The sequence below is a fragment of the Salarias fasciatus genome, chromosome 4 (genome assembly GCF_902148845.1).
Source record: "Salarias fasciatus chromosome 4, fSalaFa1.1, whole genome shotgun sequence".
Taxonomy (NCBI): Eukaryota; Metazoa; Chordata; class Actinopteri; order Blenniiformes; family Blenniidae; genus Salarias; species Salarias fasciatus.
Genome location: NC_043748.1, coordinates 24,777,297 through 24,920,120, shown reverse-complemented (window position 1 = coordinate 24,920,120; position 142,824 = coordinate 24,777,297). Strand labels below are relative to the sequence as shown.

Here is a 142,824-nt window from a genome sequence, read left to right as displayed (position 1 = left end):
AGGTGTGTTTTTGGGGAGAAGTGGAAGGAGCTGGACAAAACACATTCAGGAGTGTATCTGGGGCTCCTCATCCTGGCCGGGGTCTACAGGTCGAAGGACGAATCGACAGCCGGTCTGTGGGATGCAGAGACAGGCAGGGCCAGGTTTTGAGCCACAACGTCTCTGGAGACTTTTCACATTTTCTCCAGAGTAATCCGATTTAATAATCCAAAGACAAGGGCTGGTAGACAGGAGAGACAACTCTATAACCCAGACCCTCATGTCACAGCGGAGGAAAGGCTGGAGGCATTCAGAGGTCACTGCCCATTTAGGCAATACATGTCTTCCAAAACAGCTAAATATGGGATAAAAAAAACTGGGCAGCATGTGATGCAAACGCCACTGAACATGCAGGTTTACACTGGAAATCCAGCTGAAGGAGCCCCGGAGAAGAATCAGGGAAAAATTCAAATGTTATGTTTCAATGTCATCTAAAATTATTGCTTTATTTGTTGGTCTTTGGAAAGCAGTGAAGTGGTGAAACAAAAACATGTTTGAATATGTATTTTTTCAGAAAAAAAAAATGAGTGAATTATCCTAACTGAACCACTACCTGTGAGAGGCAAAGAACACCATTGCACTAAATATTGATAGAATAGCTCGTAACTGAGTTAATAATGACAGGCTAACAATGATTTTTAGGATTTCTTTGGTTTTGGACATCTTTTGGACAGATAAACATGCACCTGGGTCAAACTGACCCAGGAACATCATTGCTGTTCCTAAAAAATGAGCATAATAGGAGGGTTGAAGTCATTCATTTTTTCGTAATTTTACACTTTTCTGTTTTCTCTTTATGAAGATAATTTTCTCCTTTTTGAAGCTTCATTCAACACTTTAACTCCTCTCATCGTTAAAATCTCAGTCATTTCTTTCATTTCTTCGTCTTAAAGTTTGCTCACTTCTTATGTTTTGATGAACACTTGAACTGCTTTCAATACTAATTATACGTATATATTATACATTTATTTTAATTATATAAGTTTTACTTCAAATTGATAAGGACAATATTAGAGATAAGAAAGACAAAATGAACTGGTCTTCACAAAACAGCGAATGTATAAATGGGAAAAAAATAAAATATATTTTTACAGTGTGTAATTATTCAGACCACATCAGACAGGTTTGGAATTTAAGCATGGTTTAATTTTTGATTTTCAATTTAAATCAGTACATTTTATCTGGTTGATGAAATGTCATTTTCTCTCATAGAAGATGAAAAATTATTTAGAAATGTGTGAAAAAAAATGACTAAGATGCAACAAGAAAATCCAGTCAGTTGGAGTAACTTCAATAAGAATTGTGGGAATAAAGTCAGAATTCTGAGAGGTGTTCATGGAGCCCGTTCAGGTTTAAAAGGTAATACTTGGGCATTTGTAGGCTTCTTTTCTTGAACTCTAAAATGTTAATGTTTTCTATTTATTTGTATCATATGATTACTGTCCAGTTTTTATGATACAAGAATGATTAATGATACAATATATTGAATTTTTTTAAGCTTCTTTCATCGCTCAGACTTTTACTTTCAATTTGTAACCATTTTCTTCTTAATTAGAACAAATGAATCCTCTTTATTCGTCCTCTTCATGTAACAATAATACAGAAACACTCGTTTCAGACTGATTTTCTACTCACCGCTTGTTGTGTTTTTCAGCTCCATTCACACTTTAACCATTTAAATTGCTGTTAACTTCCTATGACAATAACCCAGACTCTTTCTTTCTCCCTTTACCGCCCAGACCGGTCAATACTTGAGCTCCTTTTATTTCTTTATAGTTGTGTTGAAACTCAAACACCTTCTTCTCTTCTTCAGGTGAACTGATTTCTGTTCCTGCTGCTTTCTGACGTTGTTTCTCCGTGTTTCATTGAATGTCTGCTCATCCTGGACTTCATGTGTCTGTGACACAGACAGAGAGCGGCCGATATCTCAGGTTTGTCCTTCAGTCCTTTCGCCGGGAGGCAGCAGTGAACCTGGATGTGTGTGTATAAAGCAACAACAACCACGACACGCCGCTGTGTTCAGGGGTTGTAGTTCCCACCTGTGCGCAGGTGGAGGAAGGCGGAGAGAACAAAAAGCCAACCCACATGCAGATCAGCGTTTACAGCCCGGCTTTGTGTCTCATCTCCCGTCCGGCCCGAGCAGCAGCGTGCCAAAGTTCAGGGCTCACAGCTCGGGACAACAGGAGGAAGAAGACACTGAACTAGATGCTGTGGAGCCGCTTCAGCCTCGGCTCACACGGCGACTGTCACACCGAGACGAGAGGAGGCCAAATCTGAGCTCCGCTGGAAGGCGCAGCACAGCAGGAGGTGAACGCCACACAGATTTATCCATCATTATTAGAAACGCTCCTGCAATGGTTCACCGCCAGGTTAACTTTCAACTTTGTCAAGAGTCGCTTTGTCCTGTCGGGATGTGGACGCCGTGACGGCTCTGTGCAATACTGAATCCACTAATTCTGTATTTTCATACAAATTAATTCAACTCTTCATATTTCCAGAAGATCTGAAGGTAGTCCTAGTTTCAAGGTGAGCTGCAGTCAGTATACACTTTGTTCTTCCTTGATTTTGCAATTTTGACACAATAACACACAACATAACAGTAATAAAGACTACTGTGTGATAAAAGGGAAATCAGATTATCAGTGGAAAATTCAACTCTCAGGGTTGGAGGACGTCTTTTCCTGTCAGAACTTCTTGTTATTTAATTACTGATTAATGATCAGGATCAAAAAAAGATCATTTTGTTAAAAAACACATTTTAGAACAGAATTCCCTGTGAGTGCTAGTGGAAACAAATCAAATGGAGAAAATACTGCTTCAGTGTTATAATAAACACTAATATTAAAGTATCTGAAAACCACTGATGATTATCTGGCACGAGACAGAGCAGGTGTGGAGTTGGTCAAGCTGTTTGAGGGTGGAGGAACCTCCTCCCGAAGACCCTCGATTAGATCGTCTCTGCTACACCCAGCTCATGAGATCAGTGTAAAAGACGGAAACACTGTCCAAATGGTGACCTTCACATTTACATGAATGCATTTTATAGAAACAATATTTCTTTGTAGCTTTGTAACTGAGACGTGCCTTTCATATTAAATTCAACAGCTTGGTGAGGAATTCTAAACCTATTCCTGTTCAGATTTTAAGCTTGTGTGCATCATTCAAACGAAGGTCCAACGCTCCTCCTCCTCTTCTTGCTCCGTCAGCTCGTCTGTGGCTGAAGCCGAAGCCAAACCTCCGTTCATTCATCTTCCTCTGACTGGGAGCAGCATGGCAGGCAGGAAGTCGGCGGTCCTGAGGAGGATCGTCAACAAGGACGGCCACAACAACGTGCGCATCGACAACGTGGAGGGCATGGTGAAGCTGTACCTGCACGACATCTGGACCACGGCGGTGGACATGAAGTGGCGCTACAAGCTCACCCTGTTCGCCTCCACCTTCATCATGACCTGGTTCATCTTCGGGGTCATCTTCTACTTCATCGGCATGGGGAACGGCGACTTCGAGCCGGGCCTGAGCTCCAACCACACGCCCTGCGTTCTGAACGTGGAGACGCTGACGGGGGCCTTCCTCTTCTCGCTGGAGTCTCAGACTGCCATCGGCTACGGTTTCCACTGCATCTCCGAGGAGTGCCCGCTGGCCGTCTTCACCCCGGTGGCCCAGCTCGTCATCACCGGCCTGGCCGAGATCTTCGTCACCGGCGCCTTCCTGGCCAGGCTGGCGCGGCCCAAGAAGCGGGCGGAGGCCATCAAGTTCAGCCAGTCGGCGGTGGTGTGCCGGCGCCGGGGCCAGCTGTGCCTGATGCTGAGGGTGGCCAACATGAGTTAGAGCCTGCTCATCCAGTGCCAGCTGACGGGGAAGCTGTTCCAGTCCAACGTGACGGAGGAGGAGAGCTCGGTGGACTTCCACATGGACTCCAGCGGCGAGAGCCCGTTCCTCATCCTGCCCCTCACCTTCTACCACGTCCTGGACGAGCGCAGACCCCTGTCCGGCCTGACGGCGGAGAACCTGCTCACCCGCGACTTCGAGCTGCTCGTCACCCTCAACGCCACCATGGAGTCCACGGCGGCCACGTGTCAGAGCTGCACCTCCTACGTCCCGCAGGAGATCCTGTGAGGCTACGAGTTCAAGCCGGTGCTGTTCAGCACGCCCAGCGGCCGCTACGTGGCCGACTTCAAGTTCTTCGACAAAGTGCAGGCGAGCAACGACCCGGCGATCGTCAGCAACAACACGGAGAAGCTGAAACTGGAGGACTACAAGAAGGAGTAAACTGTTTATCAGGAAGGCAATGAAATGTTTTTTTAGGTAGCAAAGAGACTGAATAGAAAACGTAAAATACAGGAGAAATTCGTAGCAGCTTGACCAGTGAAATGTGATTTGTAGTTGAAAGGGATATATAAGATAAAGTGATCTAAAACTACAAAACAGCGTCAGTGGAGTTCACAGAATAGCATCCCGTTGGACGTTTCTCTGCAGAAGAAGACATAGATGTGAAAGGGAATGTATTTAATGTGTTCAGCAACTTTAATCATTGCAAAAACCACAAAAATGTACACACCTTTACCACAAAATGTCACGCCCTGTGCCCCTGCACCCATGTGGGGGCGCTCGGGTCCTGTTTTGTGTTGGTCTGCCCTCATGTTCTCCTGCCTGGTCACCTGCCTGCTCCTGTCTGGTCTGTCTCGTTATCTCCCTAATGTGCTCCACCTGTCCTGCCCCCCTATTTAAGTCCTGCTCTCCTGGTGCGTCTTGTCGGCTCCTTGTGCGTCTGTCTTCCTGCGTCCGTGTCCCTGCCTGCACCTCAGCTCTGTTAGCCTTTTCCTGAGTTCCTGACCTCCTGAGTTTTCGGAATAAAAGACCCTTTCCAACCGTGCCTGCTGCCTGCGCCTGGGTCCTTCCACCCTGCACCCATGACACAAAAATGTGTGAGATTTAGAAAAGTTTAAGCTAATCCACCAGAGTTCACATCTTCAATTTAAATCTCTGCATTTGTGTTTTTTTCTACCTTGAAATAAAAACCCAGTTACAGTCTGATCCAGTCATTTCAGTTGATACCTGTTTCAGAATGTTGATCATCCTATCATTAAACGTGAAATCAATAATTCATGCGTATCTGTGAATTGGCTTGTGGACTCTTGAAAAAATACACGAACGAAAAGTTAACTGAATTTGCCAAATGTCACAATACAGATTGTGCTTCTTGCCTTTCAATAAACTGAAGTGATTTAAGCTCCTTGATCACGCAGGAGGTTCTGAATGAATGGGTTTGCTCTGTGCTCGCACAGATTAAAAGCAGAAGCCTCTTCAAGGACAAAACTCGTTCCTCCAGCAGCTCGGCTGTTCAGGCTTTCAGGGTTTGTTATGGAAACATGGTGGAGCGACCAGCAAACTGGAGACGAGTGTTTCTGATCCAAACAACATCTCATCTTTTTCTGTCAGAGACAATAAACTACATTTAGCAATAATTTTGTTGTTATTTTTGATGTGGAACAACTTTTCTTTGTTGCTTGTCTATCAGCAGCTAGACATCCGATATTTGCTCTGATGGACTGGAGCGACACACACATTCTCACTGTAATTAACGAACGGGTGCAGGAAGCTTTTGGTTTTGTCTGTCAGACTGTACAACTCTACTGTATACGTAGAATATGAGCAACAACCCTGGACAAAATATCCTGCAGTCTTGGTCAATTTATAATGTTCTTTTTTTTATTCTTTTTTCTCAATGCACACATACACGCAGACACACACACACACACATTGTGACATAAACTCCATTCTTCTTCTTTTCCAGCGTCGCTGTTCCTTAATAAAAGACACTTTTTTTTAACCTATTTGTGCCTTTTTTTCTTCTAATTTTTTGGGGGGGTTAATTGAATTGTGCCTAGAAATTGTCTCTTTTTTTTGGTTTGGTTTAACCTAAATATGCCTGGAATGTAGCCCTCTTTTTTTTCTTTTCTATCCTAAATTTGTTCTGAATTTCTTCTTCTTTCCCTCTGTCTTCGTTTTCTCCGTCCCCACTTTCCTTTCCATTGTTTTCATGTCCAAATTTCTGTCCAGCTGAGCGAAGTGGATAGAAATCACTTCTTCCAGCTCTTCCAGCTCTTCCCGCTGCAACAGCTGAACAGTTTCCTCCACCAGGTCCACCGGCTCGACTTTTTAACCGACTCCACAGTCTCTACTGTCTCTACCGGCTGAACCGGCTTTTCAGTCTCTACCGGCTCTTCTGTCTCTACCGGCTTTTCTGTCTCCACCGGCTCTTCTGTCTCTACCGGCTCTTCTGTCTCTACCGGCTTTTCTGTCTCCACCGGCTCTTCTGTCTCTACCGGCTTTTCTGTCTCCACCGGCTCTTCTATCTCCACCGGCTTTTCTGTCTCCACCGGCTCTTCTGTCTCTACCGGCTCTTCTGTCTCCACCGGCTCTTCTGTCTCCACCGGCTCTTCTGTCTCCACCGGCTCTTCTGTCTCTACCGGCTTTTCTGTCTCCACCGGCTCTTCTATCTCCACCGGCTTTTCTGTCTCCACCGGCTCTTCTGTCTCCACCGGCTCTTCTGTCTCTACCGGCTCTTCTGTCTCTACCGGCTCTTCTGTCTCCACCGGCTCTTCTATCTCCACCGGCTTTTCTGTCTCCACCGGCTCTTCTGTCTCTACCGGCTCTTCTGTCTCCACCGGCTCTTCTGTCTCTACCGGCTCTTCTGTCTCCACCGGCTCTTCTATCTCCACCGGCTTTTCTGTCTCTACCGGCTCTTCTGTCTCTACCGGCTTTTCTGTCTCTACCGGCTCTACTGTCTCCACCGGCTCTTCTGTCTCCACCGGCTGAACCGGCTCTACTGTCTCCACCGGCTCTACCGGTTCCAGTGGCACCATTGCTTCTGCAGGCTCCACCTGTGGTGGTGTTACCAATGGCTGTACTGGTTCCACTGGTTTGACAGGCTCCACCAGTTCCACAAGCTCCACCGGCTGAACCACTTTCCCTGTCAACAGAAAATGTAGAGTAACAGTACTGAGTTTGAGGGTTTTTACACAGTGCTTTAAATAACAATCAGCAAGTCAAGCTGCTCTGATGTGCTCTGATTCTGAGGAAACAATCAAACTGAAACGTGTGTTTGCGTCACGCAGGTTTGGTATCGAACACCGTCAGCTCACCTGGCTCCACCCTGTGTTGCTCCATTGCTGCTTTCGCGCTGGCCTCTTTTCCTCTCTGCACGTTTTCTGCTTCAACAAAATAATGAAATCAAGGAAGAAATACGTTTTACATACAATTTGAGAGAAAAAAAAAAGGTTTTCTTCCATGATGAGTTTCCTTAGCTCAGGAGGAGACCTTACCAGAGTCGCCAGCGAGAGACCACCCACGACATCCCTGAGCCCATAACCCCAGACCTTGTGGGCGCAGGTGGATGGTTTCATCCACGGGGTCGGGTTTGGGGACGGCGGCCTGGGAGACTCTTGATTCTGCAAGAGATCAATCAAAGAAAAGCCTCATTATCACCATTCAGATGCAGCAGCACATCTCAAAAAAAGACAGAGTCTAATTAATTTCAATTAATGCGACGAAAACTGACAGCCAGTATTCAACCATGTGTTCTGATTCAACAAAAGAGAGAAATCGATTAGGAGACTTTACCAGAGTCGCCAGCCAAAGTCGGTTCGACGGACTCCGCCGGTTCAACGGCCTCGACCAGCTCCAGAGGCACCACTGGTCCTGCAGGCTCCTCTGGCTCCTCTGGCTCCACCAGCTGAGCCACTTTCCCTGTCAACAGAAAATGTAGAGTCACAGTCGTGAGTTTGAGGGGTTTTTATACACTGTTTAAAATAACAATCAGCAAATCAAGCTGCTCTGATGTGCTCTGATTCTGAGGAAACAATCAAATTGAAACGTGTGTTTGCGTCATGCAGGTTTGGTAGGAACACCGTCAGCTCACCTGGCTCCACCCTGTGTCGCTCCGTCGCTGATGTCGCTCTGGTCTCCCTGCGTCTCTGCACGTGTTCTGATTCAACAAAAGAGAGAAATCAAGGACGAAATACATTTTACATACAATTTGAGAGAAAAAAAAAAGGTTTTCTTCCATGATGAGTTTCCTTAGCTCAGGAGGAGACCTTACCAGAGTCGCCAGCGAGAGACCACCCACGACATCCCTGAGCCCAGAGCGCCAGACCTTGTGGGCGCAGGTGGATGGTTTCATCCACGGGGTCGGGTTTGGGGACGGCGGCCTGGGAGACTCTTGATTCTGCAAGAGATCAATCAAAGAAAAGCCTCATTATCACCATTCAGATGCAGCAGCACATCACAAAAAAAGACAGAGTCTAATTAATTTCAATTAATGCGACGAAAACTGACAGCCAGTATTCAACCATGTGTTCTGATTCAACAAAAGAGAGAAATCGATTAGGAGACTTTACCAGAGTCGCCAGCTAGAGTCAGTTCGACGGACTCCGCCGGTTCAACCTGCTCGACCAGCTCCAGAGGCACCACTGGTCCTGCAGGCTCCTCTGGCTCCTCTGGCTCCACCAGCTGAGCCACTTTCCCTGTCAACAGAAAATGTAGAGTCACAGTCGTGAGTTTGAGGGGTTTTTATACACTGTTTAAAATAACAATCAGCAAATCAAGCTGCTCTGATGTGCTCGGATTCTGAGGAAACAATCAATTTAAAACGTGTGTTTGCGTCATGCAGGTTTGGTAGGAACACCGTCAGCTCACCTGGCTCCACCCTGTGTCGCTCCGTCGCTGATGTCGCTCTGGTCTCTCGCCGTCTCTGCACGTGTTCTGATTCAACAAAAGAGAGAAATCAAGGATGAAATACATTTTACATACAATTTGAGAGAAAAAAAAAGGTTTTCTTCCATGATGAGTTTCCTTAGCTCAGGAGGAGACCTTACCAGAGTCGCCAGCGAGAGACCACCCACGACATCCCTGAGCCCAGAGCGCCAGACCTTGTGGGCGCAGGTGGATGGTTTCATCCACGGGGTCGGGTTTGGGGACGGCGGCCTGGGAGACTCTTGATTCTGCAAGAGATCAATCAAAGAAAAGCCTCATTATCACCATTCAGATACAGCAGCACATCTCAAAAAAAGACAGAGTCTAATTAATTTCAATTCATGCGACAAAAACTGACAGCCGAGGGCTGGACAAATTTTCCATTGCAAAATATACCGCGGTATATTTTTATTCAATAACGGTGATATGACATTTAAACACATTTCCGATATTTCAATATAGTGCAGTCCAGTATGCGTTTCACAATCATTAATTGCTATTCAAGCCGAACAGAAAGCGCCACAAGAGAGTGATCACGCGCTCAGCATTCACACCACAGCTGGCCGTCCTCAGCTTATCTACAAGCTAAGCTCCACCGCGGTAAGTTTGAGCTCCAAAATGAGAACTCGTGATGTAAACGCGACTGAAAAAGCTTCCACAAGCTAGTTTGTGGCCACGAAATAATAAATCGTGGCCACGAATTAGGTCATTCACTGAACAGTCCAGTAAAGTTGCCACAATATTGACAGATACAGACTTTCAGTCTCAATAACTCTTCAACAAAACGTCAGTAACATACAAAGGGCGCCTCCTTCCCACCGTTGTCAGGTGAACTACATGCTACAAGCTTATTTTTATTAAAAGTATCTGTCTTTCAAGCATTGATTTCTATGAGCAGGCGGTAGTGCTGCTGGATTAAGGGACTGTCTCCAATTTACAAGACGCTGTAACAGTGAAGACAAATTCCACAAAAAAAAAAGAAAAAAAACAGTAGAGGGATTCACTGCAGTGTCACCATAATCACTACAACCTTAAATAATTCTGTACTTCTGAGCACTTTTATTTTTCTTCCTGGTTGAAGCACCTTTGTTTGAATCTATGACAATAACATAACTGTATTTAAGTGTAAAGTTAAAACTATTTATATTGAAAAAGGTTAACCTTACGTTTATTTGACAGTGATTTCATATTTCTGAAATAAAAGGTAAACATTTAATTTACTGTCATTTTTTTAAAAATTTTATACTGGAGGAGCTGCCTGGATAAATAATTTCTAGTTTTACAGGTCGTACATTATGTGCATGATTCTTAACAGTTTTTCTGAGACTTTTGTATTATTTATATCGATATCGGAATTATATCGTATCGACCGAAATTAAGACCTACATCATGATAAAATTTTTGGCTATATCGTCCAGCCCTATGACAGCCCTAATTAAAGAATGTGTTGTGATTCAACAAAAGAGAGAAATCGATTAGGAGACTTTACCAGAGTCGCCAGCCAGAGTCGGTTCCACGGACTCCGCCGGTTCAACCTGCTCGACCAGCTCCAGAGGCACCACTGGTCCTGCAGGCTCCTCTGGCTCCTCTGGCTCCACCAGCTGAGCCACTTTCCCTGTCAACAGAAAATGTAGAGTCACAGTCGTGAGTTTGAGGGGTTTTATACACTGTTTAAAATAACAATCAGCAAGTCAAGCTGCTCTGATGTGCTCTGATTCTGAGGAAACAATCAAATTGAAACGTGTGTTTGCGTCATGCAGGTTTGGTAGGAACACCGTCAGCTCACCTGGCTCCACCCTGTTATGCTCCATCACTGATGTCGCTCTGGCCTCTCGACGTCTCTGCACGTGTTCTGATTCAACAAAAGAGAGAAATCAAGGAAGAAATACATTTTACATACAATTTGAGAGAAAAAAAAAAGGTTTTCTTCCATGATGAGTTTCCTTAGCTCAGGAGGAGACCTTACCAGAGTCGCCAGCGAGAGACCACCCACGACATCCCTGAGCCCATAACCCCAGACCTTGTGGGCGCAAGTGGATGGTTTCATCCACGGGGTCGGGTTTGGGGACAGCGGCCTGGGAGACTCTTGATTCTGCAAGAGATCAATCAAAGAAAAGCCTCATTATCACCATTCAGATGCAGCAGCACATCTCACAAAAGACAGAAACTAATTAATTTCAATTAATGCGATTGAAACTGACAGCCCAAATTAAAGCATGTGTTCTATTCACTTATGTATTTATTTATTTGACAAGGACATTACACAATAAATGTATTGCACAGACCAGATATAGCTAGAAGCTAATTTTCATCTTCTGATTCAATAAAAGTGAGAAATCAAGAAGAAAATGGTGGCAACTCGCTGGAAATCTCCCCATGACCTCTCTATCCGCAACTGGACTCTTTCCTTTCTGGACGTCGTATACATGGCACTCTCTACAACTCGTATTAATGGAGCCTCAAAGAGGAAAACTTTGGACTCTTGTCTCGGGACCGCTGAATTCTTGAAACGAATATTTCTTTTGCTCTAAGTCTCCTCTACCCTGACTCAAAGATGTTCTTCATCATTCATACCTGTACCTCACCGGATGTGTCAACGAGTTGTCTGTCCTTGTGTTTGTTTGTCCTCTGTGTTTTATGTCTACGCCCTCCCTATATCCTGTATCCATGTTCGTTTAGCTTTTTTTCCCTTCTCACTCGTTGTTTGTTCATATTTGTGCTCTGTTCATTGGCGTGTTCTGTGCCTTGGGCATTTTGTGACCATGTAATTATACGTATGCAGTTTTTTCTAATAAAATAAAATATTTGATCACAAAAAAAAAGAGAGACATCGAGGAGAGCTTACCAGAGATGCCAGCTGGAGTCCATCCACGGCATCCCTGTGCCCATGATCCCAGTCGCTGAGGTCGAAGTTGAATATCCTCATCCAAACTTTTCTGCAGAGGGAAAACAGAGAGATAAATATGCATTCTGTAGTCTGGAAGAAATGTGACACTCAGAAAAAGAGTGCCGGTCTAGTTTCTTCACAGACTCGATAAAGCTGTTTTAAGTTGTGTTTGTAAGAACTGAATGCTCTTGTCTTACCCGTGGCCTGTAGGCCTGGTCAGCCTGGGTGGAATTCAGGTTCTGGAGAAATGATTTCTCCATAATTGCTGGAGGAAAGTCTTGAAAAGACATGGAAAATCACCAGAACTACGCTGCTCGACTCGCTCGATCGCTAGACGGACAGAATGAACCCTTCGATCAGAGGACCTCAGGAAGCTCTCATCTTCTGATGATGTCAACAGTCTCCTGGTTGTCATGGAGACACCCAGCTGTTCTGCGCATGCTCAGTGCTGGGTAGCACGTGCATAGATTTATACCAATTGTAAAAGTTCTTATATGCGGTCTATTAGTGTGTGCGTGTGTGTGCACGCGCATATCTAAATATGCTTTCACTCACCAAAGCTGCGGACTCACTTTAAAGAAAGGCGCACGGCGGTTCTTTTTTTAAATAACGACCTTCATCCATTTTGACTTCCGATTGTTAGCCTTAGCTTTAGCGTCTCCCTCTATCTGCCAATCACTAATCAGGACTGTATTACTGGCTGAGATCAGGACCCGCCTACATCGGCAGCAGCCAATCAGCTCTCAGTTTGGAAATGACGCTGCAGTCTGAGCCCCACTTGTCAACAATGACAAAAAAAAAAAAAAAAAGAATAAAAATTGCTGTTTGTTGTTGTGGAATTTTTGGTGGAAAGAACCAAAGATGACAAGTCCAGGTGTTGACGGTCCGTGTACCTTACGGCCATTCGTTTTCCGGAGAAAAACGGAAAACCATTCGATTTCCGATTTCCGTTTGGATTAAGGTAAACAAAAAACAGAAAACGAGCCGTCTCCCGTTTTTCGTTTGGAAATCGAAAATCAAAAAACGGAAAACGAGCATTTATCTGATTGCTTATTATGTGTTTATCAAACGAAAGTCGGGAAATAAAATACGGCCGTTTTTTAATTCAACCATTTCTCAAGTTTGCGCCGCTGGAAAACCGGAAGTCGAGCTTTCTCTTCTTCTTCTTCTTCTTCTGCTGCTGCTGCTGCTGCTGCATCCTCTTTGCTTTTGGTCCTCCACTCTCGACACCGAACTATTAAAAAAACGCGCATTTTCTTTGGAAATGTCTACGATTATACCCACTTAATAGTGGACATGAATGTCAGCGGCATGACTGCAGGTGAAATCTCTGCACACCTGTGCAGTCAGTTTGGCCCGATCCGGGGGTTTTCAGACAGAAATGTCCGAAGATGGACCTCCGAGTGCGGCTTCTCCCACTTTTGTGTCGGATGACCAACTCCAGGCCGAAGTCACCTCAGCGTCTGCCGAGGTAAGTAGCGACAAACCTCGTTAATTTATATGTATGATTAAAATCGCTGCTTTTCAGTGATTTTACTGCAGTTTTACAGCGACACCTACTGGCAGCAGCAGCACACTGCAGATTCTGCTGACTCAGATCTCATTCATCACGTTGAAAGAAACAATTTCAGGAGAGAAAAATACACATCAAAACAAAAATAATAATCTCAAATGTGAGACTGCAAATGCTCTCAGTATCAGTAGGGTTGTTTGCAGTTACACTTTGGTATTTACACTTTCTAATTAACTAAATATACCATTTTGTATATTGGTTACTGGTTCATAATACAATCCAAAAATGTATTATTGTCGTTCTTAACAACCTGATGTTTTTCTATTTTCTGTTGTGTGTCATTTTCATCAACTTACTGAATTGTGTGTTTATGGAATTGATAGGTTGGGCCAACATACGGGAGGAAATTCCTGTCTTCTAAAGGCAGACCTGCCAGTGAGAGGACAGTGGAGCAGCTGTAGGAGCGGTTCATCATTGGCACCACCAGGCTCACCAACATGTAAGCCGACTTTACAGAGAATCACAATTGAACAGTAGTTTATTCCGTCAGATTTGCTTCTTTTTTGTTCCCACATATAAGTCGAAGGGCTCCAGACGGCCATCTGTGGAATGTCATCGAAAAAAATGCTGCTGAGAATCTCCATGGCATCTCAGATAACATCAGTCAGCTATCTGAGATGGCCATGAAGAAAATTCGGGACGCTGATGTCCAGCCAGCAGTGGCAGCTTTCACCTGCTTGGTTTGTAAAGGTATGTAGAAGATAAGTAACACAGGGACTTGTGAAGTGCAAGATACAACCTTCAGCTAATGTACACTTTGTATAATTTTCAATGAACTGTTTGAATGTGATATTTCTGTATTAGAATTGTTTGTTTGTATTTAGAGCTGTCATGGATGAGCCCATGTTTTAGACCTGCTGGTGCTCACTGGTGGGGTGTGGAGCCTGTGTGAAGCAGTGAAGCAGATCAGTTAATTATTGTTTTCTCCTTTCTCATGCACTTTCATGTTTTTGCAGTTCTCATTTTTTTAATGTACATAGTTTATCTTGCTGTTGCAGTCAATTTTTGAATGTTTGTAATGTCATTGTCTGAAATATTAAAGAATAAATATATTGATATTTCATATCCTGGGTTTTGTTTAAATGTGTGGTTCTTGATTCCTTTCTCAATTCATGAACAAACCTTGTCTTAATCTTGTGCTGCAAAAAGGAAAAAATAGCCATCCAAACTCTTTTTCAAGGAATTTTAATGGCAGAACAAACTTCTACACTGTTTTTCTGTCCTCTGATATCTTCATTCACTGCTGACACGGATGAGGTGCTGCAGAGCATCCAGAAAGGCCGTTGGGTTGTCATTGGTGATGCCATCGAACAGGGGAGAGATGTCGCCTGTTCCAGCCTGTCGTCTCGCCTCTTCTGTTGTGAAAGGGTCGACTCCAAAACCTGAGACCCTGGTCAGGGAAGAGCCTCTCTCTGCATCGTACCAGTCTGCTGCAAGAGGCACAAGGCAGCAGGTTCTCAGGAAGCTGGACTGGACAGCCACCTGAGGCCAGAACATTGGGGATCCCTCCTCCTGCACTGGGTTACAAAAAGGACTCAAGGGACAAGAGCCACACATGAGCAACTGAAACAGCCTCAAGATCTGCAGTGACTGGTCACTATTTTTCCTCAAACTGTCATGAATATAGACAAACTAAAACAAGGGGCATGAAAATGAAAGTACCAGAACTCTGTGAGCATTCCAGGACTCCACAAACCGGCTGATGCCAACACTGGTGACCTGGCATGATAGAGCTGAGACGCAGAATCTGACAACCCCATCCTGCATATCCAGGACCTCCTGGTCACAGATGTGTCAGGCAGGCCTTGATTTTGTAGTTGACCCTGTTATTTACCTACAAAGCCGCACTCGGAGGTCCATCTTCGGACATTTCTGTCTGAAAACCCCCGGATCGGGCCAAACTGACTGCACAGGTGTGCAGAGATTTCACCTGCAGTCATGCCGCTGACATTCATGTCCACTATTAAGTGGGTATAATCGTAGACATTTCCAAAGAAAATGCGCGTTTGTTTAATAGTTCGGTGTCGAGAGTGGAGGACCAAAAGCAAAGAGGATGCAGCAGCAGCAGCAGCAGCAGCAGAAGAAGAAGAGAAAGCTCGACTTCCGGTTTTCCAGCAGCGCAAACTTGAGAAATGGTTGAATTAAAAAACGGCCGTATTTTATTTCCCGACTTTCGTTTGATAAACACATAATAAGCAATCAGATAAATGCTCGTTTTCCGTTTTTTGATTTTCGATTTCCAAACGAAAAACGGGAGACGGCTCGTTTTCCGTTTTTTGTTTACCTTAATCCAAACGGAAATCGGAAATCGAATGGTTTTCCGTTTTTCGTTTACCCATATCAATCCGGAAAACGAATGGCCTTAAGGTACACGGACCGTTGACGCTGCTCAAGGAGGATTTATTCAGGGTTGTAGAGGAAGCACACACAAACCAGCTGATGAGGAGGAACCACTGAAAGAGCTGTTTTTGTTTTTTTATTTTTCAGTTTACTTTGGAGGGTTTAAAATAAGCTGAAAATTCCTGAACTCTTTCATGTCATTTTAAAACAGATACCATGCAGGTTAACATTTTTTTTTAAAAAATAGATTGCCTTGCAAATACAGGTTGTCTGATTTCTTTAACCCTGAATAATCATCCTCAGGGTTTTGCTCAAACCTGTCAATGGCTCCAGCAGTGACCTCTGACCCTGCACGCAGCTGGCAGTCTTGGGGAAATCAGTTTTCTCACACAGGCCTGAATCACATGCATTGCAGCATTATCCAGGAAACGGTTGACAGGTGGATCTTCTGGCCACTGCTCAACGACTGAAGACAGGAAAATAGAAATTTATTTTGACAAACTTCCAGAGGTGGAAAGAGTTCTGAAAATTTAGTAGTGAAGTACAAATACTGCTACACTGATTAACGTTTCTAGATAAACTGCTCAGAGTATTATTTCTTTAAACCAATGGACGCTTTGCTGTGTTGTCAGTAGCAGCCATCTTATTTGATTCGTCTGATACAATGCTCCGTTGAAAGCCTTTTCTCAGATGAACAATGGGAAAACTCTGCCAAGACAGTTTGTCTTGTGACCAAATGTTAATATAATCAGGAATTTATTTTTACTAAATGAATTCCCCCTTTTAAAAACATTCACTGTTTTGCTTTAGTTTGGTTTTAATTCTTTAAATCAATATAATTTCTAGATTATTTGAAGTTTTTGATTGCAGAGTGAAGCCCTCCCAGGGAATCAGTCACATCAAAACCCCTTCTCCTTGGTTAAAAACCTGCTGATTTTTCCTGAACTCCCTGATCTTCCTCCATATGAACAAACTCTTCTCTCGCTGTGCATGCTGGGAGTGATTGGTAGACAGTGATGGAGGACACTCATAGTGATTTTAATAATGAGGCTGAGTGGAGGAGGGAGTGGAATTTACTTCATGCCAATAAAACTCTTCTCATCAGGCCAGTTCGTGTCCACCGCTGCTCAAACATTCCACTGCTGTTCCAGCTAAACGCATTTCAGATGGACAGAAGGAGTCTGAAACACTCGGCTTGTATTTGGTTTTATTGGCACCTCCAAAATCTGCAACAAAAGCTGAACCATTTATTTATTCAGAATACAGAAATACACATCTCAGTGACTCCAAATCGTAATAAAAAGTTAACCATGAATTCTAACCATAAAAAGGCACAGAAAACAGTCACTTGGTAGTCATAAAAATGATCAACTACTTTATCAAAAATCATCCAGAGAGTAATACAGGTGACGACCGTAACATTACATTCCAAATGTGAGAACACAAAACACATCATATCATTTAGCCTTTGGCAATAAATATGCAAATATTTGTTTATACCTACATATATATCCTTAAAAATGAAAACTGTGCCATTGTAAACGTAGTGTAAACAAATCAAACTCACTTTTCTCCCATAATTTCAGGACTCCATGCCAGCTGGCCTGCCTTCTTAAAGGTCGTTGCATGGGTTCTCCCGGGGTTCTGGAGGACCAGGCGGTTTGCAGCATCATGTACAGTCCACTGAAAAGACACGGCGAGGGGGGGAGGTGGCCAAACACACCCAGACGGTTTACACACACACACACACACACACACACACACACACACACACACACACACACACACACACACACACACACACACACACTAATACAACTTTTATGAGTTATTTACAGTCCTGACAGGAGGCTGGAGCAGCAGTCAGACATTTGCCGCTGTGTTAAGAACAGCTTTACTTTGAGAGCGGCGTAAGCCCCGCCCACCTGTCAAACGGGAAATGAGTGGAAAATCCATTTTGTCAGTCAGGACGGGAGAACGAGTTGAATTTGGCCCATTTATTGGAATGTGATCATGTCAATTTAACAGAAAATCAAACTGACAAAAGGTACCTCGTCCCTTCAGGATGGTGACATTGTTTTCTCCACCAGCACACCTCACAGAGCAGTGTTCTATGCGGCTATTATTATACAATACAGCCATTGTAATGAGAAGCTTGGACGCTGTTGTATGTATTGCATGATATTTTATTCCAACAGTGGTAAGAGAAATAATTAAAGAAATCACATTTATTACAGCCCCGGAGGGAGGAAGTGAATAAAACCTGTTGAAAGAGCGTCCGCCCTTATGCGACGCTCCTCAGAAACAGCGAACGCACCCGTATACAAACAGGGATCATCTGATTGGTCAGAGCGAGCCGGCTTTCTATTGGCTGACAGCGTTGATACACGAAAAATCCGAGAGCAGAGCAGAGATCCGTGAGCACAAGTTCCGTGAGAGCAAGAGGAGGAGTTTGAGTGTGAGCGCAGAAAATCTGCGCGAGCAGCGTCGTAACCGAGCGCGAGGACACAGTTTGAGCGCGCGCAGAGCAAATTTGAGCGCGAGAGCAGAGCTCTGAGAGACAATATCATGAAATCCGAGAATGAAATCAATAAATGCTGCTCTCAAATCAATTTAAAATGCTCTTGAATTTTGATAGGGATTTCATTCCATACGAAACAGTGGGAGAATGGGTCGGGGAGGGTGGTGCACTCTGAGGAGCTGTCTCAACTGCAGGTGCTGAAGTGCCAGTCCCCGTCCGCTTTGGCACATATGGGGGGGAAGGTGGGTGAAAAGGCAAAGCCCCTGAAAGAGCAGTAATGGGAGGGACTGCTGAAGGGGTATTGTCCAGTCCAGGTGAAAATGTCTCCATTGGAATATTTTCCAAGTTACCTTTGAAGGATTTGAGTCTGTTGTGGTGCACAACCCATGTTCGTGAAGGTGATTTTCTCGGATCTGTAATCATATAGGTAACACCAGGATGTCCATCTTTTGACATGCACTTCACAATGACAAAAGGCCCTTTCCATCTAGGAGCAAGTTTGTTCATCTTCTGAGCCGGATCATCCAGGAGGACAAGGTCTCCTGGTTTGTGTGGATGAAAAATGACCTTTTTGTCGTATTGTGCTTTCTGATGCATCTAAGTCAGTGCTGAATTTTTGGCTGCATCAGCAAATGCATGTGACAGACGTGACATCAGGAAAGTCACATAAGCTGCTGGTGTACCTGGAGTGGGTGAGGTTACAGACGGGCTGCAGTTGAGAATAACATCCACTGGCAAGTTAGGTTCCCTGTCATGCACCAAGAAAAATGGGGAAAATCCTGTACTGGAATGCACACTGGAATTATAAGCAAGTTCCACTTGGGGAAGAAACTGATCCCATTCACCACCAGTTTGTGTAATGTATTTTCCCAGTTGGTCCTTCAGGGTCCTGTTCAATCTCTCCACCATGCCATCTGACTGTGCATGGTAGGGCGTGGTGCGTGTTTTTGTTATCCCCAGCAACTGACACAAATGCTTGACAAGATCAGATTCAAACTGTCTCCCCTGGTCTGTGTGAATAGATTCTGGCACACCATGCTGTTTGACATAATCTTCAAAAATGATCTTTGCTACAGTGATGGCACGTTGGTCTTTCATTGGAAACACATTAGCATAACGTATGAAATAATCTGAAATGACCAGAGCATACCTATTGCCCTGGGATGTAACAGGCAACTCAGTGATATCAGCAGCAATCTTTTGAAATGGTCTGTCTGCTTGAATAGGCTGAAGTGGAGCACGTTCATGGGGCACAGGAGAACCACGTTTTTGACAAGGGAGGCACTCAGTACAAAAAGTGTGCACATCCCGAGTGATGTAAGGCCAATAACAAATACCTCTGGCTCTCTGAAGTGTGCGCTCCACATTTAAATGTCCACTTAACTTATTCCCATGCAGTTCAGCTCAAGCTGTGGGGATGAGTACTTTTGGTAGAACAACCTGGAAGTTCACAGGTGAATGGGGACTGCGTTTAGTTTTTCTGCAAAGAATTCCATGCTGAATGGTAAGGTTGGAATATTCGTGCCACAATTTTCTCAGCGAAGGGGAGGACTCCCTCAGTTTACCAATAGGGGGCCTACTTGCACTGTCTTTCACCCATGAAATGACTGTACTGAGGCATTCATCATCCTGTTGCTGTTGCTTTAAAACTTCAGAGTCAATGGACAGTGTGTTTTCAACATCCTGAGTGAGACTGTCGTTTGTGGCCGTGTCTGCAGTAGGTTGTGTGTCAGTGACAGCTACAGTAACACACTGCTCGGGTCTGTCAATGTTGTCTGTGCTGGGGCGCCTGGACAAGGCATCAGCGTTGGCGTGCTGTTTACCTTCCCAATGTGTGATTCTGTAGTCATAGACATCCAGTTCAAGAACCCATCTACTGCGTCTGCCTGTGGGGTCGTTGTCCACCGGGGTTTTCTTCAGGCTGAGTAGGGGCTTATGATCTGTGATCACAATGAAGGAACTTCCTGAAAGAAATTGCTTAAAATGTCTCACAGACCAAACAACTGCAAACAGTTCACGATCAAAAGTTGACCATTTCCTTTCTGAGGGACTTAGGGTGTGGCTCGCATAGGCAATAACATGTTCCTTATTGTCCTGTTTCTGTGCTAACACTGACCCAATGCCCTCAAGTGACGCATCCGTGTACAGTAAGAAAGGTTGTGAAAAAATGGGATGTGCCACAACTGGTGGGTGGGTGAGAGCATGTTTTAGTGACTGAAAAGCATCCTCACACTCTACTGTCCATCTGAAAGTAGCACCTTTGTGAGTCAGTGAGTGGAGTGGAGCAGCAATGACAGAAAAGTTCGTAACAAATCTGCGATAGTAGGAGCACAGTCCAACAAATGCTCTCACTTCTGTGACAGTCCTGGGAGTAGGCCACTTCTGTACCTTTTCCAAGTTCATTGCATCTGGCTGGAGGCCATGTTTGGAGACAACATGTCTGAGAAAAGTCACTTCAGTTTGGGCCAGGTGACATTTTGTGGCTTTAAGTTTCAGACGAGCAGCCCTGAACCGGTCAAAAACGTCACCTCGGGTCTTGAGGTGGTCACTGAATGTTCGGCTGAAGACGAGCACATCATCTAAATAGATTAAACAGTCTTTCCAGTGCAAGCCATGAAGAACCAATTCCATTAGTCTCTGGAAGGTCGGAGGAGCATTTGTCAATCCCATGGGCATAACTTTGAATTGATAAGGACCGCTTCCACTGTTGAATGCTGTCTTCTCTCTGTCCTGTGGTTCGAGCTCAACCTGCCAATATCCACTGGACAAGTCCATGGTGCTGAACCAACAGGAACCTGACAGGCTGTCAAGTGCGTCTGCTGGACGTGGTAGGGGGTATGAGTCTTTGATAGTGGCTGCATTCAACTTTCTGTAGTCAATGCAAAATTGGTACGTGCAGTCTTTCTCACGTACCAGAACAACCGGGGAGGACCATGGGCTGTAGCTCTCTTCGATGATGTCCTGGTCCAGGAGTTGTTGAACTTGCCTGTCGATTTCAGCCCGGATGTTTGGGGACGCCCGGTATGCTCTTTGCTTGATTGGAGGAGCATCACCCGTCCGGATGCTGTGCTTAACCAGGTCTGTTCGTCCAAAGTCATGGTCATGTGCACTAAACACGTCACAGTGGGATGAAAGTAAAGCCTGAAGCTTCTGTCTCTGATCAGCTGTTAAAGCAGAGTCATTGAGATGAACGTCTGGCAACACCTGTTGAGTAGACTCAGTGTGGGTAGTAACTGCATCAACGGTAGGCTCAACTGTGCAGTATTCATCATCACCATCCTGTCCTAGGGGATAAAAATCACCTAGTTTAGTGTCACCGGGTATGTGTAAGTCAGAGGTCGTTGGGTTCATCACTCTAACATACGTAAAACCCGCCTGAACGTTAGCAACAGTCCGTGCGGCCAGTAAGCCATGGGGACTGGGTGGTCCTGGTTCAACAATACCAGTGTAGTCAATGTTGAAGTCAGGTACACCAATGGTGGGTTGTACTTGAGCGAGAACAGTCATTTGTGACATAGCAGGCACCAACAGTGGGGTCACAGTAATGGCACTGCAACTTAAAGGGGCTGTCTGTGTAGCACACAGCAGTGGAACTTTGGCTCGGTTACCCATCTTAAGGACACCTTCTTTCAGATCCAAAACGGCAAAATGTGCAAGTAAGAAGTCCCAGCCTAATATGACAGGCTGTGTAACATTCCTGACTACTTGGACTGTGTGTGTAAACATCTCACTACCTAGTGTCACATTCACAGAGAGAGTGCCTAGGTTGTCTAAGTAGTCACCAGTCACTGCTCTCGGGACAACTTGAGGTCGCTGTAGTGGTTTTGTTCTCAAAGAGGGGATGGACAATCTAAAGGCTTCGCTTATTAGTGAAATGTCTGAGCCAGAATCAATGTACACTTTTGTAGCAACATTTTCAATAATGGCTAATACATTCCGTGTGAATGCTCTACCTTTGGATTGCTGCACTGATGTGGTCGGGGCCTCTTCCCTAGAAGCAAACACTTGGTCCTCAGCGTCTGCTACTGTTAGAGCTATTTATTAGTCTTTAAGTATTTTCTGAATATTTTCTTAATTATGTTTTGTTTGTGTTATTCCATATAGTGTTTATTTTGTTTAGATTTATTATTTGTTTATTTTGCATGTTTGGTTTGGGTAATTGGCACATTATTTTCTGTTGGGATTGCTTTTGTAGAGTTAATTGGTATCACCTGCATATGGAGGTTATTTAAGGAGGTTGCAGGCAGAGGATCAGGGTGCACCTGGGTGGGGCTATGGTTTTTTACCAGCGTGAGAGAAGCAGCAGGAAGTGATCGCTCCAATTGTTTGCTTGCTTTGGAGAATAAACCATGACAAACCTCACTGGAATTTTGTTGGATTATGATTTCTTTTGCCTGCGTAAACCACGACCCGGTGCACCAGTGGCAGTTTGAAGTTTGAGTTTTGATTTTTGATTTTTGTTGCATTTTAGACAAATAGCCACTACATAACGTAAAAAACCCGCCCTTGGATCTAAAGGACATTACCCCTCTTCAATGAACTTGTTTGGATTTTGGATGAAGATTCCCGGATCATCTGGTTTCTCGCTTTTGGAATTTGCTTCTTCAACAAGACGGCATTTGGATCAGCGCAGCGGCTCACCGATCGTCCTCATCAGAAGCTGGTATGTTGCTGCAAAGCTGTAATGGAAAACAGCCAGAGCGATTGGAGTTCTGCAAGTCTGAAAGTGTGATGATTCGGAGTGAAGCAGCCTGCCTTGCTACTTTGCGCATTTAATGCGGAATGACCGGACTTTGATTGTGGAGCTGCAGCAGTTCAGGAGATCAGAATGTCTGATGCTGCGCCGTTGAAGAGTGACGCCGAAGGGTCGTCAGCCAGGAGAAGCATTAAAACGACTCCTAAAGGCTTGGAATTTTACATCAAAGTGTGTCAAGAAAAGAGAAGTTCCAAATGTAGACAAGCCAAAAGGTACATGGAAAAAATCCGCAAATTAATGGAATCAAACGAAAACATCCGGTTGGTGAACTCTGAACTTTACAAGTTTATTTCCTGTTATCAAGACGCAACTGAAACGCATGAAAGCTTCATAAGCCTACCGTTGCCAGACGATGAAGTTGCAAAGCAGAAGGATTATTTCCAATCAAAAATGACTGTTTTTTTGTGATTTCACCAGTGAAGTAAAAGCCTGGTTAACTGAAAAAGGACATCCGTTTGTGCGGCTGGATAAAGAAACTCCTGATGCGCAAAGTGTAGCAGATTGTGAGGAAATAAATCCTGAAGACAGTGTTTCCAATATATCGCGTGGAAAATCACAAATTTCAAAGTTGCAATCGCGGGTCTCACGGACTTCCTCCACATCATCTGCACGCATCAAAGCTGAAGCTGAGAAAGCAGCGCTGACGGAGCGCGTCGCTGCGCTCAAGAAGAAACATCAGCTCGAAGCTCAGGAGGAGCAGCTGAAGAGACAAAAGGAGCAACTGGAGCTTGAAACGGAGCTGGCAGTAACAAACGCAAAGCTTCATGTCCTCGAAACCAACGCATCTCAGTGTGGCTCACACAGATCAGATGGCATGAACTCTTATTTTGAAAGAAACTGTCAAAACACGGAAAAGCTGAATCCTGATGCAGACACATTCGTTCCAACTAAAGATGAAAATCGCGTTGTGTCCGTTCCTGATTCTGTACCTCAAATAAAGACTGGCGGGTCTCAACAAAGGGCAGACACCCAAATGAACGAAGAGACAACTAATGTTGAGGTCCCAGCTCCATCGGTACGAACAAGGGATGAAAATGAAACAACGCATCACGTTCAAGCTGAAAATCATCCAGACGACGTTGTCACCATAATGCAAAGGCAAAACGAGATCACTGCTTTGTTGGTGCAGTAAAATCAATCCTCTACTCTTCCATCTAGAAACATTCCAGTGTTTGATGGAGACCCGTTTCAATACAGGTCCTTTATTAGAGCATTTGAGAATGGAGTGGAGGAGAAAACAACTAATTGGAATGACTGTTTGCACTTCCTCGAACAGTACACCAGGGGGCAGCCGAGAGACCTGGTGCAAAGTTGTCAGCATTTACCTGCAGAACAGGGATATTGTAGAGCCAAAGATCTTCTTGCAGAACACTTTGGGAATGAGTACAGAGTTGCTTCTGCTTATATGGAGAAGATTCTTAACTGGACACCTATTAAAAGTGAAGATGTTGAAGCACTACAGTCATTTTCCCTGTTTCTGAGAGGATGCTCAAACTTAACAGAGCAAATGATGCACATGAAAGAGCTCGATTTACCATCTAATATGAGAAGCATCATTTTTAAACTTCCTTACAAATTAAGGGAAAAATGGAGAAGTGTTGCTTGTGATTTGCATGAGCGACGTGGTCAGAGAGCAGTTTTCACTGATCTTGCTACTTTCATTGAGAAGCAAGTTAAAATAGCCTCTGATCCACTTTTTGGTAACATCCAGGACTCACAATCCATCAACCCCAAAGCTTCCAATGCTAGTTCCATCAGGCAAAGAAAGAAGGGAAGTTTTGCTACCAGTGTCGCTGAAGTGCAAGATGCAGTTGTGTCTCAGCAGACAGGACATAAACCCAAATCACCCTCTGTTCAGAATTGTCTGTTCTGCTCACAAAAGAGTCATTCGTTGGATAAATGCTCACAGTTTAAAGTGAAAGCTCACCGGGATAAGATTAATTTCATAAAAGAAAAAGGAATTTGTTTTGGTTGCTTGAAAGTAGGCCACACGAGCAAAGACTGCAGGAGTCGTTTGGATTGCAGTGTGTGTCACCAGAAGCACCCGGGAGTCCTTCACATAGAGCGACAGGATAAAGGTACATCCTCGGCGCATAGTCAAAGTTCTGCGAGCTCTCCAAGTGTTTCCACTACTATGACTCAGACCTGTGGCCATATTGGGGCCGGTTGTGAAGATAATTCTATCTTTTCTATTGTGGCAGTTAAAGTCAAGAGCCAAAAGAGTAATAAAACGGTGCAAACATACGCTTTTCTGGATCCAGGAAGCTCAGGCACGTTTTGTACAGAAACGCTGGCAAAAAGGTTGAACTTGAAGGGTAAAAGCACGAGTATTCTGCTGAGAACAATGGGCCAGAAGAAGGTTGTTGATACTCGGGTGTTGTCAGGACTCGAAGTGTCTGGTCTGGATGTGAATGATTTCATTGAGCTCCCAGATGTGTTAACGCAGAGGACCATGCCTGTTTCTGTGTTAAATGTCCCACGTCAAGAGGATGTAGACCGGTGGTCTTATCTAATGAATGTTAAGCTTCATGATATTGATGCAAACATCGACTTGCTTATTGGCACAGAGGTGATGGAACCTTGGGAGGTGATAAATAGCCAGGGCGAGGGTCCCTATGCTGTCAGGACCAGGATTGGTTGGGTCATTAACGGACCGCTGCGTGGCAGAGCTGACAGTAAGAGCAAGAGTGGCTGCCTTACTGTAACAACCAACCGGATCTCTGTTGAACATCTGCAAGAAATGCTGGTTAAACAGTTCAACCATGACTTTAATGAGAGATCATCAGAGGAGAAGCTTGAAATGTCCAGAGAAGACATAAAGTTCATGGACATTATGAACAGTACAGCAGCATTAGTCAAAGATCATTATTGCGTTGACTTACCTTTCAGAGAAGAAAACCCTGTTTTCCCAAATAATCTGTGTTGCAGAGCAGCGCCTGCAGTGCTTGAAAAGAAAGTTTGACAAAACTGAGCATTTCAAAATGGAGTATGTCACATTTCTTCATGATATGATTCAAGGATGTGCAGAAAAGATGCCTGCTGACCAAATGATAAAGGACTTGACTGCACTTTGTGTCAAAGGAGGATTCAAGCTTTTAAAGTGGATCAGCAACAGCCGCAGAGTGCTGGCGTCAGTTCCAGAGGACAGCAGAGCAAAGGAAGTTATGGAGCTGGACTTGGATAAAGATCAACTTCCAGTGGAGAGAGCCTTGGGACTACAGTGGTGTGTGGAAACTGACAAGTTCAAGTTCAAGATCTCCGCCTCACAACAGCCTCAGACGAGAAGAGGCATTCTGTCAGTGGTCAGCTCACTGTCTGATCCATTGGGATTTCTGGCTCCGTTCATCATGCCGGCCAAGCTGCTCCTGCAGGAGCTCTGTCGAAGAAACCAGGGCTGGGATGAAGCTATAACTGAGTCGTTTGGGAAAACGTGGGCAGACTGGCTTAAGGACCTCCACAGGGTGGCGGAGTTTGAAGTTAATCGCTGCTTTAAACCCAGAGACTTTGGCAACCGCGTTGTTGCACAGCTGCACCACTTTTCTGATGCAAGTGAAGTTGGATATGGAACAGCTTCCTACTTGAGACTGGAAAGTGATGGTGAAGTTCATGTTTCATTTCTCTTGGGAAAGGGCAGAGTTGCTCCACTCAAGCAGACAACAATTCCTCGCTTGGAGCTCACCGCTGCAGTTCTTGCTGTCAGAGTTGCAAAGATGCTGCAAAAGGAGCTGCAACTTCCGCTGAAGGAATCCGTTTTTTGGACCGACAGCACAACTGTCCTGAAATACATCTTCAACGAAACCAAGCGATTTCACACCTTCGTGGCAAACAGAACTGCTTACATCAGAGAAGCCACATCTGTTGATCAGTGGAGATACGTGAGCTCAAAGGAGAATCCAGCAGATGAAGCATCCAGAGGAGTGCGAGCTGAGGAGTTGCTGAAAACCCAGAGATGGATGAATGGACCCGAGTTTCTCTGGAGGCTACAGGAGGAGTGGCCTAAGCTGGATGAAAATCTTCACACGATCCCTGCAGATGATCCAGAGGTAAAAAGGGATCTGAAAGTCAATGTGATGGTCAAGGGCATGGAAAATGCTACCAGCAGCTTAATCCATTACTTCTTGGACTGGATGAAGCTAAAAACCTCTGCGGCTTGGTTTCTGAGGATCAAGAAAATTCTAATGTTGTTGAGCAAGAAGAGGAAGGAGTTTTCTGCTGCTGCTGGCCTTCAGAGAGATGTTTCTGATGCTCAAAGGCATGAGGTGGATCAAAGAATGCAGACCTTCAAGACTACACTTAAAGGACAGAGTTTGACACCTGAAGATTATGTCACAGCAGAGGAGGCAATTGTGCAATATGAACAAGGACGGCGATTCAAAGCTGAAATTGCTTCCCTGAAGGCTGGACTTAAAACTGTTCCTAAAGGAAGTCCACTGTACAAACTGGACCCAATAATGGACAGAGGAATGCTCAGAGTGGGAGGTCGGCTGAATAAAGCAGCATTGCCAGCAGAGACCAGACATCCACTCATATTATCCAAAGACCTGCATGTATCCACTCTGATTCTCCGCCATATCCACCATCAGCTGGGACATGCTGGAAGAAATCACATGCTGTCCAGATTGAGACAGAAATTTTGGATAATCAGTGCAAACTCTGCTGCCAGAAAGACCATATCCAACTGTGCTGTGTGTAAACGCCATAGAGGAAAACTTCTTGACCAGAAGATGGCAGACTTGCCTGAGGAAAGATTGTTGCCTGATAGAGCTCCTTTCACAGATGTTGGTGTCGACTACTTTGGCCCAATCGAAGTCAAGAGGGGCAGAAGCCTTTTGAAAAGATATGGAGTGCTTTTCACCTGCTTGACCAGCCGTGCTGTGCATTTGGAAGTGGCATATTCATTGGATACTGATTCTTGTATCAATGCAGTTCGCAGGTTCATTTGCAGAAGAGGCCCTGTCTTGACTCTGAGGTCTGACAATGGCACAAATTTCGTTGGCGCCAACCGGTAGCTGAAGGAAAGTCTGGCTGCATTGAATCATGCCAAATTTCAGAAGGTTTTGGCTCAGGATGGCATCAAATGGAGCTTTAATACACCGTCAGGTTCTCATCAAGGGGGTGTTTGGGAGCGCTTGATCCGTTCAACTAAAAGTGTTCTCACCTCAGTACTTCAACAGCAAGTTCTGGATGATGAAGGACTCCAAACCATTTTCTGTGAAGTCGAGGCAATATTAAATGACAGACCCATCACCAAGGTTTCAGATGATCCAGATGACCTTGAAGCCCTCAGTCCAAATCACATCCTGCTGTTGAAAGGCAAACCCACCATGCCACCAGGTCTGTTTGACTCAGGTGATCTGTATGTCAGAAGAAGATGGAAACAAGTGCAGTACCTGGCTGAACTCTTCTGGAAAAGATGGATTTCTGAATACCTGCCGCTAATGCAGGAGAGACAGAAGTGGGCTAGGCCAAGGAGAAATCTCACTCCTGGAGATGTAGTTCTTGTGGCAGATGCTACGGCTCCAAGAGGATCGTGGATGATGGGGAGAGTTTTGGAAGTGAAAACAGATGCCCAGGGCCTGGTTCGGTCAGTGCGCCTTCAAACAAAGACCAGCATCTTGGAGAGGCCTGCCACAAAGCTCTGTCTGCTGCTGGAGGCAGCAGCTTAGCATCATTGACCAACTCTCTCTCTCTCTCTCTCTCTCTCACTCTTTCTCTTTTCTTCTTCTCTTTCTCGCTCTCTCTTTTTTGTTTTTTCCAACAGACGTCCAGGAGAAATCACTTACAGAATAGCTATGCTAATAGTTTAGTTGGGGTAATAGCTCATTTTGAGAAGTAATGGTAATTGTGGGTTGTACACAATTAGGGGCCGGAGTGTTAGAGCTATTTATTAGTCTTTAAGTATTTTCTGAATATTTTCTTAATTATGTTTTGTTTGTGTTATTTCATATAGTGTTTATTTTGTTTAGATTTATTATTTGTTTATTTTGCATGTTTGGTTTGGGTAATTGGCACATTATTTTCTGTTAGGCTTGCTTTTGTAGAGTTAATTGGTATCACCTGCATTTGGAGGTTATTTAAGGAGGTTGCAGGCAGAGGATCAGGGTGCACCTGGGTGGGGCTATGGTTTTTTACCAGCGCGAGAGAAGCAGCAGGAAGTGATCGCTCCAATTGTTTGCTTGCTTTGGAGAATAAACCATGACAAACCTCACTGGAATTTTGTTGGATTATGATTTCTTTTGCCTGCGTAAACCACGACCCGGTGCACCAGTGGCAGTCTGAAGTTTGAGTTTTGATTTTTGTTGCATTTTAGACAAATAGCCACTACAGCTACCATCCGTTTCCCTGTTTGTCGTAGCTGTCGCTAAAGGTCACACGTTGATCCCTGTCGAACTGTCGTTCTCTTTCCCTGCCTGAACGCGCAGAGGGGGACCTGTGCCTACCTGAGTCGTGAGTAGAGTCATGGTCGTAGTCACGGTATGGTGAGGACCTGTCATCTCGACGTGGACGGTGCCATCTCTCTGGGCTGCGGGGACGGGAGCACCTCTCATAGCTGTAGAGATGGTCCTGGCGGTGAGGCGATGATGCTGGCCCACGAGGACGTCGGCTGTAGGAGGGGTCCGGTGAATGTCTGGAAAAGCTGTAGTCACTGTGCGACCTGCTGGATCGGTGGTCGGTTGGTGTGGAGGAGCGGGCATGTCGAACAGGAGACACCGATGGACTGCGTCGATCCCTCTCTCTGCCGCGATCATCTCTGGAGTAGTTGTCGTGTCTGGAGTGGCTCACATGATGTCCTTGTGACGCAACATGCAGCTTCAGAGCCTGAACATCTTTGGAAAGCTTTGTTATTGCATCAAAAAGTTCATCAGAGCGGTCTGCTCGGCTCTTTTCATCTTTAGTGGACACCATTAGAGGTCGACCGATTTATCGGCCGGCCGATATACTAGGCCGATATTTGGACATTTTTTATCCATCGGCCATCAGCCGTATTTTCTTTTAAAAAGTCGATTTTTGATCCGTTGTATAAAATGACGCAATTTTTGATCAGGCACATGTGCGGGCAGCTAAAGCTGCCGCTCAAGAAAGGACCCCTGTGGCACGCTGCTGCATTCAGTTACGTCAGAGCGGAGCGTGCCCGGTGGAATCCAAGCTGTGGGAAAAACCTGCATCTGTTGCATCTGCAATGGAGAATGGATTAGTTGAACATTTCAACGTTTTTGTGGCTCTGTGGCTCCAGTCTGCAGCTTATCAGTGTTTACTGCAGAAAAAAAAGTTTGGCCGGGGAGCGCGTCGTGCCGCGGTACTAACACTGCTAACTGCCGTGTTCGACCGTCGGAGAGTTATTTTATTCTTCTTTTTCTCCGTTGTCCGGTCGCTGCACAATTTAGCGTGGGCAGGGCGCCCGGACTGAAAAGGTCTGGCAGAAACCCTGCATATTGTTAACTTCAAATGCTACTTTGTGATAAGTGTTAGCAGTAAGAGATTAGCTGGTCTGAGCTGACTTTACTTGTGCGTGTTCAACCCTGTTGGTGAAAACACACCACTACTGTACTTAACAACAGGACAAAGTAAATAGGAGGAAATGGCGAGAGTAAATAATCAATCATGGGGCTTTTTCTAAAGTATGTATTAGCCACCCGCAAATTCCTCCACATAATGCATGACCGGAGTTATGTTTTTATTTGTATGTATGGCTTTTTTACAGCCTTGTTTCTGACTGCTTTTGTTCAAATTACATTAAAGTTTAAATTTCTTTTTTGACACTTTAAGAAGAGTGTGAATTTTTACTACTGCTTGTTACATTGTGTGTTTACTCAGACAACATATTTCATTGTTTTGAAAGCTGAATAAATGTTCAGAGGACTGGACACGACTTGTTGTTATAGATTTCTTTTAGTTGCCCAGAAATTGCTGCATTTCACAAAAATGTGATAAATATATATATTTTTATTAAAAAATCAGCCTAAATATCAAATTGGAAAAATCGGCTATGCATATCGGCATCGGCTGCCCAAATTTGGAAAACATCGGCATCAGCATCGGCCCCCAAAAAACCTATATCGGTCGACCTCTAGACACCATAGCAGACAGCGGCTCTTCTCTGGGCACAGGAGGTGTAGCATATGGTGTGGTACTCACTGTGGATGGAGGCGGAAGGAATCTTAAAGCCTCATGAGCACGTTCACATTTGCATGCCACTGCCAAAGCCTCTTCGAGTGTAGCTGCACCATGTTCATGACATTTGGATTGCAGCACAGGGTCAAGTCCCGCAACAAATCTTCTGAAGCGGTCCATGGCAATGGCTGCCTCTCCATAGTTGGGAAATGCTTCCAGTACCAGTCTTGTCACTTCTGCAGCGAAAACTTCCAATGGTTCTTTGGGCAGTCGCTGTCTTGCATTCACAAAAGTTTGAAAATGAAGCAAAAACTCCTTTCTGCCAAAAACATCATTGAGTTTTGCCACGCACTGATCATAGTCCTGTTGTGTTCTTGGTGACAGTGAAAGCCAGTATGCTAAAGCATCTCCACTAAGGCGAGTGGGAAGTATTGTAGCAATATCTAGCTGCTGTCCATCTGCACATGCTTTAAAGCTAGGGTTGGCGATTTGAATGAGATACATTTTTTAAATACTGGTTAAAATGATCTTTATGACCCGATGGGAAACAATTCATGGCGTGTTCTTAAAGTAGTTTGGAAAATATCCGCTATCGACAGCAGGAGTAAAACGGGAAAAACAGCAACCAATCGTCTTGACGGGACACCTTTTTTTAAACCAATCAAATCCCTCCGCCGTTCGACCTGCCCCCTGCGCGTACATGTCAATGGCGTGCACTGGCCCTGGTTCAGTGCGCGCGTAGAAGAACGGAGCGTCGTTGCAGAATGACGGAGACGAATGTTTGGGGCTTTACTTACCGGTGAGTGCGCCATAACTTGGCGTAGTGCAAATAAAGAAAAACGAAGAAACAAAGCGCTGAGGACAGGTTACGCCAGGGACGCACTGGACGCGGAAGCGCTGCGCGCGCGGAACGTCTCCGCGTCTCCGCTCCCAACGGAGCAGAACACGTCTGGAGGAGAGGTTGACACAGCAGGCCATAGCAACAGAAGCATAAAGCATAAGTGTGACTCCTTATAAAACTCTCGGACGTCTCTGTGGCGCATGCTTCAGGTGGTCAGCGATGGTTTGCTTGATGAGGTCTTCTGTTGCCGCCTTATCAAACCTCATAACTCCTTCTGCAAGAGTAGAAAAGACAAGTGATATTAAAGCTCGTGTCCGGAGTTTTGGAAGAGAGAGGTTTTTTTAATCCAACGTCTCGAGGTTCCGCCCTCCCTCTGCTTTCATGAGCGACCAAGCCACGCCCCTTTAATTGTGCACGCGAATTATCCGTCGGGTGAAAAAGAGAGCCTCCGAGTCCTACAGCATCCGACACATTTAGCTGTCTACAGCGGATGTTCAGCAGACAGTGGATATACCCGAGGTGAGCGCGGCGGCTGCTGCGTAGCTAACTCTCCTCTGCTGGGTGAGTGCGCGTGCTCTCTGGCTGCGTGCACATGTTGATTGACAGCATGACAAGGTGGAAGCTCGAAATCTATTGGCTGACGCTGACCAGTGCATTTTTGGATGACATGGGGGTCTATGAGACGAAGGCGGGGCTCATAAATAAATTTTTATATTGCTTTATGCCAAAATTATAGTTAAGTATCGAACCAGACTGACACATTTAAGCTCTGTTGAAAAATGATACATACATTGGAAATGAATGGAAAATCCGGACACAAGCTTTAAGAAATCTGTCATCCCCTATGCCCATGCATCCAATACTGGATCAATAAGCATCAGCAAATATTAAAACAGTACAACTAGTCTGTCTGACAGATGTAACGTGAAAGACAAGTACATTTCCAATTTGAAAGCAGCCAAAGTTCATTCTACAATATTACTACTGCAGAGCCTGTGCCCGTATTGTGTTTTCTGTCAGCTGGAAGATGAAGAAAATGTTTTGAATTATATGACAACAGCAGACACGTGCGCACATGAGACATTGTCTTTAGTGCAAATGAAAATAAGAGAAGTGTTAGGCCTATGTATAGGCCTACACCAAAGCTGTCCTACTACTAAAACATCACTGACCCAAATATGTTCATCAAGTTGGGTATGGAGCAGTAGCGGCCCGTAGCGTGGGGCGCAGGTGGTGAGAGAGCTTGTTTTGTCCACCCACATTGCCAGCCGCGGGCGGTGCGGTGTTAATTCACTTCTGCATTGACGGGAGTGCTCGTTTCGCATTCAAGGCGCATTCCAAACAACACAACAGGTAGGCAACGATGATTTTTACTAAACTGGTTTCCTCAACACTGCCAGCCTGGAATGCGCGGGTATGGAAACAAGCGCTCCCGCCACCTCCACCGGCCGCTACTGGTATGGAGCTGCAGTCCCTGTTCCTGTCAGTCATGAGGGAAAGTCATGTTTGCAAATGGATTTCACCTAGAACAATTGTCACTTGTCAGAGGAAAGTATGAGGAAAACAAAGCTAAGGAGAAACTTGTAGCTGTTGTTGAACTTCCTATTGGAGACTGTAACGACTGAATTGCAAGCGAAATGAGGACGATAGAAATAAATTCAATGGCTACTGTCAAAAACTACAGGAAGAAGTAAATACCCCAGTGACCCATCGTTTTCCCACATTCTACTTTCGCAAGGGGGAGGGATTGTATGCAAAATGGGTATATTGCGATTTATATTGGATTTGTCTAATATCTTTGGTGCTGTATGTCGTAACAGCTTGAAACTGCACTGCAACCCGCAATACTACAGGGAATGCACCCTCCAAATTGTAGATCATTCAGTGGAGATAGGTGTAAGACACTAAAGACAGAGATTTGCTGCATTATTAGGTAGATATGGACTTACCTTGTATTGCCTTAAAGATTCTTGTGCCCCTTAAAGCTCTTTTGTCCTTGTGGCCCTTGCCCATCATATTAAATTGCGCCATTAGGGTGTTCGAGAACAGCCTTTACAAAAAAAAAAAAAAAAAAATTAGGAACACAACTTATAATACTTTTTGGCTGACAGACTTTGAGGGCATTACAAGCATGTTAGAAATTTACAGTCACTTAAAATATTTTGAACATGCAAATTAACAATCTGCAGATCTGCTCCCTAGCCATGACACTACAGCTACCAGCTACTTAAATATTACCAATTACATACTTCAAGTTCCTTCTAGCATAGTTGACTACTAATAATAACTTGAAATACATAGCTGGCAATACTGCTGTGTAGCTGGCAGTTGTAGCCCAATGGTTAGGAAGCAGGTATATAGATCAGTTCAGTGTGCGAAATGTTTACCAGCCGTCAGCATAAACACACCTGTCAAGGACTTTTCGGACGCACTCTTTTGGGTCCCTTCCTCCTACTCTAGCCAGACGCTGCACCTGTTGGAATATGCATCCTAAGTGCTCGGCAATATGTCTTCACTTCAACGCTATTGACTAGACATTTTCAGATTTGTAAAAACCCACCATGTGTTCAAAGTTACTCTCGTCAGTGAGATGCTCCTCCTCCTCGTCAAACTGCTCCATGGTCTCCATCCTGACGATGTTCCTGACGCGTGCCGACGTGTGCTGGGAATCCTTATCCCGAAGCTGAGAATCCTTATCCCGAAGCTCAAGAAGCAATGTTAAAACCTTTTTCTGAAACACTGAAACAATCCCAAGATTATTGCGATTAGAATATGACTCCAACGACAAAGACATCTGGACAGTAGACAGACATACAGACGCTGCGCACTGAGTCCTGTTAAAAAAACGTTGATATAGTCAAATCACTGTCAAAGTCCTGGAAAAAAACATTGTTCATAGTCAACATCACGTCCTGTATGCACAGTGCATATAATATGCACTGGGGTTTGTCTGAAGTTTTAAATTTGCGGTTGATGTGAGCACCATCTCCAGTTTGATCATCGACTGTCTGTCAATCAGAGTCATCGGGCAAAGTTTAGACAATAAGAACATGTCGCATCTCAGTGGACATGGAAAGCTTTCTTCTATCACCAGGAGTCAACATCCAATTCACCGTCCCAGAATCAACCAAGTTTATAAAAATAAACTAAAATAAAAATCCCACAGATTTCCGTGTTATCTTGAGCGTGAGCATGGGAAACCTCAGATGTACATCAGTAATTGTGCATGAAATACAATTAATCAATGTGTTGTTTTTTTGTATTCTTTTCAAGCTCTGCTACTCTATCCTGACCCTGTGCAAGCTGTGTGTCAGTGCAAAGCGCTTCTTCATTGCGGTTAGCGGGTTGTGTGTTATTTTGCGTACGTCACCCATGCCATCAGTGCGTGGTGATTTCATCTTCTCAGTCAGAATTTCCTCCGTCAGTTGGATAAGAATTCAACGTGACCCGGTGTCCCCCCTTCTTGTGCTCCTCTGCCTGGTTCTCCACACCATCGTCCATGTCCACAGTTCTTATGTGGGCAGTCATGGACCCAGTGTCCAGTCTGTCCACCAGCCTCACCCTGGCGTCCTCCGTCCCCCTCAGGGTGGTGCTTGTAGCTTGAGCCCTGAGGAGAGTTGCTTCGGAAGAACCATGAATGATGTTGTGCTGTTGGCTCGGTTTTTACTTCCATCGTTCATCCAGGAGGTGGTGCTTTCCAGCGCCGATGTGTTGGGAGTGTCTGACAGACCAGACCACTCCTTCAGCAGGAAGCCGATGCAGAGGTGGAGTTCGACACGTCAGAGAGGGTGGGAGTAGAGTAGAGCAGAGGCCATGGTGGTTGGATGGATCTTTGAAGGGGAGGAGTCCAGTCACTTTCCTCACACATCCGATGTCCAGTACGAATCAACCTCGAAAGAGAGCAGATGGCACGGAGACACCTGTATCTGTAGTAAAACCCTTTCATGTCCCTCATGATGTTTTCTCTCCCTGTTCTCTCCCTAAGCGGATGTCCCTCTGCTTTCTACCTCTGCTTCCAGCTTCACTCATCAAAAGTGACTTCTCAATCTTCTTTTTATCCCTGGTTTTCCTGTTTCCCGGTAAACATTTTAGCAGAACCAGTCACTGTCTCATGCTCAAACTTCCCCCCTTTGGGGAACCCAAACCATTCACTCAATTCTCTCACACGTCCCACACACTCGGGCCCATACTTTCCTGACATGTCATTACATATTGGGGTGTCTGGAGGACTCTTCTCTTTAACAGATCTGTTACCCATTTTCAATTGGACGTCTCCAACGGCCTTTTCGCCTCTACGGTCCCAGCCCAGACCCGAGGGTGCAAAAGTGCTAAAAAACCCTCTCCAATCTCTCTCCCACTCCAAACACTAAACACTCTGGGAGGATTGAAGTTTTATGCTGTGTATTATAGTGACCGGCACTACATCAGTCACTCGCCCTCCAACCAGTCCAATATGGAAAGAACTCACCGGGTGCTTGTAGGAGTTTCCCCGAAAAGGAGGGAAACCAGTTCGTGGATCCTAGCGGTGGTCCGGACGGTAGGCTCAGACCCGGTCCCCATAGAGTCCGTCAATGGCGGCGGGGCTGCAGCAATTTGTCCGCAGGATGGCCAATCACCAGGTCTCTGTCCTCCGCCGGATTCCACTCGTAGGATCCTGTTCGTGACGCCAACTGTTATGGCAATTTGATTTAATAAAGGGCTTCCGCCGGTGAGTTCGTTTTGGTATCTTTTATTATGCTGTACAGCAGGAGAAGTCACGCAGTCAACAGAGTAACAGAGTGAGTTCTGCCCTCGCAGGGGCGTGCAAGCCTCTAATAACTATCTGCTACGTTCACTCCCAGGGGCCTTGACTGCACCCAGCCGTAGGCTGGACACAGGAAGACTCCCACGAGTGCCGCAGCTGCTACGCTAAGATTATCAGGAAAAGTAAATTCTAGACAAAGCATTCATGGTTCCCCACACATCTGAGTGTGTGAGCTACGGTTGTTTACAAAAATACCTCTGCGAGCACTACAAGTGAGAAAAAGCATGCATACATGAGAAATTTCCATTACAGTTGACTACTAATAATAACTTGAAATACATAGCTGGCAATACTGCTGTGTAGCTGGCAGTTGTAGCCCAATGGTTAGGAAGCAGGTATATAGATCAGTTCAGTGTGCGAAATGTTTACCAGCCGTCAGCATAAACACACCTGTCAAGGACTTTTCGGACGCACTCTTTTGGGTCCCTTCCTCCTACTCTAGCCAGACGCTGCACCTGTTGGAATATGCATCCTAAGTGCTCGGCAATATGTCTTCACTTCAACGCTATTGACTAGACATTTTCAGATTTGTAAAAACCCACCATGTGTTCAAAGTTACTCTCGTCAGTGAGATGCTCCTCCTCCTCGTCAAACTGCTCCATGGTCTCCATCCTGACGATGTTCCTGACGCGTGCCGACGTGTGCTGGGAATCCTTATCCCGAAGCTGAGAATCCTTATCCCGAAGCTCAAGAAGCAATGTTAAAACCTTTTTCTGAAACACTGAAACAATCCCAAGATTATTGCGATTAGAATATGACTCCAAAAGGACAGATAATTAAGTGTTAAAAAACACGTCGTTTCTGTAGGGAGAGATAGATCAATGTCCAGGGAGGTTATTTCATACTTTTAATCCAAAACTCATTTTTGCAGTCACATCTGCATGATTAACATTTGATACAATCAATAATACTAGACTTAACCTCCTGAGGCAATGGGAACGTCCAGGTTCTGACATCTGAAAATGCAGAAATGTTGAGTTAGAAATTGATCATGGACAAACTGAACAGACTTGGGCTACAAAAGAGTACTATTCAGCAATCAGGCGTGCATTAGTACAAAATACTTGATTGCACAGTGCTTTCATTAAATTGAATTTAAACTCACCATATCTGGCATAGCGAGACGTGGACGGGCGTCTGTGTAAAGGAGACTTGGATCAGCGCCTGGGGGAGTGAGACCTGGACGAGCGCCTGGTGGAGGGAGACCTGGACGGGGGCCTGGTGGAGGGAGATCTGGACGGGCGCCTGGTGGAGGGAGACCTGGACGGGGGCCTGGTGGAGGGAGATCTGGACGGGCGCCTGGTGGAGGGAGACCTGGACGAGCGCCTGGTGGAGGGAGACCTGGACGGGGGCCTGGTGGAGGGAGACCTGGACGAGCGCCTGGTGGAGGGAGACCTGGACGGGCGCCTGGTGGAGGGAGACCTGGACGGGGGCCTGGTGGAGGGAGACCTGGACGGGCGCCTGGTGGAGGGAGACCTGGACGGGGGCCTGGTGGAGTGAGACCTGGACGGGCGCCTGGTGGAGTGAGACCTGGACGGGCGCCTGGTGGAGGGAGACCTGGACGGGGGCCTGGTGGAGTGAGACCTGGACGGGCGCCTGGTGGAGTGAGACCTGGACGGGGGCCTGGTGGAGGGAGACCTGGACGGGGGCCTGGTGGAGGGAGACCTGGACGGGGGCCTGGTGGAGGGAGACCTGGACGGGGGCCTGGTGGAGTGAGACCTGGACGGGCGCCTGGTGGAGGGAGACCTGGACGGGGGCCTGGTGGAGTGAGACCTGGACGGGGGCCTGGTGGAGGGAGACCTGGACGGGCATCTGGCAGAGTAAGCAACTTACAAGCCACTTTGACCCATTAGTGAGTGTGTGTTTGGCTAGTAAGATTAACATCTACTAGCCATTTTGGCTGGTGATAAAAAAACGTTAATTTAGAGCTCTGATTGCATTGTATTCGGCACAGAATACACAAAAATACAGAAAAAAGGCACAAAAATGTCAACAAGCATACCTGGAAGCACACCTTTCTGCTTCGGGATGTTCACTCTTGTCTGCATTAAGAAGGGGAGGCAGCTTGGCTGGAGGCTTAGGGAAGCTTGACATGGTTACACCTATTAGAAACACAAGTATCAATAACAAATTACTTATTGTAGTTATTTACAAATACCCATGCAAAACAGAAACATCATAAAAATGTATCTGCTTCATTCCAGAACCATTTTAGAAAATCATTATAGACTGAAGATAATACCTCTGTTGTTTTCCTGATCAGATTCCGAATTATCTGTAAATATGAAAAATGTTAATTGTATAAAATTTGATGCCCATTGTCAGATTACACAATCATCTATGTTATATGAATGCCTGCCTTCCATGCATTGTACGAATGTCAAGAATAAAATGCTATACCATTTTCTAGGAAGTCCTCCGGAATGGTTTTCCTCTTCCGCTGCCTCTTTTTTGCAATTACCTCATCGTCCTCGTCATCCTCGGCCTGGCTCGTCATGTTATAAAGAGCACATTCTCTGCGCTTTGCTATGATTCAATAACAAAACAATCATTAAAATCTTTGAAAACTAATTCATCTCGGTCATAATTATTCAAACAGATTAGCTACACACAAGCTCAAAGGAGAACTTCTGCCAATTTCAATATGCTATTTGCTAGTCGTCTGCTGATGTTGCATAACCTTTTGAATGTTATTGGGAATAAATTAAGACGTTTCTTGGAATGTAAACATACTCTGCCCCCATTACAATGACCAGGCTCTTGGAAACGGCTGAAAAGAAAGAAAGAAAAAATTCTCTGGTGCTGACAAGTCCAGGGTAGTCCAAGCATTACAACTGCATGTCAAAATTTGCAGAAGTTATCCTTTGTCTCCTTGGATGAATCAACTTTAACACAAGCAGCCACAACCACACTTGCCTGAGGTCATCTTTATTTTCACTAAAGGGAAGACGAGCCAGTCCTCCTCTGGTTCCACCCGTTCCCTTATAGCCTTCTCTGTTTTTGTTGCATTGTAGCTGCAAGGCCACCGAACAATTCTTTTTTCAATATCTATCCAGTTCTCTGGGACCACGCCTTCCTCCTCCCGGTCTCCCTCTTTCCACACAGCCCTCGCATACATGACTGGAAAGGGCAGAACACATTTGCAGTGACATTATCATCTACGTTTACACGAATAAAGTAGTACATGAACAGTGGTTCTCAAAATTATTTGAATTAAAAATCCAAACAAAGAATCCAAAGGGGCCCTTAGACACATTGAAAGTCACTGCAGGTCAAAACAAAAAACAATAATTGTAATGTTACATGTTTGTTAGAATGTTAGATGTTACAATGTTAGACTCAGAACTTACAAAGAATCTAATGAGGAGTAACAAAACCACAAATGACTACATTAGAGGGTTAGATGACAAGACAATAGAGTTGGCAGATGTGCAGAATACGGATGAGGGTTACTGCGGGTGAAGCCTGTTATGGAAAGAGGTGAGGAACGAACAGTGATTTATGGTTAGGGTGAAATGAAGGAAATGCAGGTAGCCGTCACTGAGAAAGGAAAAAAAAAAAACGGAAAAGGTGATCAACAGTGATCTCTGGTGGGTTCTAGATAACATAAATAAAAAATTAACCTTCAATTTCAGTGCTCCAGGGAGTGACGAAGGGGCATGAGGACAAACCCACCAGCTTCTTGAGGTAGGCAGGCCACCTTCCGAAACAGGTCCCGCTCAAGCAACTGTGCATTTGTCATCCTGACCTGTCCGTTTCTTGTGCACACTATATCGAGCAGTCCAGAGCTACAGGGTTGGCTAAACAATGGTGACGTGTGACGCTGGTGCAGGATTTCGCATTCAAAAGAACCATCTGCATTCTGCTGTCGAATGAAGGCGAATCGTTGATCTTTCAAAAGAAAGCAACAGTCCTTTGCTTTGATGGAAGAGATCTTTTTAGGCTTTGTAGTGCTCATACTCATGTCTGAGTGTTCCAGTTCCGCCAAACGCCTCGTCACCTGTTCCAGAGGACTTCTTCCACTCCTGACATGCTTCTTAATTTTCTGGAGGTAATTTTCAAAGGGGAAACATGACACTTCATTTAATGAGCACTGGAAGTGGCGGACATCTTCGTGGAGATGCGTTAATCCATGTACATTGTACACTGGGAAGGTCTCACCACAGAGGTGAGCACTGTTCCTGACAAAGTGCTGGAGCAGGTCTTGGGCATACTGGACATAACCATTGCGAATCCTGTCATCTGACTCCAGCAGTATTGACATAGCCACCGTAAAGGACACGAAATGTTGGTACAGTTCCGGGGCAACACGTTTTTCAGCACGACAGGTCCAGTGTAGAGCAGAAACTGCCTTAGTTCAGTTGCTTTCCATCTGTCAAGCTCGTGTAAAGCTCGGTGCTTTCGGGCAAAATCGCTGGGCATCTTGCCTCTCAGAGCAACCAGTTTCTCAGAAATGGTTTCCTTTTGTCTTGCTGATAACCGGCAGGTTGTCGGGCCCCGTGTCAAGTACACCAACATGCGTCTCACCACACCCAAGCAGACCATGTGCATGTAGTCCAAGACAAAAGAGGTAATGCAAGGCACTCCAGCAGCAATGAAGGGGCTGACTCCTTGCTGGTGGTTCTTGTACTCCCATTTAGAGAAACCATCATCCGTACGGGAAGTGCATTCATGATGGGTGAAAACTACTCTTCCCTCAACACGGGTACCCCTGGTGATGCATCTGTCGCAGCTCTCATATGAAGTATGACCCTTGATGCATTTCAGAAACGCCCTAGCTGGCGCATCACAGACCAAGGAGACAATGGTGACAGAGTAAGTCTGGCCTTCAAAAGTTATGCCATCTTGTTTGAGGTGAGCATACTCAGTCAGGAAGTCTCGAAGGTATTCCTCAACAGGGCTAGGCTTCTTTGACCCACTAAAAATGGCAACAATAAATGGATCAAATCTGCCACACTTCACCAGTATCGGCCAGCACTGCACTCCACTACTTTTAAATAGTGGTACACCATCGATGTTTACACTGAGGTGCACATCATGCCCCTCCAGGTGTCTCAGGTAACGAAGGATGTCCTTCTCCAGCCCGTAATACTTATACTGGCCGCCACATTTGGGTTCTGTCACACTTGTCTGTGGTGTACTGAGGAGTGTTCGGCAATCCAAAGGCAATAGGTGGCCTTGCTTCCTTAATATTGGCAATAACCCATTGATTGCTCTGTGTGTCAATTTGTGTTCCAGTGCCCACTGTCTTAGTTCTTCCTCAAAGCTGCTTGTCACTTCAGGGTCAGCGATCAACGATTCAGATTCAGAGTCAGTACAGTCAAAATCAGTCTCAAAGTCGATGCTGTGTGGTGCCCCAGGTGCACTAACATTCACTGATCCTGAAGGACCAGACTCACTGTCTCCAGCTACACTTGCAGCCCTTGGATTCTCGCTAGCACTATCCTGGTCGCTACTGTCTGAACGTCTGAGAAGTTCATGTAGGTCTCTTTTGAGTTTCCGGAATTTTTTTATTCTGTGGGTCATCTGAAAATGTAAACGTGCACTATTAGCTTCATGTAACCTTTAAAAAACAAAGACTGGACATTTGAGTGTATGTGATAGTCGTATCCACCTCAGTTGTGTTTGTCTGTCCGTCCGAAGTCAGGCTGTCCACCTGAAGGAAAGGCAGAGAACAGTTTTACAAAGTTTCCTTGTAAATGTGACAGAAAGTAGAAATGGTCATTGCACGCGCGCACACCCGCACGTGTGAAAACACACACAAACATTATATATATGTATACACACACACAAAGAAGAAGAAGATGATGTTTGCAGTTCAGAGATCATCATCTTCTTTGGAGCGGGTGGCAACCAACAACTTTGGTGCACAGCGCCACTTACTGTGTCTCTTGGTGAATGTACTTCAGTTTACAGCCTTATCACCGTATTCACTTCAGAGATCTGTAAAACCTAAACAGCATGTGTCTTGTGACACTGGGCTGTTGTGGCGGAGTGGCGTGAGCGGACATGAGGAAATATTGGAGATACTAATGAGTTTTTGGACGATGAAAGCCGTTTTGGGAGCCGGCGCCACACGTCCCATTGGCTAACAGTATACGGATGTTTGCAGCTCGATTTTGGATCTAAATTTCTCCCGAAGCACTGTTTGGACCAGAAAACCCTTTTGGATGAGTATATTGTTCTACTCCCTTCTATAAACAACATGAAAACTGTTTAAACCGAACTTATTCTTTAAGGTTGTCAGTTGTCACAGATAAATAATATGTGGATTTAGATTTTTTTGATTAAAGATGTACACTTGTTTCTCAGTTGTCTGAAAGATGACCAGTGACAAAACCACTTGTCCTGGCTTTGGCCCATGCCCAGTCACACTGATAGCATCCGACAATTCAGGGGAAAACCAGGGGTTATTTGTCCTTTCACTCTGAATTTCCAAAAATAAGCATGTTTGTTTAAAGTTTTTTCAAAACTTTCTTTGAAAAATGCCCATGGAAGCTCAACTTCTGGCAACAATTCTGATTCTAAGACAGCCCAAGACCCACCTTTCCACAAAATTTCATTGCAATCCAACCATTATTTTTTCCGGAATCTTGCTAACAAACCAACCAACAAACCAACCGACGTGATTCGATAACCTCCTGGCTGAGGTAAATATTTGCTTCACAGTGTATGTCACAAGTGTTGAAGCATAACAACGGCTAGCATTAAGCGAAGCAGTCAGATGATATATAGCAAAAGTGCTTTGGACTTTGGGTAGGTTCACAGGAAAAACTGACAACAAATTGATGACCAAACAGAGTGCACGGCTGCAGAACTAGTGCCGCTGTAGTAGGTGTCCTGCATTCTTAGCACCTCAACAGTAGTACTAACACAGAAGACCATGTTTTGTCCCACGTCCCAAAATGCCAAGCAGCCTAGTAATATAATAAGCAATGCCGTCATCTTCATCTTACTGCACATCACGAATGATTAAGTAACAGTGCTACAGTTTTGTGTGGTTACCCAAGGTCCAGGGAGATGCAGCAGGCCAAGACCAGGTTAGCCAGGTCTCCTGAATGGTATAGCAAACCAAGCTGGTTAGCTTAGGCTCCGGGGATGCAGCAAGCCAAGCTGTAGCAGTTGTTAGCTGTTAGCATGGCCGCGGCGTCCTGGACGGTGTTAGCCGTCGACGTGATGGCAGCGTCCTGAACAGACTGAAACCAGCGGTCGCATTGTTTATGCTCTCGGAGTTCCTGCACGTTCGCCAGAAGCTCTGGTGAAGGTCTGAGTGGCGGCTCTCCTCCTCCAGCTAGCTTCCCGCTGGAACCGCGGCGCTAGCGCCTGTACAGAGTCCCTGTTAGCGGCTGTCTCTCGGGTCAGGGCCGCTCAGGTGTCTGGCTGTGAGCCTCGTGTTAGCAGAGCAGCAGCAGAGCAGCTAGTGGGTCACTGAGTGAGCTGAATTCCTCGGTCCAAAGCTCCAAAAATAACACTATAAGTTTTTGCTTGGAAGAATATAGCTAGTCACGTCGACAAGCAGCCCACTAGAACAATGAGCAACATAAAACAAATCTCAAGGACTTACCTTACACCGTTCTCTTTCGCTTGTTCTCTACACGTCGTCACCACGTGCAAGATGGCGGTGGCACGGGGAATATTTTGAGTTTTGGCCAGATGGGGCGTGTCCTACGGGTTTGTCATGACGCATCTGATCGAGTATCCCCAATTCCCCACTAAAGAAAAGTGACACTTTGAATACGCCAAAGGCTACTCGATAGTAGGATGCATAATCATTTTATTTGTGATTTTCATTTTTTTTAATTACAAATTATTTTAGAAATACAAAAATTGTTAAGTATTTGTACTTCAAAATGATGTTTAATCACTGATATACACCTACTAATACACACAAATAACAACTGTTAGGCCAAATATAATTGTTTTTGTAAATCCCCCACCTGTGTTAGACGTCATTTTGATGTCCAAAAAAGTCAGGTGAAACGACTAACTATATTTAGACGTCTAATAGAGGTCATAGTTTGACGTCGAAATAGTAGACCTAATTTGGACGTCGTTTTTTGGTACAGAACTGGTCTTAGACGGACCGACGCGATATGGACATGATCTGAACGTCTATGCGACGTCCTATGTTTAGTGGGTAGTTTCTATCACCCTGTTGGCTTCACCACACTCTGATTTTCACATAAATCATCTGTTGATTTTATATTACGAGTTAAAGTTTTGCATAAATGGCCCTATCACAGCGCCTCCTCTGTCCCCGTGATGCCGTCACGTGACGGACTGGACCAATCACATTTACATCCGGTTTCAAATATTCAATGTGGAGACGTCCTGCTGGACTCGCTTGTGGTCTTCAGAACGGCGGTTGAGAACTATATGGGTGACGTCACGAAAGGTCTGTCCATTTATTTACTGTCTATGGTTGCACCGTTGTGGGGAGTTTTGCGTTTTCACTTGAAAATGTTTTCGGTGTAAACGGGGTCTGAAACCGACGTGAGGCCGGAGTTCCAGTCAGGGGTGACTGGATTCTAGACTCTTCCAGCAGGTATTTACTGACCGACCAGCCGATGGATTTCTTTTATTTTATTCTTTTTATTTTCAATAAAACAGATGTGTGTCTTCATAGTGGAGAATGTGGATCTTGATCAGCTGATCAGTGCTTCCTTCAGGTCTGGGGTCAGAACCGGGACTATATTTTGGGGGATTTAGTTTGAGGGGGCACAACATTTATTTGAGGGGGCCAGGCCCCCTCTTGCCCCTGCGTAGACCCGGCCCTGCCTCATTCTCTGTTTCTGCTCACTCACAGGATCCTGGCGCCGGCTTAGTGGCAGCCTGTTGCAGCAGCTACTTAGCTTGTTTAGGCAGTATAATGTATTTAAGTAGGTTTATGAGTAGTTTTTAGTTGCGTTTTTGTGCCACATCAAGCCTTCTACCAAGTGTGCAACCATGAATGTGAATTGTTTTGCAATCGTGGTTTGTCTCTTGCTATTTTTTGGAGTTTCTGATGCGGCGTTGGGAAACCCATTCATTCACGGCTCCATTGTTTACACCCGGGATCAGCTGTTAGCCCTTAGCTGCGCACGGCTTCACTATGCGGAACAACCGGTGATCCCCGTGAATATACAGCGAAGGAGAAGAGGCTGCAGAGCCGGTGTGAAGCGCAGACAGCGGAAGAGACTATATACACCCTGCTTACCGTCGGTCATCATGGGGAATGTCAGATCTCTACCCAACAAGATGGATGAGCTAACGGCGCTAACCCGGCTGCAGGGAGTCTACCGGCAGTGTAGCCTGATGATGCTAACGGAGACGTGGCTGAATGAACTTTCTCCAGATTCTCACGTCACCCTGGATGGCTTTCAGCTTGTGCAGGCGGACAGTGACGCTGTGAAATGTGGTAAGAGGAAAGGAGGGGGACTCGCTGTGTTTGTGAATGAGAGATGGGCTTACCCGGGTCACATTACTGTCAAGGAACAGCTCTGCTCCAGAGATCTGGAGCTGTTAGCCGTCGGCATCCGGCCATACTACCTCCCGCGAGAAATAAGTTGTGTCCTCGTGTTAACGGTGTACATCGCCCCATCGGCCGACGCTAATGTGGCCACTGAACAGATCCATTCTGTTGTCTCTCGGCTGCAGACTCAGCACCCCCAATCTCTTATTCTCATATCCTGTGACTTTAACCATGCATCACTGTCTTTGGTCCTCCCCACCTTTTCCCAGTATGTGGACTGCCACACCAGGGACAATAAAACTTTGGACTTGTTGTATGCAAACATCAAGGATGCATACTCCTCATCACCCCTCCCCCGCTGGGTAACTCAGACCACAATCTTGTCCTCCTGGTCTCGGATTACACCCCAGTGGTGAACAGACAGCCACCTGAGAGGAGGAACGTGAAGCAGTGGTCTGAGGTGTCCAGGGACAGGCTCAGGGACTGCTTTGAGACTACTGACTGGGAAGCACTTTGCAGCCCACACGGGGAGGACATTGATGATCTGACCCATTGCATTACGGACTATATTAATTTTTGCGTGGAGAACACTGTGCCATCCAAATGGGTGCGGGTCTATCCTAACAACAAACCCTGGGTGACTCCTGAGATCAAAGCCATGCTGAACAAGAAGAAGCAGGCTTTCAGATCGGGGGATAGAGAGGAACAGCGTAGTGTCCAGAAGGAACTTAAGCGGATCATCAGGAGGGGAAAGGACATCAATAAGAGGAAGCTGGAGGAGCGGCTGGAGCAGAACAACACCAGGGACGTCTGGAGAGGATTGCAGAACATCACAGGCCACGGAGGAGGTGAGGGGAGAAACCTAGTCAATGGGGACAAGGACTGGGAAGATAAACTGAATCTGTTTTTTAACAGATTCAATCCCGCCTCCCCTCCCCCCATCGTTCGCCCTGCCACCACTTCACACCTTCCTGGGCCAGGCCTGCCTACCCCCACAGTTCAAAATGGAACCTCCTCACACCTTCCCTGGCCAGCCCCCCCTCCCCCACACTGCATGCCCTCTTCATCACCTGATCTACACCAGCCCCCTAACCCCCTCTCCCTGACAGTTGACCAGGTGAGGTGGGAGCTTAAGAAGATCAAGGCTAGGAAGGCTGCAGGTCCTGATGGTATCTGCCCTAGACTGCTGAAGGACTGTGCGGATCAGTTATGTGGGGTGGTCATGCACATCTTTAACCTGAGCTTGGAATTGGAGAAGGTACCAGTCCTCTGGAAGACCTCTTGTGTGGTCCCTGTCCCGAAGATTCCTCGTCCCAGGGAACCCAACCACTTCAGGCCAGTAGCACTGACCTCTCACCTGATTAAGACCATGGAGAGAATCCTCCTGAGACATCTACAACCCCTGGTGAGCACACAGTTGGATCCCCTTCAGTTTGCCTACCGGCCTGGGATTGGGGTGGAGGACGCAGTGATCTACCTGATGCACAGGTCACTGTCACACCTGGAGAACCCTGGGAGCACTGTGAGAGTCATGTTTTTCGACTTCTCCAGTGCCTTTAACACCATCCAGCCATCACTACTGAGGGAGAAGATGGAAGGAGCTGGGGTGGACCAACGCCTGGCAGCATGGACCACGGATTATCTCACCAACAGGCCACAGTATGTGAGGCTCCAGACCTGTGTGTCCGATGTGGTGCTCTGCAGCACAGGTGCCCCTCAGAGTACGGTGCTCTCACCCTTCCGGTTCACCCTCTGCACCTCAGATTTCACCACAAACTGCCACCTCCAGAAATTCTCAGATGATTCAGCCATTGTTGGATGTGTTTCCGGGGGGAATGACCAGGAGTACAGGGAGGTCATCAAAGACTTTTGTCAGCTGGTGTAAATTAAACCAGCTTCATTTGAACGCCAGCAAGACAAAGGAAATGGTGATCGATTTTGGGAGGAAGTCATCACAGCCCACTCCAATGAACATTCAGGGGGTGGACATCGAGGTAGTGGATAACTACAAATTTCTGGGTGTTCACCTAAACAAAAAACTGGACTGGACCGACAACACCCATGCTCTGTACAAGAAGGGCTAGAGTCGTCTCCATCTGCTAAGGAGGCTGAGGTCCTTCGGAGTGCACAGCACCCTCCTCAGAACCTTTTATGACTCCGTGGTAGCTTCTGCTATCTTCTACGCCGTGGTCTGCTGGAGAGGGGACAGCACGGACAGAGACAGGAAGAGACTCAATAAACTCATCAGGAGAGCGAGCTCTGTCCTGGGCTGTCCACTGGACTCCATAGAGGAGGTGGGGGGGAGGATGCTGCTGAATAAATTGACATCCATCAGGAACGACTCCTCTCACCCCCTGCACAACACTGTGGGGTCTCTGAGCAGCTCCTTCAGCAGCAGACTTTTACACCCGCGGTGTAGGAAGGAGCGATACCGCAGGTCGTTCATCCCAGCTGCTATCAGACTCCACAACAGCCAATTAGTCTGAAAATCTGGCACTTTAGTGTACTCAATGTGAAATGGCACCTCGTCACCTTAGCAGTAATAATGTGCAATATGAATCTATTTTTATATTTTTATATTTTTATATTCTATTTTTATATTCTGTCGTATATTGTTTTTGAGCTATAGGATTATTTCAGTGTAACACTGCCTGAAATCGTTGCCCTTCTTGCTGCTGTATACATGTGAATTTCCCCGTTGTGGGATGAATAGAGGCTAATCAATCAATCAATCAATCAACTGATGTCTACCATGTGACTGAACAGGCCTACAAGTCGCTGTGGGTGGGCCACATCGCCACAGGAATCAGCGATCAGGTGAGGACCGGCAGCATCACACACTCGCGTCTCGCCCAATCAGTCAGCAGAGGTCAGAGGTCACACGTGCGTTTCTCCCATCCAGATCTCGGAGAGGGTGTTCACGCTGCAGACCCCGCACGGCTGGCACGTGGCGCACGACGACGAGGCGCAGGACTCTGGCGTGGAGCTGTGCTGCGTCTCCGCCCCAGACTCCAGCCACAGCTGGAGGTGGAGGATCAGAGACGGGGTGCTGGAGACCAGGTCCAGCCAGCAGCTCTGCTCTCCGCCCGGCAGAGGCCTCAGATCAGCCATTGAGGTGTGACCTTCATCTCTGGCGCCCTGCGCTCTCATTCGGGCTGTTCAGCCAACATTTGCTGTTACATTTCAGCTTTCAGTGTCATGGTGGATTTTCTTCCAGAGATGTTTACAAGTTGTGCTTTTTTATGTCATGTTTACATGAACTCAATAAACATTGAACTGTGCACAGCGAGTGGAGGATTTCTTTCTGCTCATCGTTTTTACATTTAAAATGACTTGATCATCCTGTTTTACAACTTAATGAATATTTAATAAGTCTCCGAGACTTAAAGGTGCCGTAGGCAGGATTTTGCTAGTCAATGCTAATTTTTCTGTGTTTTCTTTGGATTATATGTTTGAGTATCCATTGATAATCCTTTCGGAGTGTCGCATAATTGCACTACCGCGAGGGCGCAGCGTTTCCATCTGTCTCTGTTCTGAGCTGAAAAGGAATCTCCACCGCTCCCAATATCTTTGACCAATCAGAAGAGCCCCTGCGGCTCTAACCGTGATTGGTCGAGGGGCGTTCGTCGCACGTTCTTTTGGGAGGGGCTTAACTTGTGTAAGGGTGTGATGTCAGAGAAAACAGGACAGGATTGGCTGTGCTGGGTTTCAAATCGCCATCTTAGATGGGTCAAATCGCCATCTGTTATGACCCAGAGAGTCACACATATTATTCAAGGACACAGGACAAACACCGGATGAGGGTTCAAACATTTATTTAGTACTTTCCACAGAGACGCCGTCCTCGAGCTGGAAATTGACGAGGCTCTGGAGGAAAGGGAACCCTCATCGCCCGTGCCCCAAAAATAATATCAAAAAAGAAACAAAGTATCAAACGAGAGGAGGCCCAGATGCGCCAGCCAAACTTAACGGCCTGGTCACAAAAAACATTGACTCCAGGTGGACAGCAGACTAAAAAATTCAGCCTCAACAAACTGTGCCAATTTTTATTTTCACTATACTACAGTTTTCGAGCAATCAGATGCAAAAAAATTCATCCAGTAATCTTATTTGGTAGTAAAATGGTGATCAGTTAAAGATGTCGAGGTAAAATGGGGTATGGACTCTACATTAGCATGACTTGGATAGCATAACAAGACTTAAAACAGATGAAGAGCATCACTACAACTTAATAAACTCAGTTGTTTAATAATAATAATAATAAATTTTATTTATAATGCACTTTACATTTCGATGAAATCTCAAAGTGCAACAGAAGTACAGAGTTAAAACAACAACAGCAAGTAACAGAGTTTAAAATGCAATACAAGAAAAATCTAAATCTCAAAACAATGTCGATATCAATGAAAGACTTCAATAGGCCTTTTTGAATAAGAAGGTCTTAAGGCCTTTTTTAAAGACCTCAACCCTTTGTGGAGCCCTCAGGGTCTCTGGGAGGGCATTCCAGAGCCGTGGGGCAACTGCCTGAAAGGCCCTGTCTCCCATGGTGGAGAGTTTCGTTCTTGGTTGGTGAAGGCAGTAGGTGGAGGAGGAGGAGCGCAGGCTTCGCGTGGTGGTGTGGATGGTGAGTAATTCGCTGAGGTAGGCAGGGGCATTTCCATGGATGCACTGGTGGGTGAGGAGACAGAGTTTATATTGTATTCTGTATTGTATGGGTAACCAGTGGAGTGATTTGAGGACGGGAGTGATGTGATCGTATTTGCGCCTCCTTGTCAGGATCCAGGCAGCACAGTTCTGAATGTACTGGAGTTTTTGGAGGCTTTTGCCCGGGATCCCGACGAGGAGGGCATTGCAGTAATCCAGCCTGGAGGAGACAAAGGCATGGACCAACCTCTCAGCATCCGGTTTGGAGAGGGAGGCACGGAGTTTGGAGATGTTTTTGAGATGGAAGAAAGAGACCTTGCAGAGGTGGCGGACGTGGGCGTCAAATGAGAGATGAGAGTCCAACCTAATTCCTAGGTTGGTAACAGAGGTGGACAGGGGAATGTTGTGATCCAAAATGGGGATGCTATTGAGGGAGAGAGACTGGGTCTGATGTGGAGTGCCTATGATAATGGCTTCAGTTTTATTGCTGTTGAATTGGAGAAAGTTGGTTGCCATCCATGCCTTAATCTCCTCCAGGCAGGCTTGAAATGTAGCTGGCAGAGCTGAAGGGAGTGTGGAGTCCATTTTCATATATAACTGTGTGTCGTCAGCGTAGCAGTGAAAAGAAACCTTGTGTTTGTTAATTATCTGACCTAGGGGGAGCATGTAGATGGTGAACAGGGTTGGACCAAGGACAGACCCTTGTGGTACTCCACAGGTGACAGTGTGTGGTGATGATGTTGATTGTCCAAGGGCAACATACTCTGTTCTATCCATGAGATATGACTTGAACCAGCTTAGTGCTGTACCAGAGAGTCCGACCGTGGTCCGGAGCCGATGGAGCAGGATGGTGTGATCAACAGTGTCAAAAGCGGCCGACAAATCTAACAGAAGGAGGAGGGATGGTGAGCCACGGTCAGCAGTCACCAGTAAATCATTGATAACGCGGACCAGGGCCGTCTCTGTACTGTGAAATGGGCGGAATCCAGACTGAAATTTTTCATACAGATTATGAGAGTGAAGATGAGTATGGAGTTGGGTATGAACAACTTTTTCCAGGACCTTCGATATAAACGGGAGGGTTGATACCGGTCTATAATGGACTAAAATGCTTGGGTCGAGAGTTGGCTTTTTTAAATGGGGGCGTATGACAGCAGTTTTGAGAGGTGGGGGGACATGACCGGATTGAAGTGACTGATTGATGATGGCAGTGATTAATGGACTGATGGCAAAGATGTTTGATTTGAGTAACTGTGTTGGGAGAGGATCCAGTGGGCATGTAGAGGTCCTCATGCTTTTCAGAACCCTCTCAACCTCAGACTTGGTGACATCTGAGAATAGACGGAGAGTGTTCCGTAGCTCAGGGAGAGAAGTGTCCAAGAGAGGTGTGGTTGAGGGCGAGAGGGCAGACCGAATTGAAGATACTTTGTTGATAAAGAAGTCCATAAATTTATTACACTTATCTGTGCTGGAGTCGGCATGCGAGTACGTGGGAGGTTTGAGTAACTTGTTTATTGCTGAGAAGAGCTGTTTAGAATTACCAGTGTTATGTGATATTTTATGAGAGAAATATTGGGACCTGATAGTAGTGAGTGCCTTTGAATATGATTTTTGATGGTCACGGTAGGCTTGCTTGTGAACAAGGAGGCCAGTGGAGACATACCGCCGCTCAAGAGCGCGACCAGCTCTCTTCATGCTCCGGAGCTCTGGTGTATACCAAGGAGCAGACCGAGAGAATGTTACAGTTCTTGTTTTGACTGGTGCGTGTGCTTCAAGAATATTGCTAAGGCTGGTGGCTTGTTTAATTTAGTAAAATATATGAACAGAACTCTGCTTTATTGCCCATCAAATGACCACAAAAGACTCTATAACGTGCAAATGTGATGAAATATGTGGAAAATAAATGATCTTTTCTGCAAACTTAATATAAATGTCTGCACATACAATTTGCACATTGCTGGATTGCTGTAATTTATGTTTCTTAACTGATTTGTATCAAATGAACAACAACAACAGCATTATTTCTGAAATCTTGACACTCAGAAGTTTGTAAAACGTCCTATCGGGCCGATGAATCGGCCAATCCGATGAATCGGTCGACCTCTAACTGGTAGTGCAGTGAAATAACATAAAGTCACTGAAATTGTTGTTTAAATTATCTGGCAATTACCTTTACCTAATGAGAATGTTCCCGTAGCATTATGCGAGTTATTCAAAAAGAGGAATTTTGGAATTCAAAGTCCTTGCTTCGATTCTCTGCGTTAGTTTTCTGTGGGTAAAAGATGTACTTTTAGGCAAATATGTTGTCTTGAGAGTTGTAGATAAATACACCCCTTTTCAACATGCTCACATGTTCCAATAATATCAAGAATTTCAACTTCTAAGTGGAATAACAAAATGCGAGGGTATGGACACTACATTGGGTACGGACACTACAATTGCAAACAACAGATCCCATTTGCTACTGTTGTAATATTAATTGTGTGCACTATATCCACAACATATCATCATTCAAACAGTGCTACCCAGGTATATAAAATAGAACATTCAGCTCAAGCCAAATACATAGTAGGAATGAGGAACTGGATAGGGGTACGGACACTACTGGAAATTCTGGACATCGAGATACTATATTAGTTCAGCCTTTGTAACTTCATAGATAGTATATTGCTGATGCTATTTTTGGTCAGAAACTGATCCAATACCATAATAGATATATTTTAGACATGGCCTTGGCTTATATTGTGCTTATTTAAAAAAAATAAGTCTCCATTAAGTCAAAAATCAGCTGAAATAGAGAAATATATAACGAGTTGAGCTTCCAGCTTCGCGGAACACAGCTCGGCCCCCACAGCTCGAATTTGCACGAAACAACCTGCAAAATAAAAGTAATCACATCCATTATCAAAAAACATCACAGTATTTCAACATATTTCTGATTTCCTTTGAAAATGAAGCTCCTAAAGTTGAAACAATCTTGTTTTGACCAGATATAACGCCCTTTTTCCTACAAAAAACCTTACATCAAATCGTTTTGGCGAAGATGATCAATGAAACATGCAGAAATAAATGCATGTTGTTGTTTCAGTAAGCCATTGGCTGTCCAAACACACTCTCAAATGCATTCAAACACTAGCCTACACCACATTAGAAGACAATAACAACACACACAATACATTTCACAGGAAGATTGTGACCAGGCCGTTAAGAAAAAGACGAGTTCACAGCCCGACTGCTATGCAGCCGTCGAAGCTGATCCCTCGTCCAAACTAAAGACACAAACTAAACCCGATCAAAAGAACAGCGAAAACGGGACGGCTGGTCACACCTGGACGGAAAAAGGCAGCGATCAAAAAAGGGAAAAAACGGAAAGAGAAAACACAACGCCGGCCAGCTGGCTAGCATGCCCTGGCCAGCAACATGCTGCCCGACGGAGCCGGAGTCCAAGGCGCGCCGGGGAGCGCACCTGGCGTGGCAGGTGTAACGAGGTGCGAGAGAGACAAACCCAGAGTGAGAGACCCGACCAAGAGCGCCGCCTCCACGCTGCTGTTTATAGCGCGGCGGCGCGACTCGCTCCAATCAACACCGAAAAAAAAGGAAAAAGGTAATTACTTCAAAAAAGCAACAAAACACAAAACTGAATAAATATCCACTAAATATCTGAACGGAAAAAAACAAAAGAGAAACTACGTAAAAAAAAACAGGATGTGCCCGCAGCACATCACACCATCTTGCTTAGGTAACCCTAAACCAAGTTGAAACACGGAGATCATGTATTTGTACGTAGAAGATGTTGAGATCTGTTGATTGTACAGCAGAGTTGTTTAACTTCGGTAATTTAACTTATGCTAATTGATTTAGCTGAACACACTTAGACTGAAGTTTTGTAGTTTTCTTTTCATGCCAGAGTACTGAGAAGAATGTCCAAGTATTGTGAGCACAGATTATCAGTCCAAAAATTCAACAGAAAGTAATGTTTTGCCTCTGATGTGGAATACCAATAATATATTTCTACCTCATTGATTGAAATGTTGAAACAACCTTCTCCAATTGAAATACCTCTGCTACAATGAAGAGCTTTAAGAATATTCCAGAGGTTAAGAGTGAACTGAACCTCTGTTCAGAAAGTCTACACTTGTACCATTTTCATACATAATACATTTTTTTTTTTAGTTCCCGCTGCTTATTCCTATGAATTTTTTTTTTTTTTTTTTATTGAATGTGCTTGATTTTATTGATGCTTGTCAATGCTCATCCTTGTTCTTCTTTCATCTTCCGTGCTGTTCCAGATGTCACTTGTGAACATCTGGGAACAGACAAGCACATTCAACAGTGAGACCATGGCTGGATTGGAACCCGTGTATTGAAGTTGTGACCGACCTCGTGCCAATGTACTCCACCATTGAACCACCCCTCCTGGGGCGTTATTATAGCGTTAACTGCTGTATTTAATGCTTACGTCACAAGCAGTGGTTGCCATGGATCAGCTGTCGCTCATGGATGCTAGCTGCACACTATTGAGTGTTGACACTAGATGGCGCCCTTACTGTATAGAACGGTTTTCAAAGTGTGAGGTGCGCCTCCCCTGGGGGGCGCCAGAGGGCTTCAGGGGAGGCGTGGCTTCAGAAAGAGAAAGTGTTGAGAATTCTTCAAGTTGTGTGTGTGCTTTTCATTGTGCTTTTTCATTCAGAGCCGGCCCTCCCTATAGGCCAACTAAGCAGCTGCTTAGGGCCCCGCAGCCACGAGGGGGCCCCCAAACGTGTAACGTGTAACCCAGGCAGAGGCGTAATTTACGTAGGGTTGTTGGGTTATGAAAACCCACAGGCCCTATTTTGGTGAAATCCACTGCCGAGGATTTTATTTTGTTTGTTTGTTTGTTTGTTTAAATCCGAGGTGGAATGAGCGCAGCAGCAGCTGCTGCTTCTCTCCGGCCAGAGGCGCCGCTACTACACATAGGACCCGAGCTGGAGGGGGCCCCGAGGGACGGCTGACATCAGTCTGTTTCAATGACAAATTAAAGGCGCTACACTAGATGCTGCAACTAGTGATGTTAACCGTGACACCGAAGCTTCGAAGCATGTGTTGAAAAAATGAACCTCTTCTCAGTGGAGCTTTGTATCGCAGCTTGATTCGTTTCCTGATAATCACGTGATCCGTGACGTCTGAAGCTTCATTCGCGCACACCCACGTGACGCTTCAGCCGCTGCTTCACAGGTTTAAAAGGCGCTGCAGCTGTTTGAGGGTTGTGGAGGCGGTTTGTGAGTCGAGAGAGAGTGAGAGACAGTGAATATAGATTTGATATGGAGCCTGTGGCAAAAAGAGGACGTTCTGAAGTTTTGGAACACTTTGATTTGATTTTATTTCACCCAACAAGGGTGTTATGAGCAAATGTGTTATGCCTACATTTTGTTCATTCTTAATGTTAGACTTTGAAATATATTTGGGCTGGTTGGTTGCCAGTTGCAACAATATGTCATCTGTAAAGTATTGTTTTGTCAGACCAAATCTCTTCTTTAAAAAACATCCCTCATTTGTCATTTATTTTTCTAGGTCCAGTGTTTAGTTTGTGGCCAGCATCTGCCAACGTCAATTCACTTCCACCATCTCTCATGATACCTAAATAATTAATGTGTCTCAAATGATAAGTCAGCTTGCTGCTGACTTGTTATGTGAGACACAGCAAATGTACTGGTCACTTCAGACACATTCAGTCATGCATATGAACACTCTGCTTTTTCATCCCCATCTTTATTCAAGTTGGCCTATGAACAATAGAAATGCTGACATCAAAATATTAGCTCTACTAGGTTTTAGTGATGTGGACAAATCATTCAATAGTTTAAAAAATGTAATTACTCATACATCACATTCATTCATTCGGCTCTGACACATGGCATGCTTCCCCTGACTTTCACCACCAGGGGTCCCTGTTGGGCTCTGATTTGAAAAGCTATCTGTTTTTAGTAGCTAGAGGGACAGTGAAGCGGAGGCCAGAGGGAAGGAGCTTATACTCCTGATGCAGAGGTGGGGGTTTCGTCTCTGCAAATGTTCTTGGCTTTCTTAAGCAGCTGAATATTATAAATTTCCTCCAGGCTGCTGAACTTCACCCCGGCTACTTTGGAAGCAACACGCACAATTTTCCCTAAGGAGTTTTTGTCCTTAACAGTAACATTACCGTACCAACAAAGGATACAAAAGGAAATAACGGACTCGATATAAGCACAGTAAAACATTTTCATCAGGCCTCTGTCTACCTGGAATTTAGCGAGCTTCCTCAGACAAAATAGGCGCTGCTGACCCTTTTTACAGAGCATGTCACAGTTCTCATCAAATTTGAGCGACTTATCTATCATAGTGCCCAAATATTTGTAGCTGCTCACCAGTTCAACTCCCTGATTGTGAACGACACTGCGATGAGGAACCTGAGTCGTACGTCTGAAGTCGATACAGACTTCCTTCGTTTTAGTAACGTTGATCTGTAAAAAGAAATCATCGCACCAGGATACGAAATCGTCAAGTCCCTGGCCGTGGCTGACCTCCTCATCAGGGAGCAGGCTGACTATAACAGAGTCATCCGCATACTTTATAATGAATCTGTTTGTGTGACGACTACAACAGTCATTAGTATACAGAATGTAAAGAAGTGCAGACAGAACCCAGCCTGGAGGTGAACCGGTTGAGGATGATAAAAGGCTGGACAATGTTCCATTCACTCTGACTTGTTGTGATCTGTTCGTGAGGAAGTCAAGAATCCAACCCACAAGACACGCATCGAGACCAAACAAGTCCATGAGTTTCTCTACGAGGATGTGAGGCTGGATCGTGTTGAAAGCTGATGAAAAATCAAAAAAAAGCAATCTGACATGATTTTTGCTGCCCTCGAGATGTTTGTATACCAGGTTGAGTAAAGTAGCTGTGGCATCTTGAACACCTCTATTGTTTCTGTACGCAAATTGGAGGGGGTCTAGTCGATGCTCGGTTTTTGCTAGTATCTCCATTTTAACTAATTTCTCAAACTGTTTCATTACTGTGGAGGTCAGTGCCACCGGCCGAAAATCATTCAGTGTGCTGGGATTTTTTGTTTTAGCAACAGGTACCACAATATTCTTGTGTGCAATGCAGCATGCCAAACATGCGGCCCCTTTGACACACAGCTAAACCTGTGCAGACACACACACACACACACACACACACACACACACACACAGCCCCCCCTTTTGTGCTGCCTTCACTGCACTAATACTGTAGGAGTAATGAAAGTCATACTGACCAATTAACAAATAGCAGAGCTGTTTTAGTATATTCTCTGCTTCAGTTTGATCTGATGTAGTTTATTCTTATTGCCGATGCACTGCTATAACTTTTTATTTTATCTATTTATTTAATTTATTTTATTTTGGATTTTTTTTTATTTCAAATGACCGTGCATATGTTTAATTACTAATAATTAAAAAAAAAAAGATGCTCCAATCCAGTGCCTGAACTGACATCCAATTGAAATACCTCTGCTACAATGAAGAGCTATAAGAATATTCCAGAGGTTAAGAGTCAAGTGAACCTCTGTTCAGATGTTTTCGTCTTAAAACATTTTTTTAAAGGTCCCACTGCTTGTTCCTTGGAGGCAGCAGCACGAGGCTCGCAGCAGCTCGCCCCGCACCTCCAGCCCCGCCGTGAGCCGCCGCCGCAGCGCCGTCGCTCCGCGGACCGGCGGCGTCCAGCCCCTTGGAGCACCCCGGCACCTGGACAGACCGGAGCGTCTTCCCGCCGATCCTCCCGGGGCGCCGATCAGCCCAGACGGTCCCGCGCTCCTGAGACACGGAGCGCCCCGTCCGCTCGACCCGCACCTGCCAGCAAACATGCAAATAAAGGCCGTCAGGCCCGTTACATCTTCCAAAGAGCAGCAGTCCCTCCTCTCCCCCGTTTCAGCGCCCCGCAAACGCTCCAGGCTGCACTCTCCACCGGCTTCGGCTCGAGTGAGCATTTCTCTCCGTCCCGGCGGAGTTTCTCCGCCGAGCGGCGGACTCACGCCGGCCCGGGTGTCCGCCGTAAAGCGTCCCGATCCCGGCCTTATTCGTGTTGCTCCCGGCAGCGCTCCCTCGGCTTCCCCGTGTGTTGTCACGGCGGAGCCTCGGAGCAGCGGAGCTCTGCCGTCCCGGGCTCCCGCTATTGAGCGTCCCGGCTCCGGCTTCAGCACCACGGCCAGCGACCCGGAAGGCTCCGACATCAGCACCGAGGACAGCGACCCGGAAAACTCCAGGATCGCGCTGCCTCTGCTCGGGTTGTCCCCAGCAAAGCGCCGGTCCGCGGCCCCCTGGCGGCCGCCCGCACTCATTCAGGGGACGCCCGCTCCACAGCCCTTTCGCCGGGGCCCCCGTCTCCCGAGGCCGGGAGGACGGGTGGGCCGTCCCCTCAGGCCGTGGTACAGCCACTCACGCTCCGGTTTCACACGCGGCGTGTTCTGTTGGGACCGCTTTCTCCCTGGCTGTCCAGGACACTGAGAAACGGTTACGCCCTGCAGTTCACCGGTCGTCCGCCTCTCTTCAACGGCATCCTTCGTACGCGGCTCGCTTGCCCTGCGGGGGCGGCCGCTCTCGAGGCAGAAGTAGCCTCACTCCTCCGCCGGGGTGCGGTCACGGAGCTGAGCGCCACAGAGGCGCACTCGGGTTTTTATTCCCCCTACTTCTTGGTCCCCAAGAAAAACGGGGGGGGGGGACCCATTGTGGACCTGAGGGTCCTCAACACTCACATAGCCACCAGGAGGTTCTGCATGCTGACGATCAAACACAAATTCTACATATTGACGTGGGGTGAAGGTGAGTCGTATTTTGAACCCGCTCACCGCTCTCCTGCAGATTTCTACCTGAGCAGTCTGTCGCAGCTTCACTCGGCGGAGATGCAGGAGCAGCTCCTGTCCTGTCTCAGCAGCGGTCCGTATTCCAACTGGGAGCCATGGGACAAGAAGGTACTGAGAGCATCACGTGAATCCACGGCACGGGAAAAATAATCAGCTGTCAGGTCTGACCGTAACCAGTCTGGTGTTTGGTTTTGTCCCCGCCCGCAGGACTCCGGCCGCTGGTCCCTGAGCCTCGGAGACGACCTCAGCTCCGGCGTCTTCTCCTCCAACAGTCAGCCGGACGCGCCGGTGTTCAGCGTGGATCTGCTGGGCCACGCTCAAGTGCCGCCGCCCTGCTGCTTTGAAGGTGCCATGTCAGACATGACCACACATCAAACTGTGTTTCCAAACGGTGGATCTCTGACGTGTCTGCTGTGTGTCTCGGCGGCTCAGGTGTGGACGTCTGCATCCCAGACTTCAGCCGGAGGAGCATTCGCATCAGAGAGGCCCGGCGGGTGAAGGTGGGCCACATCGCCACAGGAATCAGCGATCAGGTGAGGACCGGCAACGTCACGCAACTCGCGTCTCGCCGAATCAGTCAGCAGAGGTCAGAGGTCACACGTGCGCTTCTCCCGTTCAGATCTCGGAGAGGGTGTTCACGCTGCAGACCCCGCACGGCTGGCACGTGGCGCACGACGACGAGGTGCAGGACTCCGGTCTGGAGCCAGACCCGTTGCCAGACATTCGTCTCAGGGGGGTCATATCAAGTGTGTGGGGGGGCACAAATGTGCGTTCAGCGGGGGTGGGGGGGCTCTTGCCCCTACGTAGACCCAGCCCTGTTTGAAGCGCTGATTGGCTGAAGTGCGCTGTTAGTCAAAGGAGTAACCAACACCCCCTGCAAGAAGTTTCAATGGGCTCCTATCCAGACTAAGCTTAACTCCAAATCCAAATGTGGATGAGGAGTAAGTGGGTCTGGTTTACGAGGCAAATGACAATAACCCAGACTCTTTCTTTCTCCCTTTACTGCCCAGACCGGTCGATACTTGAGTTCCTTTTATTTATTTCTTTACAGTTGTGTTGAAACTTAAACAACTTCTGTAACGGATGGTGTTGTGAGTGCATGAAATGTAATTTAAAATCCAACAGGTGGCGGTGTTGCACTGTATGTAATTTTATCTTGCGTTTATTTGTATGTTGTATTTATAAAGAGTCACGGTAAATATTGTTTGTTTTTGCATATTAATTGAAGTATTTTGATAAGAATTAAATTTATACTTTATTTATTTATATGAAAGGGGGAAAAATTGTATTTAACCGTTCAGTTTCACTTCCGGGTGATGACGGAGTGTCCGCATCTGATCAGCTGATGGCAGAAGGTTTCCTGGTGGAAAGTTTCTTATAAAGCCAAGATGTGAACAGAAGAAGACTCAGCCTTAGCCATAAGCAGGCCAAAGCGGTATGTGCGTTTTCCGTTGTAAATATGTGTATATGCTGGTTTTTGGGTTAATCACTTTATGTTTTGTGTTTTATGTTTTGTGATTAGTTCTACGGTGTTTGGTGTTTGGTGTGGTGTTGATCAAGCCAATAAACATCTGTGACGGAACATCACGTCTTCGCATTCTGACTGAGGCTGCAAAACCTTCTTCTCTTCTTCAGCTGAAATGATTTCCTCTTTGGAGATGGCGGACGCTGGCGCGCGTTGGCTGCCGCTCCGTCTGTGTTGCCACTAATTTAACACTGTCATCTCTACCCTGGTTCCTGATCACGCTCTATCTGCCTCGTTTTTGATGCCCAACAAACTTGGATAAGGACTTTTTACGATCATCAGGATATATCACTTCCAACAACTGGCTCACCGCTTCTGCTCCTGTCCCGCGCCGGTTCCTGTCCCACCAGCTCCTGTCCGGTGGCTGTTCCACACAGCTGTTCCATCTAACGGTGTCTGGCCTGTATTCTATCATCCGGAGTGGTGTCCCTCGCTGTCACGTCAGTCTGGCCTCTGTCCCACTGACTGTCCGCCCAGGATCTAACGATCCCGGTGCGTTCGGTCCGGTGGGAGCACGAGTGCCCCGCTGGTCCCACAGCCTTGCAGTGAGACACACTCCCATGCAGACAGCCCGTCCTCACACTGGACCCCAGGCTTCGGCCTTCCACCGGACTCCTTGCTGGGCGATGACTTGCATCCTGTGGACTCTTGTCAGCTCTCTTTGCCTCTCTGGATTTAATCATCAGCCTCATCCCGCCAGTATCCAGCTCCGCCGGTCTGAAGCTAATGCTAGCTCCCTGCTAGCATCTGCCACTCGGAGCATGCCGCCGCTGCAGTCCTCCGCCTCTGCGCTCCGTGGGCTCAACAACAGCCGTCGTCCGGCCTGCGCCGCCTCTCTCCAGCACCTCGGACTCCTCCGCAGCTCCCGTCCTCCTCATCGGGGATCTGGGCGCTCATTCTCCCGCCACATCGCCTCTGAAAACGCCATTCCCTCCATCTGGTCTCATCGTTCAGCCACTTCCGCATTACGTCATCACAACAATCCACACGTGAGTCGGACCAATCTCCGCCCTCTCCCCCGGGACCCACAGCACACAACCAACACACGTCACCTCAGTTTCTCCCTCCTCAACACCCGCTCACTCAATAATAAGGGACTCATTCTAAATGAATACATCACTGACAATAAACTGGATTTTCTCTGTTTGACTGAAACCTGGCACAAACCCGTGGACATTAAATGAACTCCCATATCCCTCACAAACACCCACTCCTTGGAACACACTGCCTTCAAACTGTCCGGTCCCTCTCCACTTGTCACTGCTGTCATCTACCGTCCCCCAAAGCCCAACACCTCCTTCCTATCAGAACTCACAGACTTTTTGACCCAGTTAAGTTCCATCTCCTCATCCATCCTCCTGCTCGGTGACTTCAATTTTCACATTGACAATCCAAACTCCAAACCTGCTGCTGAATTCCTGGACCTTGTCATCTGCTTCAATATCACTCAGTATGTCAATTTTCCCACACACAATCACGGCCATTTTCTCGATCTCATCTGCTCCACTGGTCCCACTATACACAACCTTTCCAGCCATAACCTCAACATATCGGATCACTTAGCCATCACATTCAGCATACACATTCCCCTCACAGCCCCCAAAACAAAACGTGAAATAACCTTCAGAAACCTCAAATCCATCGATCCACCTGCACTTTCAGCCCTCCTCACCACCAAACTGACCACCTCCCCTCCACCCCCGTCTGATAACCCCTCTGATCTGGTCTCTCATTACAACAACACTCTCTCCTCCTGCCTCCATGAACTTGCCCCCACCAAAACAAAGACAGTCTCTCAGGTCTTACTGTGCATTTACAGATCTACACAGAATACATTCAGCAAGACAAAGATGCACTCAACTCTGCTCGGTCCTGTTATTACTCCAACCTTATCCACTCCGGCTCCAATAACCCCAAGGCACTCTTCACTACCATAAACACACTTCTCAAGCCCCGTAATAACACTTCATCCTCATTCACTACTGACAAATGCAATAGTTTTCAGTCTTTCTTTCAGTCCAAAATTGACACCATTTCCATTTCCATTGACCTCTCTGCCGCCCCCATTGCTGCACCTGACTCTCCTCCCCCTGCTTCCTGTCCACAGTTCTCTCACTTCTCACCCATTTCCTCTGCTCAGTTAACACAAATTTTATCTGGCATTAAAACTCCAACATGCTCCCTGGATCCCATTCCCTCCTCACTCATTAAAACCTGTCTTCCCATAATCTCTCCACTCATCACTCAAATCATAAACTCCTCACTCTCATCCGGATCTGTCCCACAGTCTCTCCAGCTGGCTGCCATCACCCCCATTCTCAAAAAACCTGGTCTCGACCCCGACAACCCTGCAAACTTCCGGCCCATTTCCAACCTTCCCTTTCTGTCCAAAGTCCTCGAACGAGTCATTGCTTCTCAACTCCAAACCCACCTCAGCTCAAACAGTCTCTATGAACCCTTCCAGTCCGGCTTCCGTTCAAAACACAGCACTGAAACAGCTCTATGAAAAATCACTCATGATCTCCTCCTCTCTTCTGATTCTGGCCATCTTAACATCCTCATCCTCCTGGACCTCACAGCAGCTTTCGTCACCATCAGCCACTCCATCCTCCTGTCTCGCCTCAAATCCACCCTCAACATCGCCGGCTCCGCTCTGTCCTGGTTTCAGTCATACCTCTCCGATTGTCAACAGTTTGTCCACATCAACCGCTGCTCCTCCTCCATAGCCCCCCTGCCACAGGGCGTTCCCCAAGGTTCGGTGCTTGGTCCTCTCCTCTTCATCCTCTACCTCCTCCCCCTCGGCAACATCATCCGTCGTCACGGTCTCCGCTTCCACTGCTACGCTGACGACATACAACTTTACATTTCCACCACATCCATACACCCCAACATCCACTCCACCCTCATCCAGTGCCTCACAGACATCAAAACATGGATGAATCACAACTTTCTCAAACTAAACGGTGACAAAACAGACATCATCATCATCATCGGTCCTCACAACATCACCAAATCCGCACAACAGTTCACCTTAAATTTTGATAACTCTACACTCACTCCATCCCCGCTGATCCGCAACCTCGGTGTTCTCCTCGACCCCACTCTATCATTTGACCCCCACATCAAACGCATAACCCGGACTGCATTCTTCCACCTCAAAAATACAGCTCGACTCCGCCCATCACTCTCCTTCTCTGATGCTGAAACTTTAGTCCATGCTTTCATCTCTTCCAGAATCGACTACTGCAACAACATTCTTTACGGTACACCATCCAAAACTCTCAATAAACTACAGTACATTCAAAACTCCGCTGCCCGCCTCCTCACCCACACCCGCTTCCGTGAACACATCACCCCTGTCCTCCACCAGCTCCACTGGCTCCCCGTCCCTCAGCGCATCCACTTCAAACTCCTCCTGATCACCTTCAAAGCTCTCCATAATCTGGCCCCTCCATCCCTCCCAGACCTGCTCCACCTCCACACTCCATCTCGCTCCCTCCGCTCCTCCACCTCCACCCTGCTGTCCCTGCCGTGTAGGACCAGGCTCCCAACCTGGGGAGACAGAGCCTTCTCCATCGCCGCCCCCACCCTCTTCAACTCACTGCCCCAACCTCTCCGTGACTGCTCCGACCCCCCACCTTCAAGAAAAAACTCAAAACCCACCTGTTCAGAATTGCATTTGATGTTGTTTTTTTCTTTTGTTGATTTTATGCTGCTGTGTTTTATTTATCTTTTTGTATTGTGAAGCGACTTTGAGTGTCTTGAAAAGCACTATACAAATAAAATGTATTATTATTATTATTATTATTATTATTATTATTATTCCTTTCTGGCTGGTTTTCTTGCTGCTTTCTGACTTTGTTTCTCAGTGTTTCATTGAATGTCTGCTCATCCTGGACTTCATGTGTCTGTGACACAGAAAGAGAGCTGTGTCAAGAGTCGCTTTGTCCTGTCGGGATGTGGACGCCGTGACGGCTCTGTGCAAAAATTAATCCACCAATTCTGTATTTTCATACAACAACTTCATTCAACTCTTCATATTTCCAGAAGATCTGAAGGTAGTCCTAGTTTCAAGGTGAACTGCAGTCAGTATACACTTTGGTCTTCCTTGATTGTGCAATTTTGGCATACTAACAAACAACGTAACAGTAATAAAGACTAATGTGTGATAAAACGGTCATTAAATCAGATTATCAGTGGAAAATTCAACTCTCAGGGTTGGAGGACGTCTTTTCCTGTCAGAACTTCTTGTTATTAAATTACTGATTAATGATCAGGATCAAAAAAAGATCATTTTGTTAAAAAACACATTTTAGAACAGAATTCCCTGTGATTGCAGTGGAAACAAACTAAATGGAGAAAATATGCTTCAGTGTTATAATAAACACTAATATTAAAGCATCTGAAAAACATTTGATTATCTGGCACGAGACAGAGCAGGTGTGGAGTTGGTCAAGCTGTTTGAGGGTGGAGGAACCTCCTCCCGAAGACCCTTGATTAGATCGTCTCTGTAACACCCAGCTCATGAGATCAGTGTAAAAGACGGAAACACTGTCCAAATGGTGACCTTCACATTTACTTGAATGCATTTTATAGAAACAATATTTCTTTGTAGCTTTGTAACTGAGACGTGCCTTTCATATTAAATTCAACAGCTTGGTGAGGAATTCTAAACCTATTCCTGTTCAGATTTTAAGCTTGTGTGCATCATTCAAACGAAGGTCCAACGCTCCTCCTCCTCTTCTTGCTCCGTCAGCTCGTCTGTGGCTGAAGCCGAAGCCAAACCTCCGTTCATTCATCTTCCTCTGACTGGGAGCAGCATGGCAGGCAGGAAGTCGGCGGTCCTGAGGAGGATCGTCAACAAGGACGGCCACAACAACGTGCGCATCGACAACGTGGAGGGCATGGTGAAGCTGTACCTGCACGACATCTGGACCACGGCGGTGGACATGAAGTGGCGCTACAAGCTCACCCTGTTCGCCTCCACCTTCATCATGACCTGGTTCATCTTCAGGGTCATCTTCTACTTCATCGGCATGGGGAACGGCGACTTCGAGCCGGGCCTGAGCTCCAACCACACGCCCTGCGTTCTGAACGTGGAGACGCTGACGGAGGCCTTCCTCTTCTCGCTGGAGTCTCAGACCGCCATCGGCTACGGTTTCCGCTGCATCTCCGAGGAGTGCTCGCAGGCCATCTTCACCCCGGTGGCCCAGCTCGTCATCACCGGCCTGGCCGAGATCTTCATCACCGGCGCCTTCCTGGTCAAGCTGGCGCGGCCCAAGAAGCGGGCGGAGGCCATCAAGTTCAGCCAGTCGGCGGTGGTGTGCAGGCGCCGGGGCCAGCTGTGCCTGATGCTGAGGGTGGCCAACATGAGTTAGAGCCTGCTCATCCAGTGCCAGCTGACGGGGAAGCTGTTCCAGTCCAACGTGACGGAGGAGGAGAGCTCGGTGGACTTCCACATGGACTCCAGCGGCGAGAGCCCGTTCCTCATCCTGCCCCTCACCTTCTACCACGTCCTGGACGAGCGCAGACCCCTGTCCGGCCTGACGGCGGAGAACCTGCTCACCCACGACTTCGAGCTGCTCGTCACCCTCAACGCCACCATGGAGTCCACGGCGGCCACGTGTCAGAGCCGCACCTCCTACGTCCCGCAGGAGATCCTGTGAGGCTACGAGTTCAAGCCGGTGCTGTTCAGCACGCCCAGCGGCCGCTACGTGGCCGACTTCAAGTTCTTCGACAAAGTGCAGGCGAGCAACGACCCGGCGATCGTCAGCAACAACACGGAGAAGCTGAAACTGGAGGACTACAAGAAGGAGTAAACTGTTTATCAGGAAGGCAATGAAATGTTTTTTTAGGTAGCAAAGAGACTGAATAGAAAACGTAAAATACAGGAGAAATTCGTAGCAGCTTGACCAGTGAAATGTGATTTGTAGTTGAAAGGGATATATAAGAGAAAGTGATCTAAAACTACAAAACGGCGTCAGTGGAGTTCACAGAATAGCATCCCGTTGGACGTTTCTCTGCAGAAGAAGACATAGATGTGAAAGGGAATGTATTTAATGTGTTCAGCAACTTTAATCATTGCAAAAACCACAAAAATGTACACACCTTTACCACAAAATGTCACGCCCTGTGCCCCTGCACCCATGTGGGGGCGCTCGGGTCCTGTTTTGTGTTGGTCTGCCCTCATGTTCTCCTGCCTGGTCACCTGCCTGCTCCTGTCTGGTCTGTCTCGTTATCTCCCTAATGTGCTCCACCTGTCCTGCCCCCCTATTTAAGTCCTGCTCTCCTGGTGCGTCTTGTCGGCTCCTTGTGCGTCTGTCTTCCTGCGTCCGTGTCCCTGCCTGCACCTCAGCTCTGTTTGCCTTTTCCTGAGTTCCTGACCTCCTGAGTTTTTGGAATAAAAGACCCTTTCCAACCGTGCCTGCTGCCTGCGCCTGGGTCCTTCCACCCTGCACCCATGACACAAAAATGCGTGAGATTTAGAAAAGTTTAAACTAATCCACCAGAGTTCACGTCTTAAATTTAAATCTCTGCATTTGTGTTTTTTTCTACCTTGAAATAAAAACCCAGTTACAGTCTGATCCAGTCATTTCAGTTGATACCTGTTTCAGAATGTTGATCATCCTATCATTAAACGTGAAATCAATAATTCATGCGTATCTGTGAATTGGCTTGTGGACTCTTGAAAAATACACGAACGAAAAGTTAACTGAATTTGCCAAATGTCACAATACAGATTGTGCTTCTTGCCTTTCAATAAACTGAAGTGATTTAAGCTCCTTGATCACGCAGGAGGTTCTGAATGAATGGGTTTGCTCTGTGCTCGCACAGATTAAAAGCAGAAGCCTCTTCAAGGACAAAACTCGTTCCTCCAGCAGCTCGGCTGTTCAGGCTTTCAGGGTTTGTTATGGAAACATGGTGGAGCGACCAGCAAACTGGAGACGAGTGTTTCTGATCCAAACAACATCTCATCTTTTTCTGTCAGAGACAATAAACTACATTTAGCAATAATTCTGTTGTTATTTTTGATGTGGAACAACTTTTCTTTGTTGCTTGTCTATCAGCAGCTAGACATCCGATATTTGCTCTGATGGACTGGAGCGACACACACATTCTCACTGTAATTAACGAACGGGTGCAGGAAGCTTTTGGTTTTGTCTGTCAGACTGTACAACTCTACTGTATACGTAGAATATGAGCAACAACCCTGGACAAAATATCCTGCAGTCTTGGTCAATTTATAATGTTCTTTTTTTTATTCTTTTTTCTCAATGCACACATACACGCACACACACACACACACACATTGTGACATAAACTCCATTCTTCTTCTTTTCCAGCGTCGCTGTTCCTTAATAAAAGACACTTTTTTTTAACCTATTTGTGCCTTTTTTTCTTCTAATTTTTTGGGGGGGTTAATTGAATTGTGCCTAGAAATTGTCTCTTTTTTTTGGTTTGGTTTAACCTAAATATGCCTGGAATGTAGCCCTCTTTTTTTTCTTTTCTATCCTAAATTTGTTCTGAATTTCTTCTTCTTTCCCTCTGTCTTCGTTTTCTCCGTCCCCACTTTCCTTTCCATTGTTTTCATGTCCAAATTTCTGTCCAGCTGAGCGAAGTGGATAGAAATCACTTCTTCCAGCTCTTCCGGCTCTTCCCGCTGCAACAGCTGAACAGTTTCCTCCACCAGGTCCACCGGCTCGACTTTTTAACCGACTCCACAGTCTCTACTGTCTCCACCGGCTGAACCGGCTTTTCTGTCTCCACCGGCTCTTCTGTCTCTACCGGCTCTTCTGTCTCTACCGGCTTTTCTGTCTCCACCGGCTCTTCTGTCTCTACCGGCTTTTCTGTCTCCACCGGCTCTTCTGTCTCTACCGGCTCTTCTGTCTCTACCGGCTCTTCTGTCTCCACCGGCTGAACCGGCTTTTCAGTCTCTACCGGCTCTTCTGTCTCTACCGGCTCTTCTGTCTCCACCGGCTCTTCTGTCTCCACCGGCTCTTCTGTCTCTACCGGCTCTTCTGTCTCCACCGGCTCTTCTGTCTCTACCGGCTTTTCTGTCTCCACCGGCTCTTCTATCTCCACCGGCTCTTCTGTCTCCACCGGCTCTTCTGTCTCCACCGGCTCTTCTGTCTCTACCGGCTTTTCTGTCTCCACCGGCTCTTCTGTCTCTACCGGCTTTTCTGTCTCCACCGGCTCTTCTGTCTCCACCGGCTCTTCTGTCTCCACAGTCTCTACTGTCTCCACCGGCTGAACCGGCTTTTCAGTCTCTACCGGCTCTTCTGTCTCTACCGGCTCTTCTGTCTCTACCGGCTCTTCTGTCTCTACCGGCTTTTCTCTCTCCACAGTCTCTACTGTCTCCACCGGCTGAACCGGCTTTTTAGTCTCCACCGGCTCTTCTGTCTCTACCGTCTCTTCTGTCTCTACCGGCTCTTCTGTCTCTACCGGCTTTTCTGTCTCCACCGGCTCTTCTGTCTCTACCGGCTTTTCTGTCTCCACCGGCTCGTCTATCTCCACCGGCTTTTCTGTCTCCACCGGCTCTTCTGTCTCTACCGGCTCTTCTGTCTCTACTGGCTCTTCTGTCTCCACCGGCTGAACCGGCTTTTCAGTCTCTACCGGCTCTTCTGTCTCTACCGGCTCTTCTGTCTCTACCGGCTTTTCTGTCTCCACCGGCTCTTCTGTCTCTACCGGCTTTTCTGTCTCCACCGGCTCTTCTGTCTCTACCGGCTCTTCTGTCTCTACCGGCTTTTCTGTCTCCACCGGCTCTTCTGTCTCTACCGGCTTTTCTGTCTCCACCGGCTCTTCTGTCTCTACCGGCTCTTCTGTCTCTACCGTCTCTTCTGTCTCTACCGGCTTTTCTGTCTCCACCGGCTCTTCTATCTCCACCGGCTTTTCTGTCTCCACCGGCTCTTCTGTCTCCACCGGCTCTTCTGTCTCTACCGGCTCTTCTGTCTCTACTGGCTCTTCTGTCTCTACCGGCTTTTCTGTCTCCACCGGCTGAACCGGCTTTTCAGTCTCTACCAGCTCTTCTGTCTCTACCGGCTCTTCTGTCTCTGCCGGCTTTTCTGTCTCCACTGGCTCTTCTGTCTCTACCGGCTCTTCTGTCTCCACCGGCTCGTCGATCTCCACCGGCTTTTCAGTCTCTACCGGCTCTTCTGTCTCCACCGGCTCGTCGATCTCCACCGGCTTTTCTGTCTCTACCGGCTCTTCTGTCTCCACCGGCTCTTCTGTCTCCACCGGCTCTTCTATCTCCACCGGCTTTTCTGTCTCCACCGGCTCTTCTATCTCCACCGGCTTTTCTGTCTCTACCGGCTTTTCTGTCTCTACCGGCTCTTCTGTCTCCACCGGCTCTTCTGTCTCCACCGGCTCTTCTATCTCCACCGGCTTTTCTGTCTCCACCGGCTCTTCTATCTCCACCGGCTTTTCTGTCTCTACCGGCTTTTCTGTCTCTACCGGCTTTTCAGTCTCTACCGGCTCTTCTGTCTCCACCGGCTCTTCGATCTCCACCGGCTTTTCAGTCTCCACCGGCTCTTCTGTCTCTACCGGCTTTTCTGTCTCCACCGGCTCTTCTATCTCCACCGGCTTTTCTGTCTCCACCGGCTCTTCTGTCTCCACCGTCTCTTCTGTCTCCACCGGCTCTTCTGTCTCCACCGTCTCTTCTGTCTCTACCGGCTCTTCTGTCTCCACCGGCTTTTCTGTCTCTACCGGCTCTTCTGTCTCCACCGGCTTTTCTGTCTCTACCGGCTCTTCTGTCTCCACCGGTTTTTCTGTCTCCACCAGCTCTTCTGCCTCTACCGGCTCTTCTGTCTCCACCGGCTCTTCTGTCTCTACCGGCTTTTCTGTCTCTACCGGCTCTACTGTCTCCACCGGCTCTTCTGTCTCCACCGGCTGAACCGGCTCTTCTGTCTCCACAGGCTCTACCGGTTCCAGTGGCACCATTGCTTCTGCAGGCTCCACCTGTGGTGGTGTTACCAATGGCTGTACTGGTTCCACTGGTTTGACAGGCTCCACCAGTTCCACAAGCTCCACCGGCTGAACCACTTTCCCTGTCAACAGAAAATGTAGAGTAACAGTACTGAGTTTGAGGGTTTTTACACAGTGCTTTAAATAACAATCAGCAAGTCAAGCTGCTCTGATCTGCTCTGATTTTGAGGAAACAATCAAATTGAAACGTGTGTTTGCGTCACGCAGGTTTGGTATCGAACACCGTCAGCTCACCTGGCTCCACCCTGTGTTGCTCCATTGCTGCTTTCGCTCTGGCCTCTTTTCCTCTCTGCACGTTTTCTGCTTCAACAAAATAAAGAAATCAAGGAAGAAATACGTTTTACATACAATCTGAGACAGAAAAAAAAAAGATTTTTCTTCAATGATGAGTTTCCTTAGCTCAGAAGGAGACCTTACCAGAGTCGCCAGCGAGAGACCACCCACGACATCCCTGAGCCCATAACCCCAGGCCCTGTGGGCGCAGCCGGATGATTTCATCCCCAGAGTCTGGTTTGGGGACGGCAGCCTGGGAAACTCTTGATTCTGCAAGAGATCAATCGAGGAAAAGCCTCATTATCACCATTCAGATGCAGCAGCACATCTCAAAAAAAGACAGAAATTAATTAATTTCACTTAATGCGATTAAAATGACAGCCCTAATTAAACCATGTGTTCTGATTCAACAAAAGACAGAAATCGAGGAGAACACTTTACCAGACTCGCCAGCCAAAGTCGGTTCGACGGACTCCGCCGGTTCAACCTGCTCGACCAGCTCCAGAGGCACCACTGGTCCTGTAGGCTCCTCTGGCTCCTCTGGCTCCACCAGCTGAGCCACTTTCCCTGTCAACAGAAAATGTAGAGTCACAGTCATGAGTTTGAGGGGTTTTTATACACTGTTTAAAATAACAATCAGCAAATCAAGCTGCTCTGATGTGCTCTGATTCTGAGGAAACAATCAAATTGAAACGTGTGTTTGCGTCATGCAGGTTTGGTAGGAACACCGTCAGCTCACCTGGCTCCACCCTGTTATGCTCCATCGCTGCTCTCGCTCTGGCCTCCCTTCGTCTCTGCACGTGTTCTGATTCAACAAAAGAGAGAAATCAAGGAAGAAATACATTTTACATACAATTTGAGAGAAAAAAAGGTTTTTTTTTCTTCCATGATGAGTTTCCTTAGCTCAGGAGGAGACCTTACCAGAGTCGCCAGCGAGAGACCACCCACGACATCCGTGAGCCCATAACCCCAGACCTTGTGGGCGCAAGTGGATGGTTTCATCCACGGGGTCGGGTTTGGGGACGGCGGCCTGGGAGACTCTTGATTCTGCAAGAGATCAATCAAAGAAAAGCCTCATTATCACCATTCAGATGCAGCAGCACATCTCACAAAAGACAGAGTCTAATTAATTCCAATTAATGCGACGAAAACTGACAGCCAGTATTCAATCATGTGTTCTGATTCAACAAAAGAGAGAAATCGATTAGGAGACTTTACCAGAGTCGCCAGCTAGAGTCGGTTCGACGGACTCCGCCGGTTCAACGGCCTCGACCAGCTCCAGAGGCACCACTGGTCCTGCAGGCTCCTCTGGCTCCACCAGCTGAGCCACTTTCCCTGTCAACAGAAAATGTAGAGTCACAGTCGTGAGTTTGAGGGGTTTTTATACACTGTTTAAAATAACAATCAGCAAATCAAGCTGCTCTGATCTGCTCTGATTCTGAGGAAACAATCAATTTAAAACGTGTGTTTGCGTCATGCAGGTTTGGTAGGAACACCGTCAGCTCACCTGGCTCCACCCTGTGTCGCTCCGTCACTGATGTCGCTCTGGTCTCCCTGCGTCTCTGCACGTGTTCTGATTCAACAAAAGAGAGAAATCAAGGAAGAAATACATTTTACATACAATTTGAGAGAAAAAAAAAGGTTTTCTTCCATGATGAGTTTCCTTAGCTCAGGAGGAGACCTTACCAGAGTCGCCAGCGAGAGACCACCCACGACATCCCTGAGCCCAGAGCGCCAGACCTTGTGGGCGCAGGTGGATGGTTTCATCCACGGGGTCGGGTTTGGGGACGGCGGCCTGGGAGACTCTTGATTCTGCAAGAGATCAATCAAAGAAAATCCTCATTATCACCATTCAGATGCAGCAGCACATCTCAAAAAAAGACAGAGTCTAATTAATTTCACTTAATGCGACGAAAACTGACAGCCAGTATTCAACCATGTGTTCTGATTCAACAAAAGAGAGAAATCGATTAGGAGACTTTACCAGAGTCGCCAGCCAGAGTCGGTTCGACGGACTCCGCCGGTTCAACGGCCTCGACCAGCTCCAGAGGCACCACTGGTCCTGCAGGCTCCTCTGGCTCCTCTGGCTCCTCTGGCTCCACCAGCTGAGCCACTTTCCCTGTCAACAGAAAATGTAGAGTCACAGTCGTGAGTTTGAGGGGTTTTTATACACTGTTTAAAATAACAATCAGCAAATCAAGCTGCTCTGATCTGCTCTGATTCTGAGGAAACAATCAATTTAAAACGTGTGTTTGCGTCATGCAGGTTTGGTAGGAACACCGTCAGCTCACCTGGCTCCACACTGTGTCGCTCCGTCACTGATGTCGCTCTGGTCTCCCTGCGTCTCTGCACGTGTTCTGATTCAACAAAAGAGAGAAATCAAGGAAGAAATACATTTTACATACAATTTGAGAGAAAAAAAAAAGGTTTTCTTCCATGATGAGTTTCCTTAGCTCAGGAGGAAACCTTACCAGAGTCGCCAGCGAGAGACCACCCACGACATCCCTGAGTCCATAACCCCAGGCCCTGTGGGCGCAGGTGGATGGTTTCATCCACGGGGTCGGGTTTGGGGACGGCGGCCTGGGAGACTCTTGATTCTGCAAGAGATCAATCAAGGAAAAGCCTCATTATCACCATTCAGATGCAGCAGCACATCTCACAAAAGACAGAGTCTAATTAATTCCAATTAATGCGACGAAAACTGACAGCCAGTCTTCAACCATGTGTTCTGATTCAACAAAAGACAGAAATCGAGGAGAACACTTTACCAGAGTCGCCAGCCAAAGTCCGTTCGACGGACTCCGCCGGTTCAACCTGCTCGACCAGCTCCAGAGGCACCACTGGTCCTGCAGGCTCCTCTGGCTCCTCTGGCTCCACCAGCTGAGCCACTTTCCCTGTCAACACAAAATGTAGAGTCACAGTCGTGAGTTTGAGGGGTTTTATACACTGTTTAAAATAACAATCAGCAAATCAAGCTGCTCTGATCTGCTCTGATTTTGATGAAACAATCAATTTAAAACGTGTGTTTGCGTCATGCAGGTTTGGTAGGAACATCGTCAGCTCACCTGGCTCCACCCTGTTATGCTCCATCGCTGATGTCGCTCTGGTCTCCCTTCGTCTCTGCACGTGTTCTGATTCAACAAAAGAGAGAAATCAAGGAAGAAATACATTTTACATACAATTTGAGAGAAAAAAAAAAGGTTTTCTTCCATGATGAGTTTCCTTAGCTCAGGAGGAGACCTTACCAGAGTCGCCAGCGAGAGACCACCCACGACATCCCTGAGCCCAGAGCGCCAGACCTTGTGGGCGCAAGTGGATGGTTTCATCCACGGGGTCGGGTTTGGAGACGGCGGCCTGGGAGACTCTTGATTCTGCAAGAGATCAATCAAGGAAAAGCCTCATTATCACCATTCAGATGCAGCAGCACATCTCAAAAAAAGACAGAGTCTAATTAATTTCAATTCATGCCATAAAAACTGACAGCCGAGGGCTGGACAAATTTTCCATTGCAAAATATACCGCGGTACATTTTTATTCAATAACGGTGATATGACTTTTAAACACATTTCCGATATTTCAATATAGTGCAGTCCAGTATGTGTTTCACAATCATTAATTGCTATTCAAGCCGAACAGAAAGCGCCACAAGAGAGTGATCACGCGCTCAGCATTCACACCACAGCTGGCCGTCCTCAGCTTATCTACAAGCTAAGCTCCACCGCAGTAAGTTTGAGCTCCAAAATGAGAACTCGTGATGTAAACGTGACTGAAAAAGCTTCCACAAGCTAGTTTGTGGCCACGAAATAATAAATCGTGGCCACGAATTAGGTCATTCACTGAACAGTCCAGTAAAGTTGGCACAATATTGACAAATACAGACTTTCAGTCTCAATAACTCTTTAACAAAACGTCAGTAACATACAAAGGGCGCCTCCTTCCCACCGTTGTCAGGTGAATTACATGCTACAAGCTTATTTTTATTAAAAGTATCTGTCTTTCAAGCATTGATTTCTATGAGCAGGCGGTAGTGCTGCTGGATTAAGGGACTGTCTCCAATTTACAAGACGCTGTAACAGTGAAGACAAATTCCACAAAAAAAAAAGAAAAAAAAACAGTAGAGGGATTCACTGCAGTGTCACCATAATCACTACAACCTTAAATAATTCTGTACTTCTGAGAACTTTTATTTTTCTTCCTGGTTGAAGAACCTTTCTTTAAATCTATAATAAAAATATGTTGTAGTATACAATTTAAAGCTATTAATACTGAACAGGTGAGTGTATGGCAGTTACTTCAATTCCCTGTCCCAGTAATATTCATGTTTGTTGTTGCTCACTCGCTTTTCTGTTTATTGCAGTAATTCTGAGCACTTTTATTTTTCTTCCTGGTTGAAGCACCTTTGTTTGAATCTATGACAATAACATAACTGTATTTAAGTGTAAAGTTAAAACTATTTATATTGAAAAAGGTTAACCTTACGTTTATTTGACAATGATTTCATATTTCTGAAATAAAAGGTAAACATTTAATTTACTGTCATTTTTTTTTTAATTTTATACTGGAGGAGCTGCCTGGATAAATAATTTCCAGTTTTACAGGTCGTACATTATGTGCATGATTCTTAACAGTTTTTCTGAGGCTTTTGTATTATTTATATCGATATCGGAATTATATCGTATCGACCGAAATTAAGACCTACATCATGATAAAATTTTTGGCCATATCGTCCAGCCCTATGACAGCCCTAATTAAAGAATGTGTTGTGATTCAACAAAAGAGAGAAATCGAGGAGAACACTTTACCAGAGTCGCCAGCCAAAGTCGGTTCGACGGACTCCGCCGGTTCAACCTGCTCGACCAGCTCCAGAGGCACCACTGGTCCTGCAGGCTCCTCTGGCTCCTCTGGCTCCACCAGCTGAGCCACTTTCCCTGTCAACAGAAAATGTAGAGTCACAGTCGTGAGTTTGAGGGGTTTTATACACTGTTTAAAATAACAATCAGCAAATCAAGCTGCTCTGATCTGCTCTGATTTTGAGGAAACAATCAATTTAAAATGTGTGGTTGCGTCATGCAGGTTTGGTAGGAACATCGTCAGCTCACCTGGCTCCACCCTTTTATGCTCCATCGCTGATGTCGCTCTGGTCTCCCTTCGTCTCTGCACGTGTTCTGATTCAACAAAAGAGAGAAATCAAGGAAGAAATACATTTTACATACAATTTGAGAGAAAAAAAAAAGGTTTTCTTCCATGATGAGTTTCCTTAGCTCAGGAGGAAACCTTTCTAATAAAATAAAATATTTGATCACAAAAAAAAAGAGAGACATCGAGGAGAGCTTACCAGAGATGCCAGCTGGAGTCCATCCACGGCATCCCTGTGCCCATGATCCCAGTCGCTGAGGTCGAAGTTGAATATCCTCATCCAAACTTTTCTGCAGAGGGAAAACAGAGAGATAAATATGCATTCTGTAGTCTGGAAGAAATGTGACACTCAGAAAAAGAGTGCCGGTCTAGTTTCTTCACAGACTCGATAAAGCAGTTTTAAGTTGTGTTTGTAAGAACTGAATGCTCTTGTCTTACCCGTGGCCTGTCGGCCTGGTCAGCCTGGGTGGAATTCAGGTTCTGGAGAAATGATTTCTCCATAATTGCTGGAGGAAAGTCTTGAAAAGACATGGAAAATCACCAGAACTACGCTGCTCGACTCGCTCGATCGCTAGACGGACAGAATGAACCCTTCGATCAGAGGACCTCAGGAAGCTCTCATCTTCTGATGATGTCAACAGTCTCCTGGTTGTCATGGAGACACCCAGCTGTTCTGCGCATGCTCAGTGCTGGGTAGCACGTGCATAGATTTATACCAATTGTAAAAGTTCTTATATGCGGTCTATTAGTGTGTGCGTGTGTGTGCACGCGCATATCTAAATATGCTTTCACTCACCAAAGCTGCGGACTCACTTTAAAGAAAGGCGCACGGCGGTTCTTTTTTTAAATAACGACCTTCATCCATTTTGACTTCCGATTGTTAGCCTTAGCTTTAGCGTCTCCCTCTATCTGCCAATCACTAATCAGGACTGTATTACTGGCTGAGATCAGGACCCGCCTACATCGGCAGCAGCCAATCAGCTCTCAGTTTGGAAATGACGCTGCAGTCTGAGCCCCACTTGTCAACAATGACAAAAAAAAAAAAAAAAAAGAATAAAAATTGCTGTTTGTTGTTGTGGAATTTTTGGTGGAAAGAACCAAAGATGACAAGTCCAGGTGTTGACGGTCCGTGTACCTTACGGCCATTCGTTTTCCGGAGAAAAACGGAAAACCATTCGATTTCCGATTTCCGTTTGGATTAAGGTAAACAAAAAACAGAAAACGAGCCGTCTCCCGTTTTTCGTTTGGAAATCGAAAATCAAAAAACGGAAAATGAGCATTTATCTGATTGCTTATTATGTGTTTATCAAACGAAAGTCGGGAAATAAAATACGGCCGTTTTTTAATTCAACCATTTCTCAAGTTTGCGCTGCTGGAAAACCGGAAGTCGAGCTTTCTCTTCTTCTTCTTCTTCTGCTGCTGCTGCTGCTGCTGCATCCTCTTTGCTTTTGGTCCTCCACTCTCGACACCGAACTATTAAAAAAACGCGCATTTTCTTTGGAAATGTCTACGATTATACCCACTTAATAGTGGACATGAATGTCAGCGGCATGACTGCAGGTGAAATCTCTGCACACCTGTGCAGTCAGTTTGGCCCGATCCGGGGGTTTTCAGACAGAAATGTCCGAAGATGGACCTCCGAGTGCGGCTTCTCCCACTTTTGTGTCGGATGACCAACTCCAGGCCGAAGTCACCTCAGCGTCTGCCGAGGTAAGTAGCGACAAACCTCGTTAATTTATATGTATGATTAAAATCGCTGCTTTTCAGTGATTTTACTGCAGTTTTACAGCGACACCTACTGGCAGCAGCAGCACACTGCAGATTCTGCTGACTCAGATCTCATTCATCACGTTGAAAGAAACAATTTCAGGAGAGAAAAATACACATCAAAACAAAAATAATAATCTCAAATGTGAGACTGCAAATGCTCTCAGTATCAGTAGGGTTGTTTGCAGTTACACTTTGGTATTTACACTTTCTAATTAACTAAATATACCATTTTGTATATTGGTTACTGGTTCATAATACAATCCAAAAATGTATTATTGTCGTTCTTAACAACCTGATGTTTTTCTATTTGCTGTTGTGTGTCATTTTCATCAACTTACTGAATTGTGTGTTTATGGAATTGATAGGTTGGGCCAACATACGGGAGGAAATTCCTGTCTTCTAAAGGCAGACCTGCCAGTGAGAGGACAGTGGAGCAGCTGTAGGAGCGGTTCATCATTGGCACCACCAGGCTCACCAACATGTAAGCCGACTTTACAGAGAATCACAATTGAACAGTAGTTTATTCCGTCAGATTTGCTTCTTTTTTGTTCCCACATATAAGTCGAAGGGCTCCAGACGGCCATCTGTGGAATGTCATCGAAAAAAATTGATGAGCCAAAAAATGCTGCTGAGAATCTCCATGGCATCTCAGATAACATCAGTCAGCTATCTGAGATGGCCATGAAGAAAATTCGGGACGCTGATGTCCAGCCAGCAGTGGCAGCATTCACCTGCTTGGTTTGTAAAGGTATGTAGAAGATAAGTAACACAGGGACTTGTGAAGTGCAAGATACAACCTTCAGCTACTGTACACTTTGTATAATTTTCAATGAACTGTTTAAATGTGATATTTCTGTATTAGAATTGTTTGTTTGTATTTAGAGCTGTCATGGATGAGCCCATGTTTTAGACCTGCTGGTGCTCACTGGTGGGGTGTGGAGCCTGTGTGAAGCAGTGAAGCAGATCAGTTAATTATTGTTTTCTCCTTTCTCATGCACTTTCATGTTTTTGCAGTTCTCATTTTTTTAATGTACATAGTTTATCTTGCTGTTGCAGTCAATTTTTGAATGTTTGTAATGTCATTGTCTGAAATATTAAAGAATAAATATATTGATATTTCATATCCTGGGTTTTGTTTAAATGTGTGGTTCTTGATTCCTTTCTCAATTCATGAACAAACCTTGTCTTAATCTTGTGCTGCAAAAAGGAAAAAATAGCCATCCAAACTCTTTTTCAAGGAATTTTAATGGCAGAACAAACTTCTACACTGTTTTTCTGTCCTCTGATATCTTCATTCACTGCTGACACGGATGAGGTGCTGCAGAGCATCCAGAAAGGCCGTTGGGTTGTCATTGGTGATGCCATCGAACAGGGGAGAGATGTCGCCTGTTCCAGCCTGTCGTCTCGCCTCTTCTGTTGTGAAAGGGTCGACTCCAAAACCTGAGACCCTGGTCAGGGAAGAGCCTCTCTCTGCATCGTACCAGTCTGCTGCAAGAGGCACAAGGCAGCAGGTTCTCAGGAAGCTGGACTGGACAGCCACCTGAGGCCAGAACATTGGGGATCCCTCCTCCTGCACTGGGTTACAAAAAGGACTCAAGGGACAAGAGCCACACATGAGCAACTGAAACAGCCTCAAGATCTGCAGTGACTGGTCACTATTTCTCCTCAAACTGTCATGAATATAGACAAACTAAAACAAGGGGCATGAAAATGAAAGTACCAGAACTCTGTGAGCATTCCAGGACTCCACAAACCGGCTGATGCCAACACTGGTGACCTGGCATGATAGAGCTGAGACGCAGAATCTGACAACCCCATCCTGCATATCCAGGACCTCCTGGTCACAGATGTGTCAGGCAGGCCTTGATTTTGTAGTTGACCCTGTTATTTACCTACAAAGCCGCACTCGGAGGTCCGTCTTCGGACATTTCTGTCTGAAAACCCCCGGATCGGGCCAAACTGACTGCACAGGTGTGCAGAGATTTCACCTGCAGTCATGCCGCTGACATTCATGTCCACTATTAAGTGGGTATAATCGTAGACATTTCCAAAGAAAATGCGCGTTTTTTTAATAGTTCGGTGTCGAGAGTGGAGGACCAAAAGCAAAGAGGATGCAGCAGCAGCAGCAGCAGCAGCAGCAGAAGAAGAAGAGAAAGCTCGACTTCCGGTTTTCCAGCAGCGCAAACTTGAGAAATGGTTGAATTAAAAAACGGCCGTATTTTATTTCCCGACTTTCGTTTGATAAACACATAATAAGCAATCAGATAAATGCTCGTTTTCCGTTTTTTGATTTTCGATTTCCAAACAAAAAACGGGAGATGGCTTGTTTACCGTTTTTTGTTTACCTTAATCCAAACGGAAATCGGAAATCGAATGGTCTTCCGTTTTTCGTTTACCCATATCAATCCGGAAAACGAATGGCCTTAAGGTACACGGACCGTTGACGCTGCTCAAGGAGGATTTATTCAGGGTTGTAGAGGAAGCACACACAAACCAGCTGATGAGGAGGAACCACTGAAAGAGCTGTTTTTGTTTTTTTATTTTTCAGTTTACTTTGGAGGGTTTAAAATAAGCTGAAAATTCCTGAACTCTTTCATGTCATTTTAAAACAGATACCATGCAGGTTAACAATTTTTTTAAAAAATAGATTGCCTTGCAAATACAGGTTGTCTGATTTCTTTAACCCTGAATAATCATCCTCAGGGTTTTGCTCAAACCTGTCAATGGCTCCAGCAGTGACCTCTGACCCTGCACGCAGCTGGCAGTCTTGGGGAAATCAGTTTTCTCATACAGGCCTGAATCACATGCATTGCAGCATTATCCAGGAAACGGTTGACAGGTGGATCTTCTGGCCACTGCTCAACGACTGAAGACAGGAAAATAGAAATTTATTTTGACAAACTTCCAGAGGTGGAAAGAGTTCTGAAAATTTAGTAGTGAAGTACAAATACTGCTACACTGATTAACGTTTCTAGATAAACTGCTCAGAGTATTATTTCTTTTAACCAATGGACGCTTTGCTGTGTTGTCAGTAGCAGCCATCTTATTTGATTCGTCTGACACAATGCTCCGTTGAAAGCCTTTTCTCAGATGAACAATGGGAAAACTCTGCCAAGACAGTTTGTCTTGTGACCAAATGTTAATATAATCAGGAATTTATTTTTACTAAATGAATTCCCCCTTTTAAAAACATTCATTGTTTTGCTTTAGTTTGGTTTTAATTTTTTAAATCAATATAATTTCTAGATTATTTCAAGTTTTTGATTGCAGAGTGAAGCCCTCCCAGGGAATCAGTCACATCAAAACCCCTTCTCCTTGGTTAAAAACCTGCTGATTTTTCCTGAACTCCCTGATCTTCCTCCATATGAACAAACTCTTCTCTCGCTCTCTGTCGGCCTCTCTCTCTCTCGCAGTGCATGCTGGGAGTGATTGGTAGACAGTGATGGAGGACACTCATAGTGATTTTAATAATGAGGCTGAGTGGAGGAGGGAGTGTAATTTACTTCATGCCAATAAAACTCTTCTCATCAGGCCAGTTCGTGTCCACCGCTGCTCAAACATTCCACTGCTGTTCCAGCTAAACGCATTTCAGATGGACAGAAGGAGTCTGAAACACTCGGCTTGTATTTGGTTTTATTGGCACCTCCAAAATCTGCAACAAAAGCTGAACCATTTATTTATTCAGAATACAGAAATACACATCTCAGTGACTCCAAATCGTAATAAAAATTTAACCATGAATTCTAACCATAAAAAGGCACAGAAAACAGTCACTTAGTAGTCATAAAAATGATCAACTACTTTATCAAAAATCATCCAGCTACTAATACAGGTGACGACCGTAACATTACATTCCAAATGTGAGAACACAAAACACATCATATCATTTAGCCTTTGGCAATAAATATGCAAATATTTGTTTATACCTACATATATATCCTTAAAAATGAAAACTGTACCATTGTAAACGTAGTGTAAACAAATCAAACTCACTTTTCTCCCATAATTTCAGGACTCCATGCCAGCTGGCCTGCCTTCTTAAAGGTCGTTGCATGGGTTCTCCCGGGGTTCTGGAGGACCAGGCGGTTTGCAGCATCATGTACAGTCCACTGAAAAGACACGGCGAGGGGGGGAGGTGGCCAAACACACCCAGACGGTTTACACACACACACACACACACACACACACACACACACACACACACACACACACACAGACACACTAATACAACTTTTATGAGTTATTTACAGTCCTGACAGGAGGCTGGAGCAGCAGTCAGACATTTGCCGCTGTGTTAAGAACAGCTTTACTTTGAGAGCGGCGTAAGCCCCGCCCACCTGTCAAACGGGAAATGAGTGGAAAATCCATTTTGTCAGTCAGGACGGGAGAACGAGTTGAATTTGGCCCGTTTATTGGAATGTGATCATGTCAATTTAACAGAAAATCAAACTGACAAAAGGTACGTCGTCCCTTCAGGATGGTGACATTGTTTTCTCCACCAGCACACCTCACAGAGCAGTGTTCTATGCGGCTATTATTATACAATACAGCCATTGTAATGAGAAGCTTGGACGCTGTTGTATGTATTGCATGATATTTTATTCCAACAGTGGTAAGAGAAATAATTAAAGAAATCACATTTATTACAGCCCCGGAGGGAGGAAGTGAATAAAACCTGTTGAAAGAGCGTCCGCCCGTATGCGACGCTCCTCAGAAACAGCGAACGCACCCGTATACAAACAGGGATCATCTGATTGGTCAGAGCGAGCCGGCTTCCTATTGGTTGACAGCGTTGATACACGAAAAATCCGAGAGCAGAGCAGAGATCCGTGAGCACAAGTTCCGTGAGGAGGAGTTTGAGTGTGAGCGCAGGAAATCTGCGCGAGCAGCGTCGTAACCGAGCGCGAGGACACAGTTTGAGCGCGCGCAGAGCAAATTTGAGCGCGAGAGCAGAGCTCTGAGAGACAATATCATGAAATCCGAGAATGAAATCAATAAATGCTGCTCTCAAATCAATTTAAAATGCTCTTGAATTTTGATAGGGATTTCATTCCATACGAAACAGTGGGAGAATGGGTCGGGGAGGGTGGTGCACTCTGAGGAGCTGTCTCAACTGCAGGTGCTGAAGTGCCAGTCCCCGTCCGCTTTGGCACATATGGGGGGGAAGGTGGGCGAAAAGGCAAAGCCCCTGAAAGAGCAGTAATGGGAGGGACTGCTGAAGGGGTATTGTCCAGTCCAGGTGAAAATGTCTCCATTGGAATATTTTCCAAGTTACCTTTGAAGGATTTGAGTCTGTTGTGGTGCACAACCCATGTTCGTGAAGGTGATTTTCTCGGATCTGTAATCATATAGGTAACACCAGGATGTCCATCTTTTGACATGCACTTCACAATGACAAAAGGCCCTTTCCATCTAGGAGCAAGTTTGTTCATCTTCTGAGCCGGATCATCCAGGAGGACAAGGTCTCCTGGTTTGTGTGGATGAAAAATGACCTTTTTGTCATATTGTGCTTTCTGATGCATCTAAGTCAGTGCTGAATTTTTGGCTGCATCAGCAAATGCATGTGACAGACGTGACATCAGGAAAGTCACATAAGCTGCTGGTGTACCTGGAGTGGGTGAGGTTACAGACGGGCTGCAGTTGAGAATAACATCCACTGGCAAGTTAGGTTCCCTGTCATGCACCAAGAAAAATGGGGAAAATCCTGTACTGGAATGCACACTGGAATTATAAGCAAGTTCCACTTGGGGAAGAAACTGATCCCATTCACCACCAGTTTGTGTAATGTATTTTCCCAGTTGGTCCTTCAGGGTCCTGTTCAATCTCTCCACCATGCCATCTGACTGTGCATGGTAGGGCGTGGTGCGTGTTTTTGTTATCCCCAGCAACTGACACAAATGCTTGACAAGATCAGATTCAAACTGTCTCCCCTGGTCTGTGTGAATAGATTCTGGCACACCATGCTGTTTGACATAATCTTCAAAAATGATCTTTGCTACAGTGATGGCACGTTGGTCTTTCATTGGAAACACATTAGCATAACGTATGAAATAATCTGAAATGACCAGAGCATACCTATTGCCCTGGGATGTAACAGGCAACTCAGTGATATCAGCAGCAATCTTTTGAAATGGTCTGTCTGCTTGAATAGGCTGAAGTGGAGCACGTTCGTGGGGCACAGGAGAACCACGTTTTTGACAAGGGAGGCACTCAGTACAAAAAGTGTGCACATCCCGAGTGATGTAAGGCCAATAACAAATACCTCTGGCTCTCTGAAGTGTGCGCTCCACATTTAAATGTCCACTTAACTTATTCCCATGCAGTTCAGCTCAAGCTGTGGGGATGAGTACTTTTGGTAGAACAACCTGGAAGTTCACAGGTGAATGGGGACTGCGTTTAGTTTTTCTGCAAAGAATTCCATGCCGAATGGTAAGGTTGGAATATTCGTGCCACAATTTTCTCAGCGAAGGGGAGGACTCCCTCAGTTTACCAATAGGGGGCCTACTTGCACTGTCTTTCACCCATGAAATGACTGTACTGAGGCATTCATCATCCTGTTGCTGTTGCTTTAAAACTTCAGAGTCAATGGACAGTGTGTTTTCAACATCCTGAGTGAGACTGTCGTTTGTGGCCGTGTCTGCAGTAGGTTGTGTGTCAGTGACAGCTACAGTAACACACTGCTCGGGTCTGTCAATGTTGTCTGTGCTGGGGCGCCTGGACAAGGCATCAGCGTTGGTGTGCTGTTTACCTTCCCGATGTGTGATTCTGTAGTCATAGACATCCAGTTCAAGAACCCATCTACTGCGTCTGCCTGTGGGGTCGTTGTCCACCGGGGTTTTCTTCAGGCTGAGTAGGGGCTTATGATCTGTGATCACAATGAAGGAACTTCCTGAAAGAAATTGCTTAAAATGTCTCACAGACCAAACAACTGCAAACAGTTCACGATCAAAAGTTGACCATTTCCTTTCTGAGGGACTTAGGGTGTGGCTCGCATAGGCAATAACATGTTCCTTATTGTCCTGTTTCTGTGCTAACACTGACCCAATGCCCTCAAGTGACGCATCCGTGTACAGTAAGAAAGGTTGTGAAAAAATGGGATGTGCCACAACTGGTGGGTGGGTGAGAGCATGTTTTAGTGACTGAAAAGCATCCTCACACTCTACTGTCCATCTGAAAGTAGCACCTTTGTGAGTCAGTGAGTGGAGTGGAGCAGCAATGACAGAAAAGTTCGTAACAAATCTGCGATAGTAGGAGCACAGTCCAACAAATGCTCTCACTTCTGTGACAGTCCTGGGAGTAGGCCACTTCTGTACCTTTTCCAAGTTCATTGCATCTGGCTGGAGGCCATGTTTGGAGACAACATGTCTGAGAAAAGTCACTTCAGTTTGGGCCAGGTGACATTTTGTGGCTTTAAGTTTCAGACGAGCAGCCCTGAACCGGTCAAAAACGTCACCTCGGGTCTTGAGGTGGTCACTGAATGTTCGGCTGAAGACGAGCACATCATCTAAATAGATTAAACAGTCTTTCCAGTGCAAGCCATGAAGAACCAATTCCATTAGTCTCTGGAAGGTCGGAGGAGCATTTGTCAATCCCATGGGCATAACTTTGAATTGATAAGGACCGCTTCCAGTGTTGAATGCTGTCTTCTCTCTGTCCTGTGGTTCGAGCTCAACCTGCCAATATCCACTGGACAAGTCCATGGTGCTGAACCAACAGGAACCTGACAGGCTGTCAAGTGCGTCTGCTGGACGTGGTAGGGGGTATGAGTCTTTGATAGTGGCTGCATTCAACTTTCTGTAGTCAATGCAAAATTGGTACGTGCCGTCTTTCTCACGTACCAGAACAACCGGGGAGGACCATGGGCTGTAGCTCTCTTCGATGATGTCCTGGTCCAGGAGTTGTTGAACTTGCCTGTCGATTTCAGCCCGGATGTTTGGGGACGCCCGGTATGCTCTTTGCTTGATTGGAGGAGCATCACCCGTCCGGATGCTGTGCTTAACCAGGTCTGTTCGTCCAAAGTCATGGTCATGTGCACTAAACACGTCACAGTAGGATGAAAGTAAAGCCTGAAGCTTCTGTCTCTGATCAGCTGTTTAAGCAGAGTCATTGAGATGAACGTCTGGCAACACCTGTTGAGTAGACTCAGTGTGGGTAGTAACTGCATCAACGGTAGGCTCAACTGTGCAGTATTCATCATCATCATCCTGTCCTAGGGGATAAAAATCACCTAGTTTAGTGTCACCGGGTATGTGTAAGTCAGAGGTAGTTGGGTTCATCACTCTAACATACGTAAAACCCGCCTGAACGTTAGCAACAGTCCGTGCGGCCAGCAAGCCATGGGGACTGGGTGGTCCTGGTTCAACAATACCAGTGTAGTCAATGTTGAAGTCAGGTGCACCAATGGTGGGTTGTACTTGAGCGAGAACAGTCATTTGTGACATAGCAGGCACCAACAGTGGGGTCACAGTAATGGCACTGCAACTTAAAGGGGCTGTCTGTGTAGCACACAGCAAAATGTGCAAGTAAGAAGTCCCAGCCTAATATGACAGGCTGTGTAACATTCCTGACTACTTGGACTGTGTGTGTAAACATCTCACTACCTAGTGTCACATTCACAGAGAGAGTGCCTAGGTTGTCTAAGTAGTCACCAGTCACTGCTCTCGGGACAACTTGAGGTCGCTGTAGTGGTTTTGTTCTCAAAGAGGGGATGGACAATCTAAAGGCTTCGCTTATTAGTGAAATGTCTGAGCCAGAATCAATGTACACTTTTGTAGCAACATTTTCAATAATGGCTAATACATTCCGTGTGAATGCTCTACCTTTGGATTGCTGCACTGATGTGGTCGGGGCCTCTTCCCTAGAAGCAAACACTTGGTCCTCAGCGTCTGCTACTGTTAGAGCTATTTATTAGTCTTTAAGTATTTTCTGAATATTTTCTTAATTATGTTTTGTTTGTGTTATTTCATATAGTGTTTATTTTGTTTAGATTTATTATTTGTTTATTTTGCATGTTTGGTTTGGGTAATTGGCACATTATTTTCTGTTAGGCTTGCTTTTGTAGAGTTAATTGGTATCACCTGCATATGGAGGTTATTTAAGGAGGTTGCAGGCAGAGGATCAGGGTGCACCTGGGTGGGGCTATGGTTTTTTACCAGCGTGAGAGAAGCAGCAGGAAGTGATCGCTCCAATTGTTTGCTTGCTTTGGAGAATAAACCATGACAAACCTCACTGGAATTTTGTTGGATTATGATTTCTTTTGCCTGCGTAAACCACGACCCGGTGCACCAGTGGCAGTTTGAAGTTTGAGTTTTGATTTTTGATTTTTGTTGCATTTTAGACAAATAGCCACTACATAACGTAAAAAACCCGCCCTTGGATCTAAAGGACATTACCCCTCTTCAATGAACTTGTTTGGATTTTGGATGAAGATTCCCGGATCATCTGGTTTCTCGCTTTTGGAATTTGCTTCTTCAACAAGACGGCATTTGGATCAGCGCAGCGGCTCACCGATCGTCCTCATCAGAAGCTGGTATGTTGCTGCAAAGCTGTAATGGAAAACAGCCAGAGCGATTGGAGTTCTGCAAGTCTGAAAGTGTGATGATTCGGAGTGAAGCAGCCTGTCTTGCTACTTTGCGCATTTAATGCGGAATGACCGGACTTTGATTGTGGAGCTGCAGCAGTTCAGGAGATCAGAATGTCTGATGCTGCGCCGTTGAAGAGTGACGCCGAAGGGCCGTCAGCCAGGAGAAGCATTAAAACGACTCCTAAAGGCTTGGAATTTTACATCAAAGTGTGTCAAGAAAAGAGAAGTTCCAAATGTAGACAAGCCAAAAGGTACATGGAAAAAATCCGCAAATTAATGGAATCAAACGAAAACATCCGGTTGGTGAACTCTGAACTTTACAAGTTATCAAGACGCAACTGAAACGCATGAAAGCTTCATAAGCCTACCGTTGCCAGACGATGAAGTTGCAAAGCAGAAGGATTATTTCCAATCAAAAATGACTGTTTTTTTGTGATTTCACCAGTGAAGTAAAAGCCTGGTTAACTGAAAAAGGACATCCGTTTGTGCGGCTGGATAAAGAAACTCCTGATGCGCAAAGTGTAGCAGATTGTGAGGAAATAAATCCTGAAGACAGTGTTTCCAATATATCGCGTGGAAAATCACAAATTTCAAAGTTGCAATCGCGGGTCTCACGGACTTCCTCCACATCATCTGCACGCATCAAAGCTGAAGCTGAGAAAGCAGCGCTGACGGAGCGCGTCGCTGCGCTGAAGAAGAAACATCAGCTCGAAGCTCAGGAGGAGCAGCTGAAGAGACAAAAGGAGCAACTGGAGCTTGAAACGGAGCTGGCAGTAACAAACGCAAAGCTTCATGTCCTCGAAACCAACGCATCTCAGTGTGGCTCACACAGATCAGATGGCATGAACTCTTATTTTGAAAGAAACTGTCAAAACACGGAAAAGCTGAATCCTGATGCAGACACATTCGTTCCAACTAAAGATGAAAATCGCGTTGTGTCCGTTCCTGATTCTGTACCTCAAATAAAGACTGGCGGGTCTCAACAAAGGGCAGACACCCAAATGAACGAAGAGACAACTAATGTTGAGGTCCCAGCTCCATCGGTACGAACAAGGGATGAAAATGAAACAACGCATCACGTTCAAGCTGAAAATCATCCAGACGACGTTGTCACCATAATGCAAAGGCAAAACGAGATCACTGCTTTGTTGGTGCAGTAAAATCAATCCTCTACTCTTCCATCTAGAAACATTCCAGTGTTTGATGGAGACCCGTTTCAATACAGGTCCTTTATTAGAGCATTTGAGAATGGAGTGGAGGAGAAAACAACTAATTGGAATGACTGTTTGCACTTCCTCGAACAGTACACCAGGGGGCAGCCGAGAGACCTGGTGCAAAGTTGTCAGCATTTACCTGCAGAACAGGGATATTGTAGAGCCAAAGATCTTCTTGCAGAACACTTTGGGAATGAGTACAGAGTTGCTTCTGCTTATATGGAGAAGATTCTTAACTGGACACCTATTAAAAGTGAAGATGTTGAAGCACTACAGTCATTTTCCCTGTTTCTGAGAGGATGCTCAAACTTAACAGAGCAAATGATGCACATGAAAGAGCTCGATTTACCATCTAATATGAGAAGCATCATTTTTAAAGCAACACTAAGGAACTTTCAGTTTTCGTTGATTTTGGCGGCGCCAGTGGACAAAAGCGGTAGTGTTTTGACTGAAGGAATACTACAGTTCCCATGAGGACTAGCGCGTGGCGTCGTAAAATGCTGCTCCCGGTGGCATGCTGTCGGACTGAACTCGCCTACATTTGTTTCCAGTGGCTGTGTGAAGGACGGATAGCGACGAGGTAATGAATCTAATGGTGGCTAAACAATGTTATATCATGATGTGACGCATGCCGTAAAGCAGTCCGCACATCTGGAGTTTTTTAGTGTGCAGGGTTCCTACCACCCTCCTCACAGCTGCTTAGTCCAAGTGAAAGCAATACTGACGCCCCCAGGCCGTGACAGAGGGGTCATTCAACTACTTGTAAGTCGATGTATCATCACAAAAGATATTAAAATGTTTTTTTAAGGTTGAAAAGTTCCTTAGTGTCGGTTTAAACTTCCTTACAAATTAAGGGAAAAATGGAGAAGTGTTGCTTGTGATTTGCATGAGCGACGTGGTCAGAGAGCAGTTTTCACTGATCTTGTTACTTTCATTGAGAAGCAAGTTAAAATAGCCTCTGATCCACTTTTTGGTAACATCCAGGACTCACAATCCATCAACCCCAAAGCTTCCAATGCTAGTTCCATCAGGCAAAGAAAGAAGGGAAGTTTTGCTACCAGTGTCGCTGAAGTGCAAGATGCAGTTGTGTCTCAGCAGACAGGACATAAACCCAAATCACCCTCTGTTCAGAATTGTCTGTTCTGCTCACAAAAGAGTCATTCGTTGGATAAATGCTCACAGTTTAAAGTGAAAGCTCACCGGGATAAGATTAATTTCATAAAAGAAAAAGGAATTTGTTTTGGTTGCTTGAAAGTAGGCCACACGAGCAAAGACTGCAGGAGTCGTTTGGATTGCAGTGTGTGTCACCAGAAGCACCCGGGAGTCCTTCACATAGAGCGACAGGATAAAGGTACATCCTCGGCGCATAGTCAAAGTTCTGCGAGCTCTCCAAGTGTTTCCACTACTATGACTCAGACCTGTGGCCATATTGGGGCCGGTTGTGAAGATAATTCTATCTTTTCTATTGTGGCAGTTAAAGTCAAGAGCCAAAAGAGTAATAAAACGGTGCAAACATACGCTTTTCTGGATCCAGGAAGCTCAGGCACGTTTTGTACAGAAACACTGGCAAAAAGGCTGAACTTGAAGGGTAAAAGCACGAGTATTCTGCTGAGAACAATGGGCCAGAAGAAGGTTGTTGATACTCGGGTGTTGTCAGGACTCGAAGTGTCTGGTCTGGATGTGAATGATTTCATTGAGCTCCCAGATGTGTTAACGCAGAGGACCATGCCTGTTTCTGTGTTAAATGTCCCACGTCAAGAGGATGTAGACCGGTGGTCTTATCTAATGAATGTTAAGCTTCATGATATTGATGCAAACATCGACTTGCTTATTGGCACAGAGGTGATGGAACCTTGGGAGGTGATAAATAGCCAGGGCGAGGGTCCCTATGCTGTCAGGACCAGGATTGGTTGGGTCATTAACGGACCGCTGCGTGGCAGAGCTGACAGTAAGAGCAAGAGTGGCTGCCTTACTGTAACAACCAACCGGATCTCTGTTGAACATCTGCAAGAAATGCTGGTTAAACAGTTCAACCATGACTTTAATGAGAGATCATCAGAGGAGAAGCTTGAAATGTCCAGAGAAGACATAAAGTTCATGGACATTATGAACAGTACAGCAGCATTAGTCAAAGATCATTATTGCGTTGACTTACCTTTCAGAGAAGAAAACCCTGTTTTCCCAAATAATCACTGTGTTGCAGAACAGCGCCTGCAGTGCTTGAAAAGAAAGTTTGACAAAAATGAGCATTTCAAAATGGAGTATGTCACATTTCTTCATGATATGATTCAAGGATGTGCAGAAAAGATGCCTGCTGACCAAATGATAAAGGACTTGACTGCACTTTGTGTCAAAGGAGGATTCAAGCTTTTAAAGTGGATCAGCAACAGCCGCAGAGTGCTGGCGTCAGTTCCAGAGGACAGCAGAGCAAAGGAAGTTATGGAGCTGGACTTGGATAAAGATCAACTTCCAGTGGAGAGAGCCTTGGGACTACAGTGGTGTGTGGAAACTGACAAGTTCAAGTTCAAGATCTCCGCCTCACAACAGCCTCAGACGAGAAGAGGCATTCTGTCAGTGGTCAGCTCACTGTATGATCCATTGGGATTTCTGGCTCCGTTCATCATGCCGGCCAAGCTGCTCCTGCAGGAGCTCTGTCGAAGAAACCAGGGCTGGGATGAAGCTATAACTGAGTCGTTTGGGAAAACGTGGGCAGACTGGCTTAAGGACCTCCACAGGGTGGCGGAGTTTGAAGTTAATCGCTGCTTTAAACCCAGAGACTTTGGCAACCGCGTTGTTGCACAGCTGCACCACTTTTCTGATGCAAGTGAAGTTGGATATGGAACAGCTTCCTACTTGAGACTGGAAAGTGATGGTGAAGTTCATGTTTCATTTCTCTTGGGAAAGGGCAGAGTTGCTCCACTCAAGCAGACAACAATTCCTCGCTTGGAGCTCACCGCTGCAGTTCTTGCTGTCAGAGTTGCAAAGATGCTGCAAAAGGAGCTGCAACTTCCGCTGAAGGAATCCGTTTTTTGGACCGACAGCACAACTGTCCTGAAATACATCTTCAACGAAACCAAGCGATTTCACACCTTCGTGGCAAACAGAACTGCTTACATCAGAGAAGCCACATCTGTTGATCAGTGGAGATACGTGAGCTCAAAGGAGAATCCAGCAGATGAAGCATCCAGAGGAGTGCGAGCTGAGGAGTTCCTGAAAACGCAGAGATGGATGAATGGACCCGAGTTTCTCTGGAGGCTACAGGAGGAGTGGCCTAAGCTGGATGAAAATCTTCACACGATCCCTGCAGATGATCCAGAGGTAAAAAGGGATCTGAAAGTCAATGTGATGGTCAAGGGCATGGAAAATGCTACCAGCAGCTTAATCCATTACTTCTCGGACTGGATGAAGCTAAAAACCTCTGCGGCTTGGTTTCTGAGGATCAGGAAAATTCTAATGTTGTTGAGCAAGAAGAGGAAGGAGTTTTCTGCTGCTGCTGGCCTTCAGAGAGATGTTTCTGATGCTCAAAGGCATGAGGTGGATCAAAGAATGCAGACCTTCAAGACTACACTTAAAGGACAGAGTTTGACACCTGAAGATTATGTCACAGCAGAGGAGGCAATTGTGCAATATGAACAAGGACGGCGATTCAAAGCTGAAATTGCTTCCCTGAAGGCTGGACTTAAAACTGTTCCTAAAGGAAGTCCACTGTACAAACTGGACCCAATAATGGACAGAGGAATGCTCAGAGTGGGAGGTCGGCTGAATAAAGCAGCATTGCCAGCAGAGACCAGACATCCACTCATATTATCCAAAGACCTGCATGTATCCACTCTGATTCTCCGCCATATCCACCATCAGCTGGGACATGCTGGAAGAAATCACATGCTGTCCAGATTGAGACAGAAATTTTGGATAATCAGTGCAAACTCTGCTGCCAGAAAGACCATATCCAACTGTGCTGTGTGTAAACGCCATAGAGGAAAACTTCTTGACCAGAAGATGGCAGACTTACCTGAGGAAAGATTGTTGCCTGATAGAGCTCCTTTCACAGATGTTGGTGTCGACTACTTTGGCCCAATCGAAGTCAAGAGGGGCAGAAGCCTTTTGAAAAGATATGGAGTGCTTTTCACCTGCTTGACCAGCCGTGCTGTGCATTTGGAAGTGGCATATTCATTGGATACTGATTCTTGTATCAATGCAGTTCGCAGGTTCATTTGCAGAAGAGGCCCTGTCTTGACTCTGAGGTCTGACAATGGCACAAATTTCGTCGGTGCCAACCGGTAGCTGAAGGAAAGTCTGGCTGCATTGAATCATGCCAAATTTCAGAAGGTTTTGGCTCAGGATGGCATCAAATGGAGCTTTAATACACCGTCAGGTTCTCATCAAGGGGGTGTTTGGGAGCGCTTGATCCGTTCAACTAAAAGTGTTCTCACCTCAGTACTTCAACAGCAAGTTCTGGATGATGAAGGACTCCAAACCATTTTCTGTGAAGTCGAGGCAATATTAAATGACAGACCCATTACCAAGTATTACTAAGTATTTTCTGAATATTTTCTTAATTATGTTTTGTTTGTGTTATTTCATATAGTGTTTATTTTGTTTAGATTTATTATTTGTTTATTTTGCATGTTTGGTTTGGGTAATTGGCACATTATTTTCTGTTAGGATTGCTTTTGTAGAGTTAATTGGTATCACCTGCATTTGGAGGTTATTTAAGGAGGTTGCAGGCAGAGGATCAGGGTGCACCTGGGTGGGGCTATGGTTTTTTACCAGCGCGAGAGAAGCAGCAGGAAGTGATCGCTCCAATTGTTTGCTTGCTTTGGAGAATAAACCATGACAAACCTCACTGGAATTTTGTTGGATTATGATTTCTTTTGCCTGCGTAAACCACGACCCGGTGCACCAGTGGCAGTCTGAAGTTTGAGTTTTGATTTTTGTTGCATTTTAGACAAATAGCCACTACAGCTACCATCCGTTTCCCTGTTTGTCGTAGCTGTCGCTAAAGGTCACACGTTGATCCCTGTCGTACTGTCGTTCTCTTTCCCTGCCTGAACGCGCAGAGGGGGACCTGTGCCTACCTGAGTCGTGAGTAGAGTCATGGTCGTAGTCACGGTATGGTGAGGACCTGTCATCTCGACGTGGACGGTGCCATCTCTCTGGGCTGCGGGGACGGGAGCACCTCTCATAGCTGTAGAGATGGTCCTGGCGGTGAGGTGATGATGCTGGCCCACGAGGACGGCGGCTGTAGGAGGGGTCCGGTGAATGTCTGGAAAAGCTGTAGTCACTGTGCGACCTGCTGGATCGGTGGTAGGTTGGTGTGGAGGAGCGGGCATGTCGAACAGGAGACACCGATGGACTGCGTCGATCCCTCTCTCTGCCGCGATCATCTCTGGAGTAGTTGTCGTGTCTGGAGTGGCTCACATGATGTCCTTGTGACGCAACATGCAGCTTCAGAGCCTGAACATCTTTGGAAAGCTTTGTTATTGCATCAAAAAGTTCATCAGAGCGGTCTGCTCGGCTCTTTTCATCTTTAGTGGACACCATTAGAGGTCGACCGATTTATCGGCCGGCCGATATACTAGGCCGATATTTGGACATTTTTTATCCATCGGCCATCAGCCGTATTTTCTTTTAAAAAGTCGATTTTTGATCCGTTGTATAAAATGACGCAATTTTTGATCAGGCACATGTGCGGGCAGCTAAAGCTGCCGCTCAAGAAAGGACCCCTGTGGCACGCTGCTGCATTCAGTTACGTCAGAGCGGAGCGTGCCCGGTGGAATCCAAGCTGTGGGAAAAACGTGCATCTGTTGCATCTGCAATGAAGAATGGATTAGTTGAACATTTCAACGTTTTTGTGGCTCTCTGGCTCCAGTCCAGTCTGCAGCTTATCAGTGTTTACTGCAGAAAAAAAAGTTTGGCCGGGGAGCGCGTTGTGCCGCGGTACTAACACTGCTAACTGCCGTGTTCGACCGTCGGAGAGTTATTTTATTCTTCTTTTTCTCCGTTGTCCGGTCGCTGCACAATTTAGCGTGGGCAGGGCGCCCGGACTGAAAAGGTCTGGCAGAAACCCTGCATATTGTTAACTTCAAATGCTACTTTGTGATAAGTGTTAGCAGTAAGAGATCAGCTGGTCTGAGCTGACTTTACTTGTGCGTGTTCAACCCTGTTGGTGAAAACACACCACTATTGTAGTTAACAACAGGACAAAGTAAATAGGAGGAAATGGTGAGAGTAAATAATCAATCATGGGGCTTTTTCTAAAGTATGTATTAGCCACCCACAAATTCCTCCACATAATGCATGACCGGAGTTATGTTTTTATTTGTATGTATGGCTTTTTTACAGCCTTGTTTCTGACTGCTTTTGTTCAAATTACATTAAAGTTTAAATTTCTTTTTTGACACTTTAAGAAGAGTGTGAATTTTTACTACTGCTTGTTACATTGTGTGTTTACTCAGACAACATATTTCATTGTTTTGAAAGCTGAATAAATGTTCAGAAGAATGGACACGACTTGTTGTTATAGATTTCTTTTAGTTGCCCAGAAATTGCTGCATTTCACAAAAATGTGATAAATATATATATTTTTATTAAAAAATCAGCCTAAATATCAAATTGGAAAAATCGGCTATGCATATCGGCATCGGCTGCCCAAATTTGGAAAACATCCGCATCAGCATCGGCCCCCAAAAAACCTATATCGGTCGACCTCTAGACACCATAGCAGACAGCGGCTCTTCTCTGGGCACAGGAGGTGTAGCATATGGTGTGGTACTCACTGTGGATGGAGGCGGAAGGAATCTTAAAGCCTCATGAGCACGTTCACATTTGCATGCCACTGCCAAAGCCTCTTCGAGTGTAGCTGCACCATGTTCATGACATTTGGATTGCAGGACAGGGTCAAGTCCCGCAACAAATCTTCTGAAGCGGTCCATGGCAATGGCTGCCTCTCCATAGTTGGGAAATGCTTCCAGTACCAGTCTTGTCACTTCTGCAGCGAAAACTTCCAATGGTTCTTTGGGCAGTCGCTGTCTTGCATTCACAAAAGTTTGAAAATGAAGCAAAAACTCCTTTCTGCCAAAAACATCATTGAGTTTTGCCACGCACTGATCATAGTCCTGTTGTATTCTTGGTGACAGTGAAAGCCAGTATGCTAAAGCATCTCCACTAAGGCGACTGGGAAGTATTGTAGCAATATCTAGCTGCTGTCCATCTGCACATGCTTTAAAGCTAGGGTTGGCGATTTGAATGAGATACATTTTTTAAATACTGGTTAAAATGATCTTTATGACCCGATGGGAAGCGATTCATGGCGTGTTCTTAAAGTAGTTTGGAAAATATCCGCTATCTTTAGCAGGAGTAAAACGGGAAAAACAGCAACCAATCGTCTTGACGGGACACCTTTTTTTAAACCAATCAAATCCCTCCGCCGTTCGACCTGCCCCCTGCGCGTACATGTCAATGGCGTGCACTGGCCCTGGTTCAGTGCGCGCGTAGAAGAACGGAGCGTCGTTGCAGAATGACGGAGACGAATGTTTGGGGCTTTACTTACCGGTGAGTGCGCCATAACTTGGCGTAGTGCAAATAAAGAAAAACGAAGAAACAAAGCGCTGAGGACAGGTTACGCCAGGGACGCACTGGACGCGGAAGCGCCGCGCGCGCGGAACGTCTCCGCGTCTCCGCTCCCAACGGAGCAGAACACGTCTGGAGGAGAGGTTGACACAGCAGGCCATAGCAACAGAAGCATAAAGCATAAGTGTGACTCCTTATAAAACTCTCGGACGTCTCTGTGGCGCATGCTTCAGGTGGTCAGCGATGGTTTGCTTGATGAGGTCTTCTGTTGCCGCCTTATCAAACCTCATAACTCCTTCTGCAAGAGTAGAAAAGACAAGTGATATTAAAGCTCGTGTCCGGAGTTTTGGAAGAGAGAGGTTTTTTTAATCCAACGTCTGGAGGTTCCGCCCTCCCTCTGCTTTCATGAGCGACCAAGCCACGCCCCTTTAATTGTGCACGCGAATTATCCGTCGGGTGAAAATGAGAGCCTCCGAGTCCTACAGCATCCGACACATTTAGCTGTCTACAGCGGATGTTCAGCAGGCAGTGGATATACCCGAGGTAAGCGCGGCGGCTGCTGCGTAGCTAACTCTCCTCTGCTGGGTGAGTGCGCGTGCTCTCTGGCTGCGTGCACATGTTGATTGACAGCATGACAAGGTGGAAGCTCGAAATCTATTGGCTGACGCTGACCAGTGCATTTTTGGATGACATGGGGGTCTATGAGACGAAGGCGGGGCTCATAAATAAATTTTTATATTGCTTTATGCCAAAATTATAGTTAAGTATCGAACCAGACTGACACATTTAAGCTCTGTTGAAAAATGATACATACATTGGAAATGAATGGAAAATCCGGACACAAGCTTTAAGAAATCTGTCATCCCCTATGCCCATGCATCCAATACTGGATCAATAAGCATCAGCAAATATTAAAACAGTACAACTAGTCTGTCTGACAGATGTAACGTGAAAGACAAGTAAATTTCCAATTTGAAAGCAGCCAAAGTTCATTCTACAATATTACTACTGCAGAGCCTGTGCCCGTATTGTGTTTTCTGTCAGCTGGAAGATGAAGAAAATGTTTTGAATTATATGACAACAGCAGACACGTGCGCACATGAGACATTGTCTTTAGTGCAAATGAAAATAAGAGAAGTGTTAGGCCTATGTATAGGCCTACACCAAAGCTGTCCTACTACTAAAACATCACTGACCCAAATATGTTCATCAAGTTGGGTATGGAGCAGTAGCGGCCCGTAGCGTGGGGCGCAGGTGGTGAGAGAGCTTGTTTTGTCCACCCACATTGCCAGCCGCGGGCGGTGCGGTGTTAATTCACTTCTGCATTGACGGGAGTGCTCGTTTCGCATTCAAGGCGCATTCCAAACAACACAACAGGTAGGCAACGATGATTTTTACTAAACTGGTTTCCTCAACACTGCCAGCCTGGAATGCGCGGGTATGGAAACAAGCGCTCCCGCCACCTCCACCGGCCGCTACTGGTATGGAGCTGCAGTCCCTGTTCCTGTCAGTCATGAGGGAAAGTCATGTTTGCAAATGGATTTCACCTAGAACAATTGTCACTTGTCAGAGGAAAGTATGAGGAAAACAAAGCTAAGGAGAAACTTGTAGCTGTTGTTGAACTTCCTATTGGAGACTGTAACGACTGAATTGCAAGCGAAATGAGGACGATAGAAATAAATTCAATGGCTACTGTCAAAAACTACAGGAAGAAGTAAATACCCCAGTGACCCATCGTTTTCCCACATTCTACTTTCGCAAGGGGGAGGGATTGTATGCAAAATGGGTATATTGCGATTTATATTGGATTTGTCTAATATCTTTGGTGCTGTATGTCGTAACAGCTTGAAACTGCACTGCAACCCGCAATGCTACAGGGAATGCACCCTCCAAATTGTAGATCATTCAGTGGAGATAGGTGTAAGACACTAAAGACAGAGATTTGCTGCATTATTAGGTAGATATGGACTTACCTTGTATTGCCTTGAAGATTCTTGTGCCCCTTAAAGCTCTTTTGTCCTTGTGGCCCTTGCCCATCATATTAAATTGCGCCATTAGGGTGTTCGAGAACAGCCTTTACAAAAAAAAAAAAAAAAAAAAAAAATTAGGAACACAACTTATAATACTTTTTGGCTGACAGACTTTGAGGGCATTACAAGCATGTTAGAAATTTACAGTCACTTAAAATATTTTGAACATGCAAATTAACAATCTGCAGATCTGCTCCCTAGCCATGACACTACAGCTACCAGCTACTTAAATATTACCAATTACATACTTCAAGTTCCTTCTAGTATAGTTGACTACTAATAATAACTTGAAATACATAGCTGGCAATACTGCTGTGTAGCTGGCAGTTGTAGCCCAATGGTTAGGAAGCAGGTATATAGATCAGTTCAGTGTGCGAAATGTTTACCAGCCGTCAGCATAAACACACCTGTCAAGGACTTTTCGGACGCACTCTTTTGGGTCCCTTCCTCCTACTCTAGCCAGACGCTGCACCTGTTGGAATATGCATCCTAAGTGCTCGGCAATATGTCTTCACTTCAACGCTATTGACGAGACATTTTCAGATTTGTAAAAACCCACCATGTGTTCAAAGTTACTCTCGTCAGTGAGATGCTCCTCCTCCTCGTCAAACTGCTCCATGGTCTCCATCCTGACGATGTTCCTGACGCGTGCCGACGTGTGCTGGGAATCCTTATCCCGAAGCTGAGAATCCTTATCCCGAAGCTCAAGAAGCAATGTTAAAACCTTTTTCTGAAACACTGAAACAATCCCAAGATTATTGCGATTAGAATATGACTCCAAAAGGACAGATAATTAAGTGTTAAAAAACACGTCGTTTCTGTAGGGAGAGATAGATCAATGTCCAGGGAGGTTATTTCATACTTTTAATCCAAAACTCATTTTTGCAGTCACATCTGCATGATTAACATTTGATACAATCAATAATACTAGACTTACCCTCCTGAGGCAATGGGAACGTCCAGGTTCTGACATCTGAAAATGCAGAAATGTTGAGTTAGAAATTGATCATGGACAAACTGAACAGACTTGGGCTACAAGCAATCAGGTGTGCATTAGTACAAAATACTTGATTGCACAGTGCTTTCATTAAATTGAATTTAAACTCACCATATCTGGCATAGCGAGACGTGGACGGGCGTCTGTGTAAAGGAGACTTGGATCAGCGCCTGGTGGAGTGAGACCTGGACGGGGGCCTGGTGGAGTGAGACCTGGACGGGGGCCTGGTGGAGTGAGACCTGGACGGGGGCCTGGTGGAGTGAGACCTGGACGGGGGCCTGGTGGAGTGAGACCTGGACGGGGGCCTGGTGGAGTGAGACCTGGACGGGGGCCTGGTGGAGTGAGACCTGGACGGGCGCCTGGTGGAGTGAGACCTGGACGGGGGCCTGGTGGAGGGAGACCTGGACGGGCACCTGGTGGAGTGAGACCTGGACGGGGGCCTGGTGGAGGGAGACCTGGACGGGGGCCTGGTGGAGTGAGACCTGGACGAGCGCCTGGTGGAGTGAGACCTGGACGGGGGCCTGGTGGAGTGAGACCTGGACGGGCGCCTGGTGGAGTGAGACCTGGACGGGGGCCTGGTGGAGTGAGACCTGGACGGGGGCCTGGTGGAGTGAGACCTGGACGGGGGCCTGGTGGAGTGAGACCTGGACGGGGGCCTGGTGGAGTGAGACCTGGACGGGGGCCTGGTGGAGTGAGACCTGGACGAGCGCCTGGTGGAGTGAGACCTGGACGGGCGCCTGGTGGAGTGAGACCTGGACGGGCACCTGGTGGAGTGAGACCTGGACGGGGGCCTGGTGGAGGGAGACCTGGACGGGGGCCTGGTGGAGTGAGACCTGGACGAGCGCCTGGTGGAGTGAGACCTGGACGGGGGCCTGGTGGAGTGAGACCTGGACGGGCGCCTGGTGGAGTGAGACCTGGACGGGGGCCTGGTGGAGGGAGACCTGGACGGGGGCCTGGTGGAGGAAGACCTGGACGGGGGCCTGGTGGAGGGAGACCTGGACGGGCACCTGGTGGAGTGAGACCTGGACGGGGGCCTGGTGGAGTGAGACCTGGACGGGGGCCTGGTGGAGTGAGACCTGGACGGGGGCCTGGTGGAGGAAGACCTGGACGGGGGCCTGGTGGAGGGAGACCTGGACGGGCGCCTGGTGGAGTGAGACCTGGACGGGGGCCTGGTGGAGTGAGACCTGGACGGGGGCCTGGTGGAGGGAGACCTGGACGGGCGCCTGGTGGAGTGAGACCTGGACGGGGGCCTGGTGGAGTGAGACCTGGACGGGGGCCTGGTGGAGGGAGACCTGGACAGGCATCTGGCAGAGTAAGCAACTTACAAGCCACTTTGACCCATTAGTGAGTGTGTGTTTGGCTAGTAAGATTAACATCTACTAGCCATTTTGGCTGGTGATAAAAAAACGTTAATTTAGAGCTCTGATTGCATTGTATTCGGCACAGAATACACAAAAATACGGAAAAAAGGCACAAAAATGTCAACAAGCATACCTGGAAGCACACCTTTCTGCTTCGGGATGTTCACTCTTGTCTGCATTAAGAAGGGGAGGCAGCTTGGCTGGAGGCTTAGGGAAGCTTGACATGGTTACACCTATTAGAAACACAAGTATCAATAACAAATTACTTATTGTAGTTATTTACAAATACCCATGCAAAACAGAAACATCATAAAAATGTATATGCTTCATTCCAGAACCATTTTAGAAAATCATTATAGACTGAAGATAATACCTCTGTTGATTTCCTGATCAGATTCCGAATGATCTGTAAATATGAAAAATGTTAATTGTATAAAATTTGATGCCCATTGTCAGATTACACAATCATCTATGTTATATGAATGCCTGCCTTCCATGCATTGTACGAATGTCAAGAATAAAATGCTATACCATTTTCTAGGAAGTCCTCCGGAATGGTTTTCCTCTTCCGCTGCCTCTTTTTTGCAATTACCTCATCGTCCTCGTCATCCTCGGCCTGGCTCGTCATGTTATAAAGAGCACATTCTCTGCGCTTTGCTATGATTCAATAACAAAACAATCATTAAAATCTTTGAAAACTAATTCATCTCGGTCATAATTATTCAAACAGATTAGCTACACACAAGCTCAAAGGAGAACTTCTGCCAATTTCAATATGCTATTTGCTAGTCGTCTGCTGATGTTGCATAACCTTTTGAATGTTATTGGGAATAAATTAAGACGTTTCTTGGAATGTAAACATACTCTGCCCCCATTACAATGACCAGGCTCTTGGAAACGGCTGAAAAGAAAGAAAAAAAAAATTCTCTGGTGCTGACAAGTCCAGGGTAGTCCAAGCATTACAACTGCATGTCAAAATTTGCAGAAGTTATCCTTTGTCTCCTTGGATGAATCAACTTTAACACAAGCAGCCACAACCACACTTGCCTGAGGTCATCTTTATTTTCACTAAAGGGAAGACGAGCCAGTCCTCCTCTGGTTCCACCCGTTCCCTTATAGCCTTCTCTGTTTTTGTTGCATTGTAGCTGCAAGGCCACCGAACAATTCTTTTTTCAATATCTATCCAGTTCTCTGGGACCACGCCTTCCTCCTCCCGGTCTCCCTCTTTCCACACAGCCCTCGCATACATGACTGGAAAGGGCAGAACACATTTGCAGTGACATTATCATCTACATTTACACGAATAAAGTAGTACATGAACAGTGGTTCTCAAAATTATTTGAATTAAAAATCCAAACAAAGAATCCAAAGGGGCCCTTAGACACATTGAAAGTCACTGCAGGTCAAAACAAAAAACAATAATTGTAATGTTACATGTTTGTTAGAATGTTAGATGTTAGAATGTTAGACTCAGAACTTACAAAGAATCTAATGAGGAGTAACAAAACCACAAATGACTACATTAGAGGGTTAGATGACAAGACAATAGAGTTGGCAGATGTGCAGAATACGGATGAGGGTTACTGGGGGTGAAGGGGCTGACTCCTTGCTGGTGGTTCTTGTACTCCCATTTAGAGAAACCATCATCCGTACGGGAAGTGCATTCATGATGGGTGAAAACTACTCTTCCCTCAACACGGGTACCCCTGGTGATGCATCTGTCGCAGCTCTCATATGAAGTGTGACCCTTGATGCATTTCAGAAACGCCCTAGCTGGCGCATCACAGACCAAGGAGACAATGGTGACAGAGTAAGTCTGGCCTTCAAAAGTTATGCCATCTTGTTTGAGGTGAGCATACTCAGTCAGGAAGTCTCGAAGGTATTCCTCAACAGGGCTAGGCTTCTTTGACCCACTAAAAATGGCAACAATAAATGGATCAAATCTGCCACACTTCACCAGTATCGGCCAGCACTGCACTCCACTACTTTTAAATAGTGGTACACCATCGATGTTTACACTGAGGTGCACATCATGCCCCTCCAGGTGTCTCAGGTAACGAAGGATGCCCTTCTCCAGCCCGTAATACTTATACTGGCCGCCACATTTGGGTTCTGTCACACTTGTCTGTGGTGTACTGAGGAGTGTTCGGCAATCCAAAGGCAATAGGTGGCCTTGCTTCCTTAATATTGGCAATAACCCATTGATTGCTCTGTGTGTCAATTTGTGTTCCAGTGCCCACTGTCTTAGTTCTTCCTCAAAGCTGCTTGTCACTTCAGGGTCAGCGATCAACGATTCAGATTCAGAGTCAGTACAGTCAAAATCAGTCTCAAAGTCGATGCTGTGTGGTGCCCCAGGTGCACTAACATTCACTGATCCTGAAGGACCAGACTCACTGTCTCCAGCTACACTTGCAGCCCTTGGATTCTCGCTAGCACTATCCTGGTCGCTACTGTCTGAACGTCTGAGAAGTTCATGTAGGTCTCTTTTGAGTTTCCGGAATTTTTTTATTCTGTGGGTCATCTGAAAATGTAAACGTGCACTATTAGCTTCATGTAACCTTTAAAAAACAAAGACTGGACATTTGAGTGTATGTGATAGTCGTATCCACCTCAGTTGTGTTTGTCTGTCCGTCCGAAGTCAGGCTGTCCACCTGAAGGAAAGGCAGAGAACAGTTTTACAAAGTTTCCTTGTAAATGTGACAGAAAGTAGAAATGGTCATTGCACGCGCGCACACCCGCACGTGTGAAAACACACACAAACATTATATATATGTATACACACACACAAAGAAGAAGAAGATGATGTTTGCAGTTCAGAGATCATCATCTTCTTTGGAGCGGGTGGCAACCAACAACTTTGGTGCACAGCGCCACTTACTGTGTCTCTTGGTGAATGTACTTCAGTTTACAGCCTTATCACCGTATTCACTTCAGAGATCTGTAAAACCTAAACAGCATGTGTCTTGTGACAATGGGCTGTTGTGGCGGAGTGGCGTGAGCGGACATGAGGAAATATTGGAGATACTAATGAGTTTTTGGACGATGAAAGCCGTTTTGGGAGCCGGCGCCACACATCCCATTGGCTAACAGTATACGGATGTTTGCAGCTCGATTTTGGATCTAAATTTCTCCCGAAGCACTGTTTGGACCAGAAAACCCTTTTGGATGAGTATATTGTTCTACTCCCTTCTATAAACAACATGAAAACTGTTTAAACCGAACTTATTCTTTAAGGTTGTCAGTTGTCACAGATAAATAATATGTGGATTTAGATTTTTTTGATTAAAGATGTACACTTGTTTCTCAGTTGTCTGAAAGATGACCAGTGACAAAACCACTTGTCCTGGCTTTGGCCCATGCCCAGTCACACTGATAGCATCCGACAATTCAGGGGAAAACCAGGGGTTATTTGTCCTTTCACTCTGAATTTCCAAAAATAAGCATGTTTGTTTCAAGTTTTTTCAAAACTTTCTTTGAAAAATGCCCATGGAAGCTCAACTTCTGGCAACAATTCTGATTCTAAGACAGCCCAAGACCCACCTTTCCACAAAATTTCATTGCAATCCAACCATTATTTTTTCCGGAATCTTGCTAACAAACCAACCAACAAACCAACCGACGTGATTCGATAACCTCCTGGCTGAGGTAAATATTTGCTTCACAGTGTATGTCACAAGTGTTGAAGCATAACAACGGCTAGCATTAAGCGAAGCAGTCAGATGATATATAGCAAAAGTGCTTTGGACTTTGGGTAGGTTCACAGGAAAAACTGACAACAAATTGATGACCAAACAGAGTGCACGGCTGCAGAACTAGTGCCGCTGTAGTAGGTGTCCTGCATTCTTAGCACCTCAACAGTAGTACTAACACAGAAGACCATGTTTTGTCCCACGTCCCAAAATGCCAAGCAGCCTAGTAATATAATAAGCAATGCCGCCATCTTCATCTTACTGCACATCACGAATGATTAAGTAACAGTGCTACAGTTTTGTGTGGTTACCCAAGGTCCAGGGAGATGCAGCAGGCCAAGACCAGGTTAGCCAGGTCTCCTGAATGGTATAGCAAACCAAGCTGGTTAGCTTAGGCTCCGGGGATGCAGCAAGCCAAGCTGTAGCAGTTGTTAGCTGTTAGCATGGCCGCGGCGTCCTGGACGGTGTTAGCCGTCGACGTGATGGCAGCGTCCTGAACAGACTGAAACCAGCGGTCGCATTGTTTATGCTCTCGGAGTTCCTGCACGTTCGCCAGAAACTCTGGTGAAGGTCTGAGTGGCGGCTCTCCTCCTCCAGCTAGCTTCCCGCTGGAACCGCGGCGCTAGCGCCTGTACAGAGTCCCTGTTAGCGGCTGTCTCTCGGGTCAGGGCCGCTCAGGTGTCTGGCTGTGAGCCTCGTGTTAGCAGAGCAGCAGCAGAGCAGCTAGTGGGTCACTGAGTGAGCTGAATTCCTCGGTCCAAAGCTCCAAAAATAACACTATAAGTTTTTGCTTGGAAGAATATAGCTAGTCACGTCGACAAGCAGCCCACTAGAACAATGAGCAACATAAAACAAATCTCAAGGACTTACCTTACACCGTTCTCTTTCGCTTGTTCTCTACACGTCGTCACCACGTGCAAGATGGCGGTGGCACGGGGAATATTTTGAGTTTTGGCCAGATGGGGCGTGTCCTACGGGTTCGTCATGACGCATCTGATCGAGTATCCCCAATTCCCCACTAAAGAAAAGTGACACTTTGAATACGCCAAAGGCTACTCGATAGTAGGATGCATAATCATTTTATTTGTGATTTTCATTTTTTTTAATTACAAATTATTTTAGAAATACAAAAATTGTTAAGTATTTGTACTTCAAAATGATGTTTAATCACTGATATACACCTACTAATACACACAAATAACAACTGTTAGGCCAAATATAATTGTTTTTGTAAATCCCCCACCTGTGTTAGACGTCATTTTGATGTCCAAAAAAGTCAGGTGAAATGACTAACTATATTTAGACGTCTAATAGAGGTCATAGTTTGACGTCGAAATAGTAGACCTAATTTGGACGTCGTTTTTTGGTACAGAACTGGTCTTAGACGGACCGACGCGATATGGACATGATCTGAACGTCTATGCGACGTCCTATGTTTAGTGGGTAGTTTCTATCACCGTGTTGGCTTCACCACACTCTGATTTTCACATAAATCATCTGTTGATTTTATATTACGAGTTAAAGTTTTGCATAAATCGCCCTATCACAGCGCCTCCTCTGTCCCCGTGATGCCGTCACGTGACGGACTGGACCAATCACATTTACATCCGGTTTCAAATATTCAATGTGGAGACGTCCTGCTGGACTCGCTTGTGGTCTTCAGAACGGCGGTTGAGAACTATATGGGTGACGTCACGAAAGGTCTGTCCATTTATTTACTGTCTATGGTTGCACCGTTGTGGGGAGTTTTGCGTTTTCACTTGAAAATGTTTTCGGTGTAAACGGGGTCTGCAACCGACATGACGCCGGAGTTCCAGTCAGGGGTGACTGGATTCTAGACTCTTCCAGCAGGTATTTACTGACGGACCAGCCGATGGATTTCTTTTATTTTATTCTTTTTATTTTCAATAAAACAGATGTGTGTCTTCATAGTGGAGAATGTGGATCTTGATCAGCTGATCAGTGCTTCCTTCAGGTCTGGGGTCAGAACCGGGACTATATTTTGGGGGATTTAGTTTGAGGGGGCACAACTTTTATTTGAGGGGGCCAGGCCCCCTCTTGCCCCTGCGTAGACCCGGCCCTGCCTCATTCTCTGTTTCTGCTCACTCACAGGATCCTGGCGCCGGCTTAGTGGCAGCCTGTTGCAGCAGCTACTTAGCTTGTTTAGGCAGTATAATGTATTTAAGTAGGTTTATGAGTAGTTTTTAGTTGCGTTTTTGTGCCACATCAAGCCTTCTACCAAGTGTGCAACCATGAATGTGAATTGTTTTGCAATCGTGGTTTGTCTCTTGCTGTTTTTTGGAGTTTCTGATGCGGCGTTGGGAAACCCATTCAGTCACGGCTCCATTGTTTACACCCGGGATCAGCTGTTAGCCCTTAGCTGCGCACGGCTTCACTATGCGGAACAACCGGTGATCCCCGTGAATATACGGCGAAGGAGAAGAGGCTGCAGAGCCGGTGTGAAGCGCAGACAGCGGAAGAGAGTATATACACCCTGCTTACCGTCGGTCATCATGGGGAATGTCAGATCTCTACCCAACAAGATGGATGAGCTAACGGCGCTAACCCGGCTGCAGGGAGTCTACCGGCAGTGTAGCCTGATGATGCTAACGGAGACGTGGCTGAATGAACTTTCTCCAGATTCTCACGTCACCCTGGATGGCTTTCAGCTCGTGCAGGCGGACAGTGACGCTGTGAAATGTGGTAAGAGGAAAGGAGGGGGACTCGCTGTGTTTGTGAATGAGAGATGGGCTCACCCGGGTCACATTACTGTCAAGGAACAGCTCTGCTCCAGAGATCTGGAGCTGTTAGCCGTCGGCATCCGGCCATACTACCTCCCGCGAGAAATAAGTTGTGTCCTCGTGTTAACGGTGTACATCGCCCCATCGGCCGACGCTAATGTGGCCACTGAACAGATCCATTCTGTTGTCTCTCGGCTGCAGACTCAGCACCCCCAATCTCTTATTCTCATATCCTGTGACTTTAACCATGCATCACTGTCTTTGGTCCTCCCCACCTTTTCCCAGTATGTGGACTGCCACACCAGGGACAATAAAACTTTGGACTTGTTGTATGCAAACATCAAGGATGCATACTCCTCATCACCCCTCCCCCCGCTGGGTAACTCAGACCACAATCTTGTCCTCCTGGTCTCGGATTACACCCCAGTGGTGAACAGACAGCCACCTGAGAGGAGGAACGTGAAACAGTGGTCTGAGGTGTCCAGGGACAGGCTCAGGGACTGCTTTGAGACTACTGACTGGGAAGCACTTTGCAGCCCACACGGGGAGGACATTGATGATCTGACCCATTGCATTACGGACTATATTAATTTTTGCATGGAGAACACTGTGCCATCCAAATGGGTGCGGGTCTATCCTAACAACAAACCCTGGGTGACTCCTGAGATCAAAGCCATGCTGAACAAGAAGAAGCAGGCTTTCAGATCGGGGGATAGAGAGGAACAGCGTAGTGTCCAGAAGGAACTTAAGCGGATCATCAGGAGGGGAAAGGACATCAATAAGAGGAAGCTGGAGGAGCGGCTGGAGCAGAACAACACCAGGGACGTCTGGAGAGGATTGCAGAACATCACAGGCCACGGAGGAGGTGAGGGGAGAAACCTAGTCAATGGGGACAAGGACTGGGCAGATAAACTGAATCTGTTTTTTAACAGATTCAATCCCGCCTCCCCTCCCCCCATCGTTCGCCCTGCCACCACTTCACACCTTCCTGGGCCAGGCCTGCCTACCCCCACAGTTCAAAATGGAACCTCCTCACACCTTCCCTGGCCAGCCCCCCCTCCCCCACACTGCATGCCCTCTTCATCACCTGATCTACACCAGCCCCCTAACCCCCTCTCCCTGACAGTTGACCAGGTGAGGTGGGAGCTTAAGAAGATCAAGGCTAGGAAGGCTGCAGGTCCTGATGGTATCTGCCCTAGACTGCTGAAGGACTGTGCGGATCAGTTATGTGGGGTGGTCGTGCACATCTTTAACCTGAGCTTGGAATTGGAGAAGGTACCAGTCCTCTGGAAGACCTCTTGTGTGGTCCCTGTCCCGAAGATTCCTGGTCCCAGGGAACCCAACCACTTCAGGCCAGTAGCACTGACCTCTCACCTGATTAAGACCATGGAGAGAATCCTCCTGAGACATCTACAACCCCTGGTGAGCACACAGATGGATCCCCTTCAGTTTGCCTACCGGCCTGGGATTGGGATGGAGGACGCAGTGATCTACCTGACGCACAGGTCACTGTCACACCTGGAGAACCCTGGGAGCACTGTGAGAGTCATGTTTTTCGACTTCTCCAGTGCCTTTAACACCATCCAGCCATCACTACTGAGGGAGAAGATGGAAGGAGCTGGGGTGGACCAACGCCTGGCAGCATGGACCACGGATTATCTCACCAACAGGCCACAGTATGTGAGGCTCCAGACCTGTGTGTCCGATGTGGTGCTCTGCAGCACAGGTGCCCCTCAGGGTACGGTGCTCTCACCCTTCCTGTTCACCCTCTACACCTCAGATATCACCACAAACTGCTACCTCAAACTGAAATTCTCAGATGATTCAGCCATTGTTGGATGTGTTTCCGGGGGCAATGACCAGGAGTACAGGGAGGTCATCAAAGACTTTTGTCAGCTGGTGTAAATTAAACCAGCTTCATTTGAACGCCAGCAAGACAAAGGAAATGGTGATCGATTTTGGGAGGAAGTCATCACAGCCCACTCCAATGAACATTCAGGGGGTGGACATCGAGGTAGTGGATAACTACAAATTTCTGGGTGTTCACCTAAACAAAAAACTGGACTGGACCAACAACACCCATGCTCTGTACAAGAAGGGCCAGAGTCGTCTCCATCCGCTAAGGAGGCTGAGGTCCTTCGGAGTGCACAGCACCCTCCTCAGAACCTTTTATGACTCCGTGGTAGCTTCTGCTATCTTCTACGCCGTGGTCTGCTGGAGAGGGGACAGCACGGACAGAGACAGGAAGAGACTCAATAAACTCATCAGGAGAGCGAGCTCTGTCCTGGGCTGTCCACTGGACTCCATAGAGGAGGTGGGGGGGAGGATGCTGCTGAATAAATTGACATCCATCAGGAACAACTCCTCTCACCCCCTGCACAACACTGTGGGGTCTCTGAGCAGCTCCTTCAGCAGCAGACTTTTACACCCGCGGTGTAGGAAGGAGCGATACCGCAGGTCGTTCATCCCAGCTGCTATCAGACTCCACAACAGCCAATTAGTCTGAAAATCTGGCACTTTAGTGTACTCAATGTGAAATGGCACCTAGTCACCTTAGCAGTAATAATGTGCAATATGAATCTATTTTTATATTTTTATATTTTTATATTCTATTTTTATATTCTGTCGTATATTGTTTTTGAGCTATAGGATTATTTCAGTGTAACACTGCCTGAAATCGTTGCCGTTCTTGCTGCTGTATACATGTGAATTTCCCCGTTGTGGGATGAATAAAGGCTAATCAATCAATCAATCAATCAACTGATGTCTACCATGTGACTGAACAGGCCTACAAGTCGCTGTGGGTGGGCCACATCGCCACAGGAATCAGCGATCAGGTGAGGACCGGCAGCATCACACACTCGCGTCTCGCTGAATCAGTCAGCAGAGGTCAGAGGTCACACGTGCGTTTCTCCCATCCAGATCTCGGAGAGGGTGTTCACGCTGCAGACCCCGCACGGCTGGCACGTGGCGCACGACGACGAGGTGCAGGACTCTGGCGTGGAGCTGTGCTGCGTCTCCGCCCCAGACTCCAGCCACAGCTGGAGGTGGAGGATCAGAGACGGGGTGCTGGAGACCAGGTCCAGCCAGCAGCTCTGCTCTCCGCCCGGCAGCGGCCTCAGATCAGCCATTGAGGTGTGACCTTCATCTCTGGCGCCCTGCGCTCTCATTCGGGCTGTTCAGCCAACATTTGCTGTTACATTTCAGCTTTCAGTGTCATGGTGGATTTTCTTCCAGAGATGTTTACAAGTTGTGCTTTTTTATGTCATGTTTACATGAACTCAATAAACATTGAACTGTGCACAGCGAGTGGAGGATTTCTTTCTGCTCATCGTTTTTACATTTAAAATGACTTGATCATCCTGTTTTACAACTTAATGAATATTTAATAAGTCTCCGAGACTTAAAGGTGCTGTAGGCAGGATTTTGCTAGTCAATGCTAATTTTTCTGTGTTTTCTTTGGATTATATGTTTGAGTATCCATTGATAATCCTTTCGGATTGTCGCATAATTGCACTACTGCGAGGGCGCAGCGTTTCCATCTGTCTCTGTTCTGAGCTGAAAAGGAATCTCCACCGCTCCCAATATCTTTGACCAATCAGAAGAGCCCCTGCGGCTCTAACCGTGATTGGTCGAGGGGCGTTCGTCGCACGTTCTTTTGGGAGGGGCTTAACTTGTGTAAGGGTGTGATGTCAGAGAAAACAGGACAGGATTGGCTGTGCTGGGTTTCAAATCGCCATCTTAGATGGGTCAAATCGCCATCTGTTATGACCCAGAGAGTCACACATATTATTCAAGGACACAGGACAAACACCGGATGAGGGTTCAAACATTTATTTAGTACTTTCCACAGAGACGCCGTCCTCGAGCTGGAAATTGACGAGGCTCTGGAGGAAAGGGAACCCTCATCGCCCGTGCCCCAAAAATAATATCAAAAAAGAAAAAGTATCAAACGAGAGGAGGCCCAGATGCGCCAGCCAAACTTAACGGCCTGGTCACAATCAACATTGACTCCAGGTGGACAGCAGACTAAAAAAATTCAGCCTCAACAAACTGTGCCAATTTTTATTTTCACTATACTACAGTTTTCGATCAATCAGATGCAAAAAAATTCATCCAGTAATCTTATTTGGTAGTAAAATGGTGATCAGTTAAAGAGGTCGAGGTAAAATGGGGTATGGACTCTACATTAGCATGACTTGGATAGCATAACAAGACTTAAAACAGATGAAGAGCATCACTACAACTTAATAAACTCAGTTGTTTGTTTAATTTAGTAAAATATATGAACAGAACTCTGCTTTATTGCCCATCAAATGACCACAAAAGACTCTAGAACGTGCAAATGTGATGAAATATGTGGAAAATAAATGATCTTTTCTGCAAACTTCATATAAATGTCTGCACATACAATTTGCACATTTCTGGATTGCTGTAATTTATGTTTCTTAACTCATTTGTATCAAATGAACAACAACAACTGCATTATTTCTGAAATCTTGACACTCAGAAGTTTGTAAAACGTCCTATCGGGCCGATGAATCGGCCAATCCGATGAATCGGTCGACCTCTAACTGGTAGTGCAGTGAAATAACATAAAGTCACTGAAATTGTTGTTTAAATTATCTGGCAATTACCTTTACCTAATGAGAATGTTCCCGTAGCATTATGCGAGTTATTGAAAAAGAGGAATTTTGGAATTCAAAGTCCTTGCTTCGATTCTCTGCGTTAGTTTTCTGTGGGTAAAAGATGTACTTTTAGGCAAATATGTTGTCTTGAGAGTTGTAGATAAATACACCCCTTTTCAACATGCTCACATGTTCCAATAATATCAAGAATTTCAACTTCTAAGTGGAATAACAAAATGCGAGGGTATGGACACTACATGGGGTACGGACACTACAATTGCAAACAACAGATCCCATTTGCAACTGTTGTAATATTAATTGTGTGCACTATATCCACAACATATCATCATTCAAACAGTGCTACCCAGGTATATAAAATAGAACATTCAGCTCAAGCCAAATACATAGTAGGAATGAGGAACTGGATAGGGGTACGGACACTACTGGAAATTCTGGACATCGAGATACTACATTAGTTCAGCCTTTGTAACTTCATAGACAGTATATTGCTGATGCTATTTTTGGTCAGAAACTGATCCAATACCATAATAGATATATTTTAGACATGGCCTTGGCTTATATTGTGCTTATTTAAAAAAATAAGTCTCCATTAAGTCAAAAATCAGCTGAAATAGAGAAATATATAACGAGTTGAGCTTCCAGCTTCGCGGAACACAGCTCGGCCCCCACAGCTCGAATTTGCACGAAACAACCTGCAAAATAAAAGTAATCACATCCATTATCAAAAAACATCACAGTATTTCAACATATTTCTGATTTCCTTTGAAAATGAAGCTCCTAAAGTTGAAACAATCTTGTTTTGACCAGATATAACGCCCTTTTTCCTACAAAAAACCTTACATCAAATCATTTTGGCGAAGATGATCAATGAAACATGCAGAAATAAATGCATGTTGTTGTTTCAGTAAGCCATTGGCTGTCCAAACACACTCTCAAATGCATTCAAACACTAGCCTACACCACATTAGAAGACAATAACAACACAGACAATACATTTCACAGGAAGATTGTGACCAGGCCGTTAAGAAAAAGACGAGTTCACAGCCCGACTGCTATGCAGCCGTCGAAGCTGATCCCTCGTCCAAACTAAAGACACAAACTAAACCCGATCAAAAGAACAGCGAAAACGGGACGGCTGGTCACACCTGGACGGAAAAAGGCAGCCATCAAAAAAGGGAAAAAACGGAAAGAGAAAACACAACGCCGGCCAGCTGGCTAGCATGCCCTGGCCAGCAACATGCTGCCCGACGGAGCCGGAGTCCAAGGCGCGCCGGGGAGCGCACCTGGCGTGGCAGGTGTAACGAGGTGCGAGAGAGACAAACCCAGAGTGAGAGACCCGACCAAGAGCGCCGCCTCCACGCTGCTGTTTATAGCGCGGCGGCGCGACTCGCTCCAATCAACACCGAAAAAAAAGGAAAAAGGTAATTACTTCAAAAAAGCAACAAAACACAAAACTGAATAAATATCCACTAAATATCTGAACGGAAAAAAACAAAAGAGAAACTACGTAAAAAAAAACAGGATGTGCCCGCAGCACATCACACCATCTTGCTTAGGTAACCCTAAACCAAGTTGAAACACGGAGATCATGTATTTGTACGTAGAAGATGTTGAGATCTGTTGATTGTACAGCAGAGTTGTTTAACTTCGGTAATTTAACTTATGCTAATTGATTTAGCTGAACACACTTAGACTGAAGTTTTGTAGTTTTCTTTTCATGCCAGAGTACTGAGAAGAATGTCCAAGTATTGTGAGCACAGATTATCAGTCCAAAAATTCAACAGAAAGTAATGTTTTGCCTCTGATGTGGAATACCAATAATATATTTCTACCTCATTGATTGAAATGTTGAAACAACCTTCTCCAATTGAAATACCTCTGCTACAATGAAGAGCTTTAAGAATATTCCAGAGGTTAAGAGTGAACCGAACCTCTGTTCAGAAAGTCTACACTTGTACCATTTTCATACATAATACATTTTTTTTTTAGTTCCCGCTGCTTATTCCTATGAATTTTTTATTTATTTTTTATTGAATGTGCTTGATTTTATTGATGCTTGTCGATGCTCATCCTTGTTCTTCTTTCATCTTCCGAGCTGTTCCAGATGTCACTTGTGAACATCTGGGAACAGACGAGCACATTCAACAGTGAGACCATGGCTGGATTGGAACCCGTGTATTGAAGTTGTGACCTACCTCGTGCCAATGTACTACACCATTGAACCACCCCTCCTGGGGCGTTATTATAGCGTTAACTGCTGTATTTAATGCTTCGTCACAAGCAGTGGTTGCCATGGATCAGCTGTCGCTCATGGATGCTAGCTGCACACTATTGAGTGTTGACACTAGATGGCGCCCTTACTGTATAGAACGGTTTTCAAAGTGTGAGGTGCGCCTCCCCTGGGGGGCGCCAGAGGGCTTCAGGGGGGGCGTGGCTTCAGAAAGAGAAAGTGTTGAGAATTCTTCAAGTTGTGTGTGTGCTTTTCATTGTGCTTTTTCATTCAGAGCCGGCCCTCCCTATAGGCCAACTAAGCAGCTGCTTAGGGCCCCGCAGCCACGAGGGGGCCCCCAAACGTGTAACGTGTAACCCAGGCAGAGGCGTAATTTACGTAGGGTTGTTGGGTTATGAAAACCCACAGGCCCTATTTTGGTGAAATCCACTGCCGAGGATTTTATTTTGTTTGTTTGTTTGTTTAAATCCGAGGTGGAATGAGCGCAGCAGCAGCTGCTGCTTCTCTCCGGCCAGAGGCGCCGCTACTACACATAGGACCCGAGCTGGAGGGGGCCCCGAGGGACGGCTGACATCAGTCTGTTTCAATGACAAATTAAAGGCGCTACACTAGATGCTGCAACTAGTGATGTTAACCGTGACACCGAAGCTTCGAAGCGTGTGTTGAAAAAATGAACCTCTTCTCAGTGGAGCTTTGTATCGCAGCTTGATTCGTTTCCTGATAATCACGTGATCCGTGACGTCTGAAGCTTCATTCGCGCACACCCACGTGACGCTTCAGCCGCTGCTTCACAGGTTTAAAAGGCGCTGCAGCTGTTTGAGGGTTGTGGAGGCGGTTTGTGAGTCGGGAGAGAGTGAGAGACAGTGAATATAGATTTGATATGGAGCCTGTGGCAAAAAGAGGACGTTCTGAAGTTTTGGAACACTTTGATTTGATTTCATTTCACCCAACAAGGGTGTTATGAGCAAATGTGTTATGCCTACATTTTGTTCATTCTTAATGTTAGACTTTGAAATATATTTGGGCTGGTTGGTTGCCAGTTGCAACAATATGTCATCTGTAAAGTATCGTTTTGTCAGACCAAATCTCTTCTTTAAAAAACATCCCTCATTTGTCATTTATTTTTCTAGGTCCAGTGTTTAGTTTGTGGCCAGCATCTGCCAACGTCAATTCACTTCCACTATCTCTCATGATACCTAAATAATGAATGTGTCTCAAATGATAAGTCAGCTTGCTGCTGACTTGTTATGTGAGACACAGCAAATGTACTGGTCACTTCAGACACATTCAGTCATACCGTATTGGCCCGAATATAAGACGACTCTGAATATAACACGACCCCTATTTTTCAAATATCATTTTGTGAAAATAAAAATATGTTGAAGACAATAATGTTACTCATGAGAGAACTTATTATTGTACAATTATTTAAACTCAGAAACTCACAACAGAGATAATATTTCACGTGATTTAAGATTAAAAGAAATATTACTGCAGTATTAAAAAATATATATTCTTTCTCAAAAAAAAGCAACAATAATCTCCAATTAAGAACCTCAAAGATAATGATGTAAATAACTTTATAACCATCAAATTCAAGTTCTGTTCAACTTCATGAACATTAACAATTCAGCCTCCTGAATGTTGGGTACAGTTTGGCCTGTAGAGAACAGTTCTTCAGAAAGAAAGCAGGAGATTTCAGCTGCTCTGAGCTTTTATTACTTTCTCCTGAAGACACTGTAAAACTGAAACACACCAGATATACACAGAAGTGAACAAATACACAAGATGCATCACAACATACATCACTGTCTAAAGACAGAACAAGTCAGTATTTAAAATCAAAGCCGCTAGCTCAATGCTAATAATGGAAATGCTATAATGGAAACCCCATGAACATGCTAACGGAATTAGCATCTCCGTTGAAACTTCAAAACAAACTGACAAACTCACAAGTTTCACCTCTATCCTGAACATCAACTAAGTATACTCGAGTACTGACAGGCAGATATTTTCGATGCTGTTTGAAATGAACCTTAGAAAAACCACCAGCAGCCACACTGCTCAGTCTCCTTCTCTCACTGCTGCAGGCTGACACTCTGTCCAGCTCACTAGCTCCCCCTAACGGGGGGCGGAGCCACTGCATGGAGCAGAGGCAGGACAGCTCCCCGGGACTCTGGCTCCATCCAGTCCTCCATTATAACACGACCCCATTTTTGAGAATACCATTCCTGGAAAAAAATATCGTCTTATATTTGGGCCAATACGGTACATATGAACACTCTGCTTTTTCATTCCATCTTTATTCAAGTTGGCCTATGAACAATAGAAATGCTGACATCAAAATATTAGCTCTACTAGGTTTTAGTGATGTGGACAAATCATTCAATAGTTTAAAAAATGTAATTACTCATACATCACATTCATTCATTCAGCTCTGACACATGGCATGCTTCCCTTGACTTTCACCACCAGGGGTCCCTGTTGGGCTCTGATTTGAAAAGCTTGGAGTACTGAAGCTTTTTTCGATACAATCGTGTTGAAAGCTTTGTTGCTTCAGAAAGCTTCAGATTGCCATCACTAGCTGCAACGACAGCGTGTCGAAAATCCCCTGCACGGAGCCCTTTCCGAGTTCTCACCGGTTAGTTGCTGGTAGGGGGCCCCAGCAGACGGCGGATATCAGCGACACTACTTGAAATCCCCCGTATAATTTACAATGACACGACGGGAACCGACCTGATGGGGCCATGACTGCATTTGCACTTCATGCCACTAGGTGTGCTGTTTGCATGTTCAACCTTATTTTACACAGACGCCACAGAAGAAGAAGGGCCCCTGAAGTGCTGACTCTCTCTGCATGTTGTGAGAAAAAAGCTGGCAGGACGTGGTGAAATGTTCAATGATGCGATGCAGCGTTTTTCAGTAAAAGAGAAGAACTGAACGATCGTTTCTGCACATTTTATTTACTTAGTAGCAGCTAAGCTGTATTACAAGTAGTTCCTGCACTGAAAAGACCACATTCCTTGCGGATAGAACATGCGCAATATTATTATTATTATTTACTGCACTTTTTTGGGATTTTTTTCTGTCCCCTATTCTTGTGTGCAATGCAGCATGCCAAAGATGCGGCCCCTTTGACACACAGCTAAACCTGTGCAGACAGACAGACACACACACACACACACACACACACACACACACACACACACACACACACACACACACACTCACACTCACACTCACACAGCCCCCCCTTTTGTGCTGCCTTCACTGCACTAATACTGTAGGAGTAATGAAAGTCATACTGACCAATTAACAAATAGCAGAGCTGTTTTAGTATATTCTCTGCTTCAGGTTGTTCTGATGTAGTTTATTCTTATTGCCGATGCACTGCTATAACTTTTTATTTTATCTATTTATTTAATTTATTTTATTTTGGATTTTTTTTTTATTTCAAATGACCGTGCATATGTTTAATTACTAATAATTAAAAAAAAAGATGCTCCAATCCAGTGCCTGAACTGACATCCAATTGAAGTACCTCTGCTACAATGAAGAGCTATAAGAATATTCCAGAGGTTAAGAGTCAAGTGAACCTCTGTTCAGATGTTTTCGTCTTAAATTTTTTTTTTTTAAAGGTCCCACTGCTTGTTCCTCGGAGGCAGCAGCACGAGGCTCGCAGCAGCTCGCCCCGCACCTCCAGCCCCGCCGTGAGCCGCCGCCGCAGCGCCGTCGCTCCGCGGACCAGCGGCGTCCAGCCCCTTGGAGCACCCCGGCACCTGGACAGACCGGAGCGTCTTCCCGCCGATCCTCCCGGGGCGCCGATCAGCCCAGACGGTCCCGCGCTCCTGAGACACGGAGCCCCGTCCGCTCGACCCGCACCTGCCAGCAAACATGCAAATAAAGGCCGTCAGGCCCGTTACGTCTTCCACAGAGCAGCAGTCCCTCCTCTCCCCCGTTTCAGCGCCCCGCAAACGCTCCAGGCTGCACTCTCCACCGGCTTCGGCTCGAGTGAGCATTTCTCTCCGTCCCGGCCCGGCTCCCCGCCGTGGGGTGTCCCGGCCCCGGCCTCCGCTCTGTTAGCGTGACGAGGCGTCAGAGCGGCGGGGCCGTGGAGCCCCGGGCTGCCGACATGCAGCGCCCCAGCCCCGGCGCCACTCATGCCGCTCCCAGCGGAGTTTCTCCGCCGAGCGGCGGACTCACGCCGGCCCGGGTGTCCGCCGTAAAGCGTCCCGATCCCGGCCTTATTCGTGTTGCTCCGGGCAGCGCTCCCTCGGCTTCCCCGTGTGTTGTCACGGCGGAGCCTCGGAGCAGCGGAGCTCTGCCGTCCCGGGCTCCCGCTATTGAGCGTCCCGGCTCCGGCTTCAGCACCACGGCCAGCGACCCGGAAGGCTCCGACATCAGCACCGAGGACAGCGACCCGGAAAACTCCGGGATCGCGCTGCCTCTGCCCGGGTTGTCCCCAGCAAAGCGCCGGTCCGCGGCCCCCTGGCGGCCGCCCGCACTCATTCAGGGGACGCCCGCTCCACAACCCTTTCGCCGGGGCCCCCGTCTCCCGAGGCCGGGAGGACGGGTGGGCCGTCCCCTCAGGCCGTGGTACAGCCACTCACGCTCCGGTTTCACACGTGGCGTGTTATGTTGGGACCGCTTTCTCCCTGGCTGTCCAGGACACTGAGAAACGGTTATGCCCTGCAGTTCACCGGTCGTCCGCCTCTCTTCAACGGCGTCCTTCGTACGCGGCTCGCATGCCCTGCGGGGGCGGCCGCTCTCGAGGCAGAAGTAGCCTCACTCCTCCGCCGGGGTGCGGTCACGGAGCTGAGCGCGACAGAGGCGCACTCGGGTTTTTATTCCCCCTACTTCTTGGTCCCCAACAAAAACGGGGGGGGGGGAGACCCATTCTGGACCTGAGGGTCCTCAACACTCACATAGCCACCAGGAGGTTCTGCATGCTGACGATCAAACACAAATTCTACATATTGACGTGGGGTGAAGGTGAGTCGTATTTTGAACCCGCTCACCGCTCTCCTGCAGATTTCTACCTGAGCAGTCTGTCGCAGCTTCACTCGGCGGAGATGCAGGAGCAGCTCCTGTCCTGTCTCAGCAGCGGTCCGTATTCCAACTGGGAGCCATGGGACAAGAAGGTACTGAGAGCATCACGTGAATCCACGGCACGGGAAAAATAATCAGCTGTTAGGTCTGACCATAACCAGTCTGGTGTTTGGTTTTGTCCCCGCCCGCAGGACTCCGGCCGCTGGTCCCTGAGCCTCGGAGACGACCTCAGCTCCGGCGTCTTCTCCTCCAACAGTCAGCCGGACGCGCCGGTGTTCAGCGTGGATCTGCTGGGCCACGCTCAAGTGCCGCCGCCCTGCTGCTTTGAAGCTGCCATGTCAGACATGACCACACATCAAACTGTGTTCCCAAACGGTGGATCTCTGACGTGTCTGCTGTGTGTCTCGGCGGCTCAGGTGTGGACGTCTGCATCCCAGACTTCAGCCGGAGGAGCATTCGCATCAGAGAGGCCCGGCGGGTGAAGGTGGGCCACATCGCCACAGGAATCAGCGATCAGGTGAGGACTGGCAACGTCACGCAACTCGCGTCTCGCCGAATCAGTCAGCAGAGGTCAGAGGTCACACGTGCGTTTCTCCCGTTCAGATCTCGGAGAGGGTGTTCACGCTGCAGACCCCGCACGGCTGGCACGTGGCGCACGACGACGAGGTGCAGGACTCCGGTCTGGAGCCAGACCCGTTGCCAGACATTCGTCTCAGGGGGGTCATATCAAGTGTATGGGGGGGGAACAAATGTGCGTTCAGCGGGGGTGGGGGGGCTCTTGCCCCTACGTAGACCCGGCCCTGTTTGAAGCGCTGACTGGCTGAAGTGCGCTGTTAGTCAAAGGAGTAACCAACACCCCCTGCAAGAAGTTTCAATGGGCTCCTATCCAGACTAAGCTTAACTCCAAACCTAAATGTGGATGAGGAGTAAGTGGGTCTGGTTTACGAGGCAAATGACAATAACCCAGACTCTTTCTTTCTCCCTTTACTGCCCAGACCGGTCGATACTTGAGTTCCTTTTAGTTATTTTAGTAATTTTATCTTGCGTTTATTTGTATGTTGTATTTATAAAGAGTCACGGTAAATATTGTTTGTTTTGCATATTAATTGAAGTATTTTGATAAGAATTAAATTTATACTTTATTTATTTATATGAAAGGGGAAAAATTGTATTTAACTGTTCAGTTTCACTTCCGGGTGATGACGGAGTGTCCGCATCTGATCAGCTGATGGCAGAAGGTTTCCTGGTGGAAAGTTTCTTATAAAGCCAAGATGTGAACAGAAGAAGACTCAGCCTTAGCCATAAGCAGGCCAAAGCGGTATGTGCGTTTTCCGTTGTAAATATGTGTATATGCTGGTTTTTGGGTTAATCACTTTATGTTTTGTGTTTTGTGTTTTGTGATTAGTTCTACGGTGTTTGGTGTTTGGTGTGGTGTTGATCAAGCCAATAAACATCTGTGACGGAACATCACGTCTTCGCATTATGACTGAGGCTGCAAAACCTTCTTCTCGTCTTCAGCTGAAATGATTTCCTCTTTGGAGATGGCGGACGCTGGCGCGCGTTGGCTGCCGCTCCGTCTGTGTTGCCACTAATTTAACACTGTCATCTCTACCCTGGTTCCTGATCACGCTCTATCTGCCTCGTTTTTGATGCCCAACAAACTTGGATAAGGACTTTTTACGATCATCAGGATATATCACTTCCAACAACTGGCTTACCGCTTCTGCTCCTGTCCCGCGCCGGTTCCTGTCCCACCAGCTCCTGTCCGGTGGCTGTTCCACACAGCTGTTCCATCTAACGGTGTCTGGCCTGTATTCTATCATCCGGAGTGGTGTCCCTCGCTGTCACGTCAGTCTGGCCTCTGTCCCACTGACTGTCCGCCCAGGATCTAACGATCCCGGTGCGTTCGGTCCGGTGGGAGCACGAGTGCCCCGCTGGTCCCACAGCCTTGCAGTGAGACACACTCCCATGCAGACAGCCCGTCCTCACACTGGACCCCAGGCTTCGGCCTTCCACCGGACTCCTTGCTGGGCGATGACTTGCATCCTGTGGACTCTTGTCAGCTCTCTTTGCCTCTCTGGATTTAATCATCAGCCTCATCCCGCCAGTATCCAGCTCCGCCGGTCTGAAGCTAATGCTAGCTCCCTGCTAGCATCTGCCACTCGGAGCACGCCGCCGCTGCAGTCCTCCGCCTCTGCGCTCCGTGGGCTCAACAACAGCCGTCGTCCGGCCTGCGCCGCCTCTCTCCAGCACCTCGGACTCCTCCGCAGCTCCCGTCCTCCTCATCGGGGATCTGGGCGCTCATTCTCCCGCCACATCGCCTCTGAAAACGCCATTCCCTCCATCTGGTCTCATCGTTCAGCCACTTCCGCATTACGTCATCACAACAATCCACACGTGAGTCGGACCAATCTCCGCCCTCTCCCCCGGGACCCACAGCACACAACCAACACACGGCACCTCAGTTTCTCCCTCCTCAACACCCGCTCACTCAATAATAAGGGACTCATTCTAAATGAATACATCACTGACAATAAACTGGATTTTCTCTGTTTGACTGAAACCTGGCACAAACCCGTGGACATTAAATTAACTCCCATATCCCTCACAAACACCCACTCCTTCGAACACACTGCCTTCAAACTGTCCGGTCCCTCTCCACTTGTCACTGCTGTCATCTACCGTCCCCCAAAGCCCAACACCTCCTTCCTGTCAGAACTCACAGACTTTTTGACCCAGTTAAGTTCCATCTCCTCATCCATCCTCTTGCTCGGTGACTTCAATTTTCACATTGACAATCCAAACTCCAAACCTGCTGCTGAATTCCTGGACCTTCTCATCTGCTTCAATATCACTCAGTATGTCAATTTTCCCACACACAATCACGGCCATTTTCTTGATCTCATCTGCTCCACTGGTCCCACTATACACAACCTTTCCAGCCATAACCTCAACATATCGGATCACTTAGCCATCACATTCAGCAGACACATTCCCCTCACAGCCCCCAAAACAAAACGTGAAATAACCTTCAGAAACCTCAAATCCATCGATCCACCTGCACTTTCAGCCCTCCTCACCACCAAACTGACCACCTCCCCTCCACCCCCGTCTGATAACCCCTCTGATCTGGTCTCTCATTACAGCAACACTCTCTCCTCCTGCCTCCATGAACTTGCCCCCACCAAAACTAAGACAGTCTCTCAGGTCTTACTGTGCATTTACAGATCTACACAGAATACACTCAGCAAGACAAAGATGCACTCAACTCTGCTCGGCCTTGTTATTACTCCAACCTCATCCACTCCGGCTCCAATAACCCCAAGGCTCTCTTCACTACCATAAACACACTTCTCAAGCCCCGTAATAACACTTCATCCTCATTCACTACTGACAAATGCAATAGTTTTCAGTCTTTCTTTCAGTCCAAAATTGACACCATTTCCATTTCCATTGACCTCTCTGCCGCCCCCATTGCTGCACCTGACTCTCCTCCCCCTGCTTCCTGTCCACAGTTCTCTCACTTCTCACCCATTTCCTCTGCTCAGTGAACACAAATTTTATCTGGCATTAAAACTCCAACATGCTCCCTGGATCCCCTTCCCTCCTCACTCATTAAAACCTGTCTTCCCATAATCTCTCCACTCATCACTCAAATCATAAACTCCTCACTCTCATCCGGATCTGTCCCACAGTCTCTCCAGCTGGCTGCCATCACCCCCATTCTCAAAAAACCTGGTCTTGACCCCGACAACCCTGCAAACTTCCGGCCCATTTCCAACCTTCCCTTTCTGTCCAAAGTCCTCGAACGAGTCATTGCTTCTCAACTCCAAACCCACCTCAGCTCAAACAGTCTCTATGAACCCTTCCAGTCCGGCTTCCGTTCAAAACACAGCACTGAAACAGCTCTATGAAAAATCACTCATGATCTCCTCCTCTCTTCTGATTCTGGCCATCTTAACATCCTCATCCTCCTGGACCTCACAGCAGCTTTCGTCACCATCAGCCACTCCATCCTCCTGTCTCGCCTCAAATCCACCCTCAACATCGCCGTCTCCGCTCTGTCCTGGTTTCAGTCATACCTCTCCGATTGTCAACAGTTTGTCCACATCAACCGCTGCTCCTCCTCCATAGCCCCCCCCTGCCACAGGGCGTTCCCCAAGGTTCGGTGCTTGGTCCTCTCCTCTTCATCCTCTACCTCCTCCCCCTCGGCAACATCATCCGTCGTCACGGTCTCCGCTTCCACTGCTACGCTGACGACATACAACTTTACATTTCCACCACATCCATACACCCCAACATCCACTCCACCCTCACCCAGTGCCTCACAGACATCAAAACATGGATGAATCACAACTTTCTCAAACTAACCAGTGACAAAACAGACATCATCATCATCATCGGTCCTCACAACATCACCAAATCCGCACAACAGTTCACCTTAAATTTTGATAACTCTACACTCACTCCATCCCCGCTGATCCGCAACCTCGGTGTTCTCCTCGACCCCACTCTATCATTTGACCCCCACATCAAACGCATAACCCGGACTGCATTCTTCCACCTCAAAAATACAGCTCGACTCCGCCCATCACTCTCCTTCTCTGCTGCTGAAACTTTAGTCCATGCTTTCATCACTTCCAGAATCGACTACTGCAACAACATTCTTTACGGTACACCATCCAAAACTCTCAATAAACTACAGTACATTCAAAACTCCGCTGCCCGCCTCCTCACCCACACCCGCTTCTGTGAACACATCACCCCTGTCCTCCACAAGCTCCACTGGCTCCCCGTCCCTCAGCGCATCCACTTCAAACTCCTCCTGATCACCTTCAAAGCTCAACATCATCTGGCCCCTCCATCCCTCACAGACCTGCTCCACCTCCACACTCCACCTCGCTCCCTCCGCTCCTCCAACTCCACCCTGCTGTCCCTGCTGTAGGACCAGGCTCCCAACCTGGGGAGACAGAGCCTTCTCCATCGCCGCCCCCACCCTCTGGAACTCACTGCCCCAACCTCTCCGTGACTGCTCCGACCTCCCCACCTTCAAGAAAAAACTCAAAACCCACCTGTTCAGAATTGCATTTGATGTTGTTTTTTTTCTTTTGTTGATTTTATGCTGCTGTGTTTTATTTATCTTTTTGTATTGTGAAGCGACTTTGAGTGTCTTGAAAAGCACTATACAAATAAAATGTATTATTATTATTATTATTATTATTATTATTATTATTATTATTATTATTCCTTTCTGGCTGGTTTTCTTGCTGCTTTCTGACTTTGTGTCTCAGTGTTTCATTGAATGTCTGCTCATCCTGGACTTCATGTGTCTGTGACACAGAAAGAGAGCTGTGTCAAGAGTCGCTTTGTCCTGTCGGGATGTGGACGCCGTGACGGCTCTGTGCAAAAATTAATCCACCAATTCTGTATTTTCATACAACAACTTCATTCAACTCTTCATATTTCCAGAAGATCTGAAGGTAGTCCTAGTTTCAAGGTGAACTGCAGTCAGTATACACTTTGGTCTTCCTTGATTGTGCAATTTTGGCATACTAACAAACAACATAACAGTAATAAAGACTAATGTGTGATAAAACGGTCATTAAATCAGATTATCAGTGGAAAATTCAACTCTCAGGGTTGGAGGACGTCTTTTCCTGTCAGAACTTCTTGTTATTTAATTACTGATTAATGATCAGGATCAAAAAAAGATCATTTTGTTAAAAAACACATTTTAGAACAGAATTCCCTGTGATTGCAGTGGAAACAAACTAAATGGAGAAAATATGCTTCAGTGTTATAATAAACACTAATATTAAAGCATCTGAAAAACATTTGATTATCTGGCACGAGACAGAGCAGGTGTGGAGTTGGTCAAGCTGTTTGAGGGTGGAGGAACTTCCTCCCGAAGACCCTCGATTAGATCGTCTCTGTAACACCCAGCTCATGAGATCAGTGTAAAAGACGGAAACACTGTCCAAATGGCGACCTTCACATTTACTTGAATGCATTTTATTGAAACAATGTTTTTTTTATTATAAACTTGCAACTGAGACGTGCCTTTCATATTAAATTCAACAGCTTGGTGAGGAATTCTAAACCTATTCCTGGTCAGATTTTAAGCTTGTGTGCATCATTCAAACGAAGGTCCAACGCTCCTCCTCCTCCTCTTCTTGCTCCGTCAGCTCGTCTGTGGCTGAAGCCGAAGCCAAACCTCCGTTCATTCATCTTCCTCTGACTGGGAGCAGCATGGCAGGCAGGAAGTCGGCGGTCCTGAGGAGGATCGTCAACAAGGACGGCCACAACAACGTGCGCATCGACAACGTGGAGGGCATGGTGAAGCTGTACCTGCACGACATCCGGACCACGGCGGTGGACATGAAGTGGCGCTACAAGCTCACCCTGTTCGCCTCCACCTTCATCATGACCTGATTCATCTTCGGGGTCATCTTCTACTTCATCGGCATGGGGAACGGCGACTTCGAGCCGGGCCTGAGCTCCAACCACACGCCCTGCGTTCTGAACGTGGAGACGCTGACGGGGGCCTTCCTCTTCTTGCTGGAGTCTCAGACCGCCATCGGCTACGGCTTCCGCTGCATCTCCGAGGAGTGCTCGCAGGCCATCTTCACCCCGGTGGCCCAGCTCGTCATCACCGGCCTGGCCGAGATCTTCGTCACCGGCGCCTTCCTGGCCAAGCTGGCGCGGCCCAAGAAGCGGGCGGAGACCATCAAGTTCAGCCAGTCGGCGGTGGTGTGCCGGCGCCGGGGCCAGCTGTGCCTGATGCTGAGGGTGGCCAACATGAGTTAGAGCCTGCTCATCCAGAGCCAGCTGACGGGGAAGCTGTTCCAGTCCAACGTGACGGAGGAGGAGAGCTCGGTGGACTTCCACATGGACTCCAGCGGCGAGAGCCCGTTCCTCATCCTGCCTCTCACCTTCTACCACGTCCTGGACGAGCGCAGCCCCCTGTCCGGCCTGACGGCGGAGAACCTGCTCACCCGCGACTTCGAGCTGCTCGTCACCCTCAACGCCACCATGGAGTCCACGGCGGCCACGTGTCAGAGCTGCACCTCCTCCGTCCCGCAGGAGATCCTGTGAGGCTACGAGTTCAAGCCGGTGCTGTTCAGCACGCCCAGCAGCCGCTACGTGGCCGACTTCAAGTTCTTCGACAAAGTGCAGGCGAGCAACGACCCGGCGTTCATCAGCAACAACAAGGAGAAGCTGAAACTGGAGGACTACAAGAAGGAGTAAACTGTTTGTCAGGAATATCAGGCAATGAAATGTTTTTTAAGTAACAAAGAGACTGAATAGAAAACGTAAAATACAGGAGAAATTCGTAGCAGCTTGACCAGTGAAATGTGATTTGTAGTTGAAAGGGACATATAAGATAAAGTGATCTAAAACTCCAAAACAGCGTCAGTGGAGTTCACAGAATAGCATCCCGTTGGACGTTTCTCTGCAGAAGAAGACATAGATGTGAAAGGGAATGTATTTAATGTGTTCAGCAACTTTAATCATTGCAAAAACCACAAAAATGTACACAATTTTACCACAAAATGTCCCGCCCTGTGCCCCTGCACCCATGTGGGGGCGCTCGGGTCCTGTTTTGTGTTGGTCTGCCCTCATGTTCTCCTGCCTGGTCACCTGCCTGCTCCTGTCTGGTCTGTCTCGTTATCTCCCTAATGTGCTCCACCTGTCCTGCCCCCCTATTTAAGTCCTGCTCTCCTGGTGCGTCTTGTCGGCTCCTTGTGCGTCTGTCTTCCTGCGTCCATGTCCCTGCCTGCACCTCAGCTCCGTTTGCCTTTTCCTGAGTTCCTGACCTCCTGAGTTTTCGGAATAAAAGACCCTTTCCAACCGTGCCTGCTACCTGCGCCTGGGTCCTTCCACCCTGCACCCCTGACACAAAAATGTGTGAGAATTAGAAAAGTTTAAGTTAATCCACCGGAGTTCAAGTCTTAAATTTAAATCTCTGCATTTGTGTTTTTTTTCTACCTTGAAATAAAAACCCAGTTACAGTCTGATCCAGTCATTTCAGTTGATACCTGTTTCAGAATGTTGATCATCCTATCATTAAACGTGAAATCAATAATTCATGCGTATCTGTGAATTGGCTTGTGGACTCTTGAAAAATACACGAACGAAAAGTTAACTGAATTTGCCAAATGTCACAATACAGATTGTGCTTCTTGCCTTTCAATAAACTGAAGTGATTTAAGCTCCTTGATCACGCAGGAGGTTCTGAATGAATGGGTTTGCTCTGTGCTCACACAGATTAAAAGCAGAAGCGTCTTCAAGGACAAAACTCGTTCCTCCAGCAGCTCGGCTGTTCAGGCTTTCAGGGTTTGTTATGGAAACATGGTGGAGCGACCAGCAAACTGGAGACGAGTGTTTCTGATCCAGACAACATCTCCTCTTTTTCTGTCAGAGACAATAAACTACATTTAGCAATAATTCTGTTGTTATTTTTGATATGGAACAACTTTTCGTTGTTGCTGTTCTATCAGCAGCTAGACATCCGATATTTGCTCTGATGGACTGGAGCGACACACACATTCTCACTGTAATTAACGAACGGGTGCAGGAAGCTTTTGGTTTTGTCTGTCAGACTGTACAACTCTACTGTACACGTAGAATATGAGCAACAACCCTGGACAAAATATCCTGCAGTCTTGGTCAATTTATAATGTTCTTTTTTTTTTATTCTTTTTCCTCAATGCACACATACACGCAGACACACACACACACACACACATTGTGACATAAACTCCATTCTTCTTCTTTTCCAGCGTCGCTGTTCCTTAATAAAAGACACTTTTTTAACCTATTTGTGCCTTTTTTCTTCTAATTTTTTGGGGGGTTTAATTGAATTGTGCCTAGAAATTGTCTCTTTTTTTTGGTTTGGTTTAACCTGAATATGCCTGGAATGTAGCCCTCGTTTTTTTCTTTTCGATCCTAAATTTGTTCTGAATTTCTTCTTCTTTCCCTCTTTCTTCTTTTTCTCCGTCCCCACTTTCCTTTCCATTGTTTTCATGTTCAAATTTCTGTCCAGCTGAGCGAAGTGGATAGAAATCACTACTTCCAGCTCTTCCGGCTCTTCCCGCTGCAACAGCTGAACAGTTTCCTCCACCAGGTCCACCGGCTCGACTTTTTAACCGACTCCACAGTCTCTACTGTCTCCACCGGCTGAACCAGCTTTTCAGTCTCTACCGGCTCGACTGTCTCCACCGGCTCTTCTGTCTCCACCGGCTCTTCTGTCTCCACCGGCTCTTCTGTCTCTACCGGCTCTTCTGTCTCCACCGGCTCTTCTATCTCTAACGGCTGTTCTGTCTCTACCGGCTCTTCTGTCTCTACCGGTTCGACTGTCTCCACCGGCTTTTCTGTCTCCACCGGCTCTTCTGTCTCCACCGGCTCTTCTGTCTCTACCGGCTGTTCTGTCTCCACCGGCTCTTCTGTCTCTACCGGTTCGTCTGTCTCCACCGGCTCTTCTGTCTCCACCGGCTCTTCTGTCTCTACCGGCTGTTCTGTCTCCACCGGCTCTTCTGTCTCTACCGGTTCGTCTGTCTCCACCGGCTTTTCTGTCTCCACCGGCTCTTCTGTCTCCACCGGCTCTTCTGTCTCCACCGGCTTTTCTGTCTCCACCGGCTCTTCTGTCTCCACCGGCTCTTCTGTCTCTACCGGTTCGACTGTCTCCACCGGCTTTTCTGTCTCCACCGGCTCTTCTGTCTCTACCGGCTCTTCTACCTCTACCGGCTTTTCTGTCTCCACCGGCTCTTCTGTCTCCACCGGCTCTTCTGTCTCCACCGGCTCTTCTGTCTCCACCGGCTCTTCTGTCTCTACCGGCTTTTCTGTCTCCACCGGCTCTTCTGTCTCCACCGGCTTTTCTGTCTCTACCGGCTCTTCTGTCTCTACCGGCTCTTCTGTCTCCACCGGCTCTTCTGTCTCTACCGGCTTTTCTGTCTCCACCGGCTCTTCTGTCTCCACCGGCTTTTCTGTCTCTACCGGCTCTTCTGTCTCTACCGGCTCTTCCGTCTCTACCGGCTTTTCTGTCTCCACCGGCTCTTCTGTCTCCACCGGCTCTTCTGTCTCTACCGGCTTTTCTGTCTCCACCGGCTCTTCTGTCTCTACCGGCTTTTCTGTCTCCACCGGCTCTTCTGTCTCCACCGGCTTTTCTGTCTCTACCGGCTTTTCTGTCTCTACCGGCTTTTCTGTCTCCACCGGCTCTTCTGTCTCCACCGGCTTTTCTGTCTCTACCGGCTCTTCTGTCTCCACCGGCTCTTCTGTCTCCACCGGCTTTTCTGTCTCCACCGGCTCTTCTGTCTCCACCGGCTCTTCTGTCTCCACCGGCTCTTCTATCTCTACCGGCTCTTCTGTCTCTACCGGCTCTTCTGTCTCCACCGGCTCTTCTATCTCTACCGGCTGTTCTGTCTCTACCGGCTCTTCTGTCTCTACCGGCTTTTCAGTCTCCACCGGCTCTTCTGTCTCCACCGGCTTTTCTGTCTCCACCGGCTCTTCTGTCTCTACCGGTTCGACTGTCTCTACCGGCTCTTCTATCTCTACCGGCTCTTCTGTCTCTACCGGCTCTTCTATCTCTACCGGCTGTTCTGTCTCTACCGGCTCTTCTGTCTCTACCGGCTTTTCTGTCTCTACCGGCTCTTCTGTCTCCACCGGCTCTTCTGTTTCTACCGGCTCTTCTGTCTCTACCGGCTTTTCTGTCTCTACCGGCTCTTCTGTCTCCACCGGCTCTTCTGTCTCTACCGGCTCTTCTGTCTCTACCGGCTCTTCTGTCTCTACCGGCTTTTCTGTCTCCACCGGCTCTTCTGTCTCCACAGGCTCTACCGGTTCCAGTGGCACCACTGGTTCTGCAGGCTCCACCTGTGGTGGTGTTACCAATGGCTGTACTGGTTCCACTGGTGTGACAGGCTCCACCAGTTCCACAAGCTCCACCGGCTGAACCACTTTCCCTGTCAACAGAAAATGTAGAGTAACAGTACTGAGTTTGGGGGGTTTTACACAGTGCTTTAAATAACAATCTGCAAGTCAAGCTGCTCTGATCTGCTCTGATTTTGAGGAAACAATGAAATTGAAACGTGTGTTTGCGTCACGCAGGTTTGGTATCGAACACCGTCAGCTCACCTGGCTCCACCCTGTGTTGCTCCATTGCTGCTTTCGCTCTGGCCTCTTTTCCTCTCTGCCCGTTTTCTGCTTCAACAAAATAAAGAAATCAAGGAAGAAATACGTTTTACATACAACCTGAGACAGAAAAAAAAAAGATTTTTCTTCCATGATGAGTTTCCTTGGCTCAGGAGGAGACCTTACCAGAGTCGCCAGCGAGTGACCACCCACGGCATCCCTGAGCCCAGAGCCCCAGGCCTTGTGGGCGCAGGTGGATGGTTTCATCCACGGGGTCGGGTTTGGGGACGGCAGCCTGGGAAACTCTTGATTCTGCAAGAGATCAATCGAGGAAAAGCCTCATTATCACCATTCAGATGCAGCAGCACATCACAAAAAAAAGACAGAAATTAATTAATTTCACTTAATGCGATTAAAATGACAGCCCTAATTAAACCATGTGTTCTGATTCAACAAAAGACAGAAATCGAGGAGAACACTTTACCAGAGTCGCCAGCCAAAGTCGGTTCGACGGACTCCGCCGGTTCAGCCTGCTCGACCAGCTCCAGAGGCACCACTGGTCCTGCAGGCTCCTCTGGCTCCTCTGGCTCCACCAGCTGAGCCACTTTCCCTGTCAACAGAAAATGTAGAGTCACAGTCGTGAGTTTGAGGGGTTTTATACACTGTTTAAAATAACAATCAGCAAATCAAGCTGCTCTGATGTGCTCTGATTCTGAGGAAACAATCAATTTAAAACGTGTGTTTGCGTCATGCAGGTTTGGTAGGAACACCGTCAGCTCACCTGGCTCCACCCTGTGTCGCTCTGTCGCTGATGTCGCTCTGGCCTCCCTTCGTCTCTGCACGTGTTCTGATTCAACAAAAGATAGAAATCAAGGAAGAAATACATTTTACATACAATTTGAGAGAAAAAAAAAGGTTTTCTTCCATGATGAGTTTCCTTAGCTCAGGAGGAGACCTTACCAGAGTCGCCAGCGAGAGACCACCCACGACATCCCTGAGCCCATAACCCCAGACCTTGTGGACGCAGGTGGATGATTTCATCCACATGGTCGGGTTTGGGGACGGCGGCCTGGGAGACTCTTGATTCTGCAAGAGATCAATCAAGGAAAAGCCTCATTATCACCATTCAGATGCAGCAGCACATCTCAAAAAAAGACAGAGTCTAATTAATTTCAATTAATGCGACGAAAACTGACAGCCAGTATTCAACCATGTGTTCTGATTCAACAAAAGAGAGAAATCGATTAGGAGACTTTACCAGAGTCGCCAGCTAAAGTCGGTTCGACGGACTCCGCCGGTTCAACCTGCTCCACCAGCTCCAGAGGCACCACTGGTCCTGCAGGCTCCTCTGGCTCCTCTGGCTCCACCAGCTGAGCCACGTTCCCTGTCAACAGAAAATGTAGAGTCACAGTCGTGAGTTTGAGGGGTTTTTATACACTGTTTAAAATAACAATCAGCAAATCAAGCTGCTCTGATCTGCTCTGATTCTGAGGAAACAATCAATTTAAAAAGTGTGTTTGCGTCATGCAGGTTTGGTAGGAACACCGTCAGCTCACCTGGCTCCACCCTGTGTCGCTCCGTCGCTGATGTCGCTCTGGCCTCTCGTCGTCTCTGCACGTGTTCTGATTCAACAAAAGAGAGAAATCAAGGAAGAAATACATTTTACATACAATTTGAGAGAAAAAAAGGTTGTTTTTTTCTTCCATGATGAGTTTCCTTAGCTCAGGAGGAGACCTTACCAGAGTCGCCAGCGAGAGACCACCCACGACATCCCTGAGCCCAGAGCCCCAGACCTTGTGGACGCAGGTGGATGGTTTCATCCACATGGTCGGGTTTGGGGACGGCGGCCTGGGAGACTCTTGATTCTGCAAGAGATCAATCGAGGAAAAGCCTCATTTTCACCATTCAGATGCAGCAGCACATCACAAAAAAAAGACAGAAATTAATTAATTTCACTTAATGCGATTAAAATGACAGCCCTAATTAAAGAATGTGTTGTGATTCAACAAAAGACAGAAATCGAGGAGAACACTTTACCAGAGTCGCCAGCCAAAGTCCGTTCGACGGACTCCGCCGGTTCAGCCTGCTCGACCAGCTCCAGAGGCACCACTGGTCCTGCAGGCTCCTCTGGCTCCTCTGGCTCCACCAGCTGAGCCACTTTCCCTGTCAACAGAAAATGTAGAGTCACAGTCGTGAGTTTGAGGGGTTTTTATACACTGTTTAAAATAACAATCAGCAAATCAAGCTGCTCTGATGTGCTCTGATTTTGAGGAAACAATCAAATTGAAACGTGTGTTTGCGTCATGGAGGTTTGGTAGGAACACCGTCAGCTCACCTGGCTCCACCCTGTGTCGCTCCGTCACTGATGTCGCTCTGGCCTCTCTTCGTCTCTGCACGTGTTCTGATTCAACAAAAGAGAGAAATCAAGGAAGAAATACATTTTACATACAATTTCAGAGAAAAAAAGGTTGTTTTTTTCTTCCATGATGAGTTTCCTTAGCTCAGGAGGAGACCTTACCAGAGTCGCCAGCGAGAGACCACCCACGACATCCCTGAGCCCAGAGCCCCAGGCCTTGTGGACGCAGGTGGATGGTTTCATCCACGGGGTCGGGTTTGGGGACGGCGGCCTGGGAGACTCTTGATTCTGCAAGAGATCAATCAAGGAAAAGCCTCATTATCACCATTCAGATGTAGCAGCACATCTCACAAAAGACAGAAAGTAATTAATTTCAATTAATGCGAATGAAACTGACAGCCCAAATTAAAGCATGTGTTCTATTCACTTATGTATTTATTTATTTGACAAGGACATTACACAATAAATGTATTGCACAGACCAGATATAGCTAGAAGCTAATTTTCATCTTCTGATTCAATAAAAGTGAGAAATCAAGAAGAAAATGGTGGCAACTCGCTGGAAATCTCCCCATGACCTCTCTATCCGCAACTGGACTCTTTCCTTTCTGGACGTCGTATACATGGCACTCTCTACAGCTCGTATTAATGGAGCCTCAAAGAGGAAAACTTTGGACTCTTGGCTTGGGATCGCTGAATTCTTGAAACAAATATTGCTTTTGTCTAAGTCTCCTCTACCCTGACTCAAAGATGTTCTTCATCATTCATACCTGTACCTCACCAGATGTGTCAACTAGTTGTCTGTCCTTGTGTTTGTTTGTCCTCTGTGTTTTATGTCTACCCCCTCCCTATTTCCTATATCCATGTTTGTTTGTTTGTTTTTCCTTCTCACTCGTTGTTTGTTCATATTTGTGCTATGTTCATTGGCGTGTTCTGTGTCTTGGGCATTTTGTGACCATGTAATTATACGTATGCAGTTTTTTCTAATAAAATAAAATATTTGATCACAAAAATAAGAGAGACATCGAGGAGAGCTTACCAGAGATGCCAGCTGGAGTCCATCCACGGCATCCCTGTGCCCATGATCCCAGACGCTGAGGTCGAAGTTGGACATCCTCATCCAAACTTTTCTGCAGAGGGAAAACAGAGAGATAAATATGCATTCTGTAGTCTGGAAGAATGTGACACTCAGAAAAAGAGTGCTGGTGTAGTTTCTTCACAGACTCGATAAAGCAGTTTTAAGTTGTGTTTGTAAGAACTGAATGCTCTCGTCTTACCCGTGGCCTGTAGGCCTGGTCAGCCTGGGTGGAACTCAGGTTCCGGGGAAATGATTTCTCCATAATCGTTGGAGGAAAGTCTTGAAAAGACACGAAAAATCACCAAAACTACGCTGCTCGACTCGCTCGATCGCTAGACGGACAGAATGAACCCTTCGATCAGAGGACCTCAGGAAGCTCTCATCTTCTGATGATGTCAACAGTCTCGTTGTCATGGAGACACCCAGCTGTTCTGCGCATGCTCCGTGCTGGGTAGCGTGCATAGATTTATACCAATTGTAAAAGTTCTTATATGCGTCTATTAGTGTGTGCGTGTGTGTGCACGTGCATATCTAAATATGCTTTCACTCACCAAAGCTGCGGACTCACTTTAAAGAAAGGCGCCCGGCGGTTCTTTTTCTAAATAACGACCTTCATCCATTTTGACTTCCGATAGTTAGCCTTAGCTTTAGCGTCTCCCTCTATCTGCCAATCACTAATCAGGACTGTATTACTGGCTGAGATCAGGACCCGCCTACATCGGCAGCAGCCAATCAGCTCTCAGTTTGGAAATGACGCTGCAGTCTGAGCCCCACTTGTCAACAAAAAGAAAAAAAAAAAAAAAAAATTGCTGTTTGTTGTTGTGGAATTTTTGGTGGAAAGAACCAAAGATGAGGAGTCCAGGTGTTGACGCTGCTCAAGGAGGATTTATTCAGGGTTGTAGAGGAAGCACACACAAACCAGCTGATGAGGAGGAACCACTGAAAGAGCTGTTTTTGTTTTTTTATTTTTCAGTTTACTTTGGAGGGTTTAAAATAAGCTGAAAAATCCTGAACTCTGTCATGTCATTTTAAAACAGATACCATGCAGGTTAACATTAAAAAAAAAAAATAGATTGCCTTGCAAATACAGGTTGTCTGATTTCTTTAACCCTGAATAATCATCCTCAGGGTTTTGCTCAAACCTGTCAATGGCTCCAGCAGTGACCTCTGACCCTGCACGCAGCTGGCAGTCTTGGGGAAATCAGTTTTCTCACACAGGCCTGAATCACATGCATTGCAGCATTATCCAGGAAACGGTTGACAGGTGGATCTTCTGGCCACTGCTCAACGACTGAAGACAGAAAAATAGAAATTTATTTTGACAAACTTCCAGAGGTGGAAAGAGTTCTGAAAATGTAGTAGTGAAGTACAAATACTGCTACACTGATTAACGTTTCTAGATAAACTGCTCAGAGTATTATTTCTTTTAACCAATGGACGCTTTGCTGTGTTGTCAGTAGCAGCCATCTTATTTGATTCGTCTGATACAATGCTACGTTGAAAGCCTTTTCTCAGATGAACAATGGGAAAACTCTGCCAAGACAGTTTGTCTTGTGACCAAATGTTAATATAATCAGGAATTTATTTTTACTAAATGAATTCCCCCTTTTAAAAACATTGTTTTGCTTTAGTTTGGTTTTAATTTTTTAAATCAATATAATTTCTAGATTATTTAAAGTTTTAGATTGCAGAGTGAAGCCCTCCCAGGGAATCAATCACATCAAAACCCCTTCTCCTTGGTGAAAAACCTGCTGATTTTTCCTGAACTCCCTGATCTTCCTCCATATGAACAAACTCTTCTCTCGCAGTGCATGCTGGGAGTGATTGGTAGACAGTGATGGAGGACACTCATAGTGATTTTAATAATGAGGCTGAGTGGAGGAGGGAGTGGAATTTACTTCATGCCAATAAAACTCTTCTCATCAGGCCAGTTCGTGTCCACCGCTGCTCAAACATTCCACTGCTGTTCCAGCTAAACGCATTTCAGATGGACAGAAGTCTGAAACACTCGGCTTGTATTTGGTTTTATTGGCACCTCCAAAATCTACAACAAAAGCTGAACCATTTATTTATTCAGAATACAAAAATACACATCTCAGTGACTCCAAATCGTAATAAAAAGTTAACCATGAATTCTAACCATAAAAAGGCACAGAAAACAGTCACTCAGTAGTCATAAAAATGATCAACTACTTTATCAAAAATCATCCAGAGAGTAATACAGGTGACGACCGTAACATTACATTCCAAATGTGAGAACACAAAACACGTCATATCATTTAGCCTTTGGCAATAAATATGCAAATATTTGTTTATACCTACATATATATCCTTAAAAATGAAAACTGTGCCATTGTAAACGTAGTGTAAACAAATCAAACTCACTTTTCTCCCATAGTTTCAGGACTGCATGCCAGCCGGCCTGTCTTCTTAAAGGTCGTTGCATGGGTTTAGTGTTAATTTTGTCAGCAATTTTCAATTTTTGTTTCAGTCTTAGTCTTTTTCAAGCTTCTTTTATTTATTTTTAGTCTCGTTTTAGTCACATCCATCTGGTTTTTGTTAAGTCCACTTTTAGCCAAATAAAAGTGCAAACATTTTAGTCCTTTTTTAGTCACTATAAATTATAACTATTTTAGTCTACTTTTAGTCGACTACATGTGTGAGCATTTTAGTCTTTGTTTATATTCCAACTATTTTAGTCTAGTTTTATTCAGTGAAGTTTGTTCTTTATAAACTTTATCTCCAGTCGTTCCGCTACCTCAGCACACACACATCAAATGAAAATAAATGGTTATTTTTGTCTCTTAATTTTTTCTATAAAAGACCGAGTTTGTCTTTTCACGTTGAGTCAACACAATCACAACAATTTTTCCCCTGTTTTCATGACAGGAAAAAGCTTTGAAAAACATGTCACTCAAAGTTCAACATTTTACTTTTTCTTAATCTGTGGACACCAAAACTAGACTAATTTTGACCAACAAAACTTGGTTGACATTTTAGTCTAGTTGTAGACTAAAAAGCAGTCAGTGCACATCAACATATTTAACCTCCTGAAAGATTGCATATCAAGACTCACACTTTTGCTTTAAAAAAATAAAATACCAAAAGTACCGTCTAAATAACATTTATTTTTCATCCAAAAATGTGAACATAAATTATATACAAAAATAAAGGTTTATGTACAAAAGAAAATTGCATACTGACAGTATTACAATCATTAACCAATGACCACGAAAACTTTAATTACTAATAAAATTGGAAAAATCCTTCCGTTTGGCAACAAGCTCCCAATCAGAGCTACAATGTTGGTACACACTTTTTTACATGAGGGAGAGGGTTCTGCTTTGTTTCTCCTTGTTGAGTTTGAGGAAAGCACTTCGGCCAGTTGAGATGTCACCAACAGCGCTGCTTGATGCACTGCCCTCCTGACCTGATGTTTGTTGGGTGAAGGATTGGGTTGAGGTGGAAGGACCAGCTCTCTCATAGATCTGGAACAGAAATACAATGTCAGGACAGATGCTGATGAGAAAATCCACATTTTGTATCAAAGGTTAACACACACTAAAGATCTTCTGGAGGGCCGGATCTGGCCCCCAGGCCATATGTTTGACACCCCAGCCATGCATCAATAGTTCCACACATTTCTGTAGTTCGGGCTGGAGTTACAGCTGACCAGCTCTCTGTCTTTGCCCTCTGACGAGCCGCTTTGTGGACTCCTTGCTCCGTGTTTCCAGACAGGTGGGGCGAGAGCCGACGTGGCCGCGGACCCTCCGCCGCTGCACGGGGGCCGGTCCCCATATACGTCTCTCTCGAACGGGGAGGGAGGGCAGAGGAGCGCAACTATCGCGCCCCGAGGGGAAGGGGGGAGGTCGGGGCGGGAGGTGTAAATCGCGCGGCCCTGAGCCTAAACAAGCCTCCTGGGTCGCGGCGCACTGGGCCTCCACTGGCCGCGGAGGAACTGCGCCCAGTGGAGGCCGGGTAATTTGACATATTTATTTATTTATTTTTTGCATCATGATGTAGGCAAAATTCAATTTGTGACATGAAAATAAAAGACCACAATTATGTAAACTATTTATTCTTCCATTGCGACCTGGTAAAAAAGCCCCATGGACCAGTGGTTGGGAACCGATGGTTTAACGTGTTCCAAATAAAAAAAAAATCCAAAAACAAGAACCCATGAAGTTGAATAAAATAATGTAACAGTCATGAATTAACATGAAAAACACACGTAAGAACAGCGCTTCTATGGACAAGGTACCTTTTGTTAGTTTGATTTCCTGTCAAATTGACATCATCAGATACCAATAAACGGGTCATTTTCTCGTTTTTTCGTTTTTGCCCAAAAACGAAAAAACAAGAATTCAACTCGTTTTCTCGTTTTTCCGTTCTGACTGACAAAACGGATTTTCCACCCATTATTCCCTTTTAGACAGGTGGGCGGGGCTTAGGCCGCTCTCGTCAAAGTAAAAGTCTTCTCAACACAGCGGTAAATGTCTGTCTGCTGGAGGAGGGTCCAGCCTCCTGTCAGGAGGACTGTAAATATCTCATAGCAGTAATAATACTACTACACACACATGATTACTCTGTGCTTCACTGCTCTTTGGTTCTAATTGTCGGACAAAAAAACTGCATTTTTTTCGATTCACGACTTCATGAAAGTAGTTAAAAAATATGACCAGCAGGGGTCGCCCTGTATTGATCGCCTCATCACACCGAATGTATAAACTTGATATCTTAATAATCAATAGATATGCTGATATGCTGAAAAACAAAAACATCTCCTGTGGTTATTTCTAACTAATCCAGCCTCACTGGACTGCAGCCTTCATTTGTGATCAGTGGAGTAACACAGTTTATTGTCATATTTCATGTTTTTACCATGTAAACATCATAAAACCAGGACAACAGCTCGCTTCCATACATATTTCAAACGGTACTTCTGACAGAGAAGCATCATAATTCATTTCCACAGATGACATGAACTCTGAAACTGGAGCCATGATAGTCAGAATGGTCTCTTTGTTGTCACAGTGTACAATGAGATTGGAGAATTTCTCCTTGCAGGCACAGCAAATATTACAAATGTAAAAAATATACAACATAAATGTCACAAAGGATTAATATTCTTTTTTTAAATGTGAAAGAATTTTGAATAACAATGTAAAAAGGTGAATTGTACACTTTAGTGTGACTGTATTGCAGGAAATGAGTGGAAATGACTTAGTGAACAGCAGCAGAGACACAGCTGCATTATATTGTTGAGCAGTAGTTTCATGGGAGAGTTTAGGATGGCGATGGCTCTTGGAAAGAAGCAGTTTTGCAGGCTGTTTGTCTTCACTTTAATGCATCTGTAAAGCCTCTCAAAGGGCAACAGGTCAACAAGCTGAGAACTGGATGTGATCTGTCCTTGATGAGGTCCTGAGTTCTGCTGAGGCACCAGGTACAGTCGATATGAGGGAGGGGAGGTGTCGGAGCCAATTAGCACCGGATGTGTTAAATAGGAAGTGATCGCGGCCTGACAGGTGTTGTGAGAGGAAACACGGTTTAGACCGCTGTCGCTGCTGCCTCGCCATCGCTGTGTGGTTCGTATCCTGTGGTGAAATTTGTAAGAAGTGGAAATAAATGGACATATTTCATTGACGCAAACAATCGCCTCAGCTACGTTATTCATTCCATTCAAGTGCCAGCGTGTCAGCCGAAAACTCCGGGTAGAAGCCGTAGGGGCTTCAAGCGTAGGCTTTGCCCCTACAGGAGGGCACAGCCAGCAATCCAATTTTACTGATATATGCCATAGAGGTTTTAGAATATACAATCATGTTAACCCAGATTAACAGTATTTTTGCTTAGAAATTAATAAATCAGAGACCCCATGTGGCCAAAGACCAAAACCAACCATGAACCCAGCCTGGATGAGCAGCTCCTCAAATCCTCACCAGGTCAAATTGTCTCTTTTAATCAAGTTGAAACTAAAAAAGGCCGGTTGTTTGCAGTGCTGTCAACAAAGCAAATGGTGCAAACTTTAAGAAAAGGAAAATATAAAACATGCTTTGTCTTATTTCACACTCTATGTGTATTCATTCAAAGCTTTGATACCTTCACTGAACTCCTATCATGTAGACAGTCATGAAAATAAAGAAAAGACAAAAACATTGAACGAGAAATGTGTCCAAACTTTAGACTGGTCGTGCTCCTCAGTGTCAAACAACCACTGCAGCTTCCTGTCTTTGTTGTCACGACTGGAAATATCCTGATTAGTTATATATCAAAGTTTCAGACTTTGCACATGGCAATTTCTCCATTTAGACAAACTCCATAACTCCTGTTAGAGCTTAAACTCTTTCTGCAGGCAACTGACACTCCAAAGGAGCGAGATAAAAGATACACAGCAAATTTTCCCGTGTTGAATTAACTCTGAAAGTGTTAGAGTGGTCTCATATGTACACTTTTGCAATGTTAAAATCTCAACACTGACCAGTGTTAATTTTCTTATGCTGACACTCTGTAGAGTTATATTAATATTCCTCTCTGTTGACCAGTGTTCCTGTTTACTCTATACAGTGTTAATTCTTAGAATGAACACTTTAAAGTGTATATTTTGACACTTACTTTTAACACTACAGCAGTGTATATATGAGACCACTCTTAACACTTTCAGACTTAATTCAACACTGGAAAATTTGCTGTGTAGAATGTATTAATTTATTGAATGTTCATGTGATTAGAAATATGCAAAAGATAAATAAACACATGCAAATTGGTAGGGGAGAGTTTGGGATTGAGTCTTTCACTTTAGAAAGACTCCATCTACATAAATCCAGACCACCACCCTACACACCACCAGTATGACAACAGTCTGAGAGCATGGGTTCACACTGCTGACATGAGACGACCATCAGAATGGATTCTGACCATTCTCAAGCACATTAAGAGGACTAATACTGACTCATCCCAGATATTATTATTATTGTCCGGAACAAGGGAAATGTAGTACTGTTATATTTGTTGTGCCTGCACTGGCAAGAAGAAATTCTCCAATCTCATTGTACACTGTACAACCACAAAAACGAATATTGTGATTCCGATGGCTCCAGTTTCGTGTTCATATCTGTGGAAATGAAGTATTCTACTAGAAGTTCTGTTTGAAATATGTATTGGAGACAGATTTTGTACTGGTTTAATGATATTTATGTGGTGAAACATGAAAATAAAAATATAACAATAATCTTTTTTTTTATTTTTAGTGTATCTATCCACATTTCTATTGATTAAGATATTGATCACGGAACACGGAGTGATGAGGAGATCCACGCAGGGCGACTCCTGCTGGTCATTGTTTTAACTACTTTCCTGAAGTTGGGTGTAAAAAAATGCAGTTTAGCGTCTAACAATCAGGACAAAAGAGCAGTACAGCACCGAGTGAGCCTGTGTGTTTAACACTAATGCAACGGCTATGATATTTGCAGTACTGACAGGAGGCTGGAGCGTCAGTCAGACAGTCATACAGCGTTTTAAGACTGACCTTTACTCTGAAGAGCACGGTGCAAACATGAGCCAATCAGGAGCGAGAAGTGTTAAGCCCCGCCTACCTGTCAAAAATGAAAAAAACAGTGGAAAAGTTGAATTCTCGTTTTTTCGTTTTTGCCCAACAACGAAAAAACGAGAAAACAACCTGTTTATTGGAATCTGATGATGTCAATTTAACAGGAAATCAAACTAACAAAAGGTACCTTGTCCTTCTATGAATAAAGAACACGCATTTGTACTTTATTACGCACTTACCACGGCGGAAGGAAAAGTAGTTCCCAACATCAGCATATGATTTAGATAATATCTCAATAGTTTAGTTACGTTCCACTGTGTTCCTGTTATTATATACATTAACTTAAATGACTGAAGCATCAAAAGCATCAATATGTCGATTTGAGAATTGAATTTAGAGCATAAGTTCTGGTATAGGATGTTTCTTTTTTCCAATATATATCCGCTGCTCATCTCTATTAACGGCAAATTAAACAGGCAACTCACATTAGTTTAATGTTTAGTTGAAACACATATCAATCAATTATTTTTTTTTTCAATGAACCCACCTGAAGTTCCTGGTGAATCAACCGGATGTGCCTCTTCAGGTTTGTGGTGTTCTTGCCGGTGATCTTGTGCCCACATGGCTCTCCGTCCTTTTTCCTCACCAAACATTCTGTCTTCTTTTCGGTCTCAGAATATTGAAAATGAGCCCAGATGTCTTCCCGTTTCTTCCTGCCAAGTGCTTTTCGAAGCAGGGTTGTTCCTTGTCGAGCCCAGCAGGTCTTGTGGCAGCAGCGATGTGGGATTATCTCTATCACGGAAATGGTGCACACGCATGCGCGGGATGCACAGGAAACTGCTCAGATGACTAATAATAATAATAATTTACCCAATTATTTAGTCGTCTCAATTTTTGTCAACCCCCCCCCCCCAAAAAAAAACATTTTTATTGTAGTCTTTATTTATTAAATACATTTTTGTCCCCTCCATTTTCGTCTGCAAAATTTGAATACATATTTTGTTTCAGTTGTTGTCTGTGCTGTGAATAATCGTCTCCTTTCATTTCGTCTCAATAAGGGAAAAAGGGGCGTTGACGAATATATTTCGTCTTTTTTTTCGTAGACGAAATTAACACTACATGGGTTCTCCCGGGGTTCTGGAGGACCAGGCGGTTTGCAGCATCATGTACAGTCCACTGAAAAGACACGGCGAAGGGGGGGGGGGGGGGGGGGGGGGGGGGGCAAACACACACACACACACACACACACACACACACACACACACACACACACACACACAGGTTCGTATTTCTAACCTTGTGGGGACCTTCCATTGACTCCCATTCATGTCTAATTCCTAACCCT

General features: G+C 46.1%; 1 protein-coding gene, 4 long non-coding RNA genes and 3 pseudogenes across 6 annotated transcripts; 4 read left to right on the top strand and 4 right to left on the bottom strand.

Moving 5' to 3' along the window:
* The first annotated feature begins 2,203 nt into the window (after nt 1-2,203).
* Nucleotides 2,204-4,361, top strand: LOC115387414 (ATP-sensitive inward rectifier potassium channel 15-like; annotated as a pseudogene).
* Nucleotides 4,362-14,603: 10,242 nt separating this feature from the next.
* On the bottom strand, nt 14,604-26,650 carry LOC115387460 (uncharacterized). The gene is made up of 4 exons (XR_003931374.1): nt 26,640-26,650; nt 21,820-21,824; nt 20,495-20,502; nt 14,604-14,762 (listed from the first exon to the last, which is right to left on the bottom strand). It is a non-coding gene; the product is annotated as an uncharacterized LOC115387460 (long non-coding RNA).
* A 7,145-nt stretch (nt 26,651-33,795) lies between these two features.
* LOC115386465 (uncharacterized) lies at nt 33,796-34,449 on the bottom strand. Its single transcript, XR_003931303.1, has 3 exons — nt 34,384-34,449; nt 34,232-34,296; nt 33,796-33,873 (listed from the first exon to the last, which is right to left on the bottom strand). It is a non-coding gene; the product is annotated as an uncharacterized LOC115386465 (long non-coding RNA).
* A 25,131-nt stretch (nt 34,450-59,580) lies between these two features.
* Nucleotides 59,581-110,688, top strand: LOC115387259 (mitogen-activated protein kinase kinase kinase 14-like). 2 transcript variants are annotated; one of them, XM_030089911.1, is made up of 4 exons: nt 59,581-59,684; nt 59,784-59,922; nt 60,009-60,109; nt 110,371-110,688. In XM_030089911.1, exons 1-4 carry the CDS (start codon nt 59,616-59,618, stop codon nt 110,587-110,589), a joined length of 528 nt encoding a protein of 175 aa, XP_029945771.1. In that variant the 5' UTR covers nt 59,581-59,615; the 3' UTR covers nt 110,590-110,688. The 2 variants fall into 2 exon arrangements, 1 of the variants encoding a protein (XP_029945771.1); XR_003931353.1 differs by lacking the exons at nt 59,581-59,684; nt 59,784-59,922; nt 60,009-60,109 and adding an exon at nt 110,170-110,285 and having other exon boundaries at nt 110,371-110,511.
* Nucleotides 65,922-66,920, top strand: LOC115387258 (ATP-sensitive inward rectifier potassium channel 15-like; annotated as a pseudogene).
* LOC115387260 (uncharacterized) lies at nt 79,657-92,113 on the bottom strand. The gene is made up of 4 exons (XR_003931354.1): nt 92,103-92,113; nt 86,833-86,837; nt 85,567-85,574; nt 79,657-79,828 (listed from the first exon to the last, which is right to left on the bottom strand). It is a non-coding gene; the product is annotated as an uncharacterized LOC115387260 (long non-coding RNA).
* LOC115387261 (uncharacterized) lies at nt 96,836-99,285 on the bottom strand. Its single transcript, XR_003931355.1, has 4 exons — nt 99,220-99,285; nt 99,068-99,132; nt 98,604-98,704; nt 96,836-96,928 (listed from the first exon to the last, which is right to left on the bottom strand). It is a non-coding gene; the product is annotated as an uncharacterized LOC115387261 (long non-coding RNA).
* A 14,906-nt stretch (nt 110,689-125,594) lies between the features above and the next one.
* On the top strand, nt 125,595-126,624 carry LOC115387469 (ATP-sensitive inward rectifier potassium channel 15-like; annotated as a pseudogene).
* Nucleotides 126,625-142,824: the final 16,200 nt, after the last annotated feature.

Excerpts from the sequence above, each read along its gene's own strand:
- LOC115387259 (XM_030089911.1), top strand. The coding sequence starts at position 59,616 with ATGCAGGAGCAGCTCCTGTCCTGTCTCAGCAGCGGTCCGTATTCCAAC. Across the intron at positions 59,923-60,008 it reads GCCGCCCTGCTGCTTTGAAG|GTGTGGACGTCTGCATCCCA; the intron begins GTGCCATGTCAG and ends TCGGCGGCTCAG. Across the intron at positions 60,110-110,370 it reads CCACAGGAATCAGCGATCAG|ATCTCGGAGAGGGTGTTCAC; the intron begins GTGAGGACCGGC and ends TCTCCCATCCAG.